At 54.1% G+C, this 138,990-nt stretch overlaps 4 protein-coding genes across 8 annotated transcripts; 2 read left to right on the top strand and 2 right to left on the bottom strand.

Moving 5' to 3' along the window:
- Positions 1-7,847: 7,847 nt before the first annotated feature.
- Tinagl1 (tubulointerstitial nephritis antigen like 1) lies at positions 7,848-17,397 on the top strand. The gene is made up of 12 exons (XM_076860871.2): positions 7,848-7,918; positions 8,436-8,753; positions 9,835-9,898; positions 13,435-13,527; positions 13,679-13,793; positions 14,797-14,920; positions 14,997-15,147; positions 15,253-15,442; positions 15,550-15,595; positions 15,840-15,963; positions 16,736-16,781; positions 16,867-17,397. The coding sequence occupies exons 2-12, from the start codon at positions 8,444-8,446 to the stop codon at positions 17,005-17,007; spliced, it is 1,404 nt and encodes a 467-aa protein (XP_076716986.1). The 5' UTR covers positions 7,848-7,918; positions 8,436-8,443; the 3' UTR covers positions 17,008-17,397.
- A 21,051-nt stretch (positions 17,398-38,448) lies between these two features.
- Hcrtr1 (hypocretin receptor 1) lies at positions 38,449-45,647 on the top strand. Its single transcript, XM_076863058.2, has 7 exons — positions 38,449-38,647; positions 38,844-39,022; positions 40,044-40,287; positions 40,530-40,645; positions 42,280-42,506; positions 43,704-43,825; positions 45,457-45,647. The coding sequence occupies exons 1-7, from the start codon at positions 38,449-38,451 to the stop codon at positions 45,645-45,647; spliced, it is 1,278 nt and encodes a 425-aa protein (XP_076719173.1).
- A 2,947-nt stretch (positions 45,648-48,594) lies between these two features.
- Pef1 (penta-EF-hand domain containing 1) lies at positions 48,595-63,965 on the bottom strand. Its single transcript, XM_076863057.2, has 5 exons — positions 63,916-63,965; positions 54,191-54,476; positions 51,205-51,360; positions 50,595-50,738; positions 48,595-49,552 (listed from the first exon to the last, which is right to left on the bottom strand). Exons 1-5 carry the CDS (start codon positions 63,937-63,939, stop codon positions 49,323-49,325), a joined length of 840 nt encoding a protein of 279 aa, XP_076719172.2. The 5' UTR covers positions 63,940-63,965; the 3' UTR covers positions 48,595-49,322.
- Positions 63,966-71,723: 7,758 nt separating this feature from the next.
- On the bottom strand, positions 71,724-119,361 carry Col16a1 (collagen type XVI alpha 1 chain). Of its 5 annotated transcripts, none has more exons than XM_076860867.2 (72): positions 119,185-119,361; positions 117,510-117,616; positions 115,484-115,558; positions 115,261-115,378; positions 114,359-114,482; positions 113,833-114,099; positions 113,189-113,269; positions 112,910-113,035; positions 112,120-112,173; positions 111,833-111,859; positions 111,230-111,265; positions 110,196-110,222; positions 109,063-109,125; positions 108,799-108,840; positions 108,647-108,691; positions 108,516-108,551; positions 108,099-108,161; positions 107,736-107,780; positions 107,562-107,657; positions 107,340-107,378; positions 106,742-106,786; positions 106,545-106,580; positions 105,746-105,856; positions 105,323-105,358; positions 105,059-105,094; positions 104,875-104,985; positions 104,534-104,569; positions 102,627-102,662; positions 102,434-102,478; positions 101,987-102,118; positions 101,240-101,275; positions 100,939-101,046; positions 100,529-100,651; positions 100,371-100,424; positions 100,128-100,169; positions 99,753-99,788; positions 99,606-99,659; positions 99,375-99,443; positions 97,382-97,435; positions 97,269-97,295; positions 96,526-96,585; positions 96,292-96,339; positions 96,100-96,153; positions 93,106-93,159; positions 92,850-92,882; positions 90,447-90,563; positions 90,320-90,361; positions 90,146-90,232; positions 89,461-89,505; positions 88,636-88,680; positions 86,771-86,824; positions 86,207-86,260; positions 85,625-85,678; positions 84,227-84,271; positions 84,061-84,114; positions 83,859-83,894; positions 83,479-83,541; positions 81,697-81,768; positions 81,429-81,482; positions 80,787-80,831; positions 80,550-80,594; positions 80,322-80,375; positions 79,956-80,009; positions 78,009-78,059; positions 77,580-77,669; positions 76,126-76,161; positions 75,172-75,216; positions 74,179-74,367; positions 73,780-73,846; positions 72,948-73,124; positions 72,737-72,814; positions 71,724-72,016 (listed from the first exon to the last, which is right to left on the bottom strand). In XM_076860867.2, exons 2-72 carry the CDS (start codon positions 117,580-117,582, stop codon positions 71,814-71,816), a joined length of 4,869 nt encoding a protein of 1,622 aa, XP_076716982.2. In that variant the 5' UTR covers positions 117,583-117,616; positions 119,185-119,361; the 3' UTR covers positions 71,724-71,813. The 5 variants fall into 5 exon arrangements, with proteins under 5 accessions (XP_076716982.2, XP_076966056.1, XP_076716983.2 ...); XM_077109941.1 differs by having other exon boundaries at positions 119,214-119,361; XM_076860868.2 differs by lacking the exon at positions 96,292-96,339.
- Positions 119,362-138,990: the final 19,629 nt, after the last annotated feature.

The following is a 138,990-nucleotide window of genomic DNA, read 5'->3' as shown; positions in this document are numbered from 1 at the left end:
TTTTGAACCATAAGAACATACTAATGGATGAAAAAAATCAAATAAGAATGATTGTTTTGAAAGGAACCCACGAGATCCTGTCCCCACAGCCTCTTCCGGAGCCTGCAGCCTTGCTCTTCTCGCTTCCATGGGTTGGTTCTGGGTGACGCGCAACCTTTGATCTCTGGCATTTGCCCTTCTCCCTTCTGCCCTAGAGACCAGGATTCAAATAGCTGTGTCTTCCCTCTGGAACTGTTTTCTCGCCTGTGAACCAAGGATGATTATCCCTATGGGGCCAGGGGGGGAGGAGTGAGAGACCCATGTCCAACACCCAGGCCCAGGCCATGACATCGTGCTGGGATGCAGGAAAGGGACTTCATCATCCACAGTAGATGGACAATAGATGACAAGGACAGCTCCCTGTCTTCCCCTGTCACTGTGGAACTTTCTATGACTGTCCCTTCGGTTGCACGCGAGAGAGTCAAACTGAATGATCTCTTGGATTTCTATGCGCTTCACACCCTTGGTGACCATGGGGGACACTTCGTCATTTCAGATGTGGGTTAGTGAGGCCCAGGAGGGATGGTGACCTGCCCAAGGTCACACTGCAGCGTGTCAGAGGCAGAGCCAGGACTGGTAACTGAGGGCCCTGGCCTTGACCTCAACACCTCCTAAACACCTCCGTGGTGATGTCAGGGGAGACGATTTCCCGGGGACTGTCCTTACCTTCCCTGCTTCTGGTTGTGACTGCAAGGGGACTGCTGTCCATCCAGCCAGGACTGCCCTGCGGCTCCACAGCCTCTGCCCTCACCAGGACGTAGCAGTGATGCTGGGGTATCCCTGGTGCTCTGTGGAGGGCACACCCCTGGAGAAAGGGCCAAGATTCCAAGTGTCCTTGTGTCCACTGGAGGAGGTGGCCCTCTGCTGCCTCTGCCTCTGGTCCCCACCTGCCTCCCAGCCCAGGTGCCACTGAGCTCCTGGACTTCCTCTCCTGGGCCAGAGGGAGGTCTTTGGTCACCTAGATGCTCTCAGCCTCTGGCTCCGCTTCTTCCCCCTGGTTTTCCGAGCCCCTCGGGATCCTGGACTGAAATGACCCGTCTCTTGTTTAATTGGTGTGAAGCTGGGCTCTGCTATTTGAGCCTTGAGCTGACAGAGGAATCTGAGTGTTTCTTCAAGCAGCAATCACACTGCCGGTTCTGTTTCCGACAGGGAAGTGCATCTGTCTGCTCCCCGAGTGGCTCCCAGGGTGCTGGGGGGGGGGAGCGGGGAGGCTGTTTGCTGCTTCTCAAACTGATGTGCACGGAGGCTGGGGAGTCCCTGTGACAGCAGGCTCCCCTTCCAGACCGTTTTGACTGGTTAAATCTGGTTTTAACGCGTTGACTCAGGAGGTTTGTGCCGGTTCCTACTATTTCAGCTGAGTTTCCCTGGGGGGCCACTGAAACACACTTGAGTCCACGGGGCTGGTCAGAGTGGGGCGGTGTCTGCTTCCATTTGGGTGCATCTGATAATAGCGGACTCTTATTTTGTGCTGAGAATCGCCCGTTCCAGGTGCCTTCCATCTGTGAACTCACACAATCCTCACCAATCCTTCATTTTACTGAGGAGAAACCGAGGCATTGAGAGTTTAAAAACACGCCCCAGCTTGCAGGTGTGCGGAGCCAGGGCTCAAAGCTGCTTCCTACCTCCAGTCCGCCCATCACTGCAGGGTGAGGAGTGTTGCAGCCACTTAAGATGATTTGATACAGCCTGAGCCAGTTTGTTCTGCTTTTGCCAGCGTGGGCTGCTTTGTGCTGGCTTGATCTACACTTGGCCTTGATTTTGGCACATTCCAATTGATGTTAGATCTCAGGCCCTGTGCATCCTTGAAATGGAAGACCCTATGTTGGTTTCCTAGGGCTGCTGTAGCAAACTGCCCAGGACTTGGCTGTTGAACCAACTCAAGTGTGTTTGGCCAGAAGTCCAAAGTCAAGGTGGGCTGGGCTGCTCTCCACCTCAGAGCTCTGGGAGAAAATCTGTTCCTAGTCTCTTCCAGCTCCTGGTGGCTCTGGGTGTCCCTAGACTTGTGGCCACAGAACTCCAGCCTGTGCCTTTGTGGCCACGTCTGTCGATGTCCTGTGTGAATCTCATATGGACCCCCGTCCGTAGACTTAGGGCCCACTCATAATCTAGGATGATCTCATCTCGAGATCCTTAACTTGAGAACTATGCAAGGATTCCTTTTTCCAAATAAGGTCACGTTCACAGATTCCAGGGCTCAGGACATGAACATCTTCTGAGGTTCTCCATTACAGCACAACAGGTCACAGCCTGGGGTTTCGTGAGGAGCCGGTTCTTAAGGGGGGCTCTCGCCGATAGTGCACCCCCATAATCCCAGCTACTCTGCAGGCTGAGGCAGGAGACTTGCAGATTCAAGGCCAGACTGTGACAACTAAGTGAGACCCTGTCTCAAAACGGTTTAAAAGGGCTGGGGATGTAGCTCAGTGGTAGAGCGTAGAGCACCCCTGGGTTCCATCCCCTGTGTGGCGGGCGAGGGTACCTCTTCCCTGGTATTTTCCCAGCCGTGGAGATTCCATTACTCTCTGCTCAGGGGTCAAAAGGGAAGGTGTGAGATGTGCTTGCAGGCCCGGAAGAACCTCTTGCACTTTTTCAGGACTCAACTATTTATTAATATCTCTGTTTGGAACAATCAAGGCTTCCAGGAAATGTCATGTGAGGTACGGAAATGTTCCCGTAAACAGGCCCGTGGGGACAGCAGCAGCTCTGAAGATGTTGGAGGGCGATAACACCAAGCTTGGGCCCCGGGCGCAGGCTTTAGTGAAGATGAGGCTGATTGAAGGATGGCGGAGAATCATGAGACCAGGAGCCACAGACCCCAAACGTCACGGCACTCCTAGACGGGGTTGGAGAGGACCAGCAATCTAGGTGCAGGGGTCACTGCGTGAGAGGAAGATTTCCAAGGAACCAGCACTCAGGGGCCTCTGGGCCCAGCTGGCCCCAAACACCAGTGGCCCAGAAATGTTACAGGAAAGGGGAAGCTGTGTCCTCTCTTCCGCATTCCCCACTTCTGACTACAACTGATGGCCACGGGCACGACCAGGTGTGACAGCCGACCTAGTCCCAGGACAGTGGTGATCAGGCTCCTAGGGTGTGGGCCCCAGCTCCTTGCTCTGTCCCTAACAGCTGTGCACCTTGGGCAAGCCGGAGAGCCTTTCTGAGCCTGGACTTTCTCATCTGTACAGTGGAGTGGATCCGGTGAGTAGGAGAAAGCCCGCGCTTGGCACCTGCCCTGTGTGGCAGTTAAATGCCCCTAAGCAGCCTGGTGGGCTGGGCTCCTTACGCGGCGTCCGTGGTCGGCAGGCAACCTCAGAGGTCTCCCTGCACCGCTGCCGGGTCACACCCGAGCCTCCACCCTGCGTCCCTCCCTCTCCAGGCCCACTTCAGCCGTGACCTGTTCTGCTCTGAAGGAGACCTAGGGACCCTCGGAGGGAAGTCCCCGTCTGTGACTCGCCTCCTCCTCTTGCTCCTGTCTCTCCTCGACTTGCTGCAGCTGTCAGAGGCCAACTCCGCACTCTTCTGCGGACTTCCCAGGTCAAGCTTGCCCTGGCCCCATGTCACCAAGTCTAGGGGGATCTGTCCACATCTCACGTTACCTGTCGCGGCAGACCTATAGCTCATCCGTGTTTTGGTGCCGGGGGTTGAACCCAGGGCCTCCTGGAAGCACGCCCTGTACCCCTGAGCCACACCCCGGCCCTCTCCCTGCTTCTTGAATCTCTTGGTTGGGCTTCTGGACATGGCTCTCCCCTGACTCCACCCCCCCCCTCGCAACTCCCCTGTCAATCCTGCTCAGTTACCTCAACACTCCCCCCCTCAGCCAGACACTGATTTAATTTATTTGGTTCTAGGGACACTTGGCCACTTAGCTACATCCCGGTCTTTTTTAGTTTTTATTTAAGACAGCACCTTGCTGAGTTGCTGAGGCTGGCCTTGAACGTGCAATCCTCCAGCCACTGGGCCTGGCCTGCCAGATATTTTTAGACCTGGGTCTCGCTAGGCTGGCCCGGAACTCCTGGGCTCACAAGATCTTCCTGCCGCCACCATCTGAATAGCTGGGACCACGGGCATGTGCCACAGCACCCAGCCTCTCTGCCAGACTGAACCCGTCCTGCTTCCTCTCGTCCAGCTTGAGCTGGGAACCAGCCTAGGTCACACTTGCTCTGTGGTCAAGGCCATCAGGAGCCTGCTCAAATTCAAGGGGAGGAACATCTTTGCCTCACGACAGGAAGAGGAGCAGAGGTTTTGCTAGAAACTTCCTTGATATCTGCCCCCACATCCCGTCCTGCGGCAAGTCTTGACAATCCTGCTCTCCCAAGATGCCCCGGAGGGCCCACCTCTGACTGCCATGCCACCAGCCTCCATCAAATGAGCACGGCTAGTCCTGAGCGCCGGGAGCCTCCGGTGGCTTTTCTGCATCGACTTGTCCCCTATAACACTCTGTTCTCTACCCAGCTGCCACAGAGGGGTTTTGTACATGCAAATCTAAATTCTCTCATTTCACATGTAGATATCTTCAGTGGCAAGCCTGGGCGTGGCACAAGCCTGTAATCCCCAGCAGCTCCGGAGACGGAAGCAGGAGGATCTCAAGCTCAAGGACAGCCTCCGAAACTTAGCGAGGCCCTAAACAACTTAGCAAGATCCTGTCTCAAAATTGAAAAGGGCTGGGGTTCAATCACCAGAATTAAAAACAAAACAAAACAAAAAAACCCTTAGTGGCAAAAGACAATCCCAGCTCCTTTCCACAGCCCCAGGTCCTGCTGCCTGGCCAGCTCCTCCCAGCCTCCTCTGCTCCTCCAGAGCCTCCCTCCCAGTCACCCAGCTGCTCCAGCTGACCAGCGGGGGGCCGGGTCTCAGGGCTTTGCTCCTGTCACTGCCCTGGGCACTAGGAATGGCTACGTTCTTCTCATCCTTCGGTGCCAGCGCAGCTCTCTGCTCTCTGAAACCACCCGGCCCACCGCAGCGATCCAGGCCCTCACGCTGGCGCAGACCAGCGCTTCATGTTTCCCAGTGACCTCTTGGTGGGCCGCGCTCCTTCGGGTCTGTGTTCCTGTTAGATGGCAGACTGCAGGACAGCAGCACGAGGCCTGTCTGGTCAACCTGGGCATGTGGCACCCAGCGCAGGTATTTGTTGAATAAATGAAAACCTGAAGCGCCGCTGGAGGGCGTGGCACCCCCCTCCGTGGCCCCGAATCTTATCTCCCACAAGCCCCGGCACCTGCCACCCTGCCTCCACTCGGCCTCCCAACCTCCACTCAGCCTCCATGGGTGTTTCTCACAGCAGAGTCCAGAGGCCCCCGGGTGCCCGGGCACCAGGACCCGCCCCAGCATGCTGCCCACCAGGCCTGGCCTGGATCTGACTCAGGCCAGATCACAGCTCAGGACGGGGGGCTGCTTATGGAAGCTCGAGCCTTAGCTGAGGTGCTGGGACCCCACATGTCGGGTCCTCAACCAGGGACCGAGGTGGAGAACGGCTCTCCTGACCAGGCCTCTGCTCTGCCGTGAGTCCTTAGGCGTGTAACTGCCCCTTGGTGGCTTCACCTTCCCTGTAGAATGAGGGGAACGTGAGAGGGTCTCCAGGCAGCAGTTGGGAGGCCAAGAGCAGACAGGGCCAGTGCTGCCCAGAGTCCCCTGTGAGGGAGGACAGAGTCACCACGAAGAGCCAGGTCACCTGCCTCCAGGGAAGGCCTCCAGGGGAAGACTCACTTGTGTCACTCACTTGCTGCTCTGTCCCAGGCCTTGGGACCGAGCCCCTCTCTGGGCAAGAATAAGACACCATGAGTCACCGGGAGGGAGGGGAGAGGAAAGCGCGTGTCCAGCCCCCGGCCCTGCCCTCTTCCTCTGCTCCTTGGCCACAAAACCCAGTGAGTCACTAGATTCCACTGGGGTGGGCTCAGCGCCAAGCCCCGAGATGATGGGGGCTGCTCCTGGCTCTGCCCTCTTCCCCTGCGGGGTGTTCCTGCCTCCTATGCACAGACAGACAGACGACGAGGACAGACAGACAGCTAGAAGCTGAGGCAGAACACAAGCAGACACTTGTGGCACTGATACGTGAACACCTGGAGGACAGGTGGACCTGGACAGATCAGCCACACGCTCAGCACCCAAGCAGCAAGCCCACGCACACAGGCAAATGACAGACAGACAGACAACTTCCAGAGGGACACGAACACACATGCAGACACACAAGTGAGCAGGTAGACAAGCAGACAGACAGACAAGAACTGGCAGATGGGCAAAATGTCCAGACATGCAGGTCCGCAGGCGGGCAACAGACAGGCGGGTAGACAGATGGACAGACAGACACAGATCAACCGCCACTCAAGCAGAAACTCCCACAGACACAAATGCTTGGGAATATGCCACATGGGCACACGTGCCACACACTCCCGAGGGCAGCACCCACAGTGACCTGGGGCAACAGACAGGCTGGGGCCCCTGAGCCAGTCCCAAGCCCAGAGCCATGGAGCCCGTCGTGAAAGCAGGTGACTTCTGAAGGCAGCCTCTGTCTCCCACCCGGAGGACATGACCTCTGCCAATTCCAAGGGACCCACCCGCCTTACAGTAAGATGAATGGAGGTTAGATAGGAAGAATGACTTCCCAACCAGGAGCAGACGTGCAGGGGTGACTTAGGTGACCGGGAAGGGGGGTGGCTAGAAGGTAGGAGCCTCTGTGCTGGCTGCGTGGCCTCAAGCCAATCTGCCCTGAGCCTCGGTTGCTCAGTGTTTTCCCAAGTCCCTGCAGGGAGCAGGGGCCGCTCAGGGTGTGCAAGTGCCCATGTGGGGCTGGACATTGCCCCCACCACCAGGGCGGGACCCCTTGGTGACTCACACCCACTGTCCCATAGCAGGGGGTGGCCCAGCCACAAGCGCCCGTTGTCCTGGTCCTTCGGCCTCTGCCAGGCCCAGCTGGCTGAGGATGCCCTGGCTGGGGGAGGGGCAGGCGGTGGGCAGAGGCGCAGGGAATTCCCAGGGCTTCTCCGTGCTGAGGCAGGGACCTGCCCAGGTGCAGTGTCCTCCCCCCCCTGCTTGCAGAGCCCCCGCCTGGGCCCCACCCTGGGGAGGGGGATTGCGCAAGGGGAGGTAAAGGGTGCCGGCAGGCCTGGTGGGACAGAGGCCTCATTGTTTGGGCCTCAGGCAGGAAGCGGGGTGCTCCGCAGGGGGCCCCCAGCTGGCTGCTCTTGCCTTGGGCCCTCCCAGGGGAACAGGTGCCCAGCAGGACGTGGGTTTGACGGAGGGGACAGTGCACAGGGCGGGCCCAGCAGAGGGAGAGGACAGCACCAGCGGGCTGCAGGGTGTGGAGGGGCCAGTCCTGTCCCTGCCTCCTGGGATGAGCGCCCAGGGTGTCTGCAGGTTCCTCAATCCTGCTCTGGAAGATTCCAATCATTCCTGTTGCCCAGGCAGCTTGGGGCCGCCCCCAGCCCAGGTCACCGGTGACCCGGGGTGTGCAAGGCCAGAGGGAGAGCTGGGAGATTTTATCCCTGGCACTCTTAAGTCTGAGCTCAGTTGGCTCCATCTCCCGCTCTCTAGGAAAGCTCCTTAGCCCCATGGTAAGTCCTTCTTAGTGTCAGACCACAATCCTTTCTGCTTGATTTACAGTTCTACCTCCCAAAGGAACGACTTCCACTTGTCAAAATCTAAGGAGGATAACCTCAAGCTCCTTGTCCTTGGGCCTGTCCCCTCCCTGCGTTGCAAGCCCTGAGTTGTGGTCTGCTCCAGGTGCAAACTAGCTGGCTCCTCCTCCCACAGCCCGGCGGCCCCGGGCGGGCACAGCCGTGGGGCGGTACAAAAGGCGGCCCCGCCCCGTGCTCCTCACTTGACTTTGTGTCCGGCAGCGCGGAGCCAGGAGGCGGAGGGCAGCCCGGGCCCAGCCCACACCCCTCACCAGGTAGGGAGCTCCTCTGCTCAGAGGCAGAGGGTGCAGACGGAGAAGGAGCAGGGAGAGGGACGGGCAGGCGGGGGCCAGACGGTGCCAGAGAGAGGCACAGTGGGGAGGGACAGGGGGACACCACGGGGTGTGGGGAGGGGTTGGGAAGGCTCAGGACCCAGGTCAGGGACAGGGAGGGGCGAGAGACCTGGTGCAGGAGAGAGGACCTGGGGCGCAGGATGAGAGCCGCGCGGGGCCCCACGAATGCCCCCACCCCGTGTCCTGGTCCTCGAAGGTCCCTGTGCAGGTCAGGCAGGGGCTCCTCTCCGTGCCCAGGTCCCTCCCCAACATAAGCCAAGTCACAAAGCCTTGGTTCCCTGCCCTGCGGGTCCTGCCTGGGGACTAGCAGCCGGGGTCCCCACCTGTCGCACCTCCTTGGTTTCGCGACTCCAGGAAGCGGGGGTGGGGTGACCCTTGGTGTGCCAGGGGCCTCTGATGCCGCCGCCTCTGACCCTGCCCTCTGCCCTCTCCGGCCCAGGAGGCACCATGTGGCGCTGTCCCTCGGGGCTGCTGCTGTTGCTGCTGCTGGCTGGCCAGGGAGCCCTGGGCGCCCGGCGGGGTCGCTGGCGCCGGGAGCTGGCCCCGGGTCTGCACCTGCGGGGCATCCGGGACGCGGGCGGCCGGTACTGCCAGGAGCAGGACATGTGCTGCCGTGGCCGCGCTGACGACTGTGCCCTGCCCTACCTGGGCGCCACTTGTTACTGTGACCTCTTCTGCAACCGCACCGTCTCCGACTGCTGCCCTGACTTCTGGGACTTCTGCCTCGGCGTGCCGCCCCCCTTCCCTCCCATCCAAGGTGGGCCCCAAGACCACCAAGAGGGCAGTCACCCTGTCAGCCCCAGGCCCAGCAAGCCGCAGGAGCAAGGCTGGTGCCTGGACATTTCTAGGGGAGGCTTTTCAGTGTCTGGGAAAGAGACCCTTCCCACAGGAGGGAAGTCCCTCTTGTGGTCTAACTTGACTCTCTCTAGTAAGACTGAAAGAAAAGCTGCCCCCGGGGAAGGGCAGGCAGCCTCCAGTCCTTTCTCCCAGTCCTGTCCAACTGGGGAAGGTGCTGGCCCGCCCCGCTGACTCACGCTTGGGCCGATAGAGCACACAGGGGTTGGCCAGGGTCACCTCAGCCACTCTGCCTTTGCTCAGGATTCCATACCTCTGAGACAGGTCATACCTGGGAGGTGGGTCAGATCTCTTTCTGCCTTCAGCCTTCGGCTTTCATCACGTTCTTTTCCATGCACTGGCCTTTAGGAGAAGCTCTGGAATCCCCTCCCATGGTGCGGTGCCGTGGGGGCTCTGAGCAAGGAGGCTGCACACAGGGGTTGCTATCCCAAAGTGCTGTGTTATCTTAAGGGCATTGCTTGCCTTCTCTGGGCCTCACCATCCCCACCCCAATTCTATGCCCCAACTTATTTAAATGGCAAAGGATCCCAGGAATGCTGTGGCTGGCCTCCAAGTGAAGCAAGAGGGATTCGCGTTGGAGTCATTGAATAACTTCCCATGTAGAAGTTGGTGTGGGCCCCAGGAGATGTCTTTCCCCCGACCCTGGGGCACTGGGGTTTGAACCCAGGGGTGCTCTGCCACTGAGCTACATCCCCGGCCTTTTTTAATTTTTAATTTTGAGACAGAATTTCACTAAGTTGCCCAGGCTGGCCTTGAACTTGCCATCCTCCTGCCTCAGCCTCCTGAATTGCTGGGATTTCAGGCTGGGCCACAGCAACGGGCAGGGGATGTCTGAGTTATAGTTTGGCTTTAGTTTCGGGGGGAGTTGGGGTCGGCGTGTGTGTATGTGAGGTGACCTGGGGGAGGGCGTCGAGGGCTCCTGACCCTCTGGTGGCCACCTCAGCGTTCTCTGTTTCCGGTTCCCTTCTCTTTCCGTCCTCCAGGATGCGAGCACCGGGGGCGCGTCTATCCAGTCTTTGGGACCTACTGGGACAACTGTAACCGCTGGTGAGTGGGTGGGGCCTGGAGGGGCTGGGCTCCTGAGCCTCGTGGCCAACAGGCTTGGTTAAAACCCCTCTCCGAGCCTCAGCTGCTCATCTGTAACGTGGGCATTTCAGCCGTGACCGCCCCTGCCAGCTCTCACCCTGGCATTCCAACACACTCCCAGGAGCAGTCGGCCCTAGTGCCACCCCCAGTCCTTCCCGCCCTCCTGGTTGGGCTGGGCTACCGCCCCTCCCAACGTTCTTGCTGTCATGGGAGAGTCCCAGGAGGGGACGGGACGCCAGGAAGGAAACCTCTGGCTGCAGCATCCGCTGCCCTGGGCGGACGGGTCAGGGATGGCCGGGCGGGCAGCCAGCCAGCTGCACAGGGCCTTCCCCGGAATGCGGCCCTCCGCTCCCCCTGCCCACCACCCCTGGCAGGAGGAGGAGGGGTCCCTGTCGGGAAGTGGGAAGGGTCCCTGGGAAGTGAAGGCCACCCTGGAGAGGGGAGGCGGGGCACTGGCTCCGCCCGGCCTCTGCCTGGGTCTGGGAGGCCCCAGGGAGAAGGAGACTTTTTGGAATGCGCTGCACATAAGCTGTTTCCATTGCCTCACGGGGTGAGGGGTGCCTGGGTCACGGGGGAGCAGGACTCTGGGGTGTGCTCAGAAGCGGGAGGCAGGCCCCAGGACTCTGCGGGTCCTGGTGGGGTGGACACGGAGGGGTTAACACTCTCCCGTGTCCCAGGTCCCCTCTGGAATGTTGGGACCTGCTGCCATCAGCCCTGTCTAGACCTGCTTGGGCAGCCCTGGGGCGCAGGAGGCAGGACAGGAGAGCGCTGACCGACCCCTGCCGGCCCCTCAGGACTGCTCAGGTGGCACGTTCCCAGCACCTCACAAGGGGCAGTGGGCGCCCTGCAGGCTGCCCACACCTCAGGGGAGCTGCCAGAGGGCCCAGCGGCTGCTGCCCGCTGCGCAGAGGGGACAGAAGGACAAGGGCCGCCCTGCCCCCACGGGACACCTCCAGCGCTCTGAGCGCCACCCACTCGGCTCTGGCCTGGAGATCCAGCCATACTGGGGCTTGGCTCCCCTTGAGGCTCCTTATAAGGTGACATTGGAGGCGGGTGCCTCGGGCTGGCTTGGAAGGATCAGCATCTTGTATCAGCAAAGTTACCAGCTCGTAACAGCATCACAGAGTGCACAGCATCCCACCCTCAGTCCACACCGCGTCCCCACAGACCTACTGCGCCACAGGCACCATGCTGGGCCCACTAGGCGCAGCCAGAAAGTGACCCAACAGTCCTTGTCCCACAGGAGCTTCTAGGCTAATGGTGAAGGACATGAAAAAACCCACAAATATATATAAAAATACAAGCTGCTCCAGATGTTAGGGGGAAAGAGGGGATGATGGGGATCCTTGTGTAGGGTCAGAGGGAAGGAGGAAGGCGCTCTGAGGAAGGGACATTTCTACTGACCCCAAGGAGTGGGTAGGAGACAGGACCAGCAGCCCTGGGCCAGGCAGGGAACGTGCTTGTGGGAAGACTGGGAGCTAGGAGTGGCTCTAGGAGGTCAGCCACGTTCCACGGACTCCCAGCTGGGCCGAGGAGTCCTGGGTGTCCCGAGTGTCACAGGAAGCCTCCTGGAGAGCCCACGGTCTGGCTCACTTTGCTCACAGGCCTCTGACTTCAGAGCAGGCAGGAGATGGAAGGGGCGGGGGCAGCGAGGCAGGGACTTGGCCAGGAAGCCCTTGTCCAGGCCCAGGTGAGCGGTGAGCAGGGCCTGGGGCAGGTTGGCAGCAGCGGAGGGGCGAGGGTCCCCTGGGTTCCTGAAGTGCCATCCCCAGAGCCTGCCGATGGGGACTGCGAGGGACACGGCTGACCCTGCGGCATTTGGATCTGAGCAGCTGGGTGCTGTGTTCTGAGCTGAGGATCCTGGGAGGGGCGGCCGGGGGAAGGCCATTTGGTTATTTTAAATCCGGGATGCCTTTGCTCATCCCGAGGTGTCAGGGGGTCAGCTGGATGTGAGTCTGAAGCCCAGGAGAAGGGGGGCTGGGGTTCCTGTGAGAACAATCATAGTCCAGAACAATTCTGAGCACCTAGGCGGGCCAGCCCTGGGCTATGTACTTTACGAGCTGTTACTTAATCCCTGGAAAGTGGACTATTATTATCCTGCTTTACAGACAGGACCCTGAGGGAGAGAGTTTAAATAACTTTCCTAAATTCACACAAGGAGGCGGTGAGGATTGGAACCCAGGATTGGAACCCCAGAATCTGCTCACTCTTAGCCCCCTCACTGTACTGCCTCCGTCTCTCGGTCACTCAACAAGTATTTATTGGGTGCCCGCTATGAGCTTAGTCTCTGAAGATGCCAACCAATACCTGCCCCCAAGGGTCTTAGGAAATGGGTACAAACCATGTCAGCTGTAGGGTGTCAGGTGTTGGTGACCTGCCAAGGTAAACAGTAAGGCAGGGAAGAGGGACAGGAAGTATGGAGGATACTGAATTGTAAGATAGGGTGACCAGGTTGGGCCCAATGGTGCACACCTGTAATCCCAGCGGCTGGAGAGGCTGAGGCAGGAGGATCGCGAGTTCAAAGCCAGCCTCAGCAAAAGCGAGGCTCTAAGCAACTCAGTGAGACCCTGTCTCTAAATATAATTTGAAATAGGGCTGGGGTGTGGCACAGTGGCTGAGTGCCCCTGAGTTCAAGCCCTAGTACCTCCCCCAGACAAAAAAAAAAAAAAAAAAGATAGGGTGGCCAGAAGAGGCTTCCCTGAGAAGGAGACATTTGACTGAAGATTTGGGGAAAATGAGAGTGGGCCATAGGGAGGTGGGAGGAAGGGCAGCTCAAAGGCCCTGGGGCAGGAGTAGGGGCTGTGTGAGCATGCAGCCTCGCTGGAGCCTTGGAGGGAGGGGGTCAGAGAAGGGACAAGGGGACAAATGGTGCAGACCTTGTCGTCACCTGAGGACTTTGGCTCGCGTTCTGTGATGTGAAGCCAATGGAGGGTTTGGGCAGAGGCACGGCATGACTTAGGTTTAGCAGGACGGCTCTGTGGCTGTGTTAAAAATATCCTGGGGGGATGTGGGGTAACAGGGCAGGTTAAGGAACAATGAGGCCGAGCGGTAATCCCGGGGAGAGCGGTGGCTGCTGGACAGGGTGGTTTGGAATCCGGGTGTGTGTTCAAGGTAGACGGAGGATTGGCCCATGGCTGGATCAGCAGGCGGGAGAGCGTCAAGGACTCGTCCCGGGAAGGGTGAGCTGGGCGCTGTGAGAAGTAAGGTCAGGATTTGTGCTGTGGAATGTTAGTCTGGGCTGCTGGCAGGTGCCCACCGGGTGTGGAGTGGCAGTGAGGCCCGTGACTCTGGAGATCAGGCCGTGAGCTGGGCAGTGGCCACAAACTTGAGAACTGTGAACTCAAAGTTGGCACCGAAGCCACCAGGCCGGGTGGGAGGGTCTGAGGGTCCTCCCACGGTGGCCAGTACCGAATCCCAGGCCCACACTGACCCGGAGGCCACGTCCCCGCAGAGTCCCCAGCCCCCCACTCACTCTCCTTCCCTCCTGTCCTTGTCAGCACCTGCCAGGAGAAGGGGCAGTGGGAGTGTGACCAGGAGCCGTGCCTGGTGGACCTGGACATGATCAACGCCATCAACCAGGGCAACTACGGGTGAGGAGCCTGCACGCCCCCCGCAGGTACCTGTGCTCCGCCGAGATCCTCACCGAGGCGGGCACACGGCACCCCTCTGGCCAGGAGGCACCCCTCCCCTCACAGGGACGTGGGGGGAGGCCTCTGAGTCCCTCCGTCCCCTCTCCTTCAGGTGGCAGGCTGGGAACCACAGTGCCTTCTGGGGCATGACGCTGGACGAGGGCATTCGCTACCGCCTGGGCACCATCCGCCCATCTTCCTCTGTCATGAACATGAACGAGATCTATGTAAGTCCACCCTTGCCTGCAATGCCAATCTGCAATCTGTGCCCTGCTCCTACAAGGGCTCAGACCTGTCCCCTATTATCAGGCTGTCTGTCCCTAAGTAGATCACTGCCCTCTCTGGGCCTTAGATGTGCTGCACGAGAGGTGCTGGGCTCAGAGCTGAGCTGTGTGGTCCCAGCTTGGTCCCTCCTGCCTCCTCAGCCTGGGAAAAATGTTGTTGGATCCAACAGAGCTGGGCCAGGGCCCCAGGGCCAGGAGGTCACCTTGGTATTTTAGGAAAGGAAGGACTGACGCTCTTCCAGCTCTGGCCAGAGAGCAGCAATTCTTGGAACAAATGCGGACTCAGCAGAATCCCTAGGGAGGAGGGGGTTTCTCCCTCCCACCAGTGGGACCCTCTGGGGGAGGAAGAGATGGGAACCAGGCCCCGGGCGGTCACAGGATGAGGAGGGGGAGCTTCGTGCAGCAGGACTGGGCTGGAGCACACCCGGAGGGTCTTTCCATCAGCGGCAGGCAGGGGAGACACAGAGGCTGGCCCTTCCTGCAGAGAGACCTTGGCCCAAGGCTGGGGTGACCAGCCCCTACCCTGCCTTACTTCTCCGGGCCTCTGGTTATTTTCTGCCTGGTGCTGTTTGTCTTGGCCGCCTGCCTGGTCACGGGACGCGGCTGCTTCTTCCCTCCCCTGCCCTCTGGGGCTTGGAGGCCAAGGCCCTGCAGGAAGGAGGGTGTGGTAGATCAGAAGGGGCAGAAGGAAAGGGCAGGGGTTGGCAATGGAAAGTGGACGATCCCCGTGGGGCCACTTCCCCGGTCCGGCCTCAGCGCCTCACCTGTAAAGCGGCAGAGAGGCGCTAATGGCGCCTGGGTCTTCCACTCACCTTGGAGGTGGAGGCAGCTGGAGTCTCATGCCACAGGAGGCCCTGGCTCCAACTGCGGAAGGGAGGCCCCGGATTCTCCTGAGGGACAGGCCACTCTGGGGCAGGCGGCAGACAGGGCCACCTTTGCCTTGCAGACGGTGCTAAACCCAGGGGAGGTGCTGCCCACGGCCTTCGAGGCCTCCGAGAAGTGGCCCAATCTGATCCATGAGCCGCTGGACCAGGGCAACTGCGCAGGCTCCTGGGCCTTCTCCACGGCAGGTGAGTCTGAGGGCAGGGCTAGCCCGGGGGGAAGGCGAGCCAGGGCCTGGCCCTGACGGCCCCTCTGCTTCCCCAGCTGTGGCATCTGATCGGGTCTCAATCCATTCTCTGGGACACATGACACCAGTCTTGTCGCCCCAGAACCTGCTGTCCTGTGACACCCACCACCAGCAAGGCTGCCACGGTGGGCGTCTTGACGGTGCCTGGTGGTTCCTTCGACGTCGAGGGTATGCAGCAAGGGGCTGGCGGGGGAGTGGGCAAGGCACCTGTGGGCAGGGCCTGGGCCATGCGCACCACATCACTGACCCTGTTCCCTTCTGCTGTCCCCCCAGGGTTGTGTCTGACCACTGCTATCCCTTCTCGGGTCGTGAGCGGGATGAGGCTGGCCCTGCGCCCCCCTGCATGATGCACAGCCGGGCCATGGGTCGGGGTAAGCGCCAGGCCACTGCCCGCTGCCCCAATAGCCATGTCCATGCCAATGACATCTACCAGGTCACTCCTGCCTACCGCCTGGGCTCCAATGTAAGTCTGCACACGGGTGAGGGGGCAGAGGCAGAAGAGCTGGGGGTGACCAGGGGCCAGAGCCTCACTCTTGATGGGGCCTCTCCTGCCCAATCTCCTCCCTCCAGGAGCAGGAGATCATGAAGGAACTGATGGAGAATGGCCCCGTCCAAGGTGAGTGTTCTCTGCCCCGGCTCTGGAAGCTGGTGTCTGCTGGAGGCTAGGTACGGTGGCCCAGGAGGTCTCTACGGCACTGAGCAGCAAGTGCAGTGAGGCCAGGCGTGAGGCTTGTCCCCTCCTCACAGGCAGGCCCCGGATGGAGTCTTGCAGGGCGAGGTCCCGGTGTCTGGGCACATGGAACAGCAGCAGGTCCTACGCTGGAGGACTAAGTGGGACCTCCCTTGATCTCTGCCCACAGCGCTCATGGAGGTTCACGAGGACTTCTTCCTGTACCAGGGTGGCATCTACAGCCACACGCCCGTGAGCCTGAGCAGACCCGAGCAGTATCGCCGACACGGGACCCACTCGGTCAAGATCACGGGGTGAGAGACTCGTGGGCAGAGGGAGACTGGGGACAGCAGGGCTTGCACTGGGGACCTGCTTTGAGTCCCTGTGACCTCTACCAGGTCAGGACTGCTTCCTGTGCTTCAAAAGGAGGAAAACGAGGCTCAGGAAGAGGAGGCGCTTGCTCTGAGTCACAGGGAGAGTGGGAGCTTTTAAGAGCTCTAGAAACCATTCCTTCCTTAGACAGTGATAAAACAGCCCTGGGGACAAAACGACAGACAAGGTTTCAAGAGTTGCTCAGCTTCTCCCACCTCAGCACCTGTCCCAGCTCTGGCAGGCACAGGAATCGGGGCAGGTCACTCCCCCAGACCTCAGTTTCCCCCTCTGAAACCACAGGAGACGGTGGGATCACTGGTTTCAGTCCTCAATGAAAGGTCCACTAAAGGAGTGTGCTTGCAGGGAGTCTGGGGTCTCTAAGGTGCCCACACCCTCCAGGTCTTTTCCTCCAGTCCCTGGTAGGTACCCCTCTTTGGCTGCAAGGGAGGAGAGGCAGATGTGTGAGGTCCCACCACGTGGGGCCCTGGAGGACCAGGTCCACCTTCTCTTCTTTTGTCTCCCCCTTCCCCTATACCCTTGGTGTCTCCCCCAGCTGAGCTTGGGCACACAGACTCACAGATGGGGGGCGGGGCTGAGGGGAGGCAGAGAGGGACAGAGAGTCCCCAAGTCCTAAGAGTGTTGCTCACAAAGCAAAAAGGGTTCCCGCCCCCGAGAGCGGGTCAATCAGCTCCCTTGCCCCTCCCGCTCTGCCAGGTGGGGAGAGGAGCGGCTGCCCGACGGAAGGACGCTCAAATACTGGGTGAGTCCCGCGCCCGACTGCTGCCTCTCCCCTGCTCCCTCTTCGCCCTCTCCCCTCCCCTCCTCACCGCGCTTCTTATTCCCAGACCGCGGCCAACTCATGGGGCCCGTCCTGGGGTGAGAGGGGCCACTTTCGTATCGTGCGAGGCGCCAACGAATGTGACATCGAGAGCTTCGTGCTGGGCGTCTGGGGCCGCGTGGGCATGGAGGACATGGGTCATCACTGAAGTTTCAGGCACTAAGCCAGGCCCGGCCCTGGGGTCCCCATGGGGCGGCCGCAGAAGAGCCCCTAGCTCACCCTCCGGGGCGGCCCCTGGCGCAGGCGGGCGCCTGGTGCTAATCCCCGCGGGGAGCCTGATCTGCTGACACAGCGCCCGGCCTGGGAGCGGGGGCAGGCGAGGCTGGCGAGCCCCAGACCTCCCAGCGGGGATGAGGCAGGGCCTGGCCGGCAGGAGGGGGCCTGAGACCCTGGGCCCCTGGCACTCCAGCCCAGATCACAGAAGCCAGGACACCCCCAATCTCCAGCCCCACTACCCCACCCCACTCCTGTATTCTTGTTTTTCAGAGGTATTTATTTTTCTTTTCACTGTTTTAAAATAAAACCAAAGTATGGATGACTACAGTATCTTGACCCTCCAGGGTGGAACGCCTGGCCAGCTGGGGATGGGACTTAGCTAGAGGGCAGAAGGGACTGCCTGAGCCCTGGCTGGTTGGTCCGGGTGGGTGGAGTAGACATCTTAGTCTCCATTCAGTCCTAATCGTCAGTGCCCTGGGCAGTGACCCACTGGGAGGCCGGAGAGGGATGGCATGGCCTTTGGCCCCGGGAATATGGAGACCATGGGAACCACCTTTCAGACGCTGACTCAGCCCTGCCTGTAGGGGCAGCCGGCCCACCAATCAGCAGAGCTGGCGCCAGGGCCCAGCGGGCAAGGGGGGCACAGCCCCACAGTGCTGGGACCTCTGTCTCTGCAGATCATCTTCTCCAAGCCACCGAGGCCAGGGAGCTGTCACCTTCCCTCCTCCTGGGTCAAGCTCAGCCTGCCTAGGCGCCCTCTTAGCCCCTCACCTCCCCAGGCTCCCAATGCCAGCAAAATACACCCCGACCTCTGCCTGACTCTCAGGACCTGCCAACCACTGTGCGGCACCAGTGTCTTCACCCTGTGCCCAGGCAGCTCCAGCGTCCCCACTGCTCCTCAGATGGTTAGAACACGTGTGGACTGCCAGGCGCCGCACTCTGCTGCTCCCCGGTCCAGATGCCCTTCCATGCCGCCTCCCAGGCCCACTCCTATTTCTGTCAATTCCAGGTTCCCTCATTCAAGCAGTCGCCTACTAGGTACGTCCCGTGGGGGACTATTGATAGAGGCCATCTGCTGTACATCCCCCCAAGCCACCCCAAATCCACAGGCATGGATGGGACACCCCTTCCAGCCACAGAGCCGGAGGCTGCCCTCCACTTCATGTTCCACTCATCCGAGTGTCACCTGCCTCCCCCACTGGCCCGAAGTTCCTGAGGGCAGTACAGTGGGTCCTGGCCCCCAAGCGGGCTGCCCAGGGATAGGGGCAATTCGGTTTGGGGAATGACTGAGTGGCTGTGACCCATCTTTCCCTCCAGTTACTTCCCGCCCAAGACTGCGGCAGCCTGGTCCCTGGGGCACAGGTGCCAGCTGCGCCCTTCCTTCCTGGAGCCCCGACCCTGGGCCTGGGGGCGGGGTGGGGCGTCCCCGAGAGCAGGGTGGAAGGCGGGTAGTCACGGCCTCACTGCGGGCAGGTGGCGGGGTCCTCCTCCAGGGGCCCTGGAGCCCCTCTGCGCGGCGGGCCGCGTCCCCCGGGCATCGCCTGAAAGGAATGCGGCGCGCGATCGGCGGCCGCCTGGGTCTCGCTTCCCGTTGGCCAGGCCGTCCCGAGCCGGCTCCTCCGCCCGCCCACTCGTCCCCCAGGATCCGGCCGCCGCGGCCTGGGGACGACTCCGGGGCAGGGGCCGAGGAGGACCACCCCTCCGCGCCTCCGGCTCCAGGACGCGCCCCGCTGGAAAAAACCCGCTCCGGGGCCGCGGGCCGGGGCCAGGCTGGAATTTTCTACGCCGACCTCGGGCGGAAGCTGCGGGGCGGGGAGGGAGCGGGGGCGCGGCGGTCCCGGCTGAGTCGCCCGCCCGCCCGCTCCTCTCCCGCAGGCAGCGCCGAGGCTGCCGAGGCCTTGGCAGGTGCCGCGTGTCCTCGGCCGGCCGCCCCGGTGCTCGGAGGCCGATGGTGGTCGCGAAGAGTGAGGCAAACCTCAGGCGTCCCCAGCCGCCTTCCTCACTGCCCTAGAGTCAGCCAGTAAGGAAACCCTGGCACTGCGGTCTCCAGCTGTGTGTCCCGGAGCTAATTCCCTCCTTCTCTGGGCCGGGGGCGCCGGTCCTGAGACAAAACTGGGTTTGCATCTCTGCAGTTAGACCCACACCGACTCTGTGTAATATCAGATCGTTCACGGGGTGACTCTATTCACATCCCTCCTGGGGTTGGGGGGCGATTAAATGACAAAGCACCTAAGCATTTAGCTCGGTGCTTGGGACCTTTTTAAAGGCTCAATAAATAGTAACAGTTCTGATCATTTCAAGGGATTGAACTTGATCAAGTAAGTTTTCATAATGAGCTAAACATTTAGGAAGAGCTTGGCTACAGGTTTCTGCCAACGTTATTGTTCTGAATACTTTATGCCTACAATCTTGTTTAAGCCTTGAAAGTTTTCTTTATTAGGAACAGAAGTTTAGTGGTTGAGACAAGATGCAGACCCAGGTCATCTAAATCCTCATAGTCATCAGCTCTGTACTAATGGAACTAGTTAAGATTGATAATGATAGTCCAATGCTCCTCCCCAAGACCTTTCCCTAACTGAAAAACTCTTACTCATCCTTCAAAACCCAGCTTAAATGTCCCACCTCTCCAAACTGTTTCTTGGCACCCATCTTCGTGACCTCTAGGGACCCTGGCATAGCATAGAGGGAGTGCCTGTTACAAATTTCTCATGGAGCCTGGCACAGTGACACACACCTGTAATCCTAGTAGCTCAGAAGGCTGAGGCAGGAGGATTTGAGTCGAAAGCCAGCCTCAGTAATTCAGTGAGGCCCTAAGCAACTTAGCAAGACCCAGTCTCAAAATACATTATTTTAAAAGGGGGTGGGGATGTGGCTCAGTGGTTAAGCATCCCTGGGTTCAATTCACAATACAATAAGATAAAATAAAATGAAATAAAACTCTCCCACAAAAGAATGGGCAGATTTTTCCCCCCTGAGCCTCATCCTTTCCTAGCTACTGAATATCCCACTTGGGCATTAATTCTGGTCTCCTGTTGGGCCCTGCAGGCTCCCAAAGCACCTGACTCTATTCTCCCAGGGGCTGCAAAGTTACCTCACTAGTGCGATGCCTCACATCTTCCTAGTATCTTGCCAAGCCTCATCCCTGCCTGGCACCCATGAAGGGAAAGGAATCCGTGTCCCCTGAGCCTGCCCCGGGCCAAGTGCTCCACACGTCAGCTCGCTCCCATTACTCACCCCTCTGTGGGGAAGTGCAATCTCAGGGATACCCAATGCCACCAGCAAGGTGGCTCCGAGAGCCCGGGAGGGGCAGACTTCCAGACAACGAGGAGGGCTGGTGGGCAGCACAGCTGGAACCAGGGTGCCCAGTCCTGCCAGGACGTGGTCTCTCTGCCTCTGCCTCTCCCTCTTCCTGTCTCTCTAGATTTGTCTGCCCAGAGGAAAGCCACTTGGCCAATGATGGGAGCCTCAGCGCAGCCATTTTCTGGGGCGTCTGCTGATTAACGTGGCTCTAGTCAGTGTCCACTTGTTGGCCAGTCGCTGTGCCCAAGGTCAAGATCATGGAAGTCATGATGGCCCTTGTGGAATCAGTGTCTGGGGGAAGGAGGGACGCTGGGCGGATGGCACAGGGACTGCTGCCCTCCACCTGCCAGGTGAGGCGACGGAGGCTCAGGTGTGACTTGTCAGCTTGCACAGCCCCTAAGTAGTAGAGCTCGATGCAGACCCAGACCCCACTGCTTTCCGCTGACCTTGACACTCTGAGTGAGGGCTTCCTCCCCCAGCTGCTCCCACAGAGCTCTCCCCTGGGCCCTGGAGAGGCCTTTTCTAGAATCCCTCTGGCTTGTGAAGATGCAGAGGCAGTCTCTTTTCCAGGGGAGACAAGGTCGAGTCCTAGCAGACCTTCAGGGGCCATCCTGCCTCGTCCCTGGGATGGGATGAGGCAGGAGACAGAACACACTGGCTGGTTTATCCATCAGAGTTGGGTGCCGGGCGAGTTGTCCCAAAGACACACACTGCAGGAGAGGATGGCCCCTACCCCCCTTTACAGGGAGGGAGCTGAGGCTGGGCATGGGCGCGGGAGAAGGTGAAGTGACTTGCCCGGGGACACGTTATTAGTGTCCAAGCGATGTGTGTGATATTGTGACACACCTGTTTTTTGACGTTGTCCATGGATCCTGGTTCAAAACTCCCTCCCTGAGGCCAGCCACAGAAACTCCTGTCTTCCCTGCCGTTCTGTCCCACCTCCAGGCGCAGACTCTGACCTGCCCTCATCCTACGGCAGGTCAGAGACCCTTCTCCTTACAGAGGGGAGCTGCCCCAATCCCGGGGAGGAGGGCTGCACAAGAAGGACTCAGAGGCCAAGCCTGTGAGCATCCGAGATGCAGGGAAGCCTCCCTGGGGATCCAAAGAGACCGAGCTCGGGAGCCTCCCTCCTTAGCCAGGCCCTAGGCAACTTGGCAAGACCCTGCCTCCAAAAGTAAAATAAAATAATGAAAAGGACTAGGGATGTAGCTCAGTGATGAAGGCCCATGGGCTCAGTTCTCAGTGCCAAAATAGATAAATAACAGCATAATAAATAAGAGTGTGTGTGTGTGGGGGGGGGGGGGTCTTGGGGTGTGATTCCTCAACCTGTGAGATCTGATGCCATCTCCAAGTATGGGTGTCCAGACTGAACTGGACAGAGGATACCCCCTGGTGTCCCTGCTGCACAATGGCTTGTTTGCTGGCGAGAAGACCCCACGCCTTTTAAGGCCACCGTCTTCTGTGTCACTTGTCACAGAAGTGACACAGAGTGTATGGCAGGAGACCTGAGTCTGGTCACACGGCAGCCTTTGTTTCCCCTAAGCCGCGTCCAGGTGTCGGTCAGCTCTGTGGCTTGTACCCAGACAGGGGCTTTGGCTTCCAACTTCACAGACGGCTGGGACCTGAAGTCTGGGACTCTTTTCTGTTGGCGATTGAGCCACATCCTCAACCCTGGGGAGGGGGGTAGCTGTGCAACGCTCCGATGGCCTTGACCTGGGGCTGCAGGGAAGTGTCAGGGTCTGCAGAGGGGGAGCAAATCCCTGCTCATCTTGTAGAGTCAAGTTCCAAAGCCACCTCCTCTGAGAAATCCCTGCCTTCCCTGGACAGTCATCGTTCAGATATCCCGCCCCCAGTCTCTGTGTCACCTTCCGGCACTGCAGACCTCCCATGTCCCCCTCCCTCCTGACGCAGGTTTCTCAAGAATTGGGCTGGGACACACCCTCCGCCCTCAGGATTACGGAGGCTTCGCTGGAAGAACGCGGGGCGTGAAATCACAAGGTGCCCCCAGAGGGCGGCGCCCGGGTAGCAGCGCCCCCTGGTGGCGGAGTCCGCGCGTCGTGGCTGCGCAGAGGAGAAGCGGAGGCACCTGCGCAGGTTCCCAGACCCGAGCACCTACCGTTTACCGCGGGTTTTATGCACCTTCCCGGACTGAGTCATCGCGGCTCTTGTGACATTGCCTCCATTTTGACTCCCGTCTCCCCCCAGCACACCCACGCCCGGAAGGAGACCTGTCACTCAGAGCCAGTTAGACCCGGGTTCAAGTTCCAGTTCCTCTGGCCTCCCCGAGCTCACTTTCCACTCTGAACCTGTTTCCCGGTCTGTAAAATGGGAACAGTGATTTCTATGATCTCTTTGTAGAAATGGCTCTAGCTTGAGGAATTCCCTAAGAATGAGGAAAAAGGAAGACACGCTTATCCCCAAGAGCTAAATTAAGAAATGGGTACCTAAAGGGTGACAGCAGAGATGCGCAAGTCTCCCCAGAGGGCCAGGCTTACTCTGGGACCCGCGGAAGCTGACCGGCATCCAGTGAAAGCATTAACCCATCACCCCAAGACGCTGAGAGGCAGCCCTGGGCAGCAGACCTGTGGTCAAGCTGAGCCTTGGGTTGAGGTGGTACTGGTGACAGAGACCTGGCTGTGGTGGGATCCCTGAGCCAGAGTCTAATGAGTGAGCTGGGGTGAGAAAGAATGGGGCACAGGGTCCAGTGTTGGGGGCAGTGCACGCTGCCTCTGGGCACTCGGAGTCAGTGATTTTTAAAAACCCATGCCAGCCTGCGCCCCTCAGGGTCTCCACGGGACACAGATGGCGAGTGCTAATTAGGAGAATTTGGGCAGAATTTATTTTCAAAAAGACTCATGAGAAAGCAGAGTGTAGGGGGTCACAGGAGAGTACAGGACCCTGGGGCCGGCAGCAGCATGTTTGTCACTTCCATTAGGCCTGCAGGACCAAGCCAAGGGAGAGGCCACTTGACTCCGAAGGAGAGAGTCTCTGAAGGCAGAGGCGACCTGCCTTGGGGAAGCAGGGGATAAAGACCTCACCTCCCTCTCATCCCTCCCTCTCCTGTGGGCTCCACATTGATCCCAAGTTCACAGGAGGCTGGAGGGCAGCGGACTGCAGCTGCGAACTTTCTAAGTGAACAAGAAATAAAATGTCTGTCTTTATAAAACCATGCTTTTCTTGGGGTCTTTATAATAGCAGCTTAACCCATAAACTGGGCAAAACACTCAGGAAGGGAAACATCTGCCAGAAATCTACGGTAATTGTGAATTTATATGTATTTGGCAGCACATATTTATCTTGGTGAAACATATAAAGCCAATCTGGAGGAATTGCAGGGAGAAAGTGAGAAATCTATAAACAAAGAGGGAAATTTTAATTAAACTTTCTTAAACCAATGGATCAAGTAACAAAACATTGGTAAGGACACATAAGTTTGAACAATGTAATTAAGGATGTTGGTCCATCAGATAAATATAAACTTTGCAATGCCCCCAATAGAAAACCCACTGTTTTTGAGCTGATGTGCAACATTTTTAAAAATACTGCATACTCGGTAATAAAGGAAGTCTGAAATATTTTCAAAGAATCAATATAGGGCCAGTGGTGTAGCTTGGTGATAGAACAGAGTGCTTGCCTTGCATGCTCAAGGCCCTGGCTTCAATCCCCAGCACTGAAAAAAGAAAGGAAGGAAGGAAAGAAAAGAAAAAAAATCAATATTAGTATATCACTTTTAAATTTTTTTTTAATACTACAATTGAACCCAGGGGTGCTTAATCACTGAGCCACATCCCCAACCCTTTTTGTATATTATTTTTAGACAAGGTCTCAAGAAGTTGCTTAGGGCCTCGTTAAGTTGCTGAGGCTGGCTTTGAACTCATGATCCTCCTGCCTCAGCCTCCTGAGCCACTGGGATTACAGACATGTGCCAACACGCCTGGCTCCATCACATTCTTTTTTATCCCAATAATAAAATTAGAAATCAACAATAAAAAGTTGGCCAAGGAAATCCAATATGTTTGGCAACATAAAACTCATTTCTAAATAATTCATGGGGAAAGGAGAAAATTATAAAGAAAATTACAAGATATTTTAAATGGAATAACAATAAGCTAAAGTAGAACTTGGAGGAAAAATTGTAGCCTTCACTGCATTTATTAAAAACAGAAAGAATTGGCAACAAATGAATTAAACATCCAATTCAAAATACTAGGAAGAGATGATCAGAAAACCCAAAGAGAGTAAAAGGAAGAAAACCATAAAGATAAAATAGAAAGTGATGATATAAACAAACAACCAAAAGTTGGGTTGATTTTTTTTTAAAAAGCCTCAATAAAATAAACAAAGCATTACCATGAAATACCCAATATTGGGAACAAAAAGAATATGACCAGAAATGCAATCAAGGTTATAAAAAAAAAAAAAAAAAAAAACACTAGAAAACACCACAGGGAGCTTTGGTTTTGGCAAGATCTGACTAAGATAATATGAAAACCTAGGAAATAAACTTGGAAGAAGTAGCTTGTTTGAAGGGGGAGCAAATAAAAAAAAAAATGATCAATCATGGAAAATTCAAACTGGCACAGACTTTGCAAGAAAAAAAAAAAAAAAGATGTTTAAAGGCTGCTTTAAAAACTGAATCTGGCGTAGTGGCACATGCCTGTAATCCCAGCAGCTTGGGAGGCTGAAATAGGAGGATCCCAAGTTCAAGGCCAGCCTCTGCAACTCGGTGAGACCCTTAAACTAAAAAATAAAAAAGGGCTGCAGGTGTGGCTCAGTGGTAAAGCACCTCTTACTCAATCCCTGGTACCAAAAAATAATAATAAAATAAAAATTAAAAGAAAACAAGGTGGGCTGGGGTATGGCTCGGGGGAGAGCACTTTCTTAGCATGTGTGAGGCCCTGGGTCTGCAGAGAAACGAAAAAAACCCACAAGTGAAATTAAAACGTTGGAGAATGTGACGGGAAGCCATGATCAGGCTCACAGGCATTCTTAGATTATTCCAGAGGACATGGATTAACTTCAGACATTGTTAATGAAACTTGCAGATTAAAAATTTAAGGATGACTAATGAAGGAGAAGGAAAGGAAGGAATTCCAAACCTGTAGAAACAGAGAATGAAGAAAATCCAGTCAGTCCACCACCAGCTAGGAAATAACAAATGAAAGAAGGAAGAAAACCTGGTTGGTTTCTAAGACGATCCTTCCCCATCCTTCCCCGTGCCCTGGTGCAGTCCTCCCCCATAAAGAGCAGGCTGGACTAGTGACCTATTTCTGTCCCATAGGGTCTGGCAGAAGCCAGGGCAGGTTCGAGCAGGGCCCACTTTCTGAGCCCCATGTTCAGAAGGGTTCCATGCTTAATGCTCTGCCCTCTTTGAAATTCTTCACACTATCTTCTTTTCCCCTGCAGGCTGGGGATCCAACCCAGGGCCTGGCACGTGCTGAACGAGCACTCTGCCACCCAGCCACAACCCCAGCTCCTCTCAACACTATTTTAATAAGGGACTCCACAAATTGTGTAGCCTGTCCGGTGTCCTATAGAGAGTTACCAGATAAAATACAGGAAATCCAGGCAAATTTGAATTTCAAGGAAGCAATGAATAATTTTTTAGTGAATGTTGATGTAGACTCTGAATTTTAAATTTAGCTAGGCATCCTGTGTGGGTATTTGCTGAATCTGGTGACCCTGCTAGAAAAGGCCTGTGACTTCCATTTTGATGACACTCTCTCTGGCTCTATCTCTCTTTATCTTGCATCATTCATTCTGGGAAAACCAGGTGGTGAACAGCTCTGGGGAGAGGCTGAGGTGGGGAGGACCTGGAGGCTCCTGCCTCAGCCCTGTGAGTGGATGTGGATCCTCAGCAGGCCCTCCAGATGGCTGCAGCCTTGGCCACAGCTTGACCAAAGTCTCTGAAAGTCTGAGCCAGAATCCCCTAAGTGTAGCCCCCGATTCCCAGCCCTTAGACACTGGATGAGATAATAAACGTTTGTTGTCTGATTTGGGGGGGATTTTTTTCCCCTAGTAATGACTGTTGATAACATACATGGTAAATGGAAAGTACAAATTGGATGGTAGAAATAAATTTTAAAACGCTGATAATCTCAAACAATGTAAATGCACTAATTTCCCCTTTAACAGATTATTCCCGTCCATGAAAACACTTACTCCAGCTCTGTGCTGCTCACAAGAGACACTCCTAAAACAAAACGTGGGCCTCCTGAAAGCAAAGATTGGAGAGAAGACCCCCCTGACCTGACACGGTCCTTGGCTTGACCAACAGTGAGCTCAGAGCCTTTGGCCCTCTGCTGCAGGATCGGGAGCTTTGTCAGGTAGCAGACAGAAATCCGCTGCCCCTGGCAGGATGTGTCACCCCAGCACCAGTTCATTCCTCAAAATGGGAAAGTGCCAGCCCCAAAGGGTGACGATGATTGGGTCTAGGTCACTCACGTCTTTCTTGGTCAAGGGTTAGGGAAAAGGTGCTCATGTGACCCCCGTTCTGGAACAGGAGATGAGGGGAAACCAGGCCTGTGTTTCCTTATTTTCTTTTCCCAGCCTGGCTCATGGAATCGATGCCTGAGGCTTTTCTGAATCTTGACAGGACTAACATGAGCACAGGGCCCCACAGGTGAATGCCGATGGAGAGGAAATGCAGATGGGTGCCACACAATCAACCTTCAAAAGATGTTCCAGGGCCCGAGTGCAGCTGGGTGGCAGAGCGCTTGCCTGGCGGGCCCTGGGCTCCATTCTCAGGCCTGCAATGACGAGGAAAAAGGAGTCCAGACCAAGAGGACCATCCAGGCGTCAGTTTGCAAACCCTCTGGCAATTCAGCGGGCCAGGTGAGGAGTCTCAACATGCACCCGCTCAGCAGTTTCAATGGTTTGTCATAAAATCTTAGATTTTCTAGGTAGACAATCGCATGATCTACAAATATAGTATGATTTGTTTCTTCCTCCCCAATAGTTTATGCCATTTATTTCAAACCAGGAACTCACAGAGGGTGTTCAACTATTGCTGTTTCTGATCCAATTGCACTCTGATCTGCAATCCACTGGATCAGAGTGCAATTGGATCAGAAACAGCAATAGTTGAACACCCTCTGTGGGTTCCTGGTTTGAAAAGGCAGGCTTCTAAGTCCTTACCATTAAGTAGAATGTTTACGGGTGGCTTTGGAGAGATTCCCTTTATCAGGTCAAGAAAGCTCTTGCCTGTCCCTCATTTGCTAAAAATTTGAATAATCTGCTTAATGTTATCAAATGCTTCCTTCTTTCTCCCTCCCTCCCTCCCCTGCCCTTTCTTTCTCTTTCCACGTGCTCCGCCAGTGCTCTGCCACCGAGAGTCACATCCCCCACCCCGACAATTTCCTAAGGTTGAAATAGTCTTGCCTCCCTGGAAGAAATCCAACTTGGTGGTTATGTGTTTTTAAACATATTTCTGTATTGAGTTTGATAATATATTTAGGATATTTATGTCTATGTCCATCAGTGAAATGGACCTGCAAAAAATCTTCCTGTCTCCAACTCTCCTCATTTAGGTTGGGGATCATATCAAATGCAGCAGATGATTTCCCCTCCTTTTCTGTTACTTGAGGCAATTTGTGTAAGACCTGGGCTTTCTGCTCCCTGGATATGTACTTGAGCCCAGAGTATTTGGAGTCACACAGTGCGAGAGATTTACAGCTATGTGCAAATCCCCAACACCTTTCCTTCTGATGACCTTGGCTTTGCCACTATCTGTAGGATTCTCTCTCCCAGAAGAATCCTCAGCAATGTGGCCACACACACCAGGACACCCAGTGTGGACAGGAAAAGGTTACCTGAGGCTGGGGGTCCCGCCATCCCCATCATCAGTCAGTGACGGCCATGACTGAGGTTTGGTTAGCAGGACCCTCAGCTCTCACCCCAAGATAAGTGTTATGGTTTGGAAGTGAGGTGTCCCCCAAAAAACTCTCCTGTGAGACAATGCAAGAAGGTTTGGAGGAGAAGTGAATTGGGTTCTAACCCTCATCCAATCAGTGCCTTAATTCCTGATGGGATTAACTGAGTGTGCCTGGAGGCCCGTGGGGTGTGGCTGGAGGAAGTGACTCATTGGGAGTGTGGCTCTGGGGTATATGTTTGTACCTGGCAAGTGGAGACCCCGTTCTCTGCTTTCTGATCACCATGTGAGCTGTTTCCCTCTACCACACTCTTCCTCCAAGATATACATGCTGCCTCACAGTGCATCTTGAGGAATGGAGCCGGCTGTCTATGGATTGAGACCTCTGAAACCCTGAGCCCCCAGGTAAACTTTTCTTCCCTAAAATTGTTCTGGTCGGATCTTTTAGTCACAGCAGCAAAAAAGCTGACACTAAGCCTTCCACTTGACATGGTCAATAATAAAAGGGATACTTTGTCTTCCATAATTACTCTATTACTTTATTTCCCAGTGTGTCAAACTGGGCGGGGAGGAGGCGGACTATTTAAACTCCACCCCTTGGAAGCCCAAACCTGCAAGTGCAGGAAGAAAGCTCAGACTATTGACCGGAGGGCAATCAACAGTAACTCTTAGAGAATGTCCCCAGGTTATTGTGAAGGCCCCTCAGCTGTGGGTGGAGCTCAGTCACAGACAGATAAACCTCTGTTACCTTACTAGTCATATGATTATTTTAATGTAGATTAGAAGATATAGCTATATAATTACAAACAAAAAAATTAGAACCACAGCATCAAACTTGCAAATGTATAGATAGCATGTAGGACTAGGAGAGAAAAAAAAATAAAGAAAAATAATGCCATCAATACATAATAAAGTCCTATGATGTGCATAGCGACCATGGTCGGTCACCAACCTCCCCCACCTCAACACACATTTCTGGAGTATATCGAGATAGAAACAGATTTTAAGTGAGAAAGAACTACTTTCTAAAGGCACTGAGTGATCTTTCTCATAAGGCTGGAGTTCCTACAGGGAGTCTTGGTGTCTAGAATAAATTCCTCCTTATCCTGGCCCAGGGCGGGAGCCCAGGGTGTCTGTATGCCTGTCTGCAAGCTGGTACCCTACACGGAAACCCTGCTGGTTGATCTTCACCCCGAAGACATGTAAAGACAAATGAAGGACATTTGCAGACATGCAAAGATTCAGAAAGCTTTCCTTCTATGCCCTTCTTTTAAAATCATTATTTGAAGATCTACTGCAGCAAAACAGTGACATAATCCACGAAAGAGAGACTCAATTGATTCACAGAGCAGTGGAATTAACCCAGGAGAACAATGACTAGAAATACCAGAGGTCCATAGAGCCATCAGTCAAAATTAGAACAGGAAGTCAGAGGGTTTGGAGAAGAAGGTCTTTAAGAGGAAAATGGGCTTCATTCAACAAATAATGTAATTAAGAAGCTGGGTGATTTTAATGACCTGATTTTAAAAGGCATATGTTTCTTCTCTAAAGAAGAAAAGAGAAAAGCAATTAGAAACTCCAAGAGAACAAAAAGTTCTCTAAGAAAGTCATGGCCCAAATAGGAAATGAATTAAAATGTAACATGACTTCAAGTATCAGAGGGAGTGTAGGAGAATACACTTGAACTTGAAGCGATTCCCTTCAAACAGCACTGAAACTCTAGGATTAGCTCCTTTCTAGGCCCCAGGATACTACTTGGTTCCTCAGAGAATCATGTTTATATGATTATAATATTTAAAAAATAACTTTATTGATATTTGAAATTCAGAGATAGACACACAATTGGCACCTTGAATTACGGATATAGAACCAGATGCAAATGTAGGGTTTAGCGAGAAGAGTTGGGAGGAGGAAGGCAGAGCGAGTAGTGAACAAGGATGTCTCCTCTCACACATCGGGGTGTCAAGAAACATTGCATCAAATTAATGTCACAGGGAAGGCGCGCTAGAAATATGTGCATCTAACCAAAGGCTATGTTCCAAGCTTCTCGTATTTCCTAGTAGGAATTGTTCTAGGTACTTAATGCATCAGTAATGACCTCCCCTTCTTCCTTGAGTCATAGAGCCCTAACGTTTTAGTTGAGCGTTAGCTGAAATGGTTCTCTAGAGAAAAATCATGTTCCCCAGTGTCTCTTGCAGCTACATGACAGGTGACCAAGGTCAGGCCACTGGACATATGTAGGTGCCTTTCCAATGGCTGACTGGCCATCTCTGACCCAGGCCAAGAGTTTTGTCATAAATAATAATACCTAATACATTTTTGTGTGCTAATTGCCATTAGGCCCTTTTTTAAAAAATGCTTTGCGTGTACTAACTCATTTCCCCTAACGTGGATAGATATTCAGTTCTTATGGGTTGTAACAACGCTCCACAAGCTGAGTGGCTAAAACAGCACAGATTATCCTTTTATAGTCCCAGAAATGGAAGCCGCTGGGGCTGCCTCCTCCTGCAGGGTGTGGAAAGCCCCGCCCCCTCGCCTTTGGTGGCTTCCATGGCACCCTGCAGTCCTTGGCCCCTCCTTGTCACCACCACCATGTGCTTCCCTCAGCACAGCTGTCATGACTCCGATTTCCTGTATCCCTCGTATAAGGACTCTTGGGAGTATATTGAGCCCACCCCAATATTCTCACCTCAGAATTCTTAACCTAATCACGTGGCAATGTCCGTTTGGGCACAGATTCTAACAGTGAGGATCTAGACATCTTTGAGGGGAACATTATTCTCCCTAACACAGATTGGTGTTCTGTGATTTTCATTTTGTAGATGGTGAAACCCAAGCACAGAGAAGTTAAGTAGCATGCCCAGGGTCACAGAGCCGGTAGGTGGCAGACCCAGGATTTAAAGTTTAAAGTGTGGCACTGGCATCTGTGCACATAACTGTGGTACCCCTCTAACTGGCTGGCTTTCTGATAATGGTGGAGCCACCTGACCTGGTGGTCTTCAGGGAGAAAAAAACTTTGGTCTTTCTAACCCACGATTATTTGGAGGTAGATGGGGGGTTGGGGAGTGATTCTTTATTGACAGCAGTTGTATTCTAACCCACGTGATTAAAAATAACGATTTTCACTTTATTTGGAATGTTTGACTATTTTGCAAGGAGAATGTCTTCTTTATTAACTTAAACAAGAGTGCCTCTCTTAAACCCTCCAGGGACCCCCACCTTGGGATGGATTGAGTGCCAGCTCCTCAGCCTTCGCTCCAGCCAGCCCTTCACGGCCTTCTCTTTCTCCTATCTCCTCTCCAGGGGAGCGCCCCGGCCCAACTAGCATTCACTGTGCTCCCAGAACAGATGTCCATCATGCCCACCCATTACCTATGCCTGTGCTGTCCCCTCTGCCTGGAATACCTCCCCTTCTTCCCCTCTCACTCCCGCCCAGCGTGTGTCACTCAAAGCCCGACTGTGAACTCCTATTCATCCTTCAAGACCCAGCCCATAATGCCTCTGCAATGTTTTCTCTTTATCTTGGTCTTTCTCTTATCTACTTAAGATTTTCTTCAAATTTCTGGTGATCCAGGTCATAGTTAGAAAACCCCCAACTCCCCACGTCTCCTAACACACACACACACACACACACACACACACACACACCCTCCCAGAGAGAACAGGCCTCACCTTTTCCTTCCTCTTGTGTGTTCCTGTGTTGATGTACCCACGCCAGCACACTTTTACTATGATCATTGTTTATTACTGGCATTATTTATTATTTTAGGATTTGGAGCTGTCACGGCTCCTAGCACCAGTCTGTGATTCAAGACAAACAACACCGAACCACAGCTTAAGTGTGAGGATGCTTGACATAGCCTATTCTTCCCCATGACCACTTTGACTTTTTATTTTTTTTATTTTTTTTTTCGAGAGAGAGAGAGAGAATGAATTTTTTTCACATTTAAATTTTTTTTATTAGTTGCTCAAAAGAGAATGAATTTTTAAAATATTTATTTTTCTTAGTTTTTGGTGGACATACCTTTATTTTATTTTTATGTGATACTGAGGATTGAACCCAGCGCCCCATGCATGCCAGGTGAGCGCGTTACCGCTTGAGCCACATCCCCAGCCCCCACTTTGACTTTTTAAAATAGGAAATCATGGTTAAAAGATTTGCATGTGCTTGTTTGTGTCACCGCCCTGCTGTTCTGCACACTACTCTGGTCTTGGTCTCTTACAACCTCCATGTGACAAAGGCTCCTGTTACAGCCAATGACCTGAGGCACAGAAAGGGAGATCTCCTTTCTAGCTGCTTCTCTAACAGATTATCACAAATTCAGTGACTTAAAGCAACAGCCTTTCAAGATGAGCCTCAGGAGCTAAAATCAAGAAATGGGCAGGACTTCCTTCCTCTGGAGGCTGTGGGAGCGCCTGCTCTGTGCCGGTCCATCTTTTAAGGCCACTGCATCCTTGGTTTGTGGTCCCTTCCAGCACTGGCATCCCTCACAGCCCCAGTTCCCTCATTTCCTCTCCTCTTTCTGGTGCATCTGCCACCCTCTTATAAGGATGTTGTGGTTAGCTGGCCACCGGATAATCCAGGCTCCTCTCCTCATCCACGATCCTTAACTTTTTGGTGGTTTTAGGAGGTTCTAGGGACAGGATTCGGGACCTCCTGAGTGCGAGGCCTGTGCTGCACCACTGAGCTACACCTGGACATGGCTTCACTGGGCCAAGATCCAGCCTGTCACAGAAGCTCAGGAAGTGACTATTACAGGGTCACACAGTACTGAGTGGCATCTTAAGCCAGGTCTTCGTGGCCCCGAAGCCTGTGTTCCGAACCTCCCCTCAGATGGATTTAGCACCTCTGGGGCTGACTGGCCTTCCCCTGGGCTCACATGCACGGTCACTGTCAGTCTCAGTCCTCTTCCGCCCTTTCCCTCCCTCCACAGGCTCCAGCCCTAATGCATTTGGCACCCCCATCCCTTGACTGCATGAGGGACCCCCAACCTAATCATCAGGGGCCCTCTCTGCAGCCTCCTGGCCATCAGTGTTTTTTGTTTTGTGGGGAGGTATTGAGGATTGAACTCAGGGGCGCTTGACCACTGAGCCACATTCCCAGCCCTATTTTGTATTTGATTTAGAGACAGGAGCTCACTGAGTTGCTTAGTGCCTTGCTTTTGCTGAGGCTAGATTTGAACTCACACTCCTCCTGCCTCAGCCTCCTGAACCACTGGGATTCCAGGGACCATCAGCGTTTGTGGGTGCAGGGGCTGCCTTCTCCAGCCCTGGCTTGAGGATGCTCTTTAGCTTTTAAGGTCAATGAGGAGGCCTGACTCTAGGCCCTGGGCTCCTGCTCTCCCAGTGATGCTGGTCCCTTTGAGCCACACAGACCTGAAGGAGAAGGCTTTCCCTGGGGAAGGAGGAACAAAGGCTGGTGGCAGGGTACGAGAGGTCCATGGCTCCCTCCCAGGGGCATGAGCACTTGGCTAGGCATTCCCAGAAGCCAGAGGGCAGTGTCATGGGCCCAAGGACCAAAAACCCCATAGATTCCTCATTCCTCTGGTCATGGTCTCCCATGACCCAGACTTCAGAACCCCTTTTCTGGACCCACAGCCCAGTCATGGCTGCCTTCTCCCCCAACCTCTGCTTGTTTTCTGATCTCTGTCCTAAACAGCACTTCTGCCCTCCCAGCGTCTCCCACCCACATCCCCAGGCTACAGCAGCATCAGCAAGTTGCAAACCCAATTACATTTCAATTGCTCTAGTCCCAGCCAGACAGAGGTTACTGTAAGTCTCGTTGGAATTGGGATGGAGGGGGAGATAGCACCTGGGGCCACTGCCCAGGCTGACACTTGAAGATGGATGTGACAGGGACCTATGGCTCAGAGGCTCAGGATTAGATCAACAAGGCTGGGGCTGGCTGGTTCCAGGAAAGAGGTCATGTGGGCACTGGTTGACAGACAGCTCCAGCAAAGCCAAGGCTGGCCCTCCCTGGGTAGAGGAGGCGCCAGGGCTGAGGGCCCAGCCTGAGATGGATGACCCAAGGTTCTCTTCTAGGCACAGATGTTTTGCCAGGAGCTCCCCGTGCTAGTGCTACTCCACCTGAGGACCAAACAACCACAGTCCCTGTGGGGCTTCTAGAGGGCCACTGGCCTCTCAGGCCTGCAGCATTTCCTCTGAGCACACCCAGGGGTGTCTCCCTCATGTGCAACGAGGGCCACTGAAAGCTTCTCCCACTCTCAGGTGCAGCTGAGTGGGCCAGACTCAGGACCAGAGGGATTTGGGGCCCAGAGCCTCCTGCCGGCCAGGGTCTGAGAGCAGAGGAAAAGTGATCGTCTCCTTAGGGAGCTGCTCATGGAACTTGTCTTGGGGAGCAGCTATCTTTGGGGTGCCACAGGATAAAAAGGGGGAATGGTTGGCAATTGGGGACCCCCTCATAAGGGGAGATGGGCTGTGGGAAATTGGATATTTTGGGTGGGATTGGGCAAATCTCAGCCACGATTGTGTCTGTAAGGAGTATGTGTGTGTGTGGGGGGGCGCATCTGGCTCTCTTTGTGTGTCTGAATGTGCACACACAGACACATCCCTCATGAACAGTGATCTGGGGGGTCCTGAGGAGCCCCTTGCTCATTCCAATCCAGGGTGTCTGGGAGGCCCTGAGCTGTAGAGTTCTAAGCCCGGCTGTGCTGGGCTCAGCTGGTACCCACCACCCACGCAGACACACATGGATCTGTACCTTCCACATCAGCGGCTGTACCTTGTTTTGCTGCAGCTGTCATTTAAATGTCCCTGCAGGATTTGCCTTCCATCTCCCCACATGCTGCAGCCCCCTCCCCAGCCCCTAAATGGCAAAGCCTGTCACAGCTCTAGATGAGGGGAGGGGGTTAACATGGAGGGATGAGTCATCGTCACGGGAGCAGATGTACCAAGTTCCACATTCCCACACTCACAGAGCCATGGACACAAAGGCATGACCACACTCACATTTTCATACTCACAGAGCAATGCGCTGTCAAGCCAAGGCTGATCACAGCCTTACATTTAGACCCACAAAAGAGACAGACATACCCTCCCCCAACACACACTCCTCACTGACACACACACCAAAATACAAATCAACATCTACACACATCCCACCCAGGTGACCCCCAGTCACCAACTTAGTACCTGTCCTCTACACACATGTGTGCACATGCATGCACACACACACACACACACACACACACACACACGCCAGCCCCTCTGGTCGAGTCCCTCATCCTGCCTCTACCTCTGCCACACCTAAAGCAGGCAGGACGGTTTTGAATCCTAGGTCTCTATTACCCATCATCCTCGTGCAGATGCTGTGGCTGCCCAAGGACAAAGTTCTGCCTTAGTTTAGCTTCAGTGCTCCTTTCTGTTTTGCAGAGGAGGTCAGGCACCATTCCATAGCTGCCCGGCTCCCGCCCACATGTTCTGTGCCTAACAGCGCATCTCCAGCACCTGTGAAAAGGTTTCCCTGCAAAGGGAAGATGGTGTTTACATCTCAGGAGCCAAGTTCTAGGAGGGAAGGAGTCTGAGCCTCAGAGGGTGAGATCAGGAGGGTGGGGTTTAATGTTCTGAGACAGGGAATGGCTGCCTGAGGCCCATGAGGTCACTCTTCACTTACCTGCCATTTCCAGGAAGCCCAACCTGCAAATCTTTGCACCTGCAACTTCCTCTACCATGAGGACCTCTGACCTACTGCCAACGTCCTCCTCTGCGGGGTCACCTTCTCATTCTTCAGGTCTCGAGGAGCCCTGGCCCAGCCCATCTGCTGTGTCTCAGAATCCCAAGCCCCACGGGCCAGCTCTAGGGAACCCATAGGTGAATTGCCTGGCTGTGCACCTGCCTTCCTCCAGCAACCAGAGAGCCTTTGGAGGGTGGGGAGCCTCTGTTTGGTGGTCAGGTCTGTTGGACCTGAGAGGAGCACAGGCTTGAACCCAGCTCTGCCTCTGTTGGGTGACCTCTGGCAAAACACTGAGCCAAGTGTGTCCAGAGGGTCCTCATCTGTAAAGTGGGAATAAAAACACCCTCACCAGGTTGATGTGACGTTTTCATGAGATCACATTTCACCACCCTATAGGAATGGAGCTGTGTTATCACCATTCATTGACTAGCACACAGCTAAGTAAACATTTGTTGAATCAATGAGCCCCTCTGGCACCTCCTCTCTTGCCTCCAACTCATGTCCGTCTTGGGAGGGGGAAGTAGGTATTAACAGAAAGAAGGATTTGGGGCAGAGAGTCCGAGATGAGAGAGCAGGGCTTTTGGGCATCGCTGGGAGCTAGTTGCTCTGGCAGCATCCAAAGCTCGGCTGGAGGTGGTGCGGGCATCCTAACCCCTGAGACCCACCTGTGCCATCATCCTCGTCAGCTAAGTAAGGTAGCCAGAAGAAGTGGGGCTGGGGTACACCTCTGCCCTGTGGCCCCCCAATGGTGCCCTGGGGATGCAGTCGATGCGCCCAAATGGGGGTGGCGGGGGAATAAATGTTGAATGAATGCCCACGGTATGAATGAACGGATGGACGCATGAATGGAGGTGGGATGGAAGCGTGAAGTGACAGGCGGCGAGGGATGAGCTTCTCCCTCCGCCCTCCGGGTCTCGGGCTGCGAGACAGGCTGGGGCTCCCCTCCCCGCCCTGCCCCTCCCTCCCGGCCCCCCTCCCCGCGGCGCGCAGCCCGGCGGAGCCCGCGCCGAGCCACTGCCCGCGCTGGAACCGGGCTCGCTCCCAGCCAGCGAGCCAGGCGACGCCGCCTCGGGAGGGGGCTGCCCCGGCCCACTCCCTAGCCGCATTCTCCAGGAGTCCGTCTTCCCCGGAGGAAGGCGGAGTCCCGGGTGCAAGGTCTGGAAACCAGCAAGCGAGAACGCCCGGGTCCCGGAGCCAACAGGTGCGGAGAGTGGGGGACCCCGGCCCGGGGGTGAGGGCTCCAAAGGACCTGCGACGGGAGATGGGTGGACCAAGAGTCCAGGAGTAACCTGGACACTGGGAGGCTGGGTCACCATCCCACCCTGCTCGCCTCCTAGCAGGCTGCTACGGAACACCCAGGGGTCTTGCTGCACCCCTGCACCCCCTTCCCCGCAGCCCCCGAGGTGCAGGGAGATCCCGCGGAGGGAGCTGTTCGGCCCCTGTACCCTCGCTCCCCCGGGGGTCTCCAGGGACCGTCAATCCTACTACACACCCCGGGGTCGCTCCTGCCCAGTCAAAGGAAGGAGGGGTCCGAGGGGGGAAGGAGGGGCGGGAGCGAGGCCGGATTTATGAATGGAGAGAGCGGCCGCTAGCGGCGGTCCCCAGAATTGCGCCGCGGCGATTGGCAAGGGGCCTGGCAGGGGGTCTGAGGGCCTGGCCGCTGGGCCCTGGCCTCTCCTCTCGCTCGCAAAGTTCTCTGTTCCTCCTCGCACCTTTCCTGGTGTGTGTGTGTGTGTGTGTGTGTGTGTGTGTGTGTGTGTGTGTGTGTGTGTGTCTGTCTGTCTGCACGCTCGCCCACGAGGTGGGGGGGGAGTCAGGCGGGGTCTGGTGGAAGGAGCCTGGATCTCTAATACCTGCCTCAATTCTTTTTCTAATAAAAAATTAAGGCCCTTGAGCTAACTCAAGAGAGAATATTTGTAATCCGTAGGGCTTCCCTTCCCACCCCTGTGGTGTTCCGCGAATCCAGACAGACCTGGCTTTGTAGCTTTGTGACCTTGAGCAAGGGGCTCAACCTCTCTGAGCTGCCATCTGCTCATTCACAAAGCAAGGCTCCCTAATAATGGTATTCGGCAACGTCCGTGAGGCTAGCTTCCAGTGCCAGGCTTTGGGCAAAGCACTTAGCGCGCATTAGAACTCATTCCTTGCTCCTCGCCGCCGACCTGGGAGGTAGGTACCGTTATTACTCCGATGGACTCCATTGAATGGGGAAATCAAGGCTGAAAGAGGCGAGGTAAGTTACCCAAAAGCAACTTGTGTGGAGTTGGGATCAACCCAGATCTGCCTTCCTCCACTGATTTGATAGCTGACAATTAAGAGGGAGCGCATATGCAAAGTGCCAGGCACACTCCCTAATGTCTCCTTCCTTCCTTCCTTCAGGAAGTTTGGGCTGGGACCCCAAAGACCTGGGTGCAAGAAGCGGGCCCCCTGAGGGGAGTGGGCTGAGGGCTGGCCGGGCTCCCCTCCCTTCGCAGAGCCCAGGGTACCCCTCGGCTGCAGCGGCTCCTGAGCTCATGGAGCCTTCGGCAGCCCCAGGGGCCCAGACGGAGGTCCCTACTGGTATCGGGGAACCGTCCCGCGTGCCTCCGGACTACGAAGACGAGTTTCTCCGCTATCTGTGGCGCGATTATCTGTACCCGAAGCAGTACGAGTGGGTCCTCATCGCCGCCTACGTGGCCGTGTTCCTCGTGGCCCTGGTGGGCAACACTCTGGGTAGGTCTCGGTCCTGCCCTCTCCTGTAACGCTTCCTCTGGGGACTGGGGGGGAGTCCCGGTCGGGTCTGACCCTCTCCTGCTCGCGGGGACAGGGGCTCACTGGCGGGGCGGGGCGGGGCGGGGCGGGGCGGGGCGGGATGGGCGTGGCTCTCACTCAGGCTTCACTGCCCTGGCCCCCTGGCTGCTGGCTGCAGTCTGCCTGGCCGTGTGGAGGAATCACCACATGAGGACAGTCACCAACTATTTCATTGTCAACCTGTCGCTGGCTGACGTGCTGGTGACGGCCATCTGCCTGCCCGCTAGTCTACTAGTGGACATCACCGAGTCCTGGCTCTTTGGCCACGCCCTCTGCAAGGTCATCCCCTATCTACAGGTGAGCTCTCCAGGAACCCCTCACCAGCCTCTGTCACACCTGCACGAAAACCACCATCTTCCAGAGGTCTCAGTGACTCAGGCTGGCCTTTTAGGCAGGACGCAGTGGCTCAACACCAATGCACTGTCATCCCCTACTGCCATGAAGGACAGGTTACTGGGGTGAGCACCTGAGGACACAGCCACAGCTCCACATGATCGTACACAGAACTCCTGGTCCCAAACACTGCCACATCACATACGCATCCGTGGTGACCTCCAGGCACACAGCAGAGAAGAGAGGCATCAGCCCACGGTGACACAAACACCAGTACTTGCTGGGCTTGCACCCTGATCCCAAGGGGGGCAGAGTTGAGGGGACTATCCACTGCCTTCCCTGGGAAGGGAACCAGGGCACCTGATGAGGTTCGTGGAGAAGGAGTGCCAGCCAGAGGCTGGCCGTGGCCTCTCTGTTTTATCTCTTGACCCTCTCCCTGCACCACAGAAGGCAGGGGGCAGCCCTGGAGGCCATGCTTACCCATGATACTGGTCCGGACCCATCTCTGCCTTCTAACAATTTAGAGAAGGGGTGGCATTCCAGGGTGAGAGAAATGCTTCTTGGATTTTGCGCTGTTTCCAGGTTTTCCACTCAATTGCTTAACTCTGGAGACTTTAAACATAAAGACAGAGGAGGGAATTTTGTACTCAGTTTCTTCATTTGTAACACAGTACTCACCTCATGAGAATGGTGCCTGCCACATAATAAGTTCCATAAATGGAGGTAATTATTCACAGTAGGAGAACACCTACTATATGCCAGGTCTCCAGCTGAGCATTCCCATTCACAATTTCATTTATTCTCACCAGTATCCTGCCAGGTACATGGTATATTCCCATTCTGCGTATGAGGCTCAGAGAGGGTGAGTAGCTTGCACAAATTCACACAGACATTAAATGGAGTCAGGATTTGCACCACACTGGGATGTCTGTTATCTCTGGGCTGTTCCCCCTCATATCTCTGATGCTGTGTCCCTGTGGGGCAGGCCGTGTCAGTGTCAGTGGCAGTACTGACTCTCAGCTTCATTGCCCTGGACCGCTGGTATGCCATCTGCCACCCACTGTTGTTCAAGAGCACCGCCCGGCGTGCCCGTGGCTCCATCCTGGGCATCTGGGCTGTGTCGCTGGCTGTCATGGTCCCCCAGGCTGCTGTCATGGAATGCAGCAGTGTGCTGCCTGAACTAGCCAACCGAACCCGGCTCTTCTCTGTCTGTGACGAACGCTGGGCAGGTAATAGTGGGCACCTCCAGGACATATACCCATAGGGCAGACATCTGTCCATCCCTAGGGGTCCCTCCAGGATAGACACTGCAGGTTGGGTGACTCCTGGCGATCTCCCTGCCGTGGTGCCAGCCTGGGGGAGGTTCAGCTGCACTCAGGCCTTGCCCTGCTCAGGAAGGGTGGCATTGCCAACCAGGTAAGCCTGGGGCCCCCATGCTGAGCTTGACCCTTACATCTCTCGGCCCCTACAGATGACCTCTACCCCAAGATCTACCACAGTTGCTTCTTCATTGTCACCTACCTGGCCCCACTGGGCCTCATGGCCATGGCCTATTTCCAGATCTTCCGCAAGCTCTGGGGTCGCCAGGTGAGGCTGGCTCTTTTTGGCACTGTCTATACTGAGAGGGGTGGGGGGCTACTGGCCTTAGGGAGTAGACACCCTCTGCCTTCAGAACATGCTATCCTGGCTGCAACTGGAAAGAGGCAAGGCCCAGGGACGTGGGGACATTGGGGAACTTGAAACCCAGAGTGCCAGGCCTAACTCTGGGTAACTCCATTCCCAGTAGCTGCCATTTATGTTCCATCACCCCCAGGGAATCCTGCAACCTCTTAACCTCCGTACCTTATCCTCCATGAAATATGTAAGAAAACAGAGAAAGAACATCATGTCCCCCAAAGCCCTCAGCTAGAGAGTAGAAAATCAGGGATTGAAACCTGGATCTGTGAGTTTCTAATACTCATTTTATCTCTGAAACATTAACAGCAGCTCTGAGTTTCTGCCTGGTGAAGCTTTGTATCCAGTGTCTTCACCACTACCTAAAAAAGACATGCTGTTGCCTGCGTCACAGTGCTGAGCAAGGGCAGTCTCCTGCCAAGGCCAATGAGGGGCAGAGCCAGTCCCAGGGCCTGGCTTCTTTCCTCTATTACAAATGGCTCTGCAGTGGGTTTCCTGCTGGGGGGTCATGAGGAGAGGGGTGCTCAGAGGCCCTAAGTACTAGGGGAATTAACTCCCTGGTCAGTGCTGGGGCAGCGAGAGGATGCAGGCCAGAGAGTGACCAGGCTCGGGCACGGACACTCAGTTCTGGAATGCCACTTACATTCCACACTGTGTTGACGGCACCCAGACCTTGCAGGGTGGGTGGTGAGATTGACTGGTTAGACCCGAGTCCTGCTTTGGAAAGATGCCCAGTCAGGTGGGGCCTTTCCATACTGGCCTGCCTTGCAGGCTCCAACGCCTGCCACCTGCCCCTCCCAGACCCCCTGTCCAGCAGGACAGAGGCACTGACCTCATCTAACAGACAAGAAACCAAGGCTTGGAAAGTTAGATGAGATTGTTTCACAGCTCATGAATGTTTGACTAGCTCTGGATGCCAAGTTTCCTGCATTCTAGCCCCTTCCCCCTCTGATGGGGGGTGATCCAGGTGTCTAGAGGCAGGAGGGTCTTCAAGGATGTCTCTGGCTGCTCCAGGAGCCCAGAACCACCCCAGGATTATGGGCATCAACCCAAAGGGGGACCCATGCTCTGAGGCCCAGGTCATTCAGCTGTCCTCCTGCTCACCCCTCACCTAGGCCTCCCCACCGTCTGACATGGGCCAGGGAGAGGCCCAGCTCACTCCACCCACACCCTGTCCCCACAGATGCAGCTGGATATTGAAGGAGGATGGATGGGCAGCCAGGAGATGTTCAGACCTGAGGCTGTGGCCTGGGGCTCCGCCTCTCTCTGAGTCTCAATTGTCTCATCTACAGCTAAAAGTCAATAATGCCTTTTCAAAAGCATGCCGTAGGTGGTTTTGCAGTGAGATAATGCAAAATGAGAGTATATTAATCACCAAGTCCAGAGTGTTCATCTTTACTGTGAATATTGGGTTCCCTCCTTTTGCAAGAGCTCGTTCCTTGCCACCTCCACTCTGCCCCAGGGTCTAGCCAGGAGTGGACCCACCCAAAGAGATCAGTCCTGCCAAAGAGCTATGCCCACCACTGCTCTCTGTGTGTGCTGGACAGATCCCAGGCACTACCTTGGCACTGGTACGGAACTGGAAGAGACCCTCAGACCAGCTGGAGGACCAGGGGCAGGGCCCCAGTGCACAGCCCCAGCCCCGGGCCCGCGCCTTCCTGGCGGAGGTGAAGCAGATGCGGGCCCGGAGGAAGACAGCCAAGATGCTAATGGTGGTGCTGTTGGTCTTTGCCTTCTGCTACCTGCCCATCAGTGTCCTCAATGTCCTCAAAAGGTGAGAGCACAGTAAAAGGTGGGAGGGTGTGGGAGGAGCTCTACTGGCCCCCCACATCAGGACAGGTCCTTCTCTGAGTCCCTGCACCTCCATGTCCTGGCTCATTAAATGGTACAGCAATAGTAATGGCTCTGGCTGTCGTGAAAACCCATCCCTTCACTCCTCAAGCATCACGTTCCAGGGGGAACAAGGCAACGTCCCTCTCTTTGTGGGGACTACACTCTAGTGGGAGAGGCAGTGATCATTGCTATAAAGAAAAATAAAATAGGGAAAGTGGTTTTTCTGTTTTAGACTTTTTTTGGGGGGTGTACTGGGGATTGAACCCAGGAGGACTTAAGCACAGAACCACATCCCCAGCTCTTTTTTTTTTTTTAATATTTTGTTTTAGTTGTTGTTGGACACAATAACTTTATTTTATTTTTATGTGGTGCTGAGAATCGAACCCAGTGCCCCACATGTGTGAGGTGAAGGCTCTACAGCTAAGCCATAAGGCCAGCCCCTCCCCAGCCCTTTTAAAAAATATTTCATTTAGAGACAAGGTCTTGCTAAGTTGCTGAGGCTGGCTTTGAACTCATGATCCTCTCGCCTCAGTCTCCTGAGTGGCTGGGGTGTGCCATGGTGCCCGGCTTGTTTTAGATTTAATTTATAAAAACAAAAGGAAGTGACCCTTGAGCAGAGACTTGGAGGAAGTGAGGGAGTCAGCCTGCAGGGATCTGGAGGGACAGCAGTTGAGGCAGAGGTACACAGGGACACAGCAGATGAGGGGCCACAGGATGCTGAGGAAGTACCTGGGCTATTGGGCAGGAGACAGCCTGTTTGGGTTTGTGCTTGGCTGTGTCCTGGGTGTGTGATCTTGGGACTTCAACTCTCTGAGCCTCAGTTTCCTTAGCTGAAGAATAGATGCTGACCGGGGCTCCTCATGTCGCTGTGAGGTTGGATGAGAAGGTGGATGGGGACTCCAGGGGATTAGGTAGCTGGAGACTGGGCACATATACCTGGTGTCTGTCCCTAGGCCCTCTGTGGTCATACTTTCTGTGCTTGAGAACCCAAAACTATAGGCAAGACCTCAGACTTGGAAGCCCAGGAAAGGACACTGAGTGGACAGAAGTGGGCCGGGGAAACTTGCCCTTCCCAGCTGGAGTTCCATGAGCACCGCCCCAACACCTGCCCCTTTCTGACTCCTCCACCTGGCACTAGGGTGTTCGGGATGTTCCACCAAGCCAGCGACCGCGAAGCTGTGTATGCCTGCTTCACCTTCTCCCACTGGTTGGTGTATGCCAACAGCGCCGCCAACCCCATCATCTACAACTTCCTCAGCGGTGAGTGGGCTGGGCAGAGTGAATGAGGGTGGCCAGCAGTCCCTGGGACAAGTGTCCCCACTGTCAATCCAGGGCCCAAGGAAAGGATGGTGGCAAGGATATACCTGCTCTCTCCTGAGCATCACGCCTCTGCTGTGGGTTCCCCCACTCAGGAAAGACTTGGCCACACCTAGAAGCCTGGGCTCCAGCAGTGGCCAGCACCCAGGATGGAGTCTGGCAGATCCTACAGACCATAGAAGGGCAAGGGCTGGGCCAGTGGCCTCCACTTCCCTTCCCAGCCTGGGGGCATGCCCCTCTCTGGTCAATCAGGTAGAATAGTCTATTTTCCCCAGAGGGAGCCAGGCCTGTGGGAAGACAGCCCAGGAGCCCGGCTGAGGGGATGGTGTATCATCCAGGGCCCAGGGTAAGGGAGAGCCGCCAGCAGAGGCAGCTCAGTCCCACGAAAGGGCTCTCCCGGCCGTCCAGCAGACACCCCAGGAATCTAGGGGCTTCCCCTGGATCCACGGCCTCCAGCACTGCCCTCTCTCTCCCCCCTCCGGAAGTCCAGGCCTGCAGGCCCTCACTCCCACCATGGGCTTCGTGTCTGTTGTCCTGTAGCCCCCACCTCCACACTCTGCCTTCAGACCTCCAGGAGGGTGGTAGTGGCCTGACCCCTCAGGCTTGGCACAGCAGAAGTGACTCGCTAGACCTCATATTTGGCATTAGGCTTCTAAGGAGCTGGTCTAGATGGCCATTTAAGCCTGGACACAAATAATTTTCCAGAAACAGTTAAGATGTTCAAGAAGCTATCGGAGGTCATTATGTAATCCTCAATGCCACCCAAAAATTACTCCCAGAGGCTGCCTGGCTGGTTCTAGCTCAGGGGAGAGAACACAAGAGAGGAGCATTGTGGGGAGGAAAGGGCAGGCAGACTTCCTGAATCACACCCCTTTGCTTGGACTACATTTACTGAGCACCTACTGTGTGCTTGGCCCTATGCTGGGCACCAGTGAGGCTGGCAGGCTGGTGACACATGGTCAAGGAGGGCTTGGCTCCGCATTCCCCTGGCAGAGTGGGCTGAGCTGGTGTGGTGACCACTCTTCTCTCTCACTGGTGGCCTTGGGTGAACCTGTGCCTTTGAGCATCTCCTCTGGGAGGTGAGGATAAAGCACTATGACCTCTCAGGATGCTGGGATGCTCTGGGGGGATGGACGCTGGGGAAGCTGTTACCGTGCCTGGCACAGTGGGACTGCCACATGCAAGGGCTGCTGCTGCCATCTCATCATCTTACAGGAGATCTGGGGAAAGCCTGGCAGCAGAGTAAGCCCCAAGCCTCTCCATGTGCACACAGAGTGGGGCCGAGGTGACCCAAGGCCCCTGAGCCAGACACCGCGCCTTGAGCCAGGCTCTGAGCCAGAGTGCTGTCAAGGAATCAGATGATAATTGCATTTTTCTTTGGGAAGCCGCTTGGGCTTCTGTCCTCGTTCCTCCTGCAGTGCCGAGCTTGCTGGGGCTCTCCATTCCAACTCTACCCTCCCTCCCAGCCTCCTCTCAGGCAGCTTGGCTGGAGCTGTGTGGGTGTCCCTTGGGCTCAAGGTCCCTTCCTGCTGCGTTTGTCTCCTTACAGCTGTGTCTTTTGTCTCCTAACCAAGGTAAATTCCGGGAGCAGTTTAAGGCCGCCTTCTCCTGCTGCCTGCCTGGCCTGGGTCCCTGCAGCTCTCTGAAGGCCCCCAGTCCCCGCTCTTCTGCCAGCCACAAGTCCTTGTCCTTGCAGAGCCGGTGCTCCGTCTCCAAAGTCTCCGAGCATGTGGTGCTCACCAGCGTCACCACAGTGCTGCCCTGAGGGAGGGCTACCCTGGAGGCTCTGGGAGCTCAGGGAGCCCTGCCTGGGTTGCTCCTCTGGGTCCTGGGATTCATCCCTGTGCCTCATGGAGAGACTGCTGGACAGCAGTGACAGGCTCGGGGTGCAGTCCTGGTTTTCTGCCAGTGTGACTCTGGGCAAGTGGTTTCCCTCTCTGAGCTTGTGATCCCCACGCAGGGTTGATGTGAGGCTTAAGCATGCTCTAGAGTGGAGAGCTCTTTGTCAACTGTGAAGTGCTGTGGACTTGGTTACTGTTGTACTTCTCTCACTTGGCTGAACCCCGCAGTATTATCCACCCCCATCATCTTTCCAGAGCTTGGCCTTCCTCCCAAAGAACTTTCTCCTGCCCAATTATAAGCCTTCCCTGGAGTCTGCTGTAAAGGTCTCCACAGGTGTTTCCATCTGCTCCAGGGGCTCCCTAATGCCCAGGGCTGTACTTGGCCAGATGCTCTGTGCCTGTGTGAACCAATCTGGGCCCAGCCCTTCCCCGGTGGGTTATGAGCACAGCCCCATGTCACCAGGTGCCCAGTGCACACACCATAGCTGGACCTGTTGGCTTCGTGGTGTGATAAAACATCTATGTGTGGCCGTTCGGCTTGGAGGCCAGCAGCCCAAAGCAATTGTAATTAAAAGCCTGGCACTGAATGTTCCCTTTCCCTGTCATTACACAAAATCTGTGCTGCTTAGGTTAAGAGGAGAGGAAGGTGGGGCAGCTGGGGGAGGTGACACAAGACACTGGAATGCTTCTACTCATTGCCCCCTACTCCCTGTGGGATCCCAGATGGACCAGGCCTCAGGTATGCTCAGTGCTGCCTCCACAGTGGTGCCAAGCCCCTGATGCCTGGGACCTTAATTCTTGACACATTTGTTGGCTCCCAACTCGGTGGTCTCTGGAAGGTAAGGGGGTAGGGTGGGCAGACAGTGACCTAACAGACTGATTTACTATTCCCTCACCTTCTTGGAAACCAGGGTTTCATTTATTTTCTGTGAACTCACAGGATAAAAAGAGAAAGCCACAGACTTGGCCGGACGTGCTCCGGCTGCTACCAAGCTGATTACAGGGCTGCCAGAGGCCTTGATCCTCGTTGCCAGAGCAAGATGGGAGTGCAGTCTGGAGTGCTGCTCTGCTGAGAGGAACAGGAGGCATGACCAAGGCTGATGCGGCCGTACCTGCCACCAGGTCTGCTTCACTTGATTAATGGAGCCCCGGGCTCCCCGACCTCACCTGTTAAGAAGCAGGGCAAGCTGTGGGCCCGCCCAGGAGCGCCTAGGCACAGCTTCTTAGGCGTCCCACCCTGCCCCGAGCAGGAGGACAGTGTGCTGCTTGTCACAGGTCCTCAAGACTCGCCAGCCCAGCTCCAGCTGTCAGTGGACATGCAATGGTTGCCAGGAGCGACAGGCTGTCCTGTCCTTTTCATGTTCCCACTGCCCTTGGGGTCCAAGGCTGTTGGCAAAGTTTGTAGGCAGGGTTGGAGGCGCATTGTGCAAGAACAAAGTGTGAGGACCAGGCCCCAGGGCCAGACCCACAAGGATAGCCCAGGTCTTGGAGCCCTCCACTGCCCTGACCACAGAGATAGGGACTGTGATTGGCATCATTCTAGACAGGTTTGGGGCTGGTGCTGTACCTCAGTGGTAATGTACTTGCCTGGCATGTGCAAAGCTCTGGGTGTGATCCCCAGCACCATGAAAAAAGAAAAAATATAGTTTTCAGTGGACACTTGGCTCAGCAGAAACAGAGACAATAGGAGTTTCCTCTAATGATTGCAGTTCTGCTTCTGCTCTGCAGGATGGAGCCAGAACAACAGGGGGTCTTAGGCTTCACTTTGGGGTCTGATGAACTAAAGGACATGGCAAGGGGAGTGATGCCCAGTGAGGAGCAGCTGAAGATCTTGGGGCTTCCTTGTCCTAGGGGTCTTGGGGTAATTTGGTGGCAGGCTTCACTGTCTAGAGGAAGGGAAAACGAATGTCCCAGGTGGCCCAAAAGAGAAAACTGGAGCCAATGGCTGGTGTTTCCAAGGTGGCAAATTTTAGGATCCACATCAGGAAGTTTCTACCAGTAAAGGAGGAAATGGGCTACCTGGAAAAGCCCTGAGTTTGTTGTTACTGGAGAATTAAAAGAGACTGGACTCCCATGGGGACCCTGGAGGGGATTCTAGCTCTGGATGAGGGTTATCCTTTGAGAACTGGCTCCATCTAATTGTGGGATTCCAGCACCACAGAGCCCAGAGGAGAGGAAGAAGGCTGAACAGACTGAGCCTGCCATGTCTGCTGGGCCTCACTGGCCTGCAAAACTGTCACACCACCCCTCACCCTCTGCAGGAAGGACAGCCCTGCTAAAGGCCTCAGAGCGCTTATCTTCATCTCCAAAAGCCAAAGGATAATCACACCACCTCCTGTGATAAGGCCCCCCTGGTACATTAGAATGTCTGGTGTCTTTAGCTTTTGATTGAAATTCTGTCAGTTCATTACAGACACCCAATGCAGTCTGGGTGTCATGCTGATCTAGAGATCCAACTGGCAGGTACAGACGTCTGTACTTAATAAAAAAGGAGAGAAGTTATGACTTCATAAATGGAGTTTGTCTGGAAAATAAAACTCATGCCTGAGATAATAAAAAGGCCATGCTGTACAACGTTTGGGGTGGCTGCTTCCAGCACCAAAGGCCAGCCCTACAACTTCCACGAAATAGACTCGCGGGCTGACCCTCAGCTGTATGGAAGTACACCTGACAGGGCCCAGGAGCCACCCAACACCGCAGGTTCACCCTGACAAGTGAGGGGAGCCCTGTCAGTCTCAACCCCCAGGCTGCTTCTTTCTGCATGGCTAGGTAGACAGTATGGACTTAAATATCTGCTGAATGAAAGAATAAAATAAGTGGGTAGATGAGTAGGAACTGGTGGCTGGGAAGTCATGGAGGAAAGCATGGGACTACAGAATTTCATTCTTTTATTGAAGCTTACAGTTTCACTGGACTTTTGGCCCCATATGTTAACTCACACATTAAAAAAAAAAAAAAAAAAAAAAAAAAAACCCAAAAAAACCAGCATTGGCGGTGGGAGGTGACATATGGCAGGCAATTGAAGGGTCCAAGCTTTGGAGGGCAGTAGCCTGGCTGAGATACCCAGAGGGCAGACTGTCCCAGCTCCCTGAGCAGGGACAGCCCCCAGTTAGAAGTTAACACACAAGGACTTGTGGATGTGAATGAGCAGGAATCCAAACCACTGGTCCCACAGGCAAATCTCTCTCAAGCTTGGTCTAATTCCATTTTGGAGAAGCTGGGCTCATTTGACAGGACAGCCGCTGAGGGAAGGCAGATACTAACGGTAAGAGGCTGAAGAACATTTATCACTGGTGTCAGTGCACAGAGCGGGAAGCTAAGGGCAAGAGGCACAGCCGACTGCTCAGGTCTGTCAGGACACTCAATTTCCAGTCCTCTCCTAGGTCAGGCTCCTTCCTACCTGTATGGCCACAGTCCAGGGATCCATTATTTGGTGGCTCTGATGCAGAATCCTCAACCCTCTTTGGGAACAGTACTGCATCAAGCTAGGGAGAATTTTTTTAGGAGGGGAAAGAAAAGAAGAGAGGCCCACATGCTTCTCCCACTCTAAGGAGCTAGGAAAGGTCCTTGGTGTGCTCCACCTATACAGATAGGCTGGGTCATAGCATCCGAGAAGCTGTCATGGTGACGAAGTCCTCGAAGCTGAGCCGAATGTTGCCCTGCACCGCGGTGTCCTTCTCTCGGAAGGCCTCGGTCAACACCTGCAGCTGGGTGCACACCTGAATGAAGCGGTCGAGCTGCATGGCGGGACTGGCAGAGCGTGGGCAGTAGCGGGAGACCAGGAGCTGGGTGAACTGGGGGCTCAGGTTGTAGCCCATTTGGGACAGAGCTGGAGAGGAGGGGCACACAAAGCAGACACACAAAAACCTGCTGTGAACAACTCCACTGACCAGCAGCACTGGAGCACATGGAGCAGGGGACTTCTAGGATACAGGCATGGAAGCACGAGGAGGCCAGAGAAGTCCCGCAGGTCTGTTCAGGTGGTCAGGCGCACAAGAGGGGCTCTATCTGGAGGTTCCCCTTAGCTGGAAGGCCCCCATCCCTCTTTCTCCAAATCTCCCTTAGAGAAGCTGGCAAGAGTAGTGCCAGTACTGATCCTTCCCTCCCTCTTGCCAGGGGCAGAAGTGGTTCTCACCAACCACACACCTGTTTAGTCTGACTGAAACCCATGGCCAGGGCAAAGGACCAGATTCTCTGTAGTTTTTCCCCTCTCCTAGGTGAGGAAGCTCCCCACCAATAGCTAGCCCCATTCTAACAGGCAGCTAACCACACAAGCTACCTGTCCTCCTACCTACTGGTCTGGGCTCAGATGGCAGGCTGTGGACCCAGCGTTGGATCAGAACCAGACTTGGAGTTGTGCTCTTAGGTCATCTTACTCAGCTTCAACTTTTACTCCACTCCACCTCCGTACCCACCCTGTGCCAGGGATTGAACCCAGGAGTGCCTAGCCAGGGAGCTACTAGTCCTTTTTAATTTTTGAGACAGGGTCCTGTTAAAATTGGTAAGGCTGGCCTCAAACTTGCAATTCTCTTGCCTCAGCCCCCTGAGTCACTGAGACTACAGGTGTGCACAACCAAACCTGGCTCAACTGCAATTTTAGAGTGCTATGGGTCCTGGAGACAAAAAGGAAACAGCCTCTGCAGAGGTGGCAGCAGAACCCTGCTTTCTGAGACCCTGTTCAGGGCTCTTTCCATTCTATATGCTGGGAACTAGAGGGAAGAGCCACACAGACTAGTCTCCAAGAGTGGGCCTGCACTAGGACAGCATTTTGTGGTACGGGTAGACACATGAAAGGACACATGTTCTGTTTTAGGAACTAAAGAGAAGAGTCCAGCTCTGCCCTGCCCACCATGCCCTTGCATGGGCCTCACCTTGCTGCAGCTCTGTGTAGCTGATGGAACCTGAGTGGTCCCGGTCATACTGCTGGAAGAGGTTCTTCCACTGCTGGATGAATTTCCACAGCGCTGAGAAACCATAGATGTCAATGCGGCCTGACTTGGTCTTGTCAAACATGTCTGAGGGGGAGAAGGCAAAGGATGGCCAAGGTTACCATTGAAGCAGCCCCTTTCCCAGGCTGCAGCAGAAGACTCCACAGGACTGCAGGTCTGAGACACGAACATCAAGGGCTAAAAAAGCCTCTTCCCTGGTTGCCTCAGCCCCACTCCACTCAGAACTTCATTTTCTCTGCAGGGTTGAGGGCTGAGCCCCAAGAACTTGATCTATGCTGAGCCCCCCACCCAGCTGTTTCCTGCCGGGGGGGGGGGGAGTGCCCATCTGCAGAATGGGAAACCAAATCAGCCTATGACTTATTAGACTAGAGAGAAACAGCTCTCAATTTAGGGGAAATCACCTTGAACCCCACTTTATCCCTGAAATTTTCCCTGGCCAAAGAATTTCTCCCAAGTGACCATCCACCCACCTACTGTCATCTGTCAGTGGCTGTGCACCAGCTCAATCCCACGAGGAAGGGCTGGGACTCACTTATCATCATGAGGCATGTCTCGTCATTGAATGAAGACCAGTTGGAGTTGACCAGGGCCTGCTTTAGCTCCTTCTTGGAGATGTAGCCACTGTGATCTGAATCCACTGACTGGAACCAGGAGTAGGCCTCAGGATCCACATTGGGTGGGATACCACCTGGGAAAAGGGTGTGAACCAGGGAAGTCAGACCCAGGCCTCTAGGCCAATCTGTTGAAATGCTGGGCAGGGCCAGCCTCAGTGCCTCCCTGTCTCCTTTCCTACCCACACCTCCCCCATCAAGCTGAAATTCTTACTCTTGTGGAAAAGGCCTCAAGGTAGACTCAAAGTATTTGCAATTGCTTTCTACCCCAAGAGTACTTTAGACTTCTGTATAGTGCCCCAGTCACTTCTTTGTTTGTTTCCTGTCCCCTTGGAGCATGTCAAGAATTCTCTGGGGAAGGTAAGCTGAGGGATCAGCGATAGATGAAAGAGGAGAAGCAAAGAAGTCTATCCATCTTAGAAAAAAACTTAATACTAATTAGCCAGAAAAGAGGCTCCTGTACATGTGAAAGGATCATGGGTAGTTGTGAAGGATGGAAACCAGTGCCCAGTCCAGAAGGCGAGGCCAGAGGGGAAAAGATTTGCCTGACTGAGGGGCTGGTCTCAACTCCTTGGATAAAATCCAGGCAGTGTTAGTGGGGAGTGAGATTCACATTCCCCAGAAAGAGAGTTTCTACAACCCATGTTTACCGTGCTGTGTGTGTCATGGAGCTCAGGCTTTATGATCAAATCCTGGCTCTCATCATTACTAGCCTTACTAGTCTGTGTGACTTCAGGTGAAATGTGTAACTTTCTGAGTACTGATTTCCCCATTTCTAAAATGAACCCACTTCCCAAGGATATTGTGATGATTAAATGAGATAACAGCAAAGTAAGGTTCCTTAGCAAAGGGACTGGAATGCGAGCCATCAGAGACATTGTCACTAAGGAAGGAATACTCCAGCTGGGTCTGAGAGGATGATAAGGAGTGAGGCGGGGAGAAAAAAGAGCAGGTGGCAAAGGCACAGGTGTGTTAAGAGCATTCCAAGGGGTCTCGGTTTATGGGAAGGAAGGGTTGATGACAGATTAGGAGGCTGGAAAGGCCCTTTAAGATCCTCCTGGGAGCAGAGTGGCACGGCTAAGGGTCAAATCTGTCTTCCAAAACAGTGGTGCTCTAACACCAGACATGGTCCTTCCAGGACACTCCAATGCAGATGATGTCTGGGTCTTGCTTTATGGGCTGGCTACACTGAAGAGGAGAGGAGGTGGCACTGGCAAGAGAGTAAGCAGCAGAGGGTGAATGGCAGAGTCCAAGGCCCATCCCTCCTCTCTAGCCCTAGGGATTAACACGAGCCTCAGGCCCTGGAGGATGTCTCAGGGCTGGGGCTCATTTCCTATGGGCTCAGAGACAGGATTTTTTAAAAGTGTGGAAATCTGTGGTGAAGTTGCTGAGCTGAAAGCAAATGACCAGACACTCTGGGCTTTAAGAAGATAAATGCCACTGGCTGGCACTGCTCAGAACCCCTGAGGTTCAAGCAGCTCCCCCTGGACCACCTGCCTGTGCATGTAAACTCACACGTTGCCTGCTTCCCAGCAGGACACTCCCTGGAGGCCCTTCCCAAGCATTCCAGGCTGCCTTGCTGGTGGCTTGGTCTCTCAGGAACAATCATTCTGTCAAGGAGCTAACTGAAATGGGCTTAGAGAGGAAGCAGGGCACTGGTACCCACTTTCCCTGGCCTTCTGTCTGAGACTGTTCAGAAATCTTCATGGAGGCTGTAGTCCCCATCCAAGGCTCTGCCTCCACTGAATCTCCAAGTCTCTGTCCCTCTCCTGTCCAGTACCGTATCTCCAGTCTCTCTGCTTTTTGTTTCCCTTATCTCATGCTCCTGTCTTGCCTCAGCATTTTTTTTTTATATTTTTTAGTTGTTGATGGATCTTTATTTTATTTATATATGGTGCTGAGATTCAAACCCAGTGCCTCACACATGCTAGGCAAGCACTCTACCACTGAGGTACAGCCCCAGCCCAGCCTCAGCATTTTTTAAAAGCAAGGTCCATGCCATATCTGCTATCACATTAAATGCCACATTCTTCTTTGCTGAGAATGCCTTAGAACGAGTCCTCTCAGAGAATATTATTTAATGAAGCCCCTCCCATGGCATGGACACTGTGCCATTACTTGTATATTCTCATTAAATCCATGTGAACAACTCCATGAGGCAGTGGCATTGCCCCATTTTACAGGTATGGGCAATGAGGCTCAAAGAAGTAGTTTGGTCAGGTCAGTCAGTATTCAAAAGACAAGCTTTCAACAATTAAGCCATCTTACCTTTCTATAAATAGTGATCAGTCTCCCTCACACAAGATGGGCGTGTCCCCTGGTACACTACATTACTGCCTCCAACTGTTTGCTGATTTCCTCCTCCTTATAAAAGCACTGTACATGTTCTCCCACTGCCTGGCAACTTGCAGAACCCCTCCACGGCAGAAGCATCCATTCCCATCCTATTGCTATCAGGCTTGGCCAGGAGCTGTGCTTTGGCCAAAACAATGTGAATAGATAACACATAGGGTACTTCAGAGCAGAAATTTAAAAAGCCTTTGTCCATCCCTGCTAGCTTCCTGATCCTTTTCTCTGCCTATTTTCCAAATAGGGGATGCTCCTTCAGCCTGGATCCCAGAGTGAAAAGACACATGGAGCAGAAACTCAGCTGCCAACCTGCAGCTGCTGACACATGAGCAAGAGTAAATAAGCGTGAGTAAGCAATAGAAATTACTGCTTGTTGTGAGCTGAGGAGATTTCCCATAGCCAAGTTAGCTGACATCTTCTCATTCTGCTGATGCAGGCTGAAGCTGGAAGCAAGATGCTCGGGTGCCAGAGACCAGGGTGCCTGTACACCCGTACATGAAGGACAGGATGGGACTCAGAAGCTGAGTAGAGGCACCCAGAACCTAAGATCCTACTTACCCTGTCCATAAGGCCCAGGCTGCTGGGCACCATAGGAACTTGGAGGTGGCTGACTATAGGGGCCACCTGGGGCGGCACCACCATATGGTCCTCCTGGGGTTCCAGGGGGGAGCCCCCCAGAATTGGGGTATCCATAGGGCCCTCCACCAGCTGGTGGTCCATAAGGCCCTCCAGGGGCAGGACCCCCATAACCTCCGCTGCCATACTGCCCTCCACCATGTGGGGGTCCAGGGTAGTAGCTACCCGGAGGGGCTCCAGGTGCCTGTCCTGTAGCTCCTGGGCAGCCCTGCAGGAAAAACAAGATATCAGTCAGAATGATAAACTAGAAACTAGCCACAGTATGGCACTCCATAGCTGATCCCACTGCAGTTCTTTCAAATGGTTCTACAGGCAGGGTTGGAATTATAGTCCCCTTGCTTGATGGGCAACCTGAGGCTTCTACAGAAGGGATAAGTTACCCCAGGTCATACCACCAATGTCTGCAGAGTCAGGGCTGGAATCCTGCCCTCCTGACTCCCCTTTCTTACACAACAAGGTGCTTTACAAGGGCTGGGATCATGTCTGGTTTGCCACTTTATCTCCAGCAACCAGTACACAAAGGAGGCTCAGTAAATACTTAATGTATGAAAAAGCAGGCAAATGAATCAAATGGGATCCCAAGTATTCATCCTGTAGTACCTCCACGTCTATCTGCAGAACTCACAGCACAAATGCAGACTCTGCCACACAGCTGTGAACCTCATCAGTCACCAGTGATGTAGCCACAGTATGGATATACCCACAGCATGTCTTCCTTAAGCTTTACCAGCTCAAGATGCAAGAACATTTTCCTGTCCTCACTCATAACTCTGAGGCAGGCAGGGAGACACTATTCCTAAGGCAATATGGCCCAATGGTAAAAAAAAAAAAAAAAAAAAAGTTCAGTTCAAATTCAGGTTCTGTCACTAATGACTTACCCTAACCCTCAGGATCTTCTACTGTAAAATGGAAATAATAATAGAGCCTATCTTGGGTTGCCACATGAATGAAACGAGCCCAGTCATGTGAAGGGCCATGACATAGGGCCTGACACAGAGTAAGCACTTGATACACGTTAACTATTAATAATATCTCTATCTACAGAGGAGGCAACTCAAGTCCAGGGAGGTCACATACCAATGTGTGGAGGAGCTGGGCCCAGAACCCAGGTCTCCTGGCTCAAAAGTCAGGGCATTAGAGAATACAAGGGGACATTACACTCTCTTGTCCATCTCTGCATGCTTCTATCCAGGGATTCTTGAGGCTCAGAGTGTTCTGCTGCATGTCCCTAAATGGCCAGCACAGAGCCTGGCAAAGCACAGCCCTAACCTATCTGCAGACCAGCTGAGCTCAAGGACACAGAGGAGAGCTGGCCCAGCTGAGAATCTGAGAACGGTACAGGTTCTTTTATGTGTGTGTGGTACCCAGGGACACTCTACCTCTGAGCCACATCGCCAGTTCTTTTTATTTTTATTTTTTGTTTTGAGACAGGGTCTTGCTAAGTTGCCAAGGCTGGCCTTGAACTTGTGAGTTGCTGGTATTACAGGCACATGCCACTGTGCCCAGCTTGGTACAGGTTCTAGAAGTATGCTAGATCAACTTGTAGGTACCCCAGGGTCCTAGCACTGAAAACTATGGCTTTCTCTTTTTATTGTGTTGACAGCTTCTCAATTACCCTCAAGGCTAAGGTCAAACTCATACTTCCTCTAAAAAGGGGCTTGCTTGCCCAAGGGAGGCTTCACAGGGGAAGGCAAGACACAGGCACTGCCACCTTCCCCATCTGCACTGTGGGAGCTTCCTCCTGGAGGCTGCCATGGCTGGCAGCAAGACTCTCACAGACAGTGGAGTCAGATTCAAAACTCTTTTCTCACCAGCTGAGTTCATGACTATGGGCCAGTGGCTTAATCTCTCTGAACCTGCTCTTTACAAATAAAATATGATAAATCCTTTCTTCAATGGTTATGCCTTGAATTACAAGAATTAAACACAGCAAAGTTCTATTAATTTAATTTTGAGCTAAACAATCCTTTTTTTTTAAATATTTATTTTTAGTTTTCGGCGGACACAACATCTTTTTGTTTGTATATGGTGCTGAGGATCGAACCCGGGCCGCACGCATGCCAGGCGAGCGCACTACCGCTTGAGCCACATCCCCAGTCCAGCTAAACAATCTTTTTTTTTTTTTTTTTTTTTTTTTAAGAGAGAGTGGAGAGAGAGAGTAAGAGAGAATTTTTTTAATATTTTTTTTTTTTAGTTTTTCGGCAGGCACAACATCTTTGTTTGTATGTGGTGCTGAGGGTCGAACCCGGGCCGCACGCATGCCAGGCGAGTGCGCTACTGCTTGAGCCACATCCCCAGCCCTAAACAATCTTTTGATGACATAAAATAAATACAATTGATCAAAGAAAGTTGCTTTGGCTGTAGCCAGGTGGGGTTCCAGATCCTTGGTCACATGGGACTCCCTGCCTAGATTTTGAGAGGACTGAGAAGCCTCAGAGTAACTCAAAAGAGTCCTAAAACCACTAATGGAAATAAACAGTTCTTACAACAGTGCCTGCCATAAGGCAAATGATCAATAAATCCTTGCTGTATTATTATTATATGAATTATTATTGTCAGCAAAGGTAAACCCTGTGGGATTTAAAGGAGAATGGACATTCTGAAGGAGCTTGTAGTTAACAGACAGGCAGGCAGATACTCCACAACGCCTAACAGACTAGCATAATAGGTGTTTAACATGCACACATAAGCCACAGTGACATGGGACTTCAAAGGAAAGAGGGTAAAATCAGGGATGGTTTCCACAGGAAAGTGGCATCTGAGCTTGGACTAAAAGAATGAACAAAGCTGGGCATGGTGGCACACACTGGAATCCCAATAACTAAGCTGAAGGAGGAGGATGGCAAGCTTGGGGCCAGCCAGGGCAAGTTAACAGAACTTATCTCAAAATTTAAAAATTAAAAGGGAGGGCTGGGGTTATAGCTCAACGGCAGAGTGCTTGCCTCGCATGCATGAGGCCCTGGGTTCGTGAGGCCCTGGGTTCGATCCTGAGCACCATGTAAAAATAAAGATATGTGTCCATCTACAACTGAAAAAAATTTTTAAAAAATTAAAAGGGAATCTAGCACAGTGGTAGAGCACCCTCAGGTTCAATCCCCATCAAACTGCCAGTACCATGGAAAAAAACCAAGATTCCCAAGGGGGTTGAGAGGTGTGACAAGAGAGGTACACTACAGGCCAGTCATGTAACCTAACCCTCTGGGCCTGGAGAGAGGAAGGAACTTTCCCAAGCCATTCTCTGAATTGAAGGCACAGGTGGTGCCAAACCACTCCCACCAATCTGCACCTGAAGACTCCCACCACCTCCAGCTACAGTGCTCTTCCCTTAAGCAACAGTACCCCAGAGTAAGATGGAGGTGGGGGGGAACTCTGCGGTATCTGGGCATACCCAAAGGACAGGCTGAACACCATGCCAGGAAGTTGCTGCTGCAAAGCCATGAGCTGTCCTGGCCAAGGAATCCGAGGCCCAGCCCTCCCACCTGGGACACATCCCCAGGACCACAAAGCAGGTGCACCCAGGCAGTTCTTCTGCCCTCCCAGCTACCACACTCCAGACAGAGACCTGTGTGTCTGGGACAGTCTGAGAATAACTAAATCCTCTTCTTGCATTATACATATTCAAACACTATTGGCAGAATATCACCAACAATCCCCTGAGAAGATGTCAGGAGGCCTATTTCTCAAATAAAGAAACTGAGGTACAGAGCTGTTAAATGACTTCATTCAGTAAGCATTTTAGAGCAACATTGTACCAGACTCTGTGCTTGGCCTGAGGGCACAAAACTAAATGGGACCCTGCCTTTGAGTAGCCCAAAGATAATTATGATATGATCCGACCGGTGTCAGCAAATTCTTCTTACATGATATGAAGGAATTTACTTTGTTTGCTGAATTAATAAATAAGCAATCTTATGAATGATGCATGAAGTGAGTCAAGGAGGGCTTCTTAGCCGAGGCAGCAGTGGCATTGGAGTTGGTCCTTGAAGGATGCATGGGCATTCCCCCAAGAGGAAGATGGTGAAGGACGCTCCAGACAGAAGGCTAAAGAAAGATAAAGCACAGACTTACATAAGCAAGCACAGTGTAGTCAGAGAACAGGCTGAAGAGCAGAGGTGTAGAGGTGGGAAGAAACCAGTGTGAATTGAGAAAGGCCCTTGACACACTCCCTGACCAAGCATCTCTCCCGCCCGCCCTTCAGTCAGTGGATGCCTTTGGTGCCAAAGAGTACTTTCTATCTATTTAGCATCTCTCCACCCAACAATAAGTTCCCTAGGGACAAACACTGGGCCTCATTCATCAAGGTACCCCAGGGTCCAGCACAGTGCCTGACACCTTCAAACCTTCATAAATATATGAACAAATGACCACCACTCTAAAGTGTTTGGGCTTTATGCTGAAGAAAACAGCACCACAGAAGGGTTTCCAGTAGGGGAGTAATGAGAGCAGAGCCCTGTTTAGAGAACCAGCAGAGATGTGGACGTGAGCTAGTGGGGGAGGCAGGGGCCCAGGTACTGGGCAGGCAGGACCTGAACCAGACAGAGAATTGGGAACAAGGAGACCAGGATGGATTCTGAAGCTATTTCAGAGATAGACTAGACATGACTTGACAACTAATTAGATTAGGCAAGAGATGGAGGGGGAGTGAGGAGAGGGAAGTGTTTAGAATGACTCAGGTTTCTAGCTTGCACAGATGACGGAAGTAGAGCCACCAACTGATGATACACAATCCAGGATGAGAGGAAGTGTGCTTTCCCAGGGTCACTGAGTTCTTTGTAAATGTCTGAACAAGAAATGAAAAACAGAGCCCCTGACTCCACATTCTTTTATACTACTCGGTGCTGCCAACTCTTTGAGAGTTTTTCCAAAAGGATTTCAAAATAATAAATATAAGATTGTGAAAGAGGGGAGAAAAAAGGCAGGAGGAGTTCGTTCAGTAACCATGGTTTCCAAAGTATCACCAAAAAAGCATCTCTAGGTCTTTAGCTAATTGCAAATAAGCTACATTTGATATATTAGGGGCTTGTGTGGGGGGGACACAATTATTAAAGCTCTGCTAGGTGCTTCCAGTTCAATCAACTTTCATTGATTTTCAGTTCTATAAGGTTAAGTACTATTATTCCCATTTCAGAGATGAGAAAATTAAGGAGCAGAGTTTAACAATGTGCCCAAGATCACGAAGCTAGAATGGGCAAGTTGGGATTTTAAACAGTGTCTGCATGAAGGGGTGCCTGACATGTTCCTGTACCACAGATTGTGTAAAATGCCTGTGTCAAATACGATGGCTTTCTACAGTGGACAGGCTCAGAGGGGAAAGACTGGAGTAGGTGATCTTTCAGAGCCTTCAGGCCCAGAAATCAGGGAGTCTCAGAGGAATCTCATATTCTTTTTTCACTCCAGCACCAAGGTCTAGTTTGAAAGTCACATATTGGAAGAAATCCCACAGATCCTTCAGTCTAACCTCTCAGTTGATAACACAGTCTCTGCAGCACCACTGGAATCTCTATTTGCACTCCTGCTAGTGATAAAGAGCTCACGCCCCGCCCCCAAATAACCCACTCAGAAAGTCCTGCATGGGTTTTTTCCCCCATTTTTAGCTCCAAAGGCTCATTCTTCTACCTGCAAGACCCTTCTGAGGCCCAGAAGTATCAAAGGCTGATCCCTGCTGAGTCCTGCTGAGGAAGGAAGGAGGCTGCACTGAAAGAGAAGCCTGTGCCCTGGAGCTTCCCGTCAAGTGTCTACTGGAGTGGCCAGAAGCCCAAATCAGGGGTTGAATGATCACAAGACATAAGGTGCCCAAACTCACCAGCAGAGCTTCCTAAAATATTTAAAGGACAGAAACACGCAAACAAAGAAAAATGAGCCAAGAACTGTGCCAAGACCACCTCTGTGCTGACACTCCAAAATCTTTCTTTCCAGCTTCATCTCCCCTGAGCTGCAGACCCACATATCCAAAGGCTTCCTGAGCTTCCTGCCAAAACTATGCCTTCCTCTGTTTCCCATTTCCTGCTATCTACCTCAGTCACCTAAACCTAAAGCCCTAGTACCCTCTGGGGTACCTTCTCTTTCTTCCCCTCGTCAATTAAACACCAAGTTTTATCAACTCTACCTCTTGAACGCACCTCAAATCAACCTTACCAGGTCACTGTTCTTTTTAGCCCAGATTACCTCAGTGGTTTCAAACTGCCTCAGTCTCTCCATTCTCATGGTGTTCCACAGTAAGAGTCCCGAAGGACAAATGAGCTCCCCTGCTACCCTTAGAATAAATTCACTCTCTCCAAAAGGCATACAAGGGATCTGGCCCTTGCTTATCTTTCTGGTCTTATTTCTTGCCCCTTTCCCTGTCACAATTACTACTAGACTGCATTTCTTTTCTTTTCTTCTCTTTCTTTCTTTCCTCCCTCCCTCCCTCCCTCTCTCTCTCTCTCTTTCTTTTTTCAAGACACGGTCTTGCTATGTTGCCCAATCTGGTCTTGAACTCCTGGGCTCAGACGATCCTCTTGCCTCAGCCTTTTAAGCAGTTGAGATGAAAGGTGGGCCCCACCATGGCCAGCTAGACTGATCTTAAACTTCTCCCCAAATACTGGGACTACTTGCTTCCTGGTTTTTGTGAACTTATTTCCTCTACTAGAATATAATTTCCTTCTTCACCTAGCTAACTCCTACTGGTGATTCAGTTTTTGGATTATCCCCAAAGCTTAGTAACACACAGATTGCTGGGTAAAAAACAGGTCTGAGGTGGGCCCTAAAAGTGTGTTCTTTTAACAAGCTGTCAAATGGCTCTGATGCAGACCAGCCACTGAGAAACAATGGCAATGTTTTCCCAGAAAAGTCTTCTTGCACCCCTAAACTAAGGTATCCTGCTATCCTAGTACCTTACACTTATTCCCATTTAATACTTATCATACTGATTCTATAATCAACCTATCTACATACCTCTTCCACTTAATATTTACTACATACCAAACACCATACCAGAATTGATATGGATCATCACGTTTAATCTTTATGAGAATTCTGAGGTAGATACTGTTATGATTTCTTTTCGAAAGAGGGGAAACCAAACTTCAGACCTTTGCAACAATCTTCTGCAAAAAAATTTCAGAGATTTGAAATCAAATCTCTCTGGCCTCAGAGATCAAGCTCTTAAGAAATCCTTCAAGCTGGTTCTCCTACAAGAGCAAAGTTTATACCAATAAAAAAAAAAAAATTAAACTATTCAGAAATGAAAAAAAAAAAAAAAAGAGCAAAGTTTACTACTCCAAAATCAGTCCATGCTCAAGTACCCTGGGCTGAAGGCAATGGAAAATTACAGGAATTGTGACTCCTAGCAGTGGGTGGGAATCCTCCAGGACCATGTAGCAGGTTGGAAGAGGCAGCAGTGACCAAACCTCTGGATGACTTGAACCAGTTTTCTTTCTTAGAATACTTGGGACAAGTCAGCAGGTAAAGTGGAGTGGAGGGGGGAAAAGCACCATTTCTTCTATTCCAGAACCCTTTTCTCCCTGCATTCCTTTTTGACATTTCTCTCCAAGCATAAGTCCAGGCAACATGACACTGTAACAGAATACAGAAGCAAAAGCTGCCACCACACACCAGCATGTATAAGCAATGTGCCAAATTCCTTGTAGGCTTTGCTGCATTTCTTCCTCATTTCAGTCCTTTATACAGATATTATTTCTCCCATCCTACATGTGAGGAAACTAAGATTTAGGGGCCCTTATATGGTTTGTCCCAGGACACATAACCATTAAGTGACAGAGTTAGGATTCTAGTCCAGTTGTGTCTGACCTGATGTCTTGAGCCAGTTTTCTAGGATGCATACAACTCATCCCCAAAGCTCAGTAACGTGTAGATAGGTTATTTTAACAAGCTGTTAGATGACTCCAGGGCAGACCAGCCACTGAGAAACAATGTACTATGGCAATGTTTTCCAAAATTGCATTTCTCAGGAATGCTAATATCACAAAAATGACTGATATAAAATACATATTCTATTTATTTCTGGAAGAGTTACAATGTACATTAGCAAATTAAGAATTCTAATCTGTCCTATAATGAATAAATCTATTCTGCTTGACATAGTATTTCCCAAAATTTTTGACCACAGAATTCTCCTCTATTAACAATAACTATTAACATCTCAGACTCAGCAAATGGAAAGGGGTTTGAGAAACACTGCTATGATACAATTCCTCCTAACCCAGCCCATGCTGGTCTCTCTAAAGAATTCTAAGTTTTAGCCCTGGTGTCACCTTTATTTGCTATGTGTGACATCTAAGCCACTTAACCTCTCTGGGTTTGTTCCTCAGTGGTAAATTGGGGGTAACAATCTCTGTATGATACTTGGGCCTTCATGATAGGTGTAATGGAAGTCCAAATGCCCTGTAAACTGGATACAGGAATGCACCTTCTGGAGTGATTCTTGCTACATTTTCTGGCGTGTCAGTTGAGTTTAGTAATATCACATTTGATCTTGTTTTCCAATTTTTCCTGCATGAAATTTATCTCCTAAAGTACTACATGATTTTGGACAACTTAGAACTCCTCCTGAGATTGTTTCCTCCTCTGTAAAATGAGGGGGCTGTTTTGAGGGCCTCCAGGAAATGACCATATTAAAAGTCTAGTAAAAGGGCTGGGGATGTGGCTCAAGCGATAGCGCTCTCGCCTGGCATGCATGCAGCCCAGGTTCGATCCTCAGCACCACATACAAACAAAGATGTTGTGTCCCCCGAAAACTAAAAAAATAAATATTAAAAATTCTCTCTTAAAAAAAAAAAGTCTAGTAAAAATCAAAACTCTAAAAGGCAACATGTTACACCTTGCTTTGTGCCAAATGCTGTAAAAGCATCACCTCATTCTTTTCAAAACTGCTCTGAGAAAGATCCTATTATTTGGCCCTAATTTAGAGAAGGACCCTCTAAACTACCCTATCAACATCCTACCACCTAACAAAGCATTTTGGCCACAGAATCATATTATGGTGTTCTTGGCTGGTTTGAAATAAATTGGCAAGTAAGGAAGAGGCGTTTGTAGACAGCCCAGGTTCTGTCGTTGGCTCTGCTGCCTAAGTACTTGGTGACTTCAGATAAACTGTGTCTTCTCTGGTTTTCACTTTTCCTAAGTGTGAAATGGAGACGTTGAGCTATGTCAGTGATCAAATCAGCTCAGTTGAGGATCTTGGTACCACTACAATTTCTCCTGATTATTCTGAAGCAGTACGTGAGTAGGAAAATCTGTATTTCTTATCCGACTCCCTAATGACATCGAAGGAACCAGAGCGCTAAACACCTTATCAGCACGGAAGACCCCGCCCAGGCGTCCACGGGAGCCTTGGGAGGGTGTGGAGTCCAGGACGGGCCCAGACCGGATTTGTGGGGTCCAGCCTGAATCTGTAGGGTCTGAAGTTTCCCAAATCATCCCAATCGAGGCGTCAGATGGGGCGGGACGCGACTTGAGCAGGGTGTGTGACGTGAGCCGGGTGCGACCGACAGTCCCTTTTTCTTTCTCCCTCGCGCGAGGCCTCGCTGAAGCGAACCTCAACGTGAGGAGGCGCAAACAACGCCGGGAGAAAGAAGAGTCCAGGGGCCGGGACTGGGCTGAGCGGGGCTAGGCCTCTACCTGCATTCGTGGGCCCCTAGCACACTCACCTGCCCATACGGATAGCTGGCCATGGCGACTCTGACGTGATACGTTGATGATAGGCGGGGCTTCTTGCCCTCAAAGCCACCCCTCGCTGGGTCTGGGGGAGAAGCCGTATCTGAATGGACAGTCGGATTGTCAATCTTAGGCAAAGTCGGCCGACGGAAGTGACGCTACAGAGCGGTGGGCGGGTGCTTCTTCGATTTACCAGAAATTCTAAAAGACTAGTAGAAGGTTTCGGAGGTTCTGAGGGTTGTGCCGGCGCGCTTGCTTCTCCTTTTCCTGTCCAGAACTAGGTCCCAGGGCTGACCAGGTCAGGATATTTAGTGAGAAGCCTGGGTTGGGTGTTGCTGCGGTGGCCATGTTATAACCTGGCAAATTGGACGCATGATAGTGGCGTAGTTGCTGTCCTTCTCAAGTTCCCGCCCTAGGATGCCTTGACTACTGGGGAACTAACTGAGGCCTCCTGGAGGGTAGAGGCGGTGGCGTCTTGACATCGCTAGTGTCAAGACGCCGGTACCAGTTCGAACCCTTGAGGTGGTGCACAGATCTGTGGGCTTTGGATAAAACCTCAAACTGTAAGAGTAGGAAGAAAGGTTGTTGGTACCTCTTCATAAATGGGGAAACAGGTTCTGAAAGGCAGGGACTTACTTGTCCTAGTTCACAGTGAGGTCGCGACAAATTGTGGCCTAGAACTGAGGTCAGGATGCCCAGGTCTCAGCAAGGAAGTGTAATTGGTCCCCTTGTGTGCGAGGGGGCAAAATTGGGATGCATGTAGTGGAGAGGGAGAAATAAAGAATGTCCATGCTTCTGCCCCTTTCAGTGCTTTATTCACTCAAATTACTCAATACAATTTCACTCTATAGGTTCTTTTTTAAAAAAAAAAAATTATTTGTTTTAATTAGATACACATGACAGTACAATGAACTTGACAAATTATACATTTGAATCAGATGGGGTATAATTTCTCATTTTTCTGAGTGTACAGGTTGCAGAATCACGTTGGTCATGCAGTCACGTATATACACCCACAGCAATAATAATGTGTATCTTATTCTGCTGTCCTTCCTTTTCCCTGCCCCTCCCCTCCGCTCCCATCACTTCTCTCTATCCAATCTAATGTGACACACTTCTTTTTTTTTCTTTTTCCTCACTTCGTCATACATGTATTCTATATAACGATGAGGGTCTCCTTCCATCTTTTGTGCAATTCCCCTTCTCCCTCCCTTTCCCTCCCACCTCTCTTCCTTATTTAGTGATAATCTTCTCATGCGCTTCCTTCCTACCCCATTTTGAGTCACCCCCCTTATATCAGAGAAGACATTCGGCATTTGTTTTTTAGGGTTTGGCTAACTCTCTATAAGTTCTTAATCAAGAAAACGACAATCCTTAATGCTAGGTACTGCAATAGACATAATCAATGCACAGCAAACGATTCTAGATTAGTTAATTCACAGCAAACAATTCTAGATTAGTTAATTCACAGCAAACAATTCTAGATTAATTTTTAAGCAGTGTAAATATACTTAATCATGACAGGCTAATGACAGACATTCCCTCTGCATTCTAAGTTCAAATGTCAGATCAAAAGTCTTAAGTCCAGCAGATGCACACTCAGACCACGGTGATCAGCTCCAGAACCAAGGCAGGCTTCTCCTGGGGTGGAGTGGATGGCCGGTTGAGGAGAGGGTAATATGGAGAAGTTGAGGCTCTCCCCAAGGTCCAGATGAGGCAGTAGAGTTTGAGAGCTGTGAGGATCACACAGAGGATCAGGAAAAACGATGACAAGTGATGGGATGTCAGACCAGGTCCTCATCAGGCTCTCCAGCTCAAGTGCATCCTTGTTTCGTCTGGCTGAATCCCTGTTCATTAACTCTATTATTTATACTAAATAATAATTTGGGGGCTTTTGACCCCTCTTTCAATCCTTATCAGCTACCATTGGATTTCTCCATGACATCATTTACCCTGAGGTCAGAAACATCTGGTCTGGTGGTCTCCACCCTGATCTTCTCACCTTTCCCTCTTAGGTGAGGGTAGCCTGCCAGGGGCTTCACTCTGTTTATCAGGGTGAGGGGAACTAACTTGTCTGAGGCCATACTGGAGGGCTCTGTTAGGCGTGCCTGATTAGACTGGAGTTTTCAAACTGGAGTTTTTAAAATTGAGTTGTTTAGGCTCAAAAAAAGCCTAAGGCCATCCTCACACCTTGATAGATCAAATCTTTGTTCCTAAGTGATTTCAATATTATGTACTTGCCTCTTGGGGTTTAGGTACTATACTTGTTTGCCCGCTTCTACGGTTGTTTTGTTAATTTCTTCCACTCAGACAAGAATTGTGTCTGGTTTTACCTGTCATTGTATCTGCAATGCCCACACTGTGCTTTTTACATAAACAAATGAATAAATTAGGGTTATAAGGCGTTACCCAGTCAGGCCCATCTTATCATATATCCAGGCATTTCCAAAATTACAATGTTGATCATCTACTTGCCCATGGACAGCCTGCAATATGTGCTTCTCATCCACACTGGCAAAATAAGGCCAATCTTTTTTTTTTTTTTTTATCACTTTTCCAGTCTTAGGTCTCACAGTCAACATTCCACCCTCCTACACACAATTCCACTATTGGACACTTTTGTTTTAATATGAGGATCTTAGTTTTATCACTTTCTAATGGTAAGATCTTGGGCAGATGAATTTTTCTTCTCTGAGTCTGTTTTCTCAGCTGTGAGATACAAATATGTAAATTTGAAAATGAGCGTTTTGTCCCTGCACAGACTTAAGGTCAAACCACTCCTTTCACTCTGTGTCTCAACTCCAATTCCCCCCTCTACTAACCCTCCCACATTCCCTCCAGCTCCAGAGCTAGCCACTCTTGCCAGTCTGCCTTTGCACTTGGCACTGTGGCTGTGCCATGTTCCGACCTGCCTTGTATAAGAGTTCTCTTTGATGTTTTCCTCAAAACCCATTCCTCTCCATCTCAGAAAATCCACCCAGTTTCTCAGGCCAAAAACCTAGGCTCATTGTTGTCTGTTTCTCTGCACACTCCCCTACCTCCACTTGCTCTAGTTAAAAAAATATGCCATGTTTGCTCTTTTCTCCCTGTTTACACTATCCTTCCTGTCCAAGACACCATCATCTGTAGCCTGAATCACTACAATAACCTCCTGACCAGTGTTCTTGGTTTCACTCTTTCCCCCACACTCCATTCCCATAGGTAACCAGAGTAATCGTCTTAATCTCTGAGTCACATAATGTTATTCCCTGTCTTAAACTCCCGAGGGTTTCCCATTACTCTTACAATAAAACCTGAACTCATCCTTATGACCTTCATGGTCCTACATGACCTAGACCCTGCCTTGTGTTGTGGGCCTCATTTCCTGCCGTAGTTGTCTTTCTCAATTCCTTTCTGCCACATGGGTCTAGTTACCACCCCTGAAACACACTGAGCTCATTCTCACCTCCAGATCTTTGGTTTAGCTCTTTGCTTTTTCTGGAATATTTTTTCTTGATTTTCCACTGGTTGGCTCTTCCTGGTCATCCAGGTCTCAGTTGAACTATTACCTCAGTGGGGGCCATTCCTTGATACCACATCTAAAGTACTCTGCCTCCCCACGCACATTCCAGTCATCCATCACACCACTGAATCTTAATTTTTCATACTTGTCACTTGAATTATCCTCTTTTAAGGTTCATGTGCACATTGTAAGGTTTACGTGTGTACAGTACAGTAAGGTGGTAATTTTCTTACTCACTTCTCTGTCTCCAGCACCTAGAATAGGGCTTGGCATGAATTCCATGATTAATGGTTTTATTATCATCTTTGTATCAAACATACCCCAGGTGTGAGAAATTGTGCTAAGTGGTACTTAGTTTTTGCCACAGTCTCTTGAGCTAAATACTATCACCCATTTATAATGCAGAGCTGAAGTTCAGCAAGTCTAAGTGACTTCCTTAATATGAAAAAGATAAGTGGATCCAGATGCAGTGGCAGTGGCACATGCCTGTTATCCAGCAACTTGTGAGGCTGAGGCAGGGGGATCTGGAGTTAGAGGCCAGCCTCAGCAGCTTAGCAAGGCTCTAAACAGCTTGGCAAGACCCTGTCTCAAACTAAAAAAATAAAAAAGGCTGGGCATGTGACTTAGTGGTTGAACACCCCTGGGTTTAATCCCTAGAACCCCCCAAAAAATATCAGAAAGAAAGAAGTTCTGAAGTATGGGACTGAAGATGTAGGGGATATTTTCCCAGAAAGAGAATAGTGACACCTACAAACCGAGATAGCATGATGCATATTCATGATTCCACAAACACATTAGCCTATTGAGTTCCTAGCACTAGCCAGGCTCTGTTCTAGGTGCTGAGGATCCACCGCCTATGAGAATTCCCCGCCTCCATTCCCTCTGCCAAGCAAAAGGCTTAGTAGAACTTTCTGTTGGGGGGCCAGAGGAAGCCAAGTCTTCTGTCAGGCAGTTAGAAGTCAGACACCAGCCAAAGACAACACCCAGGACTGTGCCTCTGAGGACCTGCAGCAGGCCCAGGTGTGTTTATTTTGGAGGGGACTAGATGAAAGAGAGATCAGGATCTTCCAAAGAATGAAAAACAATCAACTCATTTCTAAAACCTCAACTACCTGAGGCAGACAGAGGTGAGTGGGGGTGTTCCTGTTGTTGTTTCAGTTTCAGCCAAAGGGGGAAACTTGGATTTCATCCCTTTGTAGAGCACAGAGTACCTTCCGGAGATCATGGGAGCCCTGTGGTTGACCCATCAGAGGTGAGACAGAGCTTGGTAATGGAAGGCCATCCGCTGGAAAATATTGCCTCCCCCAGAGATGTCATCCCTGCTGCCTCCTGGCTGGGCTTCACACGCCTGTATGGCTTACTGAGAAGGAATGCCAATACCCAGCAAATGATTATGGAGTTAATTCTTTGTACTCCAACTAGATCCAGTTCTGAAACTTAAATTCTAGTTGGATATCCACAGAACCAAACAAGGTCCTCTGGTTATGATTCCATTGTGGGATCATAACCAGAGGACCTTGATATATTCTATTCCCATAAATGATTCAGGTCAGCAACAACCAAGATCTAATCTCATAAGGGGTTCACAGACCACATGTGAAGGAGTCTAGTTAGATTCTGTTGAATTGTGGTGATAGAAGAAAATATTAGTGAAAGAGAAATATTTAAACTCCAGAAAGCAGTGAATTTGGGATTTTTTTCTTTGCAGAAGAAATAGGCAACAGCCTTTTCTCCATCTTAAAGAACAGAGGTTTTTTTCAAATTAAGGACCTTCCAGTTCATTCTTCACATTGCCATCAGCAAACCAGAGTCAACGTACCTTTGTGTCGTACCCATCAGTGGCTTCTCCCCTGCAAACACTCAGCAGAGCAACCATATTGCTCTGTGTCCCATCACTCAGCCTGCTGTGCTCAGCCATCTCTAGACCTTGAACAGCACATGCTGTTCCCTCTGCTTGGACCCATTTCTCTCTGTCTAGACATGGACAGGTCCCCCAAGCAATGCTTACCCCTGCCCCACCATCCTACTTTGTCTTGTCTCCCTGTAGACGCTGTGGGGACAGGAAACATATGTGTCTAGTTTGCCTTTGGATCCCCAGAGCCTAGTACATTTCCTGGCACAAAGTGAGAAGTTAGACTTTTGTCAATCTGAATGATCTCTGTGTTGCCTTAAAAGCCCGGAATAGACTAGGAAATGAAGATGGGAGAATAACAGGGTAGGAATGTGTCAAAACTGCCTTAGAGAAGTAGGAGGCATGTGCCCCTCCTTCTTTTCCCTTCAGCTTATCCAGCTCTTGAACTGATGAGCAAGATCCACAGATATTTTTTGCTGACCACAGAAGAAGAGACTATAAAATTCAGCTTCCCATCTGGTTCTTCATGGTCCAAGAAAATACGGCAATTTCAAACTCCGGGGAGACAAGCACTCAAATCATGAAAGCTTAAACCTAGCCTGTCGTAGAGTCCCTGAAGAGCAGCATGAATTTGACTCAGGAAGAAGAGCGAAGGAAACATCATTTACTTTATAAGGATCGATTCCCTGGAGACCCTCTAAGGGGATGAGTTTGATGTTTCCATATGGCAGTTTCCCCCTCTGGCCTTCAGAGCCAACCTGCTCAGTTCAACAGCTGGCCCTGGCTTCCCTCTCTTTCTACTCACGCCAACGTGTTCCCAATCTTGAGTTCCATCATCAGTTTGTTTCGCAGACGGGGCTGAGAGTGGAGCCTGGCTTTCTAGTGGGAGTGATTTAACATCTGTCCTCATCCACTGTCCAAAACCTGGCTGATACTTCAATGCAAAGATGATGTATTTGCTTTTTAATGTTTTCTGTTAGAACCAAGGTTAACTGAGAATTGCTGGTGAGAGATGAAAAAAGAATCGACTCCTCCTGTATCTAAAAACAGCCTAGGAGGCGCTCAGGCATGCTCAGGAGTCTGTCTGCCTGATTTCATTCCTCTGGCCACGGGCACACCTCTGTCCCTGACAGGAAAAAAAAAAATAGGGTAAAGGTTCTGAAGCCATCCATAGGCTGGTCTCCTGGAATCTGGGGCCCAACCAGAGAAGGGAATACTCAGAAATGTGCGGGCAATGCCAGCTCTGGAGAGGTTTGACAGCCGGTTTGAGGGCTTCAGGCAGTTTGGATAAACATCTAGACTTTGAGTACATTTCTGAGCCTGCTCTGTGATCCATTCCTTTGAAGTTTATCCAAGTTGAATAAACCTTCCCCAAATCTGGGGCCAGTCAAAAAGCTTTCTTTGGAAGTCCCCTGGCCGTGCCCTGCTGCCTTCTCACAGGGCAGCCACAGCCCATCAGGACAGGCGATCTGAAAAGTAGAGAAGGAAGAAGCTTGAGACAGAATACTTTCTATAATGTTCAATTCACTCTTTTTTTTTTCTTCCTTTCCTTTTTACATACGGAGAAGGAGACAGCAGATGGGTCACCAAGCCCCAATTGGACTTTGAGGACCACAAGCTTAGATCTGATGGTGGCTTGCCTGTGACCCTTTCTCACTGATCCAGCCTGGCTGTCTCTGAAGCCCTAGGCTAAGATGTACAGGAAAAGAACCACACATGTTCAAATAACAAAAGATGCCATTTGCAGTCCAGAAAGTCATTGCCTGCAGCTGGAGAGCTGGTGACAGAGCCATGCACTGGGATAGGCAGGAGGTTCCGTCTCATTTCTCCGAGAAGCAGTCCCTGGTTGCCTAGGCAGGGGCTGGAACCTATCTTTTCTCCTGTTGGCCAGGATTTCTAATCACAGAATTACTAGAGCATGGAGAAGAGCCTGGGAGGGTTTCCAGGTGGACGAACACACCTCAGCACTGGGTAGCACCTCCCAAGATACCAGCTGGATCAGGAAGTGAGGAGGGTGGGCAAGGATGGGTGGGGTACCACACACTGGTTTCCTTAGGAAAGAAACAGGGAGGGTCCTTTACAAGCTGGAAGTGGGGTCTTCAAACCTGCTTTTGGTTCCCTTGGGAGGAAAGAATGAGCAAATCCCCAACTTGGAGCAAGTGAGCCATGAGGATAAGACACAGGCCTAGAGGACCAAAGGATAAACCAGAAGCATCTGGAGAGGGAAATTAAGCTGGGGACATCCTATGCAACAGCACCTTACTACGCCTTTGGCTGACCATGGACAATGACGTTTTTGTGGCTCTGGGACCAAATGAGAAGAAGAGGATGACAGGGAGATGTGGCTGCAGCACCAGGGGAATCCCACTGCAAGTGGGACTGCAGATAGTTTTGTTTCTTTATTGTTAAAAAAAATATTAACAGCAATTAACAATAACAACATCAACCACACAAACATTCACAACCTATCACAGAGTCCTGAACGCTTTGGCCAATTATTCCCAATGAAGTCCTTCATCTTGTGGCAGGTGGTGATTTCAGCCGAAAGGCCCCTTCATGTTCTTCATAGGTGGGTACTGCTGCTCCATTGGCATGGCCCCAAAGCAGTCTGAGGGGTTGCAGTGGCCGGCCTTGCCTGGCTGGCCCATGGGACCTGGTGGACCAGGGATGCCAGGAATGCCTTGCTGGCCCATCGGCCCAGTTGCACCCATCTTGCCATACCCTGGAGGCCCCTGAGGACCTAGGGAGGGAAGAGTCACAGAAGGGAAATCAGGAGACCAGATCACAAGAAGAAAAGAAATAATGGTCATAATTAGTAATATATTTACATTTGATGCATATTTGTCAAGTCACAACTTGTTTTTGTGAAGACCTGATCTGAACCTCACATTGATACCACTGGCTCATTTTATTGAGAGCTTCTGTGACCATGCGGGGGGCTGGGTGATTTGTATGCAGTAGTCACTGAATCTGCACAACAGCTCCTTGAGGAGAGAACTATTATCTAATTTTGTGGATGAGGACACAGGCTCAGAGAGGTTGCACTTCAAGCTAAGTAATAGAGTTGGACCTCAGAGCCAGGTCATCAGACTTTGGCTATTCTCTTTCAGGCTACATTGCCATGCCTGCATTTTTGAAAGCGACGCTGAGGACCTAAGTGACCTCTTCAAGATTACACAGCCAGTAGGATGCCGAGCAAGACTTGAACTTGGGTTCCTGACTCCCACTGTATACAGCTCTCTCCCACTACATCAAGCTAGCTCAGCTTAAACTAAGGGCAGAAGCTGGGTCTTTCTTTCCACCCCTAGCAGAGTGTCTTAACACAGTGACATTGCTGTAAATGGTGGATGATTGGCCTGTCGATATTTGGAGTTCTACACACTTTGTCATTGAAGGAACATTAAGAAATGGGACCTCTGCTGGCTCTGGATTCATCAACTCAAAAGCTGGTTTTTCCTACCTGGGGGTCCAGGGAGACCATTTTCTCCTGCAACGCCAATGCCAATGTCTCCCTTTTCACCTTTGGTACCAGGCAACCCTGGCCAAGAGAAATAAGATTATCTCTGAGCCAGAAAAATGATAGATTCCTTGAAACACACATACAAATACAATGCTCAGGCCAGCCCCCAGAAGGCTGCATATGCCCATGGGGAACCAGAGGGCAGAACTACCTCTCATTCCTGGCAAACCCTGTCGTCCTTCTCTGCCAATCTGACCGGGGAGTCCGGGTGATCCTGGAGCACCTGGCCGACCTGGGGCACCATCCTTCCCTGGCGGCCCTGGCCGACCAGGAGCTGCCGCTATCTCCATGGGGAACTGCATCCTGGAGGTGTAGTAAGCCATTCGCTCTGTAGGAAAGGACAGGGCAGGTCACAGGGGGCTCCAGGGACTCAAGATCACAAATGCCATAGACATGGCACCAATATGGAACAGCCTTTCTCCAAAGGACATCAGGACAAGGAACATGGGGATTGGTCCCAGATCTTTAGGGAACACAGATCTAATTTCAGCATCTCACTTCTCCAATACTCTTCACTGGTTCACTGTTGGCTTCAAAATAAGTCGACTCCTTGCTCCTCATGCTTCCCAAGCAGGATGCCCAGCCCCCCCAGGACAGCGTGCACATGCCCCCAGCCCCCAGCTCATCAACATTGGATGAAAAGTTAAAATAAACCACAGCAGCCATCTTTCAATTGCTGCTTGCCCCTCTGTTTAGGAATCATTCCCTGCAGGTTCATTTGAAATCAATTTTCTTGTCGGCCACCTTGATCAAGTAGAGACCAGGAGGGCAGGAGGGAATCCTTTTATCTCTGAACAGAGCAGGTGACAAGGAAGGTCGGATGGATAATTGAACACATGTCTGTCATCCCCTTGGCCTATAAGTGTGTGGGCGGTGGAAGGGGAGGACATGGAAGCTTTAAGGGAAAGGAGGCCAGGGCTGGGTGGAGAAGTAGCTGGGAAGGGCAAGTGGCCTCCACTGCCACCCAGCCGGCTGCCACTTACCATCAAACATTTTAATGATCTCTTGTCTGATGAACCTCTTGATTTCATCATAATTCACCATGTCTCCCTGAGGGAAGAGAAGAAAACCTGCCTCAATTTTACACTCTCTCCTGGGAGCAGCCTTTATGGAAATAAAGGAGGGTAAAGGTCCAGAATCCTCCCACAGATTTTAAATCCAAAGTCCTACCTTCCCTGAGATGGTACTCAAGTATTTTGTGCTGGGCATAGTTGGCTGGGGAGAGGGACCTGTAACCCCCACCCTCCCCATGCAGTTAAGAACCACCTAGAGGGAGTCATGCTCTTTCCTGCAGAATGTCAGCAAGAGCTTCCAAAAAGACCCATGCTCCATCCCACATGCCTGCTCTGGGACAGTGCCCAGAGCTGCCAGCCTCTCCTTACCATGGAGCCAGGCACACCGGGCAATCCAGGGCTTCCCGCAGGACCTGGAGACCCAGGGTGGCCTCTCTCTCCTGCAGGACCTGGTGGCCCAACAGGCCCCATAGAGCCACTCTTGCCAGGTCCGCCAGGCATGCCAGATCTTCCCTTCTCTCCTGCCTGGCCCTTCTGTCCTGCAGGTCCTGGATCACCCTACGAGAAGAGGAAGTCACAGTCCAGCATTACCAGCCATCACCAAGACTGTGTCACAATGTCTCAGCAATCCACCCCTTCTTCTCCCTGTTCCCACCAGGTCTCCAGCATCTCTCCCTACTCCGCTTCACTGTCACCAGAGCAGTCCTAGTCCTAACGCTAACCCTAACCCTTCTAGAAATCAGTTCTCATGGTGTGGCTCCCAACTGCCCTTGGTATAAAGACCCCACTTCCCTGCCAGGCACTCAAGGCCATTCATGACATGCTCCTCAGCCTCATCTCCTGCCCTCCAGTTCCAGCCAGCCCTCCCTGGTTGTAACTCTCTGATCCTGCCTTACTGTCTAAGTTCTCCCTGCCTGGACGCCCTCCCTCATCTCTTCCCAGGGCACACCTCCTCCCCAGCTGAAATGCCCCTGTTCTTTACATGGCCTTTCTCAGCCCCAGATCCCACAGTGCTGTGTCCAGTCTTCTATTAAAAAAAAAACAAAAAGAAAAGTAGAAAACTTGCCCTACTCTAGTGTCAATATGGCTGAACTGCAGGGAGCACCGCTGCTCAAGGGCCTCTTTTTATCCCAGGCCAGGAAAAGGGGCTTGAATGTGAGTGAGAGGGAGCAGAGATTTCCATCCCCAGCCACAGCTAAGAACCCTGGAATGGGCCCATATGAGGTGGACTCACAGGTGTGGCTGCTCCCAGTTCTGCCCACTGGCCTTCCTATATCCCTTCTGTAGCTAACATCATAGCTTAGAGCTGGGCTTGATTCATACCTGAGCCACTCCTCTCAAACCCAGCTGCTGCCCACTCACCTTTGGACCAGGAGGGCCATAGAGTCCCTGTTTTCCAGGGGGTCCCTAGAAGAAACCAAAGGTCAGGGGTCAAGTCTATACAGCATCTCTGAGACCTCTGGGGAGGTCAATGCAATGAAAAGGTCATCTTCACTGGCCCAGGCCCCAGGCTGCATCTAGCTGGGCTCTGTGTAAGAAGAGATGACAGTCTCTCTGCCAACAGAGGGGCTGACAGCTGGAAGGGAGAATGATGTCCCCTGGGGCATGGCCTTGTTTGATCCTGTTAGCTGGGTCCCTCATCACAGATGAAAAGAAGTGAAAAGAAGTCAGAATGAGAGGGCCAGTCTGAGTCAGTGGAGGGCCCGGCAAGACCTGGTGCCCAGGGAACGCTGTTCTCATTACTGTCTCTTTTTGACCAGCTACAGGGTTAAAAAAAAAAAAAAGCACAAAACAAGACTCACTGCCATCCTTGTCCTTGTCCCCTAGTCTCTAGTTCCTCTCCCCCAAGGCAACAAGAATTACCAGTTCCCTATATACAGCCATTCCTCTGAATCCAAAGGGGACTGACTGTTTCAGGACCCCCCTGGGCACCAAAATCTGTGGAAACCCAAGTCTCTTGTATTCAATAGGGTAGTATCTGCACAAAACCTACGCACATCTTCCTATGTAGTTTAAATCGTCTCTAGATTACCTCTAATACTAAGATAATGTTAATGTTTTATAAATTCTGGGATACTGTATTGTTTAAGGAATAATAACAAGGAAAAAAATCTACATATGGTCAGTCCAGCAATTTTTTTTTTCCTGAATATTTCAATCTCAGTTGAATCCATAGACATGGCTATGGATTCTGTCTGGAGATGGTCTGCACACGCAGGGAGTGCTGACTGAACGAATAAGGAGGGACCAGGGCAAGCTGGGAACTGAGAAAGCCAAGCAGCATTCCCAAGGGTAAGGGAGCCAGCATAACAGTACCTCTTTGCCGGCCACACCATCTGCACCGGGTTCACCCTGGGGAGTAGAGAGCAATGGACATGTGATAAGCTGTGACCCAATTTGACCCTGCAAACCTCATCTTGCCCACCAGGCACACCCAACTCCACCAAGAGGTGCCAATCTTGCATCCCTCACCCTCTGATGCCTTACACTCCAGCCTGGTCTGGGAGCCCAACTGATGGCTCCCAGCTGCCTCCTTGACTGATTTCTGCAAGGGAAGAACAGACTGTGCCTCTTCGCTTGGGATCCCAGCACCTCGCACACTCCCTGCCTCTGAGTATATGGTAAATGTTTGCTGAAGGAACCCATGAACTGTGAGCCTCTGTCCTCAGTGAGATTTGCCAGGATGAGCCTGAGCCAGCTCCCTCCCCAACAGGAGAGGTTGCCCACCCCCTGCCTATCTGCCTTCTGGCGGGCTGCTAGGGACAAAGAATCTGTGACTGCACAGTGAGTAATAGAGTTCTGGGGTTCTGGGGGCTCCTGAGGGAAGGACCTGCCCAAGATCCTTGGCAGGAATCAGAATAAGCAGCAGAAGCCACCTAGGCTGTCCTGGCACATGGGCTGACTGCCACCTCTATACTAACTGGACTCATCCACCCCATCCCAGGCCCCCAGTCTCAGGTCATTGTGACTACTACCTGAAGGAGAGCCCACATGGTGGAAAGAACTTGATGGGCCGGCGGGGGCCAGGCGGGTGGCTAGGAGACCTGAGTCCCTGTCTCCTAGAGGCGATCATCCCAGAGACTAGCAATCAGTTCCAGCTGATGTGGGTCACTTTGTCTGGATATTTGCAGACTGGCTAAGGACTCAAGATCTAGAATCAAGTAGGGTGGGAGTCTAGCTCTTCCACTGTGTGACTCTGAGCAACCTGCTTAGCCTGGTTGAGCCTTGGTTTCCTCATCTGTAACACGGGGCCAACCAGATCCACTAAGTGGGGCTGCCATACAGAGTAAGACAAAATGTGCATCAAGCACCGAGCTCACCATTCAGCACATGGTCTGTGACCAATATAGCATCACTCAGTGCTAAACATGAGCTGAGACCATGTTGTGGTTTCTGAGGAGCTCAGAAAGTTACAGTAATAGCACTGCATTTCTGGTTCCTGACATTTTCAAAGACTCTGTGGTTGCTGGCAAGCATCCCTAGGGCGGGGGCGGGGGCGGGACAGGGACAGAGTCTCCTCTGTCTGATAACTCATTGAAGAATTTGCATGAGGTCAGTGGCGCATCTTCAGAGGCAGTGACCTGTGTGCACTGGCTAGCAGGGCCTGTCACTCCCAGTGTCAGTTGTCCCAGGTACGGGCTCCTTGCTGTGGTCCTGCTGTACTAACGCCTCTCCTCCCCTGGAGATCCCAGGTGTGCAAAGCTGAGCCCAACTGGCAAAGTCAGCTGACCCTTTCCTCTGACCTGTGCTATAAAAATAAGGGGTCTTACCGGGGGACCAGGGTGTCCAGGTGGGCCAGGCTGACCTGGGAGGCCCACCAGGCCCCTTTCTCCAGTGGCTCCCCGGTCTCCTTTCAGGCCCTAGAGAATAGGAAGGAGAATGGTGGGTGGGGGTAGAAGTGGACCCCACCAAGCCAGAGGCAGACCGTCCACCATGTACCAGGGACCATGTCCCCACCTCCCAGGCCCCACATGAAGAGGGGTGCTGCCTGAATTTGCAGCAGGGCCCTGGGATGGCCTCCAGCCTTTGAAGCTCTAGCCTCATCCCAGAGTGGGGATCTTTGGAGGTAGGTAAGGCAGACGGCAGAAGTGGGGATGCAGACAAGTTGTTTTCCATCCCTCTGGATACCTCCAGAAGGAACCCACAGCAGAACAGGGCAACGCTCCTGGGAGGGAGGAGCGATGGGAAGTGTCACTCACCACTGCAGAGATCCCAGCTGGACCTGGCTGACCCGGAGGCCCTGGAGGCCCCTAAAGAGAAGTGATGGAGTCAGTGAGATGGAAACAGGCTCTCAAGATGAGGGGCAGAGGGCTGAGAGCTCGAGCAGGCCCAAACTGCCCCATTCCATGCTCTTCCTGAAACCCTTCCCTTCCCACAGGACCCTCACAGCTAATGCCACTGAGTGGTACACCTGGGCGCTATAGCCAGAGGCCAAAGGCAAAGGGCCCAAGAGAATGAACTACTGGCGGTGTCTTCTGAGACCCCTGCTTTCCCAGAGGCAGCCTCACTTCCTGCTATTCTAAGGAGGAAGGAAGACCAGGATCTGGGGTCTATACAGCAGGGGGCGAAGGGTGGGCGCTCAGCACTCAAGCCCAGTCTCCTGGAACCCTCTAACCCTGGGACAGTGAGGAACCCCCAGGAATGCTCCTTCCTGCTGGGCTGTCCCATCTCTGATGATCCACATCCTTGTCTCTGAGGCACAGCTCAAATGTCACCTCTCTGGTCACAGTGACTCTTCTGAACCCCAGGGCACTCAGTTCTCTCTCAGAGCACCTTCATCCACCTTCATAGATGGAAAGTTCCAGAAGCCATGGCCTCTGTTCCACTCATCTAAGACTCCTGGGATAGAAATGTCCAGCCCTGGAACTCTCATGCAGCAAGGGACCTGGGCTTCACATACAGGAACAGGAGGAGGAGCCCCACACCTCCTCCCCCCAACAGCCTGACCCCTGTCCCTTGAGTCTCCACTGGGGCCACAATACAGAGTGTGAGACTCCTTTCATCTATAATGTGAGGAGGAACTGGTCTAGATCTGGGGTCCCCAGTAGAGGGCTTCTGGACCCCTTCAGGTACATTAAAACATGGACGGGGACTTGAGAAATCCTTTTTTTTTTTGGTCATGAACTATTTTTAACATTTCTAAAAGCCTCCTGGAGATTATGCAGCCACACAACAGGGCTGCAAGAAATGCCAGTGTATTCGCTGTCCCTGGAGCCCTATCAGCTTGGTGCCGTCACACTGATCAAAGGCACCAATTGGCAGCTATCTGCACTACCGATGAGTAAAGTAGATGGGAAATTCATTATTGCTTAATGAATGTCCTCTCCGAGTCTCTCCATCTCGTAAACACACCACCTACTTACCTCACCCAGGCCAAACTCAGGAGTCGTCCTTAACTGCTCTCTCTACCACTCCACCCTGCCTCTGCCCCAGACCGCCACCGCCAAGCACATCCTAGATCCATCCTGAGTCCCCTCTCCACTACAGCCACCCATCCACCACTTCCCTGCACGTCTTTCCCACGCTCCTGATAGCACCTCTGAGGGCCTCCAGTATGTCCTAGTGTCCCTCTCAAGGCTCAGCTTTCTGACCCCACTCTCTACCCTTTTCAAATGGCATTCCAGCCACGCAGACCTCCCAGGGTTCCTCAGACACACCAAGCTTCTCGCTGCTTTGGTCCTGTGCATCAGCAGACCCCTCTGCCCTGGGCTCTTCCCCTGGACTCCTCAGGCCTCAGCTTGAATGTCCCTTCTCCAAAGCCAGCTCCTGGCCCCTCTGTAATATCACCTCTGCCTGATGCTTTTGCACCAGTCTGGTGCCTGCTTTGAAGTGCCATGAGATGGGGGGGCCTGTCTGTCTTGCTCACTGCTGTCGCCCCAATGCTTGGAACAGTGCCTGGCAGGGAGCAGGTGCTCCATAATTATTTGTTGACTAACCGAATGCCCTTTGTCATAAGTGAACAGGGATGTGCCCAGAAAACAAGAGGCGGAGAGCTTTGGGACCACTGAATCGGGTGAGCCCACAGCCCCTTGTAGCTCTCTATGTCTAGGGAAGCGCTCTTTCAGGCCATCAGTGACTGGCCCACCACCACCCACAGTGGCTTCCCAGCATTCCAAGAAACAGAGACAAAAACAGTTTTAACTCACAATGTGGCCAGGGGGGCCAGGTCGTCCTTGGGGTCCCATGGCACCAGGCTCACCCTGTGGGAGACAGAGAAAAAAGATGACACAGACACAGATTGCCTGGCACACCTGTGGCTACTTAGATGGGAGACGGGTGAGCAGGGAGGTGGGAATGCCAATGGCCAGAGGAGCATGCTTTCCTTGTAGGTGAGTGGCCCAGCTGTTTCTTGGGAGGGGACAAGTTACAATACTTGAGAGGGAGATGTGCAGTGTTGGGTGAAACTCTGCCCCAGAAGGCCAGGAGAGAAGGCAGCCACTTTGGGCATGAGTGGCAGGAAGCAGCTGCATCCAGATTCAGAAAGCCCACTGTGTGCACATATCCCACCTTACCTCCGCGCCAGGCCGGCCGCTGCTACCAGGGGGGCCTGGTTGGCCACAGTCACCCTAGAAGAGAGAGGGGCAGCCAGAGCTTGGGAAACCCACCCCAAATGGATCCCTCATCAAAGGCACCCTGCCACCTATCCTATCTATCTCCAGCCACAGTCCCTCTGGTGCCCTCAGGTCAGAAGGTGGCAAAGAAGAGAGCAGACAAGATTGCTCTCCAGAAGTCACCCTTACCTTAGGTCCTGGGAGGCCAGGGTGTCCAGTTTTCCCCTTGAAACCCTGGAAGAAAAAGCAAGGAGCGATGACGTCCCTCACCTCAATCAGAGGCTTCTCCCAGAACCTCCTTCCTCGGGTTAAACAAATGGAACCAATCCAGTCATGACTTGGTGCACGGGGTCTGGAGGATGGGAGCTGCCCACCCACCCAGGCTGAGACTGCAGCGGCTCAGCCCCTTCCTGCAGTTCAACTTACCGGGGGTCCCATGAGTCCAGGGGGGCCAGCGGGACCAGGGTCCCCCTAGGGAAAGAGACCAGACATTGTGGCAGGGGTTTTGTCCAGCCTCTACCCAACTCATTCACCGTTGCCATCCCTGCTCCAGCCCTCCCTGGGCCAGCCCAGCGTGGCAGCAATGTCACATGGGGCAGAGGAGGAATCGACCTGGCTCGACCTCTCACTGCCTTGGACCCTGAGAGAATCCCAGGCCTCTCTGGGCCTTAGTTTTCCTTCTTCTGGGTTCAGTGTGGGGGACAGTGATCTTGATGCCCTTTGCCATGGTCCCATCCCCGCAAAACTCCTCCCAGGGAGAAGGGCTTGCTCAAGGCCTTCCAGGTCTGCAGCCGGATTCTCTCCGAAAGCCAGCCTAGTTTCTTTAGTTGCCTGAGTTTCTATTTAAAATGTCACTGTCCTGCCTTGGTGAGCCCCAGCTTGTCTAGCCTGGTGAAGGCCGTTTGAACTGAGAAACCGGGGAGGGTGCAACAGGAGAGAGCAAGGGGGGAGTGGACATCCCCCGACAAAGGGGAGGGGCACCTCAGTTCCCTTCACCAGGGCTCCCTTGGCTTTGGCTCTTAGAGAAGGAGAGGAAGAGGTGCCTGCCCTCCCTGGCCACCATCTCACCCTCAAGCCAGGCTTGCCATCCTTCCCGTCTAGACCGTCCAGGCCGGCGGGGCCCTAGAGACAGGAAAAAGGCGATTCTACAGGCTGTGTCAGGGCCCCGGGAGGAGGGAGAGCTGACCCAGCCCGACTCCCTGCCCCTCACCCCATTCCCACCCCCACCACACACACACACACACACACACACGCACGCACGCACGCACGCACACACACACACACACACACACACATGCACACAGCCCTCCCCTCCAGGCTGAGGGCACACACCTACCTGAATCCCAGGGGGTCCTGGTGGCCCGGGGGAACCAGGCAAACCTGCTGGGCCGCGAATCCCTTCACTGCCCTGGAAAGCAGCACCCCGACAGTCAGCAGGGCCTGGCCCCACCCACGGAGACTAGGCCTGGCCCAGGGTTCAAGGACCTCTGGCTTCTAGTCCTCATTCTGTTTTGACCTAACAGATATAGTCCACACTCGGGAGAAAGATGGAGATCTGGAGATGGTCACACACCTACTGACCAGGCTCTCCGTCTGCGGGATGGCAGGGCAGGAGAGGAGGCTGGGGGAGCCACGGCCTGACTGAAGGCCTGAACGCCACGCTAAACTTCACCAAATAGGCAAGTGGTTTCCAAACTGTACTTCTCAGAGCTCTGGGGGCTACTGGGGGGACCCTGGAAGCTGGGGAATGAAGTGGGGACCCAGAAGGTGGAACTCCAGGACCCTATCCTTGTCTTAGCCACAGCAGCTCAGATTCCTTCTGTTTTATAGGTTGAGGTTTGAGTGGAAAAAGGCTCAGGGACTACAAAATTAAGTCTCAAAACTCTGCTAGAGGCACTGGGGAGCCATTGGTGGTTCAGAGCAGGGAGGTGATGAGAACAGATGTGTGAATTGGAATGTTTACTGAAGAAAGAGGGGGTGGCGAGAGGCTTAGAGGGAAGGACTGCTGCGCTCCCCAGTGGGGAGAGGGTGGTGTCTTGGGGTGGCTGTGGGGGTTGCCTAGCTGAGGGAAAAGCTCTTGGGGGGGCATTGCAATGCCACCAGTCACCAGAAGGGGTCAGCACAGCCCAAGTCAATATCAGACCCCACTGGGAGTTGAGAGAGAACCACTGGCCAGAGTTTGGGATTCTCTGCTGCAACCCGCCTGGGCAGGAGCTGCCTCCTGGGTCCTCCACAGAGAAGGGAGGTGAAGGGAGCTGGTGATCTCCATGCCCAACCTTGACTGATGGCTCAGGGAGGCTAGGAGGGGCTGGGGCCTCTCCTGAGCTGGGGCAAGTCTCAGTGCTGGAGCTGCCAACACGCTGTGCCCTGGGATGCCCCTTGCCTGTATAGTGAGAGGTTGACTTTGTGGTTTCAAAGAAAAAGCTTCCCAAGTCTGCAGTCTCCTGCCCTCCCTCTGGGCCTCAGCCTCCACCCTAAGCTCAGAAGTCAATCTTGGGGCCATTTACACCACTCAGCCAGCACATCACATCGAGGGAGGCCAGCGGCTCGGTGACACAGGGATATAAGCCCCAAACCACAGCAAAGCTGTGTCTCCAAAATCCATGAAGCCAAACTAAGAGGCAGCCAGTGTGAGGATCCCAGGTTGTTGCCCCTCCCCACTTGTCAACAGGCTCCTTCTGCCCTCGCTGGGCCCTTGGGGACAACCTAAGCATGGCTGTCTGAGGGAGAGGCCCGTCTCCCTCCAGGTTGGTGTCCTCCTCCAGGGCTTCCTGGTCTCAGATGTACATCTCCTCCCCGGCTGGCCCAAGGATGGCCTGACACATTCCAGGTGTATGCCTCCACCATACCCTCTGCCCCCTCCCCACCTTCCATCAGCCTTTCTCCTCTCCCAGCAGATAGGAGCCAGGGTTGCTCAGAGGCCAGCAGGCATGCTGGCCCAGGGCCATCCAAGGACCGTTGGCCTGCCATAGCCTCTGTTCTGTGTCCAGCAATCTCAGGTTCTGATGCCGTGAACTCTGTCTTTGAACTTCCCCGGGGCCTGATGTGAGGGGTGGGACACGGCATGGAGGCTACAGGGCTCAGATCCAAGACTGGCCACCTTGGGGGTCCTGCTCACCTTCTCTGCTTGGGGCCCAGGTGGGCCAGGTGCTCCAGCTTTGCCTGGGAATCCAGGAGGACCCTGGGTTTAACAGAAAAGCAGGCAGGAGTGAACGCAGGCTACAGTGGGCAGCACCCCTTCTTTCTCTTGCGTGCACATCCTACTGCTGTCAAGGGATGGATTTTTACTTCCTAGAAACACCACCCGGTGCTCATTACATCTGCCTGGCCCACTGGGCCCACCCAGGAAGCCCCAACTCCAGGTCCCACTTCCTGGAATCAGGCCTGGCCACCCAGGCTGTTGCTCCCCTGATCTTCCCTCCCCTCCCCAAGCCCAGCCTGGTCAGGCCTGCCCCTCCCCTCCCACAGCAGACAGAACAGCTCTGTGTCTTTACTCACCGGTGGGCCTGGGAAGCCTGGTTGGCCTTGAAATCCCTAGGAGAAGATGCAAGGGACAGTGTGGGTGTCACTCCTCTCTCCGCCTGGCTGCCCAGGTGGAAAGAGTGACAGGGTGAGGCAGCCTCAAGCCCATGGGCCAGCAGGTGAGGCTCTGGGAGGACCAGTCATCCCTGCACCCCAGCCAGGTCCCAGCCTCACTCACCTGGTCTCCCTTTTCACCTGAGTTCCCTTGAGGTCCTCGCTCTCCTCGGGGACCCTGTCACCACAGAGAAAAGTGAAATTGGAATCCCAGTCTTCCTGTCCTCAGACCCCAGGGTGGGCCAAACAGGGGCCCATGTCCACATCTCCCGGCCTCCTCCCTCACTCACAGCTGGGCCTGGGGGACCTGGGAGGCCTTCTGTTCCTGGCGGGCCCTGGAGAGGGGAAGAAGCAGAATCACTCTGGGGACGTGAGGATGGTTGGGGGTGGCTGGGCATGTGGTGGGAGGCTCCTTGAGCTGGCAGGACCCTCTGCCTGGTCTCTTTGGGCTCCCCTCTTGTGTGAGCTGTGGTACCCGCCTTGTAACTAGTCCTGCCACCTCCCAGCTCACCCCAATCCAGCAAATGGCTACCACCTTCTCTTCCTCCAGCACTGTTCTGATTAAGTCACTCTCATGCTCAAAAACCTTCCATGGCTCCCCTCTGCCAACTGAATGAGGCACACAGTTTCCATCAGTGCTGGGTGTCCAGGCTCCCTTCTCCCACCTCAGGTCTGACTCCCCCGTTTCCACCCTGCTCAGGAAGGTCACTGCTCTATCTGTTCCTACCTGGACCTCTGTGTGGCCACCCCTCTGCCTGGAATGACCACCATTCCCCCCCTCTCCTTCTAACTCTCATGAAACCATGTGGGATCATGGGATGGCTCCAAGCTGTTCCTACCACGCCCCACCCGTGGCCTCTCCCTCTGGGATTCCCCAGTGTGGACAAGCATGTGACTCCCCCTCCCTCCATTCAGATCTCAGCTCAAAGGCACCTCCTCAGTGGGGACCTCCCCTCCAGCCCCTCCCCGCTGTGTGCTCAGTGGGTCTCATGTGTCTGGCTTTCATGTTTATGCACCATGGCTGCCCGCTCGCTCACCACCGTATCCTCAGAAGAGGGCCTGGCACCCAGCAGGCCCAAAGAACTTGCTGTTATGGAATAAAAGTGTGGCTGGATCCCACTGAGGTCTCACTGAAATTTGTGAGGGGGAGAGGTAAGACTCCAGTCCCCGCGTGGCTGATCCCAGATCTGAGGTCTGTCGCCAGATGGACTTGGGACCCAGCCCAGGCTCCGCCACTAACTCGCTAACTGGCTGCAGGACCCTGGGTGAGTCATGACATCGCGAGCCTGTCCTCATGTGATAGCAGCCCCCTGGCTCCTGTGCTCGGCGTGGGGCCTCTGTGAAGGGTGGCTGTACTGGGGACAGAGACTCAGGCCTGGCTCGCTCTCAGGCTGGCCCTGGCCAGCTTGCCTTGGCAGGAGCGGGAGGGGAGGGAGGAATTCTTCTGCCAGCTGACTCGTCCTCCCGCAGCCTGGCTGCACGAAACCTGCTGGGACTCTCCTCACAGCCTCCGCCTCCGCAGCCACCAGCAGGCGCTGGGACACAGCTGGAGCCATTTGGGGGCAGGGGCAGCAGGGGTCATGGGCTCCTCCTCATGGCTGCTAGGAAAATCTCCAGCCGAGGTGGTGGCCTGGCGGAGGCGGCTCATTTGAAGCCTTTCCTCCGCCCCCGCGGGAGCCGCTACTCACCGACTCGCCCTTCTCTCCCGCCGGCCCTGTGTAGCCGCGCTCCCCCTTGATGCCCTGACAATCCGCAAAGAGAGAGCAGAATTAGCCCGCGGCCCGCCTGTCACGGCGCTAATAGGAGGGGTGGAGACTGCAGCAGGCACCCAGCCTGGCACTTGGAGGTCGAGGGCACCGCGGGAGATGGCTGCGGGGGGGCGGGGGGGAGAGACCTGGGCCACAGTGTCCTCCCCACCTGCCACTGTGGCCCCCAGTGGAAGCAGGGACACGCCTACCCAGCGGGCACCTGAGAGGGGGTGGCACCTCCCAGCTGTCTCCCCAGCTCTCCCAACCTCAGGAGGTAGATCTCAGTTCTTGCCATATCTGGGATTCCCAGTGTGCTCTGAGACTGGCCCCCAGGCAGAGAGGGACAGACCATGCTGCCAAGGGGCTACAGTCAGGCATGCAGGGGACTACACCACCGGCCTGGCAGAGGCCAAGGCCAAAACACTCCGAAAGAAGGAGCCTGCTAAGGGATGCCAGCCCGGTCCCGTCCTGATTACCAGCCCAAGCCCCCCGCACCCTCAGAGATAGGACCCCCTTACTCACTGGCAGTCCCGGGGGGCCCATGGCACCTGGGTAGCCAGGTTGTCCTGGAGGACCCTGCAAAGAAAGGCAGACAAAATGGACAAGCCCCCCCCCATTTTGGTTGGGGGGACAAAAAGGTGGCCTAAGCCAGAATACCCAGAGCTGCCATTTAGCAGGTGATACCCAGCCGGGACAGTTACCACCTCAGGCCTTTTCCCAAGCCCCAGGTTCTTTTGGACATGACCATCACCACCGACCCGGCCACGACAAGCCCAGGCTGAACTGAACTCTGGGAGTTGAGCCAGAGAAGGCCCAGACAGGCCAAGGGGAGAAGAGCCCCCGGGGATGTGGAGAGGGCAGGACGGAGCCGTGCGCCACACCGGGAGTCGGGCACATGGAGGTCAGGGCACCCGGCAAGAGGGGCAGAGCCCCATGACACCCAGATCCTCTGACCCCAAGAGTGCCAAGACCCTACGCTGAATGCCTCAGGGCTTCACCACCCAGTTTCTGCTCAGCGGCCATTCCTCAGGGCTCGACCTCTCTCTCAGGGCTCCTGTCCCCCCAGCTCATGCCATCTCTTCTTACCGGTTCACCTTTGTCTCCTGTCAAGCCCCTGAGACCTCGTTCTCCTTGAAGGCCCTTGGAGAGAAAGTTCATGAGAAACTGCAGAGGAGGACAGTCCCCGCCCAGCCCCTGATGGCCCCTGCCCTGCAGCCTCTGTTCACAATCTCGGCAAAGGTGGGCATCACTACTGGCACCTGTGCTCCAGAAAGTTGACTCTCAACCCCTTCCTATGGGTGCCCATAGGAGCACGCCCTCAAGACAGCTGGCTCTTTGGGGCTGGGGATGTGGCTCAAGCGGTAGCGCGCTCGCCTGGCATGCGTGAGGCCCGGGTTCGATCCTCAGCACCACATACAAACAAAGATGTTGTGTCCGCCCAAAAATTTAATAAATAAATAAATAGATATTAAAAAAAAAAAAAAAAGACAGCTGGCTCTGGAGAATGGCCCCTGAAGTGCGTGACTCTCAGATGGCACCTCTCACTTGAGTGTCACATGGGTGTCACCGATGTGTCCTACCATGGTAGCTAGCTGAGGTACACATTTAAAAGGATGGCAAATCAGATACAATCTCCTTCTGAGGGGCAGCTGTCAGGAGAGGTGCACCTAGAGTGACTTCCCCATGACAGACCACTTACCTGTCCCTGTCCCCATCAAGCCCCAGATCACCTCCTTTTAGGGACGCAGGGAAGAGACACAGAGGGTTCCCTCCAGAGTGACTCCTGTCACTCAGTAATGTGTAAGGGGATGTCACTTTCGATCAGAGCCAGAGTCCCAGCCCTCACTCCTCACCCTGGCCTTGCTAGGTCGGCCACGACGTTAAGTGCACCTTTGCTGTCCCTTCTCCCTCATGCCCTCCAGAAACGGCGCCCAAACTTTTTTACAACACAAGACAGATGGCTAGACAGACAGATGGCCCCTTCACCCAAGCAAGCAAAAACAGACAAGGCCCGGCCAGAGATGAGGACGTGGGGACAGATGGAACTGCAACAAGGAGGGGCCCTGCTCCCGAGCCTCCGTCACCAGGCCTGGGAGGAGAGGAGCCAGGCCCCAGGAACACGAATCTGACAAACAGGAGGTTAGCTTCCGTGACCCCGGAGGGAGCAACAGCGGGGATGGGGGTGACTTAAACACACCTGTGACGATGACGAAGGCAGAGCAATTAACGACACCTGGCAGAAGGAGCGGACCAGGGCACCCGGCAAGAGGGGCAGAGCCCCATGACACCCAGAAACCTAATTGGCTGGTGTCACATGCCCAGCCTTCGAGCAAACTGGGGCTGGAGCCAAGGAAGAGGAGGAGGAGGAAGCTGAGGGTTTCCTCCAGCAGGAGCGAAGGGTGCAGGCAGGGCTGCCTTGAGTCCCCGGGGGGCCGCTGGACAGCCCTGCCAAGCAGCAGGGCAGCAAACCTGTGCCAGCCTGCAATGTGAAGCCCTAAAGCTTTGGCATCTCTGCCGGGCTCAGAGCCAGGTGCCTGGCAGGGCCCCAAGAACTACTTTCAGCAAATCTTCAGTCCACACGGCAGGTGGTGAGAGGCAGGAGGCAGGAGTGAGAAGGGCAGAATAAAGGGGCTCCTGGGGGCACCAGCTTCAAATAAGAAGGTGGAAGAGCTCGGAGGACGGAGGGGGAGGGAGGCAGCGTGGCAAGAGGAGGAGGAAAGGAAAACAGAAAGAAGTGAAAGTGAGAAGATGGAGAAGCAAGCAGGAGGAGAAGGGAGAGTGGGAAGAAGTCAGCGACCGGGAGGACGTCCAACTGCTGGGACCTCAGGGAACCTGTGTCGTTAGCTACCGTGCCTGCATGGGACAACGAACACGGAGGTGAGGGCACACAAGCAGAAGCCACAGAGACCTGGCTGGTGGGGAGGGGAGCGGGAGCAGCACTAGGTTCTTACAGGCAATCCGGGGGAGCCAACAGCACCAGGAAAGCCTGGGGGGCCCTGGTGGGAGAAACAGCAGGTCACATCTCACAAGCACAGTCACCCTGGAACTGGGGGGCCATGGGGAGAGGAGGTCCGGGGGGTGCTCTGAAGGCAGCTGAAGAAGACACTCTTTGACCTCCGCGGCCCAAAAGGCAGTTGCTCCTCCTCGTGGCCCCAGAAAGGATGGCCCCTTCATTGGCAGAGACGCAAAACAGCCCCAGAGTCCACAAATCCTTCCCCGGTTTTCCCGAGTTTCCTGAATGCCCCGGCTGCAGTGGAAGCCCGTTCCTTTTGGTCTTGCCCAGCTGCCTGCCACCTGCCCTCCGCCGGCCCACCCTCCGGTGGGTAGATCCCACCAGCTCTTTTTCTCCAAAGAACACAGTGCTGGGCCTTCCCAGATTTCTAATCATTTCTCTTTTCCTGCCTTATCAATACCACGGAGGACACTGGGTGGGTGCCCCAGGGCTGGGCTTTGTAGGCCTGTCCTAGAGATGGCCCCATAGAGCAACCCAGGGTAGCCCTGTCTCAGCCCCACAAGGGCACAGAGAGATCTGGCTAGAAGGACACAGACCTCCCTGGGTACAGAGGTGAAGCCAAGGAAAGAGCTGGGCAGTTCCAGGGGACTCGACGGTGGAGAGCATGGTCCCCAGAGCTGCTCTCGGGAGGGAAAGGCAAGGGCGGTGGGTGTCCCCTCTTTGTGCCCTGCTGGGCTTCTTGGACAAGGCAACAGAATGACGTCTGAGCATTAGGGCCCCTTGGAGAGCTTGTCAAGCAGGCCAGGGCACCACGGATACTTACAACTGGGCCTGGAGGACCCGGGGAACCTCTCATGCCAGGCGGACCCTATAAAGGAAGACAAGGGAAACAGATGAAGAGGATGGGGCCTCACAGAGCCCCAGGTCACAGCAGCCTTCCTCCTAGCTTGCCACAGCTGGAGGCAACAGAGGGCCGATGTCAAAACAGGACAATTCAGCTGACATAAAATAGCTTTCATTGGGTTCATTCAGTCACCCAACAAACATTTATTGAGCAGTTATTATGCATTGGGCACTGGTCCAGGAGCTGGGAACACAGCCATAAACAAAACACAAAAATCCCTGCCTGGTAGCACTTATATCCTAGAGGCAAGGTGGACAGTAACGCACAGAGGGCTGGCACATGGTTGGTGCTCAGGCGCTATCCACAGAATATTCCCGAATGAGATAAATACAAGGCGTGGCAGAGGACATGAGGATGGTACAGGCGAGGTGCCGGGGGTGCTGCGGTTGTGTGGGGCTTCCATTTTAAAGAGGGAGGTTAGGAAATCTACTGAGGGGACATGGGACCTGACTGCTGAAGAAGCGTGGGCAGAGGAAGCAGCAAGGAGCCAAGGTGCCGGGGAGCAGGGGGCACTCTGGGCCACCGAGGCCTTGAAGGGCCCCAGGGAGCTCTCCAGGGAAACGGGAGCTCCCACCCCTGCCCAGAGGAGGGTCTGATTCCTTACCTCTTCTCCCCTCTGGCCTGGCAGTCCCGGAGGGCCAGGTAGGCCAGGGCTGCCCGCACAGCCATTATCGCCCTCGATGCTGTCTCCCTGGAGGTGGGACGGAGGTGGTAGAGTGAGCAGCAGATCCTCTCCTCATGGGGCCAGAGGAAGGAGGAGAAGCGAGAGCTCACTCACCCTCGCCTCCTCAGCTCTCGGGCGCTCCCGCTCTGAGAAGCACTGCAGAGGACAAGGGAGGCGCGGTCAGCTGGAGCAGCTGGGAGACCCCCGAGCCGCACACGGGCTGCCCCAGCCCAGGCCCTACCCGAGCGCAGTTGTCCAGGCCTGGCACACCCGGGATGCCCTGGTCTCCCTTCTCTCCTTTCTCCAGGAGGGATGCTGGGTGGGCCGTCTGGCCCTGGACACAGTCCCCGCAGATGCTCTGAAGACAAAATGGGGGCGTGGAGGGGCCCGGGTCAGAGCCGGCCAGGATGGGCCAGATGGGGAACTCACTCAGGACCCAGGGCGGGGCACCCTGCCCAGGAGCTCTCTGCCCACACTCTCTCCCTCCCCAGTCACGTCCCTGCAACAGCTTTGCTCCATCCTCAGGGGACCCAATCCCAACAATTGGCTTTGAGTTTCCTCCAGGAAGCAGCTCTGGTGGGCCAAGCCACAGCACTTTGCAGACAGGCGTGTGGGAGGAGGCGCAGGGGCCCACAGAGGGACCATCTGTCCCGGCTGTTCGTGCAACCTGCACCCACCGTGAGGACAAGCCACGAGAATCTAGGCTGGAAAGACTGGCTCCAACAGCCAGTTCCCCTGCCTGAGGGAGACGGAAACTGGTGCAGGAGCAGCAGAGCCCTCGGCCGACCTCTGGGGAGGGCCTGCCCTCTGCTGCCCGGAGAGACCAACTGTCAGAGGCTCCCCAGGTCACTGGGCCTCTACAGGCTTCCTGAAGGAAGAGCTTCCTCCTACCCTAGGCGTTTCCTTCACACACCTCTCTGACCCTCCCTTCCATACACTAAAACCCACCTGTAAAACCAGCCTGCAGTTTCAAAGGACTTGGGGACCTGGAGCCTCTCTCTGGCCTGGCATGATGTCAAGGACCCCAGGCAGGAGCCCTCATCTCACCTTCACCGTTCACTGCATTGCCCAAGGATAATGCTGTCATTTACTCAGCTATGAGGCCGGCCCTCCTAATAGGCCTTTGAGCATTATCACAGTCAATCCTCAGGGCACAGCCAGGCAGGGAATCTCCTGAGCATTGTGGAGCTGAGGGAGCCCCTCTTTTGAGAAAGAGGAGATGTGGAAGCCTGGATTGGCCCCGTCTGTCTGCAGCCAAGTCTAAGCTTCCTCTGGGTTATGGACACAGCCATGGCCAGGGCTCCTGGAGGCACCCGGGCTGCCACCTGACCTCTTCTATGGGCTATGCTCAGATCCTGTTTGGGGCCTTCGCTGAGCATTTGATTACAAAGCCCACAAGTGCGATGCTATGAGAAGCAATGTCAGATCCTGGGTTTGGCCTGATTTCTGCTCAGGAGCAGGATTAACAGAACCCAGGGTTGACAGAAGCTTAGGAAACGGACTGAGGGTGCAGCTGAGTGGTAGAGCATGCTTGCCTAGTATGTGCAAGGCTCTGGGTTCAATCCCCAGCACTGCAGAAGAAGAGGAGGAGGAGGAGGAGGAGGAGGAGGAGGAGGAGGAGGAGGAGGAGGAGGAAGTGCCGCTGCCGCCTAGAGAGAGGAGCAGGGGCCTTAGTGGCACAAATGTACTATGATCCAACATGTGGCAGCTGCCAGGTCAGCCAACCTCCTCTTCCAGTTTCTTCCAGAAACATCTGAATTTACAGCAGGGATGGACCTTCCCTCCATTGCTCCTCAGAGGCTCCCCAGGTCTCTGGACCTCAACAGTCCTCCTAGAGACAGTCCCCATACTCTGCCCTGACCAAGGCCCACCCAGGAGTGGGATGTCCAGGACACTGACTAGCTAGCCAGTACCAGAAGAGGGTGGCCAGGATGGGAGCTTGGGGGAGACCCTGGAGGCCAAGGCACAGGCAGGGTCCAAAGCTGCTGGTCTGGAGGAGGAAGTCCAGGTACCAGAAGGCAGCCTTTAGCAATGACTGTGCTCTAAGATCTCTAGAGGAAACTGCGCAAGGCAGGGCTGGGGGAGCCCGAGTTACCGTCGGCTGGGTTTTACAGCTATTCAGAGGCCTGACACGGACGACTCTCCTCCCAAGCACCATGTCCCCTTTCTTATTGCTAGAATTGTTCCCCAAATCCCCTTCCTCCCTGGAATACCCAGTCTGGCCCACCCAGGGTCTTCGGAGAACCTGACCTTCATAGCCTCCTACCGCTGCACTGTGCCTTGTGCTGGAAGCTGCCGGGCCCTGCCCTGGTGTGACCTGAGTGCTACAGGAGTTCATTGCCAGCTGCTGCAAGCAGGCTTCAGGGTTGGATTCTGCCACCAGCATCCACCATGTGGGGACCTTCACAGGATTCCTTTGAGCACTCATTCAACAAATGTTGCCTGGGGGTCTGTTAAAAGCCAGGCACCAGCCAGGCCCTCTTAAGACAGATGCTTGGAATGCATTCCCTAGAACAGGGAACCAGCAAACTCAATCTGTGCTCTCCATGAGGTGCACACAGCTGAGGGTTTACTATGAGAATTCCCTTGGGAGACAACCCAGCCAGCTCCTGCCACCCCCCACCCGCCCCCCGTGGCCTCTTACCTTAAGAAGGTGCTTCTCAATGGGTAAGGAGCCCTGCAAGAGACAGATGTGTGGGTTCTAGCAGGTGGGAGAAAGGGGAAGGAGACTTATGGGATCAGGTGCAGTCTCAGGATGCATCGTGCCATCTGGGCCTCTCCCAGCCTTGGAAGGGGGAGAAAACAGGGACCCTCACAGCTGCTAAAGGGGTGGGTGTGGCCAGCTCAGGCCTGGGAAGGGCAGGGAGGGTGATGGACGGTGAGTCCTGGCTGGTACCCACCAGTTCTGCAGTGAGCCCAGGCTGTCCTGGCAAGCCGTTGTTTCCAGGCACTCCCTGCGCAAGAAGACACAGACACGAGTGAGCAGGCGCCTCTCTGGCCCTCTCCCTGCTCCCTGTCTTCAGCCCTTTCCCTCATCCTGCAGAACTGAGAGCCCCAGCCAGCACAGCACAAGTCTGCCTCTATTCTTAGCTCAAAAGTTTCCAGACAGCTCAGAAAGAGGAGCCAAGGAGGCTCAGAGGAGTGACCACCGAAACCAGCCCCGCTGGAAGTGTCTTCCCTGTGCGGCAGGGGAAGGTCAGCAATTGGTCAGCGGGTCTCCCCTAGAGTAACTGCTGTTTCTTCCTGTACTAGCTTCTTGGTATTTTCTCATTGAACCACAGCTATCTTGGTGAACTTGGTGTTTTACCTCATCTTAGAAAAAAAAGAAAGGCCTCAGAGAAAGTGTGTAAAAGATCACAACTCAAGATAACCACGGAGCTGAGATTCAGAGCGAGGACCACCGGCTTCTGACCCTCTTTCCCACTATTCCACATCATCCCTCAAAAGACATCCCCAGAATACCGGATGCTGGCTAATCAGTCCCGTCTAGGAGCAAACCTGGCTACACCTATAACTTGGGCAGGTTATCTGGGGCGGGGGAAATACTTCCATGATGCAGTTTCCTTATCTGCAAAACTTATCTGCGGCTTGGTACAGAGCCTGGGACACACCGGGACACTCTTGTTAAGTGAGCACCAGGCAGCGCTCAGCTCCCCTTGCAGACTGGCAGTTCACATTTGCATATTAAATCCTCTACAGAGGCAGGGAGTATACTCCATTTTGAATCCCCAGCGCCCAACATGGAGGAGTGCGCATTAAATATGTGTTGAGTGAACGCACCGCTGCTCAGCCTGCTCCTCCCTGTGCAGGATTTCCTTGGCCCACTCTGAGATCTGGCCTCCCTTCAAATCCCAGCTTCCAGCAAGGAACACATCTCCTCCTCCAGAGCAGCCCTCCCTATCCAGAGCAGGCTCTCCCAGGCCTGGGTCAGCCCTGAGTCAGCCTCCACCCAGCCCCCTCTGTCGCCCAGAGCTATCAGGATTTAGAACCTTGCCGGGCACAGGGCAAGTGCCTTGACTGTGATGTGATGACTACGGTGATTCACCCCCTGCTCCATTCTCAGAGGCTGGCCTGTTAGTCCCAGCCTGAGACTTTGTGATTCTTTTCCTGCCCTCCCAGAACTCCATGTCCCTGTGTTGTTCCACTGTAGAAGAGAGTAGTGCAGCCCAAGTTTAAGTCTAGGCTCAACTGCCTACTAGCTATACAGCCTTGGGCACATTTCCTACCCTCTGTGCCTCAGTTTCCCCATCTATGAAATGGATCCGGATGAAATGCAGTAATTAGGCACCAGGACTATGCAGTCTTGGGCCGGTAAGGACTCTGCATCTCTGAGCCTCTCTCTGTACCCAAAGGGAGGAGCTGCTCGGCCCTCCTGCACTCTGCCTGGCCCACTTGTCAGCAGCAGCCTGGGCTTGGCCTCAGTCACTGGCACCACAGGAGGACACTGGTGCCTGGGACCACTCAGCATTCGGCTTTCCCCCCGCCCCCCTCCAGCACAGCTCAGCAGGATTCACACCACATCAGCCCTCCCTTGTTACTGGGTCATCAAGAAATGATTCTCAGCCTCCCCAAGCAATTGCAAGCCCCCCTGCAGACAAATTACTACTTCCTGGCACTGTACAGGAAGTTTGGACACTTTCAGCAACTGTGGGGCTGCCAGACACATGGCGTGACTCTAGCTCCTGATTGCACTGTCCTGAGATGCAGTGGGCGGGAACAGAAAGTGCTTTGCAGGGGGAAGCCCCAGTCCAGGTTGCCAATTCTTGGGCGTGTGACCTTGGACACTATACTGCACCTCTCAGATCAGCGTGTCCAGCTGGGATGACTCCACCTGCCTCTTGGGGCTGATGTGAGGCTCAAATGAATGAAAAAAAAAAAAAAAATGGATGTAAAACAATAAAAGCAGCCATCGGGAGAGTTATGATAGCTGATGTTCTCGAATGTTTACTCTGTGCCAGAAACAGTGTATACTTCACATGGATTCTCTTTTTTAATACCCACAAAAAAGCCCTATCAGGTGGGTGTTGTAATCATCCCCAGATGAAGGAATTGAGTCAGAGAGAGGTTAAGTAACTTGCCCAGCATCACACAGCTAGGACATGGCAGAGCTGGAATTCCAATTCAGGATGCCTGGCTCCAAAATGCCGCACAGGTCTCAACTCCCCGCTCCCTATCTCTGGCTTCCTTGCTGTTCCTCAAACCTATCAGGCACCTTCCCACCTCTGGGCCTTTGCACTGATTGCTTTCCCTGCCAGAAACAGTTTCCCCCGTGGGCTCATTTTGCATTTCCTAAGTATTGATTCAAATGTCCACTTCTTTTCACAAACATCTTTCCTGCCCTCTTTCTATTTCCTATCCTCACCCGGCTTTATTTTTCTCCTTGGCACACACCACTTGCTACAAAACACTATATTCTATTTCTTTATCCTGTTTATTGCTGTCTCTTCTATTAGGATGAGAGCTCCGAGAGGGCAGAGGGTTTCATTTTTGTTTGCCGCTGTCTCCTAGCACCTAAAACAGCGCCTGGAAAATAGAAGATGTGCAAAATGTGTGTTGCATGAGTGAATGGATGTCGAACTTTGCTCCAAAATGGAGAGCTCTGTACCAGGGTACAGGGCTTTGACTTGACCCAGATTCTGAGAGTTGACCAAGGCCTGAGCCTGGTACCCATTGGTGAGATGCCTGGGCAGTCCTTTAAAAAGGGCTGAGTGTGCGCACGGCCTGGCCTGAGGCATCCATGTGTCCTCCATGTCACCCTGGCAGGCAGGAACAAATGACCAGCAAGACATGACTGGCATCTGTGGCTAGTGCAGGGGATCAGTGTCCAGCATGGAGTGGCCACCAAGAGTGCAAGAGCCTGGCCCCCAAACTCCTCATTCTCTTCTCCCCCTTACCTGCAGCCCGGGCATTCCTGGGGGGCCTGGAGGTCCAGGGACACCTGGGGGACCCTGAGGGAGAGACGATAGAATCAGAGCCAGAAGAGAGAGCTCACCCCATTGCTGGGGGCAGCAGTGTCCAGTCCAGGTGGGCAAGCCGCGGGGCGCTGGCGGACAAGAGGAGAAACAGAGGAGACAAGCGACACACACCTGCGGGCCCGGCTGCCAGGAGCTGCCCATCCAAAGTCCCGGAGCACCCTGGGTGGGAGTGGGAGTCGCAAAAGAAGGGGAGAGGTTACAGGCAACGTCTACACCAAGCGCAGGGCTGCGAGGGGAGGCGGCTGGCTGGGGCGCAAAGCCCTGCGGGGCCCTTGCACACTGGGCACCAGGCGAGGCTGGAGGCCAGGCCTCTCCCCCGGCGGGAAGGCCCTCAGCACCACTTACCGGCATGCCAGAGAAGATGGGGTCTCCTCGAGGGGGGCAAGAGCACTCCCCTGGCTCACCCTGGAAAGACAAGAGCCTTGGTCAGGGGCGGCAAGGATGGAGGGCTCTCTGGAAACGTTCATCTGAGTGTCAGCCTGGACTCTAGAGATGGAGAGGCCAGGGCTTAAATCCAGAATTACCCTCGGGCAACCTGTGGACCTCAGTCTCCTCATCTGTAGAATGGGGATAACGATTCGGACTTTAGAGGCTCTCATGAGGTTGGATTAATGTGTATAGCAGTCCTGCCACCTGGCAGGTATTCAGCAAGTGACGGGCGGCTGCTGCTGTTACTGCTGTCACCTAGTCGCATCACTGTAGCTACACAGCTATTCTCACAGCAGCTCCTCCAGCTGCAGTCCTGCTTCTAGACCCTGCTGTCTGGACCCTCACCTCTCTGCCTTCTCACCTCTAGTCCTTCCAATTTACTTCCTGCCGCATCCTCTGACTCAGACCCTATTTGCAAATGCAGCTGCTTCTTAAGAGGGCCTTGGAGTTCTCTGGCCTCCTGGGATCCTGGTTAAGTCCTGGGCAAATATGTAGAGTGGGAAGTACCTGGGGCTTCTGGACAGCAGGGAGTCCAGGGTGTCTCCTCAGCTCCTGTCCTCCAGTCTGGGGACACTACCATGTGCACAGGTTCCCCTGGTATGGGGCTGTAGGGGCTGCTATTTCCCCCAGAGCAGTGGCCACAGGTCCTTGGAACTTACCTTCTCTCCTCGAGATCCCTTTTCACCCTGCAGAGAGGGAGCAGGCAGTGAGGAAGCAGGGGCGCAGAGGCAGGGCCTGCCGGGGCTTCCTGCTGCCCGCAGCCCACACTCACCGGCGTTCCTCTGGCCCCCGGAAGTCCAGTCTGTCCTTGCTGCCCATCAAGGCCCTGGAGGGAGAGAGCTCAGAGTGCGTGGGTGAGACTGGACCGCGGCCAGCCATCCAGCCGCCTCAGAGAAGGGCAATGGGGACAAAAAGAAGCAGCCGGTCTTGCTGGAGGAGACTGAGGCCAGGAGCAAAAGAGAAGGGAAGGAGAAGAAGGCTGGCTGGTGGCACTGCTCCCTTCCACAGGAGAGGAATCGAGGCTTGGAGAATGCATGGCACACGTCTCCCTGTCGTGAAAGTCACCTCAGTTGACTGAGCTGGGAGAAGAGAATTTCAGCCCCTATTCTTATTACCAAGGAACTGGAGACTGAGATGTTGTCACTTGCTAAGGTCACACAGCTAGTGAGTGTGGGATGGGGCTGCCTTTCTGGGGGACCCTCCATAGTCACACCTGGGACTCAAAGCTCCCCCAAGACCAGGACCCATCTCTGCCCATCCCTGTGGCTCCTGGGACTGGGAGGAGCCCTGACTGCCCAGCTCTGCTGAGCATCACAGACTGGCCATGTGGCCCTGGGCAAGTCCCCACCCCCTCTGGGCTTCGCGCCCCCTCAGGAGGAATCCATCAGTGATTCCCAAACTGGAACAAGAATTTCTCTAGGGATCCACAAAGATAGAAAAGGATATGGTTCACTGGGCTATTTTCAACATCACCAAAAGCTCAAGAAAAATTATACATTTGCCCACGACCCAGCATGGCCCGAGCCAGCTGAAAGGTAGCATTTCTTTGATTTAGGCTAAAATTATATCATCTTGTAAAGTTCTAGTGGGTTCACGTGGAGTGGAAGCTGACTATTAGACAGGTCTTTGATGACTAAAATGAGAAAATGCACTTATTATGACTTAATCTATGTAATTTGTTCAATGGAAATGTCTTTATGACCGGGAATCGTTTTCTTGGGCAGTGCAGCACGGGTCCGACCATTCTCCCAGGGAGTGCTGGTATAGACGGTCTCTAGCGGTTCCAAGGTTGGAAGTAGGGTCAGGTTTCAAGTTCTTGGCTTTGCCCTTTACCCTCTGGCCTTCCGTTTCCTAATCTAGGGAACAGGGACAATAACAGCTCCCTTCAAGGACTGTTGGGAGAAGAAGTGAGGCTGTATGTGCAGAGCTTAGCCCCGGGCCCACAGCTGCTGCTCACAACACAGTGGTGGGCACGTTCTCTCCTCTGCAGAAACTAGAAAACTTGATCTCAGAGTGGAAGAGAGTAAGCTGGGCATGGTGACACATGCCTCTAATCCCAGCGGCTCAGGAGGCTGAGGCAGGAGGATCGTGAGTTCAAAGCCAGCCTCAGGTAAACCGAGGTGCTCAGTGAGACCCTGTTTCTAAATAAGATACAAAATAGGGCTGGGGATGTGGTTCAGTAGTCAAGTGCCCCTGAGTTCAATCCCCAGCAATGTCCACGCTCCCCGGCAAAAGTTGAAGAGAGTAGAAAGGTGATTTCTAGAGGTTGAGGGGGAAGGACGGAGTGAGGCTGAATAACAGGTACCGAGACACAGGTAGACAGGAGGAACCCTTTCTAGAGCTCCACAGCACAGTAGGTGACTACAGTTTACAATGACCTATTAAACATTTGAGAAGAAGCAGAAGAAGAGCTGAAGGCACTGAACCCAAAGGAATGATATGAGATGGAAATGCCAAGTACCTGATCTGATCGTTACACGTTGTGTACGTGTATTGAAATTATCATGCCGTACCCCATAAATATGTGCAATCACTACACGTGAATTAAAAGGAAAAATTAATAAAAATATTTCTAAAAAACAACAGAGGAGAGTAAAAAGACTGTGGCGATCGTTTTTGTTACAACGCAAGAGTTCTCCCCAGAGCACCTTCCTTCCCTGAGGCTGACGCTCCCCTCTCCTGCTCAAGCTGTGGGACAGGCAGGGTCAGCTCCGTGCCCTCCTCCCAGCAATATCCCCAGCATGGAGCACAGAGGGGACTCTTACCGGAAGTCCAGAAACACTGGCACCAGGGGGTCCCATGGGTCCCGTGGCTCCTTTCAGCCCTGGAGACCCCTGGGGAAGACAGGACACAGAGACTGCAGGGTCAGGATTAGAGCTGCATAATCCAGCAGCTGTGATACAGCAGACTGGGTCTTGGACCATCCTCTGATTGGCATCACTCAGCCCCCTCCCCTGTGTCCCCTGGGTCCAGCGCCCACAGAGGCAGAGGCTCACCTGGTCACCCTTTTCTCCAGCGGGGCCAGGTGGTCCTCGAGGTCCCGGAAATCCCTGTAGATGGAAACACAGTTATTTCTTATCCCAGACTGTCCCTTTCCCTGCGGGTCTCCGTCAGGGTCTCTGTCAGGCCCAAGGCAGACATACCTGCATGCCAGGCACACCCTGGGCTCCAGGCTCTCCCTGTAAGTTAGAAAGGGCAGGCTGAGACGTGGCAGCCCAGCCAACCTGCCACTGGCCCCATCCCATTGGCAGACCTGGCCATGGCTCAAAGTCAGGGGAGCTCCCCAAGGAGACCCTGAGGGTCAGAGACATGGGGGTTAAAGCCATGACCCCAAGAGCAACAGCAGGCCAGGGCTGCTGTCCCACCCCTGATCCCAGAGGTGGGCCCTTGAGTGTCTGCGGGAGGCAGAGCTCTGTGCTTTGGGGAGAGGGGGGAGTGGGCTACTGACAGGAGGTAGAGAGAGGTAGGTACGGGCGGGAGAGGGAAGGGGGAGGGTACAGGTAAGGCTGGAGACTCACCGGGGGCCCCTGGGCTCCCATTCCTGGAGGACCTGGCTCCCCCTGAAGAGGCAGAAGTGCATCCCTGGCTCAAGATTCGTAACTCACCCTTCACCCTCTTCCCAGCCCCTTCTCCTTTACCTCCTTAGCCTTCACCTTCTCCCCACTCTACACCTGTCCCCATTCCCTCTCTAAGCCCTCAGCCCCCCAAATTCCCCTACTCTGTTCACACAGCTGCAGTCCAGGCCCCAGACTCACACATACCTGTATGCCCTTCAGTCCTGGGGGTCCTTGAACTCCTGGTAGACCAGGCTGGCCCTGAAAGACAAGGGGCCTGTGGAATCACCCCGGGGAGCGGGGCAGGAGGAAGAGAAGGCAAAGCCCAGGAGGGAAGGGCCAGAGGGCAGGCAGCTGCAGCTCACCGGTTTGCCAGGCCGGCCCACACCTTCTGGGCCCTGCTCTCCTTTGGGGCCAGGCTTCCCAGGCAATCCAGCCATATTGGTCGGCAGCCCCTGCAGGCTGGGGCAGGCGGTGCAGCCATCACCCTGCTCAGAGATGGAGACGGGAGCCAGGGAGCCAGGACTAGCAACCAGGTCAACAGGCAGTAAAAGGGGTTCTTACACCCCTTTGAAAGTCCTACCTCTCTACTGCCCCCACGTCAGCCTGGGAAATCAAAATGGGTCCCCAGTGCTCCAAGCTAAAACGAGCTCCGGAGCCTCCACCCAGTGATCCCGGCCTCCTCCGAGGCTCATGCTTGCCCTGCAATTCCCTCCTCACTCGCTTCCACCCAGTTTCTTTTTGCCCATGCAACAAACTGCGCCCCTTGACTGACCTTTTCTCCTTTTGGCCCTGCAGGTCCCCGAACCCCAGGCTCTCCTGACAGCCCTGGCTGTCCTGTGCTCCCTGGAGTGCCAGGGTCTCCGGGATTCCCAGCGTCACCCTGTAAGAAGTGGGGCTCAAGGAGTGTGGGGTGGCCCAGTTGGGGGCAGGTTGCCCCCTTAGGACCTGCAGGCACTCACAGTCCCTCACTGGGGCTGGGGCTGGGAAGGGAGTACAGTGGGCACAAGGCAGCCAGGAAAAGAGGGCCTCTGAGAAGGGCTGGTCCCCCCACATGCCCGCCCAGGTTCTCTCACCTTCTGCCCCTTCAGTCCACGCTCTCCGGCCTTGCCCTGAGGAGAGAGCATTCCCAGAACCCATTCACCCACGCTGGACACACCTGAGCACCCAGCCCTGTTAGACCAGGGGATGTGACAGAAAGAAAAACACTCCCTGCTCTCAGCTAGTGGAGCCACACTCCTTGCCTGTATGACATGGACAGATTACCTTATCTATGTGCCTCAGTTTCCCCATCTGTCAAATGGGGGTGATAAACTAGTAGAGATTCTGCCCATGGGGTTCTTGTGAGAGATGATGAGCTGATGTGTGCAGAGCAGCACATGGCACATAGTGTCCCCTAGGCTGCCATTCAATGTTAATGTTACTATTAAAGCAGTGACGAGAGTAATGCTCAGGGCCATAAGTGTCACTTCTGCCGTGCCTATGCCCGCTGCTCACTGCTTCACACGGGCAGCTGATCACATTCTATGGGCAGAATCCAGAGGCACAGAGAACAGAACTGATGCACTCAAGCCAAAGATCCGGGAAAAGGCAGAGCTGGGATTAGAAGCCAGGTCTGTCTGGCCCAAGGGTGATGCCCCTCCTGCCTGCCCTGCTGTGTCCCAGGCAGAGTCGTCACGACACCTTCTGCTAAAGACAGAGGCGCCAACCCCTCCAGGTACTTCCAGTGCTCTACTCTGCCCAGGGAGTCAAGAGACGCCAGAGGGACTCCTCCGCCCACTCCAGCCCTGCCCACAGCCACCTCCAGAGGCGCCCAGACTCACCTGCTTTCCTGGTAGGCCAAAGCCGGGAAGCCCAGGCTCCCCCTTCTCTCCAGTCGGGCCAGGCAAGTGCACCACACGGCCATCCCCCTCCTGAGGCCTGGACAGCGCCAGGCATGGCTCACAAGGCTCCCCCTGCAGAGCAAGGGTGCCGGGTTAGGGGCTCCTAGGCCCTGGGGCCCTAGGGCTCCACTTGGGATCTGGGGCTGTGAAATATAGCCAGAGCTGACACAGCACCTCTGCTGGGCAGGGGCCATCTAGGAGAGACAGTGGGAACACAGGAGAGAAACCTAGGTGGGGACCAGGTCATCAGGGTCTTGACACTGGGCTAAGGAGTTGGATTTACCCTGCAGGCAGTGAGAAGCCCACAGGGTGAACAGCAGAGAGAGATGAGTGTCCACCCCGGGGGTGGGGGATGCCCACCACACACAGGGGATGCCCCCGACTCACCTTTGCTCCTTTGATACCTGCTGGTCCCACTGGTCCTGGTGGCCCCTACACAAGAAGGAGCCACATATGATGCCCAGCCTCACCCTGGGCCATGCAGAGGCACAGCCCAGGCCTATCAGTTCCCAGGCAGTGGGCAGCACCCCCGCCTTGTCCACCCCTGGCCCTGAGCTGCTGCCATCCAAACCATCCTTACCGGACTGCCAGCTGGCCCTGCCTCCCCGAAATTACCCTGAGGGTCAAACAGAGAACAAATGGTCAAAAGCAGGAGGAGGCGGCAGAGGGCTACCCCAAGCCTGGAACTGCAGGAGCAGCCCCCTGGGATGTCTAGGCCACCCTCTTGTCTTCTGCCCGGAGAAGCAGAGGCCTGAAGAGGGAAAAGGAGTTCCCCAAGTCCCCAAGGGAGCCTGTGGCAGCCACAGGCTAGCAACTATGTTTCTGCTTCCTGTCTCACTTCAGAGCCCAGCTCCACCCTTGCCTGGGATCCAGCACCCAGAGGGCATCGATTCATTCACCCAACAGCTGTTTATTGAATGCCTTTCTGTACTGGGCGCTGGCTGGGTGCTGGGTTTGTGAGCAGCACAGACAAAACACCTTGTGGAGCCTGCACACTTGGAACTTTTTAAACAATAATCAAAAACAGTGATGAATGCTATGAAGGGGACAACCAGGATGATGAGACAGGAAGGTGGGAGCCCATTTTAGACAAGGCGGTCAGAGAAGGAACAACACCCCCTTATTGCCAGAGAGATGAAAATAAGATCAGCTGGTTAAAAAAAAAAAAAAAAAAAAAAAACATAGGGGGAAGGTGAGGAGGAAAAATGTTCTAGATGTTTCTAATGGGAGCCACCAGTAGAGAATCTAACAGGTGGGAATGGTCTTGACATAGTCCAGAATGGAAGGAGGACCAGTATGGATAAAGCACAATAAAGCAGAGGAGGGAAAGACCCAGACGAATTTGGAAGGGGAGGCAGGGTGGGGTCATCCAGGGTGAAGACCAGCAGAACTGTGGCACAAAGTCAAGTCCCTGAAGAATTGTAAGCAGGGAAAAAAAATGTGATCTGAGCTCCTTTTTACAAAGCCACATTAGCTACTGGATGATAAATGGACCGTTGAAGGGCTGCGGAGGCCCCAGGCAGGTCAGAGGAGCTGCCGCCATCCAGGTGAGAAATGATGGGGACCCAGACTGAGGTGGCTGCAGCCGAGGTAGAGAGAAGCGGGGGCGTTGAGGGAGGAGCTGCCGGCAGAGCTGACAGGACCTGCTGGAGGGGACGGTGGGGAGGATGACAGAGGGAAAGGAGGAGTCAAAGATGACACCAGGTTTGGGATTTGGGGATATGAATACATGACATTTGCTGACATGGAAAAGACTAGAAGGAGAAGCAGGTGGCAGGGCGGGCGGGGAGGTGCACAGAAACTCTGAGAAATGCCATGAGGTTTGCCCATTCCAGTCGAGTCTGCACATGTAGCTCGGTATTTCTCACACTTGGGCGCTCGTACGCCCACAGAACCCCTCATTTGAGTAACACCCCATTAGAAGTTCAACGCTGTCATTTGTCTCCCACACAATCATAAATACAAACGTTAACACGGCACTGAAATTGAGTGACCTGGCCGAGTAGTGAAGATTACAGACTCTGGAGCCAGACTTCCTGGGCTCAAATCCCAGTTCTACAAACACCCGTGTGGCTTTGGGTAGCTTCCTCTGCTTCCCTTTCCTTATCTTTAAAATGGGAATAACTAACAGGGCACCTTCCCCATAAGGTGTAGGGAGAATAAAAAGAAGTTAATGTATGTGCAAGACTTGGAACAGTGCCCAACACATACTAAGCAGAAAAGAAATGCTAAATATTATTCTACTATAATATAGTCTTGAATGTGCTTAAGGGTTTTAGATTATCATCAAACACGACAGAATTCTCTTGGAGAACATGAAGGCTCTCAGAAATCAATTCTTTGTCTCTGGTCTGCAAAACACTGATGAATGCATTTCACTGTGAATTTACAGCTTGATCTCTGCCCCTGTGCCCTGCCCAGGGCCACCCCTGCCCTGCCTCCCTGCCAAGAAGCCCTGGCATCCCTCGCATCAAACCCAGGTCTCACCTTCTCTCCTTTCAGCCCTGGAGCCCCAGATTTCCCCTGAAAAACAACCAGGACAGAGTCACAGCGCCTGCCTGTTCCCAAGACCCCAGTGTCCCAGTGTCCAGCCAGAAAGAGGAAGGTCTGCAGGTAGTTGGACAGTTTCTTCTGCTATACAAGTGGCACTTCAAGGGGCTCAGAGGAAACCCCAGGGTAAATAGCCCAGGGCAGCGCAGGGATGGAGGGAGGGATCAGGATACAGGCTTGGGACACCTGCCTCATGCCCCCCCTCCTGGTCCCTGCCCAAAGACTTAGGGCCTGAATAGCCAGGAAGGCCACCAGCATGGCAAGGGTGGGTCACTCACCGGAAGGCCAGGCAAACCAGAGCCAGGAAGGCCCACATCTCCTTTAGCCCCTGTGGAGGGCCCAAGATGCTGGGCTCCTACGACTGAGCTGCATGACGAACACGGCTCCCCCTGGGGAAGGAAGGCAGGGATCAGAAAGGCTCCCTGGAAGGCAGAGGGGCAGCCAGGGCAGGGGCTCCCTCACCTTCTCTCCTTTGATGCCTTGGATGCCAGGGTCTCCCTGCAGAGAACAATGGTTTATGAGCTGAGACTGGGCATGTCGGGGCACCCCAAATCTCACGGCCATATATGAGGGCAGCAAGGTGACCCAACACATGCTCTTCAAACACCCAGGGGTCCCAGGGCTCAAAGTCAGCACCCCAGAAGGACGGCTGTCAGCCAGCCCATGTAACAAATGAGGGAAATGAGGCCAGGAGAAATCACCCCCATGGAAAGCTCCTGTACGTACCCGATCACCTTTTTGTCCGGCAGTTTGCAGGCCCCCCTGAAACAGAGGATCTGTGAGACAGTGGGGTGGGGAGACCAGGCCAAGACCCCAGCCCAGCCCAGCCCTCTCCCTTCCTTTGCCTCTGGCCAATAACAGGCCTGGGCACTCACAATAAGGGCTGGATCCACCCCAGCTTCCCCAAAAGGCATCCTAAAGTCTCTTGGAGAGTCCTAGAAGGTTGCCATGGAGACCTGGGGTGACACTCTAGTTCATCCCTAAGCTCTATGGTTCATACCCCCTTATGGCCTTGACCTTCTGCCCACAATCTCTGTGGCCATGAGAGGCACCCAGTCCCTCTGCCCCTTCCTCTCTATGATCACGCCCCCAAGGTTGGTCTCTGTGTGTGAGGTGTGTGTTTGAGGGGTGTCTCTTCGTGGCACTTACCCTGGCTGGTGCAGGATCACCAGGTTCCCCTTTGGGCCCTGGCTTTCCAGGGAGCCCCACAAAGTTCTGGAACCCTTCAGGTAGCGTTGGGCACACTTCACAGGGGTCACCCTAGAAGAAAGGAAAGGCCACAGGAGCACAGGATGGGGCTGAGACCCCAGGGAACGTCAAGTGGTGCAAGCCTCCTGCTTGCACCAGCTCTAGAGACACTGGTAGGTGGCCAGCACACTGTCCCCAACATTGAAGTGGATGGAAAGGTTGGGCGTGGCGGCACATGCCTGTAATCCCAGCATCTTGGGAGGCTGAAGCAGGAGGATCACAAGTACAAAGCCAGCCTCAGCAATTTAGCAAGGCCCTAAGCAACTTAGCAAGACCCTGTCTCAAAATAAAAAAATAAAAAGGCCTGGGGATGTGGCTCAGTGGTTAAACACCCCTGGGTTCAATCCCTGGAACTAAAAAAAAAAAAAAAAAAAAATGTGGACAGCAGGAACACTGCAGGGGCCTCCTACCCCATACACACCTCCTGGACATCACAAAACTACACCTCACAGCAAGCCATAAGGAATGAATGCATCCCGCTGAAGCTTGGGTTGAGGGGAGCTAGTTCACTGACCTGTCTCATTCATAGACCACCCCGATGGCAGAGCCACATACCACACGTGCATTCCACAGGAACAAAGAAGGGGAGGGCCACTGAGGAAGGCCTAGCAGCCTGGACCCAGAGCCTTGAGGCTGTGTTATCTGCAGAGAGGGGCTCCCACTCCCACCCCAACCTTGGGCAACCAGGCCTGGGACTCACCTTCTCTCCCTTCATCCCTGGTACCCCTGGCTTCCCCTGTTGGAGAAGAAGCAGGGGCATTAGTGACAGGGTGGGGGCACTGGGGTGCCAAGAAAGGGCCCAGGGACCTAGCCCCCACCCTCAGAGGCCTTAAAGAACAGACCAGGCATGCTGGGTAGGGACCCTCTCCTCTCCCCCACCAGATGAGGGTCACTCACAGGTTTGCCACCAGGACCTTCCTTTCCCGGTGTGCCAGAGCTGCCCTATGGTCAGAAGAAGGTTAAGAGATGTGACCTCAGCCCATTCTCCCCTTCCCCATCCAGTCCCTTCTTTGAATGGCAGGACACTCTCTGCCAAATCTCCCATCTGTTCAGTAAACCCTCCCTTCCTGTCCCCTGTTCACCTCCATGTCTAACTCAAACAAAAGAAAGTAGAAAAGGAGGCCTCTGTGTACCTTTCCCTGGGGTAATAGGTGAGGAGGCGACCTGAGTGACCCCAGAGGAAACAAACAGACAAACAGACATTTTCAGGGACAGATATTTTCAGGGCTTTTTGCTCATCAAAAAGGAGCTTGGGCCCTGCAATGAAAGCCAATTTGTCATTACCAGGCTTAGGCCTGCCTGTCCCCTGCCTGTCCCCTGCCTGGAACACAGGCCAAGGCCCACCTCAGTGAGCACCAAGGGCCTGGCCAGGCTGAACTAAGCCACCTCAGTCAAATGCCTGCCTCTCTGGGACACGCTTGCTGCAGGAACCCCTCTTCCCTTCTACACTGAACAGGAGCCCCCCCTCCATGTGCCCAACCCTGCCTGGGCTTACCTTGTCTCCTTTCGGGCCTGGAGGGCCGCCTGGGTCCCCCTGAGGGCAGAAACAGGGTGGAAGGAAGTTTCCCAGGGACCCATCACTGTTGCACAGTGACATCTTTCACCCTAAACCCTTTCCAGCCAGGATCCCTGGACAGGCCTTAGCCTCCCCAGACATGGCCAGGGCGAGAAGGGGGGTCTCAGAAAAGGACATCAGGAGAGACAACAGGGTACTCACTGGGGTTCCAGGCAGTCCTATGCCAGGGGGCCCAGGAAGACCAGGGGGTCCAGGCTCTCCTGCCAGACCTTCAGGCCCAACAAAGCCAGGGTCTCCCTGGCACAGACACAAGTGGGTGTGAGACAGTGGCCACCTCAGCCCTACTGCCCTCTGCACCTCCAGACCCTCACTCACCTTCTGCCCCTTGGGCCCAATGACACAGATCTCTCCAGGCCGGCCCTGTGGGGAGGAGGGCAGGGTGGAAGGTCAGCCTGACACCTCCCCACGGAGACGGTAGGTCCATCCTCACTGCCTGGCCCCTGGCCCCACTCCAGGTTGTCAAATGTCATCCTCAGGACACTGAGGCAGGGTCTGTAGGCCTGGGTTCTGGGCCATTTCTTCCCCATTCTTGCTGCGCCTCCTGTGCACAGCTGCTCCCCTCCCTGGGCCCTGTCCTCCCAGCTGAGCAAGGGAGGGTGGGGGGCATGCCCTGGCTAAATTTTAGCATTTCCATCCCAGGCCGGGGGCTGTAGTGGGGGAGGGTCCCAAGCAACATACATCTCGGCCTGGCTTTCCCGGCAAGCCCTTGAGGCCTCCGTCACCCTTCTCGCCTTTCTGGCCCTGGGGAAAGAGGCCAAGTGACCAGGAAAGGATTGGAGTAGCCCGGGAAGCTCCACCTGGGGGAGGGGCGACAGCTTCCAGAGCCCTGGTCGCTGCCTCCCCTGAAACTGAATGGCTTCCGCAGGAGGGCAGAGCTCCAAAACCAGCCAGGCCACTTACTCAGGGAGTCTGTGACATTTTCCTCCAGGTGGGGTGGGTGTTGGGACAAGGTGCAGGGGCTGGGAGGGGTGGGAGGGGACTATCCACTCTGCCCACTGTCACCACCCTCCAGGAAGACCCTGGATACCTCCCTCCTCCTGCTGCAGGGCCTGCAGACCACCCCGACACCCGCCACTCCACATCTAGGCCTGTTACCTTCTGGCCTGTGGAGCCAGGGAGTCCTGAGGGTCCCTGAGGCAAGGAGGGGGACACAAGAGAAGCGATGAGGAAGGAAGGGAGACGGTGGCCCTGACCGCCGCCCCGCCCCCTCCCTGCTCCCCGCTCACCGAGCCTCCTGGCTCCCCCTTCTCTCCTTTCGGGCCTTCTGCACACTGAACAGAAGGGACAAGGTGTTGAGAGGGCCCCGGGCTGGCATGGTGGGGTGCAGAGAAGCTGACCCCGTCTTGGCCCTCAAGTGGGCCTCACAGACAGGTCTTACCTGAAGTGGAGCATCCGGGGAGATCCGAACACAGTCACTGCCCTGGGGGTGAGGAACAGGGATCTGAGCTGGGGCTTCCTGGGGGAGTCACCCTAGACCTGCTATCTGAGGAAAGGCCCAGGTATTCCTGGAAAACAGAGGACTCCACACACTGACCCCCAGAGGGACCCTGCCCTGAGCCTCGCTGGGTCAGGCTTGATGCTGAGAGGATGGGGTGATGGCTCACATCCTGTCCCTCCCCCAGGACCCAGCTGGGGCACCTACCCGTGCTCCCTTCTCTCCTTTGGAGCCTGCTGGACCAGGCAGGCCTCGTTCACCTTTCCCTCCCTGTGGGGGAAGCCAGATGGTGTCTGTGACCAGAGGGAGCATGTGGGGGCCTCCAGGAAGTGCTCCCCACTCCTGGGCTCCTCCACCCACCCATTCCATGAACGTGCACCCGCACACACACATGTGCGTGCCCAGCATCCAGCCCTACCACAACCCTCACGGTGCACACAGCACATGGACTCCATACGCACAGTCCACATGCTCCTCCCACCCGGAGAGGCTATATTTGGCAAACCTATAGTCTCATGGCAAGGGTATCACGTCCCCCGCGCCCATGTGCAGCTCATGCAGCACATCCGGAGAAGTACACAGACACACATGCACAGTCACACACACGCAGGGTGGAGAAGCCCACCATGGCTGAGGATCAGGCTGCCTGAGTTCACATCTTGCCAGCATGTGACTCAGGGCAAGTCGTGTCACCTCTCTGAGCCTCAGTTTCCCCATCAATAAAATGGGATTCATGCCAGCTCCTGCCTCGAGGGTTGTGGCAAGGAAGAAGTGGGATGCTACAGGCAGGGTGGTGGCACAGAGCCTGGCACACAGTCCACTGTCCCTGAAGTTGGCTCCAGGAGTCGCATCGCATGTGAGCATAGGCAGGTGCCGCCCACCCCACCACCCACAGCTCTGTGGTCCCCTGGGCACAAGTACTCGGCTCAACCCCTGGTCACACATGCAAACATGTGTCCCAGAGAGGCACCTATCCATGTCCACACACACGGCTCTGATACACCCAGTCGTACACACATAGGCACAGCAAGGCCTGTTTCCCCTGGAGGAAAATGAGAGCATTCACCCTGCAGAACAAGCACTAAGCGGATCAAGAAGGTAACAGATGTGCCCACGTGTGGCCCCAGGCCTGGTGCACAATAGGGCATCAGAGAAGGGCAGCCCTGACATCTCTGTACACACACAAGTCCCTGCTCTGTCCAGCACACACACACTTAATCACCCCACACTCATACCGTTGAGAGTCCTGATATAAACAGACAACCACAGGGCTACACACTATGGGATGGGATGGGGCCACCAAAGAAGGCAAGACCACCTTGTTCGCTGTCAGGACTCACCTTGGGGCCAGAGGGACCTAGTGTGACCTGAGGGAACAAAGAAGAGAGTATTATGCCTTGGAACAGGGGGTGGAAACCAGGGGCCTGGAGAGGGCAAGCAATTCAGCTAGGGTCACACAGCATAGTGTCAAGACCCCGTAACCTGAATCTCAACCCCTTCTCTGCCTCCCAGGCCGGTCAGTATGCTGACTCTATTTCCATGGCTTTAAAACTGGGTCAGTGGGAAGTGAGGGGCAAGGCTTTTTCCCTAGGATCTTTCAGAGGGGCCCAATCTACTTTCTCTGACTGCCTGGCTTTGGCTAGCCCCACCCCCCAGCTGCTGGGATAACATGGCACTCAGTTGCCATGGTAACCCCTGCACATCTGGGGACCATCAGCCTTAGAATTGGTGGAGGACAGGATAGGAAGAGGAAAAGGCAGCAGAGAGGGTACTTCCTGATGTGTCCCTCAAAATCAGGGGGCTTGGAGCTGAAGGGAGGTAGGGCGTGACATGTCAGAATGTCAAACTATGGAAAAGCAGTGACTCATGGCTGCCCCAGGAAGAGGCACAGTTGGGTACCAGCTGGGCTCACACAGAGCCCCTTTCCCTGGTCCTTCCGGACCCCCAAAGGGAAGCTGGGCTAGAGCCAGTTATCAAAGGGGAGGAGGAAAATCTGCTCAGGCCCTGAAATAATATGTGGCTCGGGGCTGTGTGAGCTGCAAGGTGACGTGTGAAGCCTTCCAAACAGGCCAGAGACCTGTGGGGAGTGCAGAGATGGGGTCAGCAGCCAAGTCCTGATCCCATCCTGCCTGCCACCACCCCATGCCCATTCCACCCTGGACCCCAACACAGGGCAGGAGGCCATCTTCTACGCAGCCCTGGCTTGGTGGGGATGGGGGTGGGGTCAGGCCTAGCTCAGGGAGACAGCAGGGAGGGAGTGCGAACATGCACAAAGACCCCCTTGTCCTCAACCAGGAGGCAGCCCAGCCGACTCCAGGCCACATCCACGCCCAGCCCTCACCCACCCCATCCTGCACACCCTCCATTCACTCACGTTGCTCTCTCGGGCTCCGTGGACACAGGGTGGGCACTGAAAGGGGAGAACAGGCCTGGAGGTCAATTGTGAGTCCTGGGGATCAGCCCTCTGCACCCCACCCCTGCCAAACACACACACACACACACACACACACGCACACACACACGCACACACACACGCACACACACACACACGTATAGCACATGCCACACCCATAGAGCATCACATGTGTCCTGGGTATGATCTGAGAGCAGCGTGAAGACAAAAATCCTAAAAAACAAGCCTTGCCCCTCGCTTCCCACCCACTTAGACCCATAGCCATTTTGTCGTTTTCCAGATGAGGGGACAGAGTGGAACAGTAGTGGGCCCTGGGTCATGTGGCATGACAAGGCAGAGTGAAGAGCAGACATCAGGGGTTCCATGGACAAGGCCGCCCTCCAGGGCTATGACCCACAACCCAGGAAGAGGCAGTGTACAGACAGGCCAGGCATCTCTGAGGAATGTGGGTTGTCTAGGCCTCCATCACCCCAGTGTCCAGGCTCTGGGCCCCAAGGCCTTGTCCAGAGGTTCATGTGATACCCCTCAACTGAGTTCTTTGGCTAGCCCACATGGGAGGCTTACCTCATGGGCTGCTGTCTCCTGATGGACCTGGGAAGAGGGGAACATGAGTGGGCAGGGAACTCAGGGGTCAAGCACTCTTCCAACACCCCTGCCCAAGAGCCAGCAGGAGTGGGCTCTCCAGAGAGGGCCAGGCACTGTGTCTCTTTCCTGCTCAGAGCTGGCACCTACGCAACCTGGGCTCTGTCCAGGCAGGAGGAGTGGGGGTGTCTTCTCCAAGGGGTTACACAGGGCACCTACAGGGCAGACAGAGGGCACCGCAGACTCCTCCCCCCGCCCACCATCTCTACCTTCGTTCCCCTGTCAGCCTTCTGGTTGATTCTTCCCGTCAGCTGTGCATCCACCTGGACAGACAGAGCAAAGGGAGACCCCCGAGGCAGTTCTTGGGCCTATGCTGGAAAGGAGCACCTAGGGAGGGCACGTGGGCCCCAGGTACCCCCTCAGCCTGGCGTCTGGCAACTCCCAGGGTATAAGGGCCTACTCAGGTTCCTGAGGCCACCCCCACAGGCGCCCCTTTCCCCCCACACCCTGGTGCCCATGTGATGTCGGAGAAAATAAGGCTGTGAATCAATGGGATCCTGTGTTCCTGCAGCCAAAGGCTGGCATGCATCCCGGGTGGATGGGAATCAAGGGCCCTGCCAGGGGGCGGGGCTGAGGGAGGAACCAGGTTTCCCTGCCACCTCCAAGGAACCTGGGAGTGGACAGGGCAGCTGGCCATGGTGCTGGGCAAGTGAGAGAACCCTGGGGGGAAACAGTGCAACCAGGACTCTGACCCCAGGTATCCCTGTTCTGGACAAACTACCTGGGCAGCAAGACTGGTCCTGGCCTCACCAGAGGGTCTGGGTGGCATCAGTGAGGGTCTGAGCAGTGCCCGAGCTAGATTGGCAAAGCTCTCAATACCAACAGGTAGAAGGGGCCAGGGTCATCCAGTGGGCTGCCTCCCTGAACCCTATAGGGTGATATACAATGGACAGGGCATCCAGTGCCCTTCCTTGCTTGACACGTGACTAACTGACTGTGATAGTGACCTCAGTAGGTCAGGGGAGGAGCATCTCTTTGGTGCCCGCCCTGCCTGCCCACCTTGCTGTTCTGAGGCTCCTCCAGGCAGAAGCAGCGAGTGTAGACCTTGCCCTCCATCTGTGGATTGATCTCGATAAGCTCATTGCTTTGGGTGTCCCGGCGGGCCTTGGAGGACTCCAGGGGGCACTGTTCAGTGTAGGGGGAGGACTGGGGTCAATACAGAGGCAGGCTCATTCTAAGACCTCCCCAAGTCCCCTTCCAGACCCCCACCCCATCTTCAGCCCATTGTGCCCTTGGACAGCGTCCAGCCCCCAGCGGCTGTGTCTGGCCACCACTCACCCCCCCTGGCAGAATCTCACAGCAGCCCTCCTCCAGCACAAGCTCCGGGTCACAGTAGATGTGGGCCTGCTGCAGATCAAACTGCAGGGGATACACAAGTTAATGTCCTTTTCTTTTATCAACTAGTTCTGGGTCCTGCATGCTCTCCCATGAGGCACAAAGATGTCCACCCCACAATATGACCTCAGTGTGAGTCCAGTCTGGCCTGGGAGACCATCGAGAATAGAGCTGTCACCAAAAGCAAAACAAAACTGCACGTACAGGAAAGAGGGAGAGGAGGCTCAGAGTGACAGGCAAGAGGAGGTCCATGCAAGCTGCGCCGGCTCAGCAGAGGACGGTCTGTAAGGGAAGTCGTGCCAGCAGAGGTCCCCGCGCAGGCAAAGGCATGGAGGCAGGAAAGCACTAGGTGAGCTGGGTGAGGAGGAGGAAGTGGACCAGAGCAGAGCTGCATGGAGAGATGTAAAGGAAGATGGTGCTGGGGACCCTTGCAGAAACCAGGACACCAAGGGCTTGAATGCCAGGCTAGGCTGCATCTGGAGGTCCCGGGGAACCAGCAAGGGCAGGACCTGGCCAGATACAGACTCCAGGGCGCTCACTCAGGACCCCAGAAGGTGGAAGAAGCCAGGGCCCAACCCAGCACTCACCGAGACGGGTTTGCCCTGCTCAGCATCCAAGCCCAGAAATACGTGACCCACAGGCCGCATGGGTCGCCGGGGCCCCAGAGGCTGGGAGGAGGCTGAGATGCAATCCACATGGACGGAGGCCACGCGTCCAGCCACGCTCAGCATCAGCTTGTGCCAACGCAGGTCAAAGAGCTGGGGCACTGGGAAGATGCAGGACACAAAGTCGCCGTCTTGACCCTGAGCCCGGAGTTCCAGACTCCGCTCTTGGCTGTTGACTTCTAGGGAAATCTGTGCAGAATTGGAAAGGGGGCAGGTTAAAGGTTCAGAGCCCTAGAACCACCGTACAGCAAAGCCAAGGGCCCTCAAGTTTGTTTCACGGGGTGGGGGAAACGGAGCAGTACATCCTAAATGAACAGGGTGGACCCTGGTGCGGGTGGGGGGAAGCAGGAAAGCCCAGGAGTCACACACTGGGCTAAAAGCTGTGCTGGAATGGCTCTACCCTGACGCCCCAAGGAGCCAAGAGGGCGGAGGAGGGGGCTGGGCTCACCTGTGGGTACCCATCGGCATCGGTCACTTGGAACAAATACCAGGTGTTCTGGTAGGTGTGCTTCTTGAGCAGCAACGTCAGCACCAGAGCAAACTCCTCGGGTAGGCCCCGAGGGAACACTCGTCTGGGGATGGAACACAGGGGTGCTTGAGGCTCAGGACTGAAAAACCCACCCAAGACACACTCAGGCACACACCTCCAAACACACGGCGCTCCTTCCCTCCGTGCACATTTACTGAGAGCCTTCTAGATGCCAGACGCAGGACTGGCTGCTGGGGAGACAAGTGGCAAAAATACAGAGAAGGCTGATGGTGGTGGGGAGGTGGGGAGGGGAGGATGGACATACATAAAGAATCCCCAGAAAATTATATTTCACTCCACTATGATTTGAGTGAGGGCTTCTGGGGAATCCAGGACGCCCTGTGGTGAAGGTTTGGGCCAGGGGTGGAAGGAGAGATGCCAAAACCAAAATGAAACAAAAGAACATGGAGAGGGCTCAGCGTGACCAGAGCAGAAAGAAAGAAGGAATGGAGCCGGAGGTAAGCAGGGGCCAGAACACCCCGAGACTGGTGAGAACTTGGACTTCACAACACACAGGCACACACACGCGCACACACACACACAGACTTGCAAAGACACTTGAGAGAGTCCTGCCACCATCCTGGTGTTCTCATGGTGCCCGAGGGTTGCAGACCTGGCTCTCCCCACTGCTAGCCAGAGATGGGGGTAGGTCTACCAGGTGCCCCCTTGCAGCCCACCCTGCAAGCCCCAGAGGTGGAGATCAGGTTGATTCCTGGATGACATGACCCCCAGAAAGGCCCCTGGGCTTAGGCCCCACATTGAGTGGCTGGGGTGTGGCTGAGGTCAGTACTGATTCCCGGTGGTCACACTGATGCTTTTACCGTATGGGCTGGGTCAGTGGGGCTGCCCCCAGCCGCAGGATGAGAGGCCCCTTGGGGTTGCGGATCTTCTTGATGGCAGAGGTCTTCATGAGGTTGAGTCGGCGGATGAGGTTGAAGCCTTCAGGGGAGACACCAGAGGAAGAGCTCAGTGGGCAGGTGAAGAGGGCACAGTCCACTCCAGGAAGATGGCAGAGGGGGAGAGTGGGATGAGAGGGACACTCACCAGTCACGTTGGCTGATAGGTCACTACTGTGCTCCAGCTTGAGTCCCTCCTGCTGTGAAGGTGGACACTGCTCACCTGGAAGAGAAGGGACCAAAGGGCTTTAGGGGGGCTCAGGGGGCCAACTGGGCTCCTGGAGAACCTGGGAAGGGGCTAGTTTAGAGACCTCTTTCTGGACCTTTAGCCTGGTCCTGCCTCGAGGCCATACTCACACTCTGACCCTGGCTGCCCAGGGATCCAGGAGGAGCCCAGTGTACAGCTGGGAAGACTGAGGCCCAGCCCAAGGCCACCAACCACAGGACCAGAACTCCAGGAACCTGAACCTCCCAGCACCCCCCCCCCGTCAAGGTAAGGCAGAAGTCAGGGAAGAAAAGAAACTCTGGGGAGCCCCAGAGCACAGGTGGAGTGGGGAGCCATGGATATCCATGAACTCCCTCCACGACATACACTAGGCGGGAGCAGAGGAGCACCTCAGGGTGAGGAAAGGGCAGGTGTGCGCACACTCCATGTTGTGTAAGAGTGCATGTGTTCATCTGCACATTTGTGAGTTGTGGACACTTGTGCCACTGGGGATGCCATGTGCAGCTGGCACACATGTTCTCTGTAATGGGTGGGGTTCCGCTTCCCACATCCAAAGCAGACAAGCAGACCAGACCCAAGTCTCAGCTAACAGAATGACTTCACCTAGATAACCATCTAATAAAACAGGGAGAAGAGACAGAGGGCTGCAGAGGACCACAAGCTCAAGAGCACCATCAGGGCCTCCGGTCCCAGGCAGGGCACACTAAGCGGGTAAAGGCTCCCGAAGAAGGGGATAATTTAATGCAAGTCTCCAAAGCCCTGAAGGGACAGGCGGGCAGCCATGATCTCTGTCTCTGGGGCTGACTGTGCAGAGTACTGAGGAGGTGCTACATCAGAGACATAGAGGCTAGAATCAAAAGGGCCTTACCGTCAAGGTAGGTGGGGAATCTGGGGCAAGACAGTAAAGTCAGCTCCCAGAAGTCGGCGACCCCCCTGGCATCCTGTGTTCCTGGGCATGGTGACCCCACCGGCGTCTCCCTCCCCCAGGTCTGGCCAGAAAGACCATCACTGTCTTCAGCATCGCAGCAGCCATGGTGACTCACCCCTTGGCAATGGGCCCAGATTCCTTACAGATGTTGAAACTTTCTGCCCCAGCCCCCCAGGGGACCCAGTAAGGGAGAGGAGAGCACAACTCCGTACACATATGCAGAAACTCACGTGTAGGCGCGCACATGCCCTCTCTCACGCACGCACACACACAGAGCACACGGGATTGGCAGTCACACCTACCCTGCTGCACAACCCCTTTTCTTCTGCTTCCACACCTTGGTTTTTCTATCCCCTTGGCTGGCTGGATTTGGGCTCTAGGAGTTCTGCTCCCACCTGGCTAGGCAGTGCAGCCACCAAGCCCAGAGGGCACCCAGCAGGGCTGGGCAGTTAGCCACGTCAAATTCCCCTGGCTTTGAACCCTCGAAAGTGCCCCCCCTCTACTCTATCCAGAGTCTGGGGCAGACTTTACTTCTGGGCAGCCCTTTGTGGAAGACCCAGGTAGGGGTGAGGAGGAGCACGGGGAAATTCTCCACCATGAGAAGGAGCAGAGGCACTTTCAGGATGCTGCAGCTGCTCTCTGCAGGAGAACACAGCGCTGGCTCCTCCCCACCCCGCTGGCCCCAGTTAGGCACGCAAAGATGGGTTTATGTACTGGAGAGGGGGCTGTTCTCCCCCCAGAGGCCCAGGACTGTGTATACACAGAGAGCCACTCCAAGATGCAAACACAGAGGTGCTCAGGGACAGAAGCATACACAGAAACACACGCACACACACTCTCCAGCTCACTCTCCAGGTTTGAGTCTACCCACGCTTCAGGCCATCCTAAGCCCAGCCCCTAGACTTTCCCATGAATGCCCACGTGACCAGTACATACATGATCACGTATGTGCAAAGGCCCCCGCACCTCAGGGAGCCAGTTGCAGACCTGTGATACCCCAGTCCTCCTGTGTTAGCTCACCTGTATTTGCCCCATGGCTGAAGGTGGCCCAGAGATTGAGCAGCCACAGACCAGGAGCCCAGGATACCCACATCCTGGTCCAGAGGGGTCAGCCCCAGCCACAGCACCTGAAAACCACAGAGACCAGGAAGGCAAGGTCCTGAATTCCCATAGCATAACTCCACATGGGGGTGAATCCTGACAGCCCCCGGTGTCCTGGCTCTGGAATTGGGGTGGCGAGAAGTCTAGCCAGGCATCAGTCTCTCTCAGGAGCCCAACCACAGCTTGGGGTGAGCATCTGGGCAAGGATGATAATCAAAATATTTAACCACTGGTAAGGCACAAACACTGGCCAGCCAGAGCAGAATACTGGCCAGAGCACTAAAACCAGGCCCTGGCAACCTTTGGCTGTGCCAGTTAAAGGGGATTGGTAGTTTTCTGGATTGAGAGAGCTCTAGAAAGGTCCTAGGAGGCCAGGAAAGTTGGGATAGTGATGGAACTTGAGGTAAAGGCTATTTATCAAAACAGTGAGAAGCAATTCGATATTTGAGCACCGCGCTGGCAGAGAGCAGCCCGGTACCTGCCTAACTCCAGTTCCGGGCTCAGCGCACACAGCCCTGCCAGGCACCCACAAGGTCAGGGGCTAGAGACTGGGATGAGTCTCCTGGCAGGTATTTCAGGGCTGTGTGTGGGCCAAGGAAACTTCCCCCATGGGTACAGTAGGCTGTAGAGCAGGTCGCCAGGGCTCCGGACCTTGGTGCCAAACTCCCCTGCTGATGGATGCTCGTCTTTTAGTTTTATTAAACCCTGATGGATGGGCCCAGATAAATCAATGCAGGCTCAGCAAGCAGCCCTCAAAGCCATACATCATTCCGCCTCCTCCAGGACAGGCAGCTCATGCGCACAGAGCCAAGCTCAACGCAAGCAGATGCACAAGCACAGACACACACGTGGTACAGGTGAGTGCATACAAGCCTACCTGCACACAGGTATGCTAACATGTGTGACACCTGATAAACCCAGACATCCCAATTTGCATATGTACACATGCACACAGCCAGCCTGTGACCACCCCTCCAGTAGGCCTTCCTGTTGGGAAGTTCTTATGCAAGTTTGACCTCATTCCTTCCAATGGAATCCTACTTTCCCTCCCTTGGTCCTGGATAGGAAAAGAGAACAGAAGGGACCCCTTGTTCCAAAATATTTGGAGGCAGGCTCCTGTCCCTTCTCCTTAGGACAGAAGTGTGCCCTCACCCTATTCTTCCCGGCCCCTACGGTGTGCACATCCCACCTCTCAAGCCCCGTTCTGGCCTTCAGCTTCTGCCAGCCAATGGCAGAGCTGCCAACTGTGGGTGGCATGTGGGTACATGTGGAGGCCTGAATGTGGATGTGTTCCTGTGCTCTTCCGGCTCCCAATCTCTGACCTCCACTCCAAGACCCAGTCTGACTGGAGAGCTACAGGGAGCAGGCATGGAAGGAGACAGGCTTTCAAGGAATGTCCCACCTCAATAAAGAGGGACAGATTTGTGGGCAGGGAAAGTAGAACCAGAATCGAGATTAGAGCTCATTCCTACCTAGCAAAGAGAACTGAAGCTCAGCGAGGGGATGCCACTTGCCCCAGGACACACAGCAAGTCAGGGGCAGAAAGGGCCTTTGAGCCCAGAGCAGGGAGGCAGCCCAGTCCATGCCCACTTACCAGTGGCCGGTGGCCGGGTATGCCCTCACCTCGCTGAGCGATCCAGGCAGCCTCAGGGCAGCGGGCTAGGGGAAGCAGGGGCTGGGTTCCACCAGCCACCTGGGGTTCCTCGATCTCTCCCTGCAGGGCCGGTCCCCAGCTTCCCAGCGCCCCAGCTCTCCGGGCTGAGTGCAGTCGGCACACGCCTGCCGGGACTGCCGGCCACTCGGGTGGGGGAAGAGGGGCGGTTCCAGGGGCTGGGGACCTGCCAGCGCGGCTAATGCTTCCCAGCTGGGCCAGCCCGCCGGGCCCAAGGAGGAGGGAGGCGGGAGGGGCGGCGGTGGCAGGGGCTGCTGGCCGCGGTCGGACGCGCACCCGCTCCCTCCCGGCCTGGCCAAGCGCCCGGGCCCGCCCCTCCCGCTTCCCCGCCAGGTGAGCCAGCGAGCCGGGACCTGCGTGCCCAGAGCTGCCCTGGAGGGGCTCCTGCGGGCGGCAGGAGGCCCAGGCCTGGAGTTAGGGCCTCCGGGCCCCCCTTTCTCTTCCCCGCCGGCCGAGGCTGGGGGGCGGAGACCCTCCTCCCAAGATCTTGGAACCCGTGACGTGGCTGCTGCACAGGCTTCTGTGGTCAGTTTTTTCCAGTTCCTCGGCCTAACATTCCCAGTCTGTCCGTCTGTCTGCACTGGAGCGGGACAGAGGATCCCCCAGCCCCCCCACCCCTGCGTTAAATTAACCCCTTCTGCTCTGGCCTCATTCGCAGAGAAGGGAAACTGAGGAATGCCCTGTTCCTTCTCAGTCCAGAGGAGGAGAGCTCACATCCCTGCCCTCCGCTGTGGTTGGCTTCAAATGCACTTCAAATGCACTGGACTCCACTTGCCCATCTGTGAGTTGGGGTCACCATAGTATCTGCCTCATTTATCTTGGTTAAAGGCAATGAGTTAGTCTGTGAAAGCGCTTAGACATGGTCTGTCACATAGGGGAGAAATATTTGCTGCTGTTTTCATTATTATTGTGATCCTTAGCAGGGGATGGTGGGGGTGGGGTGGTTGCTTTATATCCAGGTTCTAAGGCAGCAAAAGGAATTGAGGTTGGATGAAAGATGAGACTTCTGAGGAGGGAGAAGCAGGGGAGACGGACTAAGTGAGCCCATGTGCAGAAGGGTCTCCCCCAAGGGGCAGCCAACAACTTTCTTGGCACCAAGATCCAGGGGCCTCGGAGAAATGGGTTCAGGAAGCCCAGGAGTGGTAAGGAATGATGTGGGGCTGAGCAGGGAGCAACTGGAGGGCCTTAATTTGGGGAGTGGGCTTCCTGTTGAAGCAGCAGCGTGTAGCCACAGGCCTGTGGCTCCGTCTAACCCAGGCAGGGGGAGACCGGGCCTGGGATTTCCCGCCTCCAGACTCAGAGGCGCTGAGTCAGTGGAAACCCCAACTACCTCAGGCCACAGAGGCGCCCCACTGTGGTCCCTGCGAGGAGCTGGGCCCAGATGTGGCGGTGACAGTGGTAGGGCCTGGGAAGTGCTGAGCTCAGCAGGCAGGAAGTGCAGGGGGTGGGACTTTCTGTGGCTCTGGCTTGAGGAGTGGGCAGGCACAAGCCCAGCCACCAGCAGTACTGCTCAGGGCTGGGCACTTGGGAGAATTTGGGAAAACGTATGGGCCAGGCTGTTTGAACAAGCCCACATCTGCCCTTCATCTTTATAGCAACTCTGTGACGCAGAAGTCTCTGCTCAACCCCATCTTGCTGTTGGAGAATGGAAGCAGAGGAACAATGTAACTAGCCCAGGATCACGCAGCTAGTCCACGGTGCAGCAGAGACCACCTCCCTGAGCCTGGACATCATCCTGTGTCATCTTGGCCACTCCCACCCCTACCCTGCTCATGCCCCAAGCAGTGGGTGTCTGGGCCAGAGCAGCCAGAGCCAGGGACCCAGGAACCTGAGAAGGGGGAGTCCAGGTGCCTTCCCATAACACCCCAAGTGCACTCACAACAGCCAAACCTGGGACACACCCTCTGCTTGGATCATAAGCGCAATGTAAAAATGTGCCATGTGCCTTCCTCACCCTGACCATGTGCACACAGCCAGATGCATTCTCTCGCAGCACTTGGGTTGCACACTCCACATGCATCCATAGACACTCATATTCACACATAGGTGTGCACACGCACAACATATGCCCTCCTAAACAGATACACAAGGACATAGGTAGGAACCAGGGGACCTCACAGAAATATATCCCTGGACATATCCAAACATAGACAGGCATTTCATTCTCAGAATGTATGCATACAGCACTGCATGTGTTTGAATGTGCAGACACAGCTACGTGTGTACACATAGACGTGTGCACACATACACATAGAATTATACCTGCAGGCATAATTACTCAGCTGTGCAAGCAGAGACCCCCGCACACCTGTGGTATATAAACACATGTGTACACAGACACAGGTGGCAACATGGACTCTGTCCCCACAAGAAGATCAGTCATGCACACACTAATGTGTGTATGTAAGTCCATGTATCGATGTGGACACATTTACATGCATTCGGCCCCAGAAAGTCAGCAAGTGGGGTATCCCGTGGGGCCAGGCTCAGTGCCCTCACCCCAGATGGCATCACAACAAGATAATCAACGCTGCTAATCACCACCAGCTGCCCTGGAGCCTGCCTGACGCTGCTGGGTAGAGCTCCTGGGCCTCCTGGGCCTTGGGTAATGTGCCCAGATGTTGGCAATGCTCAGGGTCCCCCCCCAGTACTCCCACTGGCCTCTGGGAATCCCCATCTGGCAGCAGCAGACCCTGGGGCAGTGGGGAGAGTAAAGAACCCAGTAAGGCCTGGTCCCAGGATAGACCCAGGAGCCCCCATACATCCAAGCAGAGGTGGCCCACACGTCCTCGGCTTGCAGTGGTCCTAGGCCTCCAAGCACACACACACACACTTAGGATTTGGCATAGGTGCACACGGGTGCACACACAGACATGTCACACATGATGGATTGCTCTCTATGGATCTGTCCCTCCCTGGTTCCTCATCCTAGTAAGTATCACCATAATTCATTTGGATGCGCAGGCTGAAAACCTAAGCCTGGCTCCTTCCTTCCCCCAACAGTTCCATCCAATCTTGTCACTTCTACCCCAAAACACAGGACGCATCCGAGTACTCCTCCCTACCGCCGCTGCTACCACCCTGGCTGGAGTCACCATCATCTTTGATGCAGCCCACTGCAGGGGCTCCCAGCCGTTCCGCCCACTGCTGGGGACCACTGCTCTGCACCTGCCCTGCAGCCAAGGAGACACTCCCTGACCTTTATCTATCGGGTTTCCAGGTCTCACTATACACAGAATAAAACCCCAGACCTTTCCTTCAGCCTCACCAAGCCTCATGATCTGGCTTCTGCCTTCCCATCGACCACCTCTCCCCAAAAGCTGTGCCTCCCCCATTCCACCCCCCACTTCCTTTCTCAGCCCTGAATTTACCACATTGCCTCAGGGTTTTTGATCCTGCTTTTCCCTCTACCTAGGTTGGACCCCCAATCTTTGCCAGGCTGGCTCCTTGCTGTCCAGGGCTCCCCTCCTCAGCCAGCTCCTCAGAGTGGTCTTCCCTGACCTCCAGGCACAAGAAGCCCCGGTCACTCCCTACCACATGGCTCTGGTGAAAACCCTGCACAGCTCTGGTGTATGTGTGTGTGTGTGTGTGTGTGTGTGTGTGTGTGTGTGTATTGTCCTTCTGAGTGACCCTGGCCACCATTACTACTGCCCTACTGATCCTGGAACCCACCCAGTCACCCGTTTCCCTCTGCTCCGGGACACCGGAGAAGAGAACAGAACATGGCTCTGTTCTCTGTCTCTGTCTTTTTCACTTTCTGTGTCTGTGTCTCTCTTTGTCTCTATCTCTGATTTCCATGCCGCCATCTCTATGTTTCTGTATCTAGCTCTACCTTGACTTCTCTCAGTGGTATCTCTCCCTATCTCTGTCTTCCCATGTGTCTGTTTCTGTTTAGGGCTCCATCTTTCTGGCCCTGTATTTCTCTCTCTCTCTCATTCCCGTGCTCCTAGCCCTAAATCAGCCCTGCTACCACGTCTCCACAGCTGTCCGCGTTCCTGTGGCAGGGAGACCCATCTTTCATCTCTGGCTGGCAGCTTTATGGTCTTAGCGGGAGGGCCAGCGCTCCACCCTGCTCATGCCCCATCTGCCCTATAGGGCCATGGCAAGCCCCTCACAGACACCCTGGGCCCTAGCGATGGTCATCCATCACCCAGGCCCAGTTACCACATTTTACGTCAAGTCATTCATGTTACTAGGCACCTGCTAGGTTTGACCACCCTAGAGCAGCTGGAGAGGTGAAGCCAGACACTATTGGGCGTGGATGTGGACATGGCCATGGCCAGGGCAGGGAGAGGCTAGGGGAGGACGACACTCCAGTTATCATGGGCCCCACCTCAGTTATCCTCTGGGCTCTGCCACCTGTTCTGAGGGACTGTGGAGAAGTGGCAGGCACAAGAGTCTTCCCTCTACCCACTGTGTAAGCCTGGGCCTCCGACCCTGTAGGATCCCAGCTTGACCCACCTTGCCTGGTGTTAAAAGCACCTGAAAGCAGGGGACCTGCTCACTCCACCCCTGTGGTGCTCCACAGGGAGGCAATACTTCCCCCAACCCAGGAGATACTGGACAGTGTCGGGAGACATTATTGATTGTCACAACAGAGGAGGAGAGAGGTGCTGGCATCCGAGGGTGGAGGCCAGGATGCAGACATCCTACCAAGCACAGGAAAGTCCTCTCTCAATGAAGAATTGCTGGCTCCAGTGTCAGTATTTCCAAGGCAAAGAAGCCCTGCACTGCTCCCAGAAGAAGCTCTGGCTCTGCAGAATCCCACATTCCGTGTCCTCCTTTAAACTCTTAATCATACTCTGACCAGGGGTGGGAGTCATTAGAAGACTCAGGACACCGAGTTTGATCTTGGCTCTGCCTTTAATAACAGCAGCTAGCATTTATGGAGCCCTTCTGAAGTGCCGGCTGGCACCATTCATGAAGACACTCAATTCAGTCTCATGACAACCACGGGAGGCCCAGGCACTATTGCCATCCCCATTCTCAGGGTGAGGAAACAGGGAAGGAAGAAACAGCTCAAGGTCACACAGAGGACACAGACAGAACCTAGATTTGAACTGGTCACTTGGGGACAGATCCACCAGAGTACTGTCTGGGAAAGAGCCCACAGAGGTACCTTCTAGGCCACACTTTCTGTCCGATGAGATTCACCATCTCATTTAACCCACAACAATCCTAGGAGGTAAGATGCCACTGTGGCCTCCACTTCATCAGGAAGGCCAGGATTCAAGATCAGAGTCTCAGTGTCGGGGGCTGGGAGCTGAGATCTGAACTCAGTTCTGCCTGATCCTGTGGCTTGTGATCTCAAGCAACCAGGTCACCCACAGACTCCCAAGTGCTGTAAGCAGGGGCGTAGTTCCTACACTGGGAGGACTTAGTACACATGAGGGTCAGACCCCACCCCTGGGGCTTCTGAATGCAGCTTTTATTATTTTTATTATTTTTTTTGCAGTGTTGGGGATTGAACCCAGGGCTTTGTGCATGGTAGGCAAGTAACCACTGAGCAAATTCCCAGCCCAATTGGCCTCATGAACCTTCCAGAGCTTCTGGTTTTGTAGAGTTCACTTTTCTACAAAGTTCCCAGTGATGCTGGCCCCAGGAGCCCATTCGAGAAACCCACAGCAGGCACAGTGGTAGACCCTGGTACCTGGGTTCAGATCCCAACTCCGGTTCTTGCTCACCCTGTCACTTGGGGATGTCACTTCTCTTCTTCTAACAGTTATCTGCCACTTAGGGTTGCTGGGGAATTAAAGGAGATGGTGACAAAGGGAAAGCCCCCTTCCTGATGCTGGCACCTAGGGGATGCTCCTACTGTCCCACATCAGGACCTGCAACACAGCCAACTGTCTCCTCCCCAGACATAAATTCCCAGAAGGCAAAGACTAAAACGTCATTTTCTTCTGACTGTGGCCACAGAAGAGCAGGGCACAGAAGACACTGAATTGCAAAATAAGCACAGGAGGGGCAGTGGGATATAGGCCATGTCTTCTCAAGCACCCCTTGAGGCCTCTGTTCCTTAGAACAAGGTCTCCTAGAGAAGGTGTGAGGGTGGTGGACGGGTTGCATAGAGGTTCCCTAGGCCTGCCTGGTCCCACCCCGAAGAACCTCAATCTGTCAGGGCAAGAGTTGGCCTCCCAAGGCTTTGTTGTCATAGTTTGTACCCTTACTCAAGCATCCCTTTGGCTGCCAACCAACTCAAGTCAGTCCTGCTGTGCTATGTGACCTTGAGTCAACCCCTAGGCCTTTCTGGGCCTTAGTTTATTCTATAAAAATTAAGTAAGGGTTATACTGTGATATTGTGTTCATGTACAAATATGTACCAGTGAATCCCCCTGTTATATAAAATTATAATGAGCCAAAAAAAAGAGAAACATTTCAAATAGAATTTTATAATAAATCAATCAAGAGCTTAACATAGTGGCTAAATGTGGGGGCTCCAGCCCTGAAATATCTGAATTTGAATCCCACCTCTACCATTTACTAGCTGTGGACTTTTGACAAATTAGTGCATCTCCTGGAGTGAGCCTCAGTTTTCTTGTTGGTAAAATGGATTCATCCCTCCTCACAAGGATGTGGTGAGGGTCACTGAGAGGGTACATGTAAAGTGCTGAGCTTGATTCCTGGAACTCAACAGATGCCAGTTACCCCAGACAGACAGTGAGTGTGTCTAACCCTCACTGCACAATACATGCAGTCTGTGGCTGGCTCCCCTCCGCCCCCCTCTCCCCACAGCATTTAGCTTTGAGACTGTCTTTGCCTCTGTGGGTAGGAAAGGCAGCAGGGACCAGTTTCTCAGAGTGGATAGATCTGAGCAGAAGCTTGGAGGAGGGAGGGGTATAATCCGTTATTGGTTAGTGGTGTGTCAGGCTTCTGCTGCTCTGCCGGATCATAAGGCACAGAAGGACCTGCTTTTGCTACCATTTCTCCAAGAGCCCTGGAGAGTCCAGGTACTTTATAAATACTTGCCATGTGAGTGAAAGGGACACTCAGCATCTCCTTCATGAAATGCAAACCAAAGAGCCTCCAGGTGAGGCTTGGGGAGGAGAGGGGCAGCCAGGGGACCCCAGATTCCTTCTTTGCATGCAAGCGCCTCAGACTGTTGAACTGATAATTCTTAGAATCCTGGAATCTTGGGGTGGAGTGAAGCTTTGGCTGCTGCTCTGCCCACCTCCTCCCAGGAGTCAGTCCCTGGGCCTTAGCTGGGGAGGCCTGACAACCGGGCTAGCAAGATGGGCCGCCTGAGGGGGGCTGGGGAATGTTCAGGGTGCAAACCCAACTTTTCACCAAGGCAGAAAATAAAATCAAAGATATGAGAGGGTCTGACCTTAGCTCTGCTACTTCCTGGCACTGATCTCTTAGGCCAATTCCCTTTACCTCTTTGAGCCATAGGTTCCATATCTGTAAAATGGAGATATCGAACCACATGGAACTGTAGTGAGGATTAAATGAGATAATGCATGAATACTGAGCCAAGCCCGCAGGAAACACTAAATGATGTTAATTATTATCATTTGAGAAGGCTAGTAATTTACCAGAGACTCTTGCTCTGCAGCTCACATCCATGTTCATCTCTGATATTTCCCCCTCCCCCCCATTTCACCATTTACATAGATGACGTCATATAGTTTCTGACAGATATAAGATAGAATTTTCTGTGGAGTGGCCTAGATAATATGTAAAAAAATAAAACCAGCTGGAATATTTGTCCTCCTTGACCATTCAGAAAGGCCTGATGCTGGTATTTTGAGGCAAAAGAGAAAAGCTGGTTGGAAGATGTGGGGTAAGACTTTAGGATTAAGGACCTGGGTTCAAGGCCAGGGTCTGTCTAGATGTATTTGGTTTTAGGGGAGGTTGAACTTGGGAATGCTTGAGCCCCTTCCATTCCTCAAGTCTGAGGGTCTTAAACCTGTCATGGCCCAAACATGCCCCCACCTTGGAACAGGGAATGGGATGAGGTAAAGCCAGACCTGTGTGAGGCCTAGGATGCCATCCCTTCTCTCCCCCCATGGAGGCTTAGTGTACCCCTCACGATTTACCAGCGGTTCCGTGTCCATCCAGTTTCCCCACACCACCTTAGCTGCAAGGTGGAGAGCTGCGCACACCACACTCATTAATCCTGCTTGGTACTGGGAGGAAAAGAGGTGCTGGAGGTAGTAACTAACTTGCTGGGTGTGACTCCAACATGCTTTTTAAAAAGTCATTTTAATCGGTTGGTGGCACATATCTGCAATCCCAGCAATTTGGGAGAATGAGGCAGGAGCACTGAAAATTCCAGGCTGTCCTGAGCAACTTAGTGAGACCCTGTTTTGAAAGAAATAGGGCTGGGGACTTAGCTCAGTGGTAGAGTGCCCTGGGTTCAATCTCCAGTGCTGAAAATAAGAATAGGAATCATGAGAGAACAGGCTTTAAAAGAAGTTAGGCAAGTGGTCCTCTTAACATGTCTCTGCAAGAGGCAGAGCTGCGATTTGACTTCAGGGCTATCACCGCGCACTCCTGTGTGATGGCCCCTTCCTCAAGTCGGAACTCTGTTCTCTATCTGTAGAATGGGGATGTTTGCTCCAGAAGTTCTAAGCTCCCAGTAGGGACCTTTGGTCCCAGTCCAGGTCTCCACCCAGAAGCCTAGAACACACTGGTGAGCTTAGGCTCTAGGGAAGGGCAGGTGCAGACGTGATGATCCCGCCAGGCGGGGGCGCCGCCCGCCAGACACACAAAAACAACCAAATAAATCAGGCCAAGGAACTCCTAATCCTTCCCGGCTGTGGCTGCTACCGGCTCGCCGGGCCTGGGAGGAGGGCACCGCACAGCCAAGAGCGCGGAGGCGAGCCAAGAGACTCGGAGTGATGCCCGGCCATCAAGACGGCCTCCACTCCCGTGTTTGGAGCGGGGGTAGGCCCGACTGGGTGACTCAGGCCTCCCTGACCCGCTCCTGGGTGGGCAGGTCCCGGAGCCCCGGGCTATTTTTAGAGCCGGCTCCGGGCTGGAGCGCTGAATGGCTGGGAAGGGGGGGCCTCGTGGGGGCGCAAGCGCCTGACCATCTCTTCCCTCTCGGGCTTCAAGTTCCAGGCCCTCCAGCCGTCCACCTAGAAAAGGGCAGGGCTGTGGGGCAGGGCTGTCATCACCTGCCCCGGGGGTACGACTTAGGCCCAGAAGTGCGTCCCGCGTTCCCCCTCCCTGCAAGGCCGGGCAGCTCCAGAGAGCTGGGCGCAACCTCCTGAGGAACGACCTCTGTTAAGTGGGGCCAAGGAGCCTCCAGATGGTCAGTGTCTGCCTATTGGACTGCAGGACAGGGCAAGCGGGGCTCCGGCGACGGAACTGCCCTGGGTGGGAGAGAGGAGGGACCCTCCAGGTTCACGGGATCCCGACCCCACCCTGCGGTCTACCGGGCCGGCAGCCTACCCTGATCACGCCCCCATTGGCCACGCCCCCGAAGCGCTTTGGGCTCCACCCATAGCCCTGGTGCGGACTGAAATCTAGATCCCGCCTCCTAGGCGGTACCGCCCAACCCTGGCCAACCTTCGATCCTATCCCAAGGTCCAGAGAGGCATGGATACGGGGAGATGGGACAGGCGTGAGGGAAGGAGGCCCTATCCCCCCGCGTGGATTCAGGGAGAAGGAGAGTGTTGAAGGGAAGGAGGGAAGACGCGGTTACTAGAAGCCTCTAAACTGCAGAACCTAGGCAGTCCTGGAGGCCAGAGGGACCGAGCGCAGAAACCACCTTGGTCAGGTGGGCACCAGGAGGCACACGTGGCACTTGGGCAGAGGTATCTCGTCAGATTCCCTACTAATAATCCTTGGACCATGAAAACACTCCTAGGAAGTGAGGGCAGATAAACACATATGATCTCGTGGCGAGTTCAGGGACCGCGTTTGGGGAGGCCCAAGTCAAGGCCCATCCTTCTCGGGAGACGGGTGGAGGATGGGAGGCGGAGCCCGTTCTCCCGGCACCATCTAGTGGGAAGTTTGGGAATCGCGCAGCGCAGAGATGGAGGTGGGGAGGCGCGGGTAATCCTTCGTCTCCCTGGATGTCCCTTCTGTCCAACGTGCTCCAACTCTAGAATTCTCCCCAGATAGAAATCGGAGCCATCCTAAGGTCACCCCCTGTCCCGTCCCCAGCCTCAAGTCCTCCTCATATCTCTAGAACCTGCCTTCTCTCCATCCCAGCCACTGGTTCCTGAAGCATCTGCCAACTGCTCTCCCTGCCTCCGATTTTACTCTTTCCCTCATCCATTCTTCATAGCCAAGCCTGTTTCTAAAACAGAATCTGGCTGTGTCGCTTTCTTGATTAAAATATCTCCATGGCTTCACATGGTCCTGATAACTCCAAATCTTGGCTCTTCACCACCCAGCCCCTAGTCACTCACAGGCTCCTTCTGCATTCCACCCCACCAGGGTGTTAGTTCCTGTCTCTTCCTGGAACACCCTTCCTGTCCAACTCCTATGGTCTTCAGGGCTCAGTCGGGCAGAAGCTCCTCTCCTTGGGATGCCTTTCCTGATCCCAAGTGGGAGTCAGGTGCCCTTGTCTGAGCTTCTCCAGCAACCCCATGCCCCCACCTCCAGTGCACACCTGGGTCTCTAGTCACCGTCATTCTAGAGGCAGGACAATTTATTGAGATGTGAATTGCTTTGCCTCCCTGTATTCCCCTCTCCCCTTCCAAGCTGGTAGCCACAGCCTTTGATTTTCCTAGCCTCGGGGAACTGTGCTGGGCTGAACACAAAAGCTGCTTGAAGTCTGATGGCTCATTCTGACTTTTAAAAAAAGCTAACCTTCTGGAAGGGACTGTGCTAGGGGTTCCCAAGGGACAGAGAGAAGAGGACAGAGAAAGGAGAGTGGCAACTAGCTGTACAGGGGGCAGGAGGGAGGGTCCTATGAGGAGTGGCGCCCTCCCTGACAGGTGATGGGAGCTGTGGGTGGGGAGGGAAGGTACCAGAGGCCCCAGGGGAACAGCTAAGTCACTGAATCTCAAGGAACCACGCGGACTAGGACTCTGTGAGCATTGTGACCCAGGACAGGAGGCACCTCCTCCACACTTAAATGAGGTGGGACCATTAGGTCATTGCACACCTAAGGAGGAAGAGGGGGGTATCCCCAGTTACAATTGAGTTTGGAATTTTCTGCCAATTTGTAGGAAAGGGCTTAGGTTGAATCAGACTGGAGCTGGTTTAAACAGTATAGAAACAGGGTATTTCTTGTTCCTTTGCCAAGATTCCTACCTGGTGCACCTGTCTGTGTACATCTCCAACTCAGAGCTGAGACTGTGTGCGCCTCATTCAGGATTGTCTCCCAGGACCCAGAGTGATACCTGGCACAACAATAAGTGTTCAAAATGTATTTGTTGAATGCACTTTCCCTTGGTAGCTATAGAAATTCTTCTAGAACCTGTCTGCTTCCGTGGTTCCCCTATAGCCCTCAGAATAAAAGTCCAAACCCTTGTCGTGGCCCCAGGGCCCGCCGGGATGTCAGTCAGCTGCCCCTCACGGCCTCAGCTCTGTGGCCCATCCTCCTTGCACGCTGCTCTCTAGCCCAACCGCACTATCTGCAATTCCCCAAACTTGCCAGGTTGTTTCATGCCTCTGTGCCTTTGCTTATGTGGCACCCTCAGCCTGGAGTGCCCTTTCCCCTCTCTCTGCCTGCTGAGCTTTCAATTAGTCCTCAAAGCTCAGCGCAAGTGTTTCCTTCTCTGTCTTCCCCACTCTCTCCCCGCCAGGCAGGGGAGAGCCCCTCCTGCTCCAGAGCCTGCTGCTCAGGTTCTGTCTCCCTCATCCCAAGCCCCACTTCCTTCCAGACTGTTGGCTTTTCTGGTGTAGTGAGTCCCTAGTGCCCGGTGTAGGATTGGACACGCTAAAGGCTCTCTCCGCACATACCCACTGCTCCCTGGGCTGGAGTCCTGAGCCTCCGTGGCCTCTGATGTGACCTCAAGCTTCCTCTCCCTTCTGGACTAGTTTTCCTCTCTGCACAATGGGGGAGTGAAAGTCCATGGTCTCTAAGGGCCCTTCAGTCTCTCAGTTGAGCTTGGAAGTGATGGCATGTTAAGCCCAACCCAACCTGTGCACCCTGCAGGCCAGCTAGAGGCAGAACATGCCCAGAAATATCGCTGTACACAGCACCATGTACAGCCACCTGGGAGCAAGCCCCTGCCGAAAAAGAGCTATGTGTGACACTTGCACACAAAAGCGTATGTGGCCTTCTGGAAGCAGATTCTGTCTTCCCAACCCCCATCCCCAGTCAGCTATTGGCCTTGACAGTGAAAAATTCAGAAAACAGTCAGGGCTGCCAGTCCAGCCCTGAGTTAATATTCAAGGAATGAGCCTCTGCAATATGCATGCCCTGAGGCTGGTGTCCTGGGGGCTCTCCCCCTCCCAGGCCTGCACAGGCAAGGGCTCCCACCCCACCCTGGGCATAAACACAGACACAGTCTGCTCTGAGCTGGGTGTGGGGCCCAGAACCTCAGCACCAATTGGTTCCTGGACATTCCTCCCCCAATAACTCCCCTTCTTTCCTTCCTTCCTTCCTTAATTTGGCAGCATCTATTAAGTTCCTATCATGTGCCAGACAACAGTATGTGTGTCAGTGAATGTGACCCTGTTCTGTCATCAGAGGCTCACAGTTCGGGGGCGGGGGGGGGGGGGAGACATATATAAACAGGAAATAGGTGATATAATTTCAGATTGGGAGAAACACTACAATGGAAGGATTAAGATGATGTGATTAAAACAAATTATTCCGAGAGGACAAGAGGCAGGCAAGGCTCTTCTGGGGAGTATTGGAGCAGTAATCAACAGAGGAAGAGCCAACAAAGGAGAAAACTGGGACAGAGTCTTTCAAGTAAAGAATAAAGCCAATGCAAAGGCCCTGGGGTGGAAGAAACCATGAAATAAGTTTTAAGATCAGACAGGAGGCCATGTATCTGCAGCTCAGTCAGTGAGCAGAAGAGTGGCAGGAGATTACTCTGGAGTGGTAGGGAGGAGCCAGATCATGCTTGGCCTTTTGGGCCGTGAGAGGAGCCTTAACTTCATTCAAAGAGCAATCATGGCTGTGCATGGTGCTGAAAGCCTTTCATCCCACAGCTTGGGAGGCCAAGGCAGGAGGATCTCAAGTTCAAGGCCAGCCTCAGCAAAATCAAGGCACTAAGCAAAATAGGGCTGGGGAGGTGGTTCAGTGGTTCAGCACTCCAGGGTTCAATCCTTGGTATCCCCTCCCCAAAAAAGAACAATTAGAGACTCTAGGAAAGAAGTTTAATCTCTTCTCCCAGCTCCTCCACCTTGGTATCTTTACAGACTCTGTCTTCCTTGGTTTCAGGTTGTCAGTGCCTAAGGCCCAAGGCCCAGCACAGATAGTGCTTACTGAATGACCAAGGCCAGGCTGGACTCAATGGCTCAGAATGGGTCACCTGGATGGCTTGGAAGATCCTTGGTCAGCTTAGGATGGGGTCATCTGGGCCAGATGAAGACATGGTGGTGCCCATTAAAAAGAGTCTGACATTCCCATGCATAATTGATAATGGGAATCCCACTATTCCGTGAAGCATCATACTTCCACATGTGATGAAATAAAGAATGGCTTTTTTGGCTTTTCAATTGCAAATGTCTGGATAAGTTCACTGAAGCAGGATTCCTTTCTGCTTCTTTGTGTGTACACTTGTGCTATTGCTGCCTTGCTGGTGTTCCAAGCAGGGCTCAATCTTTCCCTTGGGTGGTCTAGTGCTATAGATCACGGCTCTCCTGACTGTCCACTCAGTGACAGGAAGTTGGCCCAAGGGGCACAGCCCACCGCTTGATGCATGGAGCTGACAAGAACAAAGTGGTGCTGGGCCACGCCCAGCCTCCACGGGGGGCCGCCCTTCCCCCATCCTCCCTTTTGCTCCCAGCTGGGCTCAAGCCTGTAAGCTCCCTGCTCCCTCCAGGTCCCTCTGGGTCCCTCTCCAGGACCTAAAGATAGACCCTCATCCAGGTCTATCCCCCCGTCCTGTAGCATCACACAAACACATTGGGCACCAAGGAAGGAAGGACCCAGGAAGCCTGAGCCTGCAGGCCCATGGGCTCTGGGTCTCAGGGACTGTCCTCACCCCTGTCCCCCAGTGCTGTTAGGAAAGGTGAGTCTCCATCTTTCCCTCACCCTTTCAATCCCCAGGAATGGCTGCTCTGTGTATGGACATGAAGGGCATTAGACCCAGTTCCCAGGTGGAAGGAAAGTTCCCCTGTCCCCCTCCGCATTGCCCTCCTCAGGGACAGGGCTTGGGAACCTCCAGCACCGCCCATCAGTGATTCTGCAGGGGAACAGGAAGCGGCAGCTGGAGCAAGCACCCCCACTCACCGGCCAGTTCCCCCAAGGCAACTCCAACCCCAGCTCTCTGCCTCCACTGGGTTCAGCACCCTACCCCACCCCCAGTGTGTGCAGTGAGTGGGAAGTGACAAATGAGCCTGAGGAAGTCAGGGGGGAGGGGGTGGCGATCGATGGCATTAACATGGTGCCCAAATTAAATATTGACTTTCTTGGTTGACTCTAGGGATGACTGGATTGATGGCTGGGGCCCAGTGGTGCCACCCCAGGAGATGGGGACATACCAGCCTGGAGCAGGCCTGTGGGAAGCTGGAACCCTGCAGGGCGGGCTCACCCCTGCCCGTGCCTGGGGTGAGGGCTGCAGGGGGTGCTGGGCACTGCGCTGGCACCTCTATCTGTGCGGGGAAGCTTCCTCCTGGAGTCCAGAGCTGTCTCCTCCCTGAAGGTTTAGCAGTCAGGCTTCGTGGAGTGCCTTCCAGCACCCCCTTCCCCGCCCACAATACTCCCTTCATCCCATCCAGGAACTGTGGCTGGCCCACAGCCCAACAGATAAGTAGAATCAATCTCTGTGATGATATCCATTACTGGGTCTCAGGACCCTGCCTCCCAGGGTGGTAGGGCTGGTTATTTTTGGTCTGTCATTTTGTAGGATGCTGGGGACAGGGTAAGGACATCCTCTCCAGCTAATTCACCTTCAGAGCCTACACTAGGCCCAGGGTTTTCTCTCCCTCTCTCAAAGCTCCACTTCAAGTATTGTCTGTACTGCCTTCATTTCTTCACCTCCCACTCCCTCAAAAGCATACTACTCTCCAATCTTGCTTCCTGCCCTGTCAGTGACTCTAGCTGCGCCCTCTCCTGAGTTCGAGCCCTGGGTATCCTACCAACTACTTTCTGCTTAACATCTTAAAGTTAATATGCCCAAGGCCAATTCTTAATTGTCCTCCCCAAAGTTGGTCTTCTTCCTGTGCCCCTAAGCCAGTGGCAGGGTGGGTAAGACGGAAGCCCAAGGGTTATCCTTGACTTCCTCTCCTAATCCCAGTCCACCCCTGGGACTGGCACCCGCTTCTTCCTCTATAGCACCCTTGTTCTGGATGGTCTCTTGGGTCGCTGCGTCTACTCTTACTTCAGTGCCCTCCCCCTCCATTTCACACACCCCGAGATCCCCTCGGATGTGAAATCCCATCCTGCCCACCCTCCGCCAGAGCCTTCCTTGGCTTCCCGCTGGTCTTAAAGGCCAAAATCCTCAGTGGAGTGTCCCCTGGTCTGGACACTTAGCATGTGTCTTGAGGGCCTGAGAGGGTGGCAGTCTTCCTGGAGTAGGTGGCCTTGGAGGAGTGGAAGGAATATGGGGGCGTCCTAGACACTGGCCCTAGAAAATCCCAACTGTGGGCCCCATGAAGCCGCCAGGGTGGGCATGAGGAAGCCAGAGAGAAATGAGCCCAGTGAGGCAGGAGCCAGCAACTTCCCACCCCAGGTCCTCCCTGAGGACTCCCAGGTCACCTAATTTCCTTTTAATTGGTGCTTAATGAAAGTGAATTAAACCCTATTGAGTTTTAATGTGTGTGTTGGAGAGCCTGCCCCCATCTGCTCCCCTTCTCCCTGGGTCTGGGGCTATAGGTGGGAGGGAAGAAGCAGGCGTGGGGGGTCAGGTGGGCAGCATACCCTTCCCCCAGTCCTGCTGAGACAGGCCTGTTATCAGCCTTCAGGGGTCCTCAGGACTGTCCTCTGCCTCCCCACACCCCTTTCATGTCCACCTGTAGCCCTAGAATGTCTAGGTTCCAGGATCACTGATTTAGGACCTCCTTCAAGCTGCCACCCCCCTGGGGCCCTCTCTGTGACTCAGGTGAGGTAGGTTGTAGAGAGATGCCTCCTTTTCACAGGTGACACTGAATGAACTTGCCCAAAGGCACTGCCTTTGTTCTGCCTAGAGCTGTGTTGTCCAGTGCGGTAGCCACCAGCCACATGTGGACTGAGCACACATAATGTGATGAGACAGAATTGAGCTGTGTTGTACGTGTAAAATACACATGGCCAGGCCCGGTGGCACCCACCTGTAATCCCAGTTCCTTGGGAGGCTGTGGGAGGCTGAGGTAGGAGGATCACAAGTTAGAAGGCCAACCTCAACAACTTGGGGTTGTTGAGGTCTCAAATAAAAATAGGAAGGCCTGGGGATGAGGTTCAGTGATTAAGCGTCCTGGGTTCAATCCCAGAACCAAAAAAAAAAAAAAAAAAAGAAGAAGATAAAAGAAAAACACACACACAAAGGGCCAGAGATGTGGCTCAGTGGCCTAGCATGTACAAGGCCCTGCATTCAATACCTAGGACTGCACAACACACACCCATACCCACACACACACACACACACACACTCAATTTCAAGGACTTAATACAAAAAAAGAATGTAAACCATCTTGGTAATTTTTTATATTGATTACATGTCAAAATGATCATATTTTTAATATATTATTAAAATTAATTTCAATTTTTAAAAATTAAAAGAAAATGGCTACTAGGAAATTTTCAATTATGTATGTGGATTACATTACATTTTTTTGGACATCCCTCAGGGCCTGCCTGGCCTTGTGAAGGCAGGGACCCAGGATGCCATAGCCTGGAAGGCAAGGAGAGACTGCACCTGACCTTGGGTAGGTCTTGGAGTTTTGCCTCATCTCTTGGGAGAGGATCAGCCATTTTCAGCACCCTGGACAGCACCCCAAGGAGGACCTGCACTAGCCCTGAGGCTGGGGCAGGTAATAATTAACTGCAGAGGAGTAAACAGAACCCAACAAGTGTTTCCCAACCTTCCCCACCCCCACCCCCAGTGCTAGGGCTAGAATCCAGAGCCTCACACCTACCAGGCAAGTGCCCTACCACAGAGCTACGTCCCCAGCTGGCAGAACACTTGCCTAGCACACACAAGAATCATCTTGAGTCATGCTCCAGATACCCAGTGAGGAACACTAGGTAGGCATTATCATCATCCCCATCTTGCAGATGAGAAAACCAAGGCTCAAAGAGCTTTACTCCATTTCACTCTGTAGAGGTGATCAGCTGGGTCACTGATGCCTGCTGCATGTGACCCAGCTGAATGCCTCCCTGAACCAGTTGTCGCAGATGGCAGCCGCTCTGATCAGGGCTGTGTGGGCCCAATGAGTGCTAACAGCTGGGCTGAGAGGACTCAGGGTCAGCATCACAGAGAGGGCTGCCTGGGCTGGGTCTGGAGGGACGAGGGTCTTCATCAGGAGGGAGCTCAGGCCGAGGGAAGCATGGGCACACAGGCACAGAGGTGAGAGGTGGGCCAGGAGAGGAAGAAGACAAGGGCCATGTCACTAAGGGTCTGGCCTTCTAGGCTAATTCTAGGACCCACAGAAAGCATCTGAGCAGAGCAGTGGCCCCACCAGATCTGCATTTTGGAAAGATCCTACTTGGGCCATGTGGACAAGGGACTAAGGCTGGAAGCAGAAGACACAAGGAGGACTAAGAGGTGAGAAAGCTATGCCCAGGGAATAAATGGTCATTAGAAATCAGCCCAAATGAGAGAGCTCTCAGGCCAACTCATACATAAGGAAACCCGTCAGGCAGGGCCCAGTGACCTGGTTCAAGGTCACATGGCAAAATGGTTCCTGGGGGAGCAGGGATGAGGGGGTGGGGAGGGGCACAGCCTCCACCTACAGGAAAGCTCAGTTCCTGACCACAGAGGTGGTGGGTCTCAAAGCTGCCAGAAGCTTCTGCCTTCAGCTGTGGCTGTTGATGGAGCAGCATCAACAAGGTGGACATACACATTCCCCTCAACCAGAGGCAAAGCTATAACTACAAAAGGAGAGGGAAATGCACACCAAAGCTCAACCCTGGATGGCCCCGGAGGTAGCAGCTGTGGAGCCCGGGGCTGGAAAGGAGACTGAAGCACAGGCAAAGGCACTAAGAAGTCCATTAGGAGGCGTCAGGGCTAGCTCAGAGAAAGGCCTGGCCTGGCGCAGTAGGCTCTGCTGGAACATGGTCATGGACAGGGGCTTTGTTTGTGCAAACCTGTCACCTTCTTCTAGGAAGAAGCCCCCTTTTGGAGACCTGCTCTCCTCCCTCTCCATAGGGGCTCCTGCGGGCTGCCAATCACAGGGCTTGAGGCCTATTAGAGCCCTTCATTCTTTGGGGGTTTTCTAACTGGGATTCAAGAAAGAATGTTTCTACCCCTCTGGGGGCAAAGTTGAGTGACAGAAGCTAGGAGGGAAGCCTGCCTCCAAGAATGAAGGCCACCCACAGAGCAAGTGAGGAGGAGCAGAATCTCCTCTGACAGTGGAGATCACCCAGGGCCAGCCCATGTGCACTCCTGAGTGGTCACAGTGCCCTTGTGCCTAAGCTGGCTGGCACTGGATTCTACCTCTCCTGACCACATTCCAATATAATAATTACGTGAAACCTGTGGGAGTTTGGGAAAATCATATGCCTTCTCTGAGCCTCCATTTCCTCATCCGTAAATGGGAGTCACAATAGCTGCCCTGAAGCATCAGATAAGGTGGTGCCTGAGTGAGCACTTCTGGCTGCCCAAGAGGAGGGGAACCAAGGGGTCCCCAGAGCTCAGAAGTCTAGAAGCACAGTTCTGAGAGGAACCTGCCCACATGCCTCCTCTATGAGGTCCAACGGAAGGCAGGATTTGCAAGGGACTGAGCGAAAGCCCGTGCCACCAAGGCCTGCAAAACCCCAGAGGGGCTGCTGCTCCGCCTCCAGCCTGGTCAGTGAGGCCTCAGCTGTGATAGCCCACCCTACTGGGCAGTCCCTTCTTTACCCACCCCCAGCACCTGACCTCTCCCTCAACACTCCAAGAGCCTGGGTCTGTATTTCAGAGTCCCTAGGAGTGGCTCAGAAGTGGTCATTTTGCTAAGTGGCCCAGCCAGCTCTGTGGCCCCTGCTAACTGCCCCGCTCCAGGTGCTGACGACGGAGGAGCCCCAGCATGCACGGCAAGATGAGTCCACGTGCTGACCCTAAGCCCGTTCTTCTTGGGTGCCCAGGAATCAAGCAAGTGTTCGCTGAGTTGTGAAAACAATGCAACCTGGCACTGAGTCCCTGACCCCTGCCTGCTGCCACCAAGCCAGCTGGGCTCCTCAACCCCACCTACCCCAAGCCCTGCCCTGGGCTGACACCGAGGCTCCACCACAACCTGGCTCCCTGCGGCCACCCTGCAGCCATGAAAGTCAAGTCCCAAGGAGCCTGGCTAGAGTGCTTGGGTCTGAAGTCCCAGCTCTGCCTCTGAATGTGGCCTTGAGCAAGTCACTTCCCATCTCTGGCATCATTTTTCTACATAAAATGGAAAACCTACAATCTTCTGGCAAGGTTGCTGTGAGCAGCTAGCGTCAGAGCCAGCCAGGCCTGCCCAGCCAGTGCTGACCTGCACCCACCATACCATCTGCCAAGACCAAGTGAGGCGGACCAAGGAGATAGAAGAACAAAGTGG

This window comes from Callospermophilus lateralis, chromosome 7, assembly GCF_048772815.1.
Source record: "Callospermophilus lateralis isolate mCalLat2 chromosome 7, mCalLat2.hap1, whole genome shotgun sequence".
NCBI lineage: Eukaryota > Metazoa > Chordata > Mammalia > Rodentia > Sciuridae > Callospermophilus > Callospermophilus lateralis.
Note: the sequence above shows the minus strand (reverse complement) of the source record. Positions and strands in the feature narration are given on the sequence as shown.

What these genes read in the sequence shown, in the direction of transcription:
- Tinagl1 (XM_076860871.2), top strand. Translation starts at nt 8,444, where the DNA reads ATGTGGCGCTGTCCCTCGGGGCTGCTGCTGTTGCTGCTGCTGGCTGGC. An exon ending in ATCAACCAGGGCAACTACGG is followed by an intron (nt 13,528 to 13,678) that starts GTGAGGAGCCTG and finishes CCTCTCCTTCAG; the next exon opens with GTGGCAGGCTGGGAACCACA. An exon ending in TGGTTCCTTCGACGTCGAGG is followed by an intron (nt 15,148 to 15,252) that starts GTATGCAGCAAG and finishes CTGTCCCCCCAG; the next exon opens with GGTTGTGTCTGACCACTGCT.
- Hcrtr1 (XM_076863058.2), top strand. Translation starts at nt 38,449, where the DNA reads ATGGAGCCTTCGGCAGCCCCAGGGGCCCAGACGGAGGTCCCTACTGGT. An exon ending in AGGTCATCCCCTATCTACAG is followed by an intron (nt 39,023 to 40,043) that starts GTGAGCTCTCCA and finishes CCTGTGGGGCAG; the next exon opens with GCCGTGTCAGTGTCAGTGGC. An exon ending in CTGTGACGAACGCTGGGCAG is followed by an intron (nt 40,288 to 40,529) that starts GTAATAGTGGGC and finishes CGGCCCCTACAG; the next exon opens with ATGACCTCTACCCCAAGATC.
- Col16a1 (XM_076860867.2), bottom strand. Translation starts at nt 117,582, where the DNA reads ATGTGGGTATCCTGGGCTCCTGGTCTGTGGCTGCTCAATCTCTGGGCC. An exon ending in CCAGTGTTTCTGGACTTCCG is followed by an intron (nt 97,436 to 99,374) that starts GTAAGAGTCCCC and finishes CTCTCCCTCCAG; the next exon opens with GGCCTTGATGGGCAGCAAGG. An exon ending in ATGGTGTGGCCGGCAAAGAG is followed by an intron (nt 75,217 to 76,125) that starts GTACTGTTATGC and finishes GGTTTCTTCTAG; the next exon opens with GGACCCCCTGGAAAACAGGG.
- Pef1 (XM_076863057.2), bottom strand. Translation starts at nt 63,939, where the DNA reads ATGGCCAGCTATCCGTATGGGCAG. An exon ending in CCAGCTATCCGTATGGGCAG is followed by an intron (nt 54,477 to 63,915) that starts GTGAGTGTGCTA and finishes TTTTTCCTGCAG; the next exon opens with GGCTGCCCAGGAGCTACAGG. An exon ending in CTACACAGAGCTGCAGCAAG is followed by an intron (nt 49,553 to 50,594) that starts GTGAGGCCCATG and finishes CCTCCTCTCCAG; the next exon opens with CTCTGTCCCAAATGGGCTAC.